General features: G+C 37.8%; 4 protein-coding genes and 2 non-coding genes across 19 annotated transcripts; 5 read left to right on the forward strand and 1 right to left on the reverse strand.

The window, feature by feature from the left end:
• The first annotated feature begins 18,280 nt into the window (after positions 1-18,280).
• On the forward strand, positions 18,281-34,687 carry LOC125170058 (pyridine nucleotide-disulfide oxidoreductase domain-containing protein 1-like). 11 transcript variants are annotated; one of them, XR_007153877.1, is made up of 7 exons: positions 18,281-18,456; positions 28,125-28,248; positions 29,007-29,848; positions 32,167-32,301; positions 33,016-33,279; positions 34,329-34,478; positions 34,580-34,687. XR_007153877.1 is itself a non-coding variant. In XM_047866177.1 (7 exons), exons 3-6 carry the CDS (start codon positions 29,057-29,059, stop codon positions 33,049-33,051), a joined length of 351 nt encoding a protein of 116 aa, XP_047722133.1. In that variant the 5' UTR covers positions 18,281-18,456; positions 28,125-28,248; positions 29,007-29,056; the 3' UTR covers positions 33,052-33,279; positions 34,580-34,687. The 11 variants fall into 11 exon arrangements, 5 of the variants coding, with proteins under 5 accessions (XP_047722133.1, XP_047722130.1, XP_047722129.1 ...); XR_007153879.1 differs by lacking the exon at positions 34,329-34,478 and having other exon boundaries at positions 29,007-29,118; positions 29,726-29,848; XR_007153881.1 differs by lacking the exon at positions 34,329-34,478 and having other exon boundaries at positions 29,007-29,113; positions 29,802-29,848.
• Positions 33,281-84,762, reverse strand: RECQL (RecQ like helicase). Of its 2 annotated transcripts, XM_047866171.1 has the most exons (15): positions 84,629-84,762; positions 77,814-77,861; positions 61,623-61,820; positions 60,311-60,490; positions 57,580-57,686; positions 53,597-53,795; positions 48,834-49,000; positions 48,012-48,093; positions 46,674-46,822; positions 46,467-46,584; positions 45,806-45,944; positions 43,802-43,893; positions 35,108-35,327; positions 34,681-34,810; positions 33,281-34,109 (listed from the first exon to the last, which is right to left on the reverse strand). In XM_047866171.1, the coding sequence occupies exons 2-15, from the start codon at positions 77,827-77,829 to the stop codon at positions 33,951-33,953; spliced, it is 1,956 nt and encodes a 651-aa protein (XP_047722127.1). In that variant the 5' UTR covers positions 77,830-77,861; positions 84,629-84,762; the 3' UTR covers positions 33,281-33,950. The 2 variants fall into 2 exon arrangements, with proteins under 2 accessions (XP_047722127.1, XP_047722128.1); XM_047866172.1 differs by lacking the exons at positions 77,814-77,861; positions 84,629-84,762 and adding an exon at positions 62,900-62,958.
• Positions 35,529-35,631, forward strand: LOC125171396 (U6 spliceosomal RNA). Its single transcript, XR_007154312.1, has one exon. It is a non-coding gene; the product is annotated as a U6 spliceosomal RNA (small nuclear RNA).
• Positions 38,736-38,808, forward strand: TRNAK-UUU (transfer RNA lysine (anticodon UUU)). The gene has a single exon. It is a non-coding gene; the product is annotated as a tRNA-Lys (tRNA).
• Positions 84,763-84,875: 113 nt separating the features above from the next.
• GOLT1B (golgi transport 1B) lies at positions 84,876-97,959 on the forward strand. 3 transcript variants are annotated; one of them, XM_047867581.1, is made up of 6 exons: positions 84,900-85,045; positions 85,330-85,465; positions 90,536-90,627; positions 92,251-92,429; positions 93,553-93,634; positions 95,495-97,959. In XM_047867581.1, the coding sequence occupies exons 2-6, from the start codon at positions 85,357-85,359 to the stop codon at positions 95,531-95,533; spliced, it is 501 nt and encodes a 166-aa protein (XP_047723537.1). In that variant the 5' UTR covers positions 84,900-85,045; positions 85,330-85,356; the 3' UTR covers positions 95,534-97,959. The 3 variants fall into 3 exon arrangements, with proteins under 3 accessions (XP_047723539.1, XP_047723537.1, XP_047723538.1); XM_047867582.1 differs by having other exon boundaries at positions 84,904-85,045; positions 85,378-85,465; XM_047867583.1 differs by lacking the exon at positions 85,330-85,465 and having other exon boundaries at positions 84,876-85,045.
• Positions 97,960-104,138: 6,179 nt separating this feature from the next.
• SPX (spexin hormone) lies at positions 104,139-113,157 on the forward strand. Its single transcript, XM_047867279.1, has 6 exons — positions 104,139-104,144; positions 104,537-104,617; positions 104,787-104,844; positions 105,461-105,523; positions 106,533-106,616; positions 111,809-113,157. The coding sequence occupies exons 1-6, from the start codon at positions 104,139-104,141 to the stop codon at positions 111,853-111,855; spliced, it is 339 nt and encodes a 112-aa protein (XP_047723235.1). The 3' UTR covers positions 111,856-113,157.
• The last annotated feature ends 2,317 nt before the right edge of the window (positions 113,158-115,474 follow it).

A 115,474-nucleotide genomic window follows, 5' to 3' on the forward strand; every position in this document is an offset into this window, starting at 1 on the left:
GACTTCAGCCCAGGTCATGATCTCACAGTTCATGGGTTCGAGCCCCACTTCGGGCTCTGTGGTAACAGCTCAGAACCTGGAGCCTGCTTTGAAATCTGTGTCTCCCTCTCTTTCTGCCCCTTCCCTACTCACGCTCTGTCTCTCAAAAAAAAAAAAAAAAAAAAAAAAAAAACATTGAAAAAATTTTTAAAAATAATTATACCTGGATATACTACCTTTAGCAACTTTGAGCTGTGATTATTATTAGCTCAATTCCAGGATACAGCCTTGACCAGAGCATGAGGTATTAAACACTGCTACAGCTTCACTCTGTTCACGTTTGGCTGCACTTTGATTCTAAGATTTCCAAGTAAAAAAATAAGAAAAGAGTAAATTCAAGTCAGGATGCTCAGGAGATCCTAACAGCTACAACTGAGAAAAGCTGTGAGTGTAAGATTGGTCTTCTAGAGCCTATTCGAATATAGAGAAGACCCGTTTGTTCTTCATCATCATGAACATCCTCATACAACAATCTAACGAACGCTTGACTGTGGCTGTTTTAGCACATCATGTGCTGAGGTACTTAACCATCCTTTACGTCTACACATCTCTAGTACATGCTGCCCTTTTAGTATATTTGTGTTTAAGAGCAGAATCACCTAAAATGGATAACATGCTGCTCTACCAAATGAGCTTAGTCACTGTGACGAGTAATCTGAGCTGAATTGTTTTTCATCTATAATACAGGAAAGCATCAGGATAAAATGTTTACATATCTAAAAATTGTTATATCAATACAGTTACACTTTATTGCAAGTTTTATCTGGAACTTTGCCTCAGAAAACCTTAGGTATCATGACCTACACACCTCTTTTTCTAGCCTTTTCTAGAAATCTATATTTAAAACTTAATTTAGCTGATAGAAATACACATAAATGTGACCACAATTACCAGATGCAGATGAGACTTATTAACAGATTAAGATCCACTGTTGACTTAAGAGGTTAGCAAATGATCCATGTCCCAGCTGGAAAATAGAAACTTGGAATACAGTGTATCCTCTGCCCTTTCGTTATGTATGTAAACAATTTATTCTGTTCAGGTAAATATAGCAAAATACAGTATAGAAAGATCAAAGATATGTTCTCTATTTCTGACATTGTAGCTTATTAAGTAGTCCTACTGCTTAGCCCCATTTACATGGGTTTTAACACCAAAACTCACAGCATAAACAATAAGAATGCATAAACTACAAATGATGTATCACTAGCAAATGAAGGAAACATCACACTCATGTAGAAATAAAAGAAAGAAAATGTATCAAAAAAGAATCAGGACTTCTTCATAATGAGGTGTTTCTGGTGGGCTTTTCAAATTCCTATTTCACTGGATGTTTTCCCATTTGAGAATGCAAGTAAATTATACAGTTTCACTGGATCACCATATAATATTCTCATAAAAGTTGATTAAATCACAGATTGTTACTGTCAAAGATTTCTAATGTGTAAGACAAAAATGTTGGTGAGCCAAACCAATGCAGAACCCGGTCTACATTCTCCTCTCCTGTTCTTTTCCTGCACTAGCAATACAATGCAACTTACATCACATATTTAGATGACATTTTGTAGCACCCAAGCTCCCACTGCCACATCTGGATTAATTCTAATTTTTAAACCCAAGTAACCTAAATACCTCAGATTTTCCAGAACTGCCAAGGGACCATCTAAGCAGATCTTCTCAGGCTTTCTAGAATTGATTCAAATGGGAGATATCTAAATCTTCTTGCTGGATCCTGAAAATATCAGACATCCACATGGCATGTAATGAAAAATGAGATGAATGGTGTAAAGTACCTGTCAGAAAGCCTGACACATTATAAGTTTCAATAATTGGTATCTCTTGCTGTCTCTGTTGCTAGACAAAATGACTAAAAAGCTGCCAAACTTGAGCTTCATCTTATCCTGTTCTGCCTCTGAATAGCTGTATTTAGTAACTTTTTTTTAAGTAATGTCTACACCAACATGGGGCTTGAACTCATGACCCTGAGATCAAGAGTGGCATGTTTTACCAACTGAGCCAGCCAGGCGCCCCTGTAGTAACTCTTAAGACATTTTCTACTTGCTGTCCTCATTTCAGATATAGGACATGGAATCCTATTTATATCCTGTCTTTCAAGAGATAAATGGCTATTTGGAGATTTAAAATACTATATACATTTGGAACTCCTGGGTGGCTCAGTCAGTTGAGTGTCCGACTTCGGTTCAGGTCATGATCTTGGCAGTTTATGAGTTTGAGCCCTACGTCAGGCTCTGTGCTGACAGCTTAGAGCCTGGAGCCTGCTTTGGATTCTGTGTCTCCCTCTCTCTCTGCCCCTCCCCCGCTCGTTCTCTCTCTCTCTCTCTCTCTCTCTCTCTCTCCCAAAAAATAAACATTAAAAATATATTAAAATACTATGTAAATTTCTGAAATTATTACCATTATTATAAATGATAAATTCTACTTTTAAAAATCTCCCTTTTTAATGTGGCCCAGATTTGATTCACATGCTTTGACTGTCCTCACCAATCCCCTATCCTGTGACATTGATGACCTACTTTCAAAGCTAAATCTATTCCCATGATTCATAAAGATGTCTTTAGGTTAAATGGTAAAATATTATGTATGTATAGAAAATACTTCAGTAGAGCGACTAGTAGGCCTCTCTCCCCAGCCCCACTCCAGCTTTCCCCCGACAGCTGAGGAAGGCTGCTTCTGTGTCCTCCAGAGTTGAAACTTGCAGGGGGTAGTTAAGGAGGCAGGAAATGTCATTTTTTCTTTCTCTGGCCTAGAGAATAATTTAAAACAGACTCTCCTGGCCATTTCCGTGGGTCTTTGGACATGCTACTCTTCATTTGTGATCTCTAACGTGCAGTATCTTCGGTGGGGTAAATGCACTTCATCTGACTAGTCACACACAAGTTTTCCTTCAAATTTTTACACGCATGACACACTTTTAGCCTCTCTACTCAGGTCTCGTCACTGCTCCATATAATCCAATCAGTCAGAAGTAAGACAGACCCAAACCAGTGCCAGTGGACCCACCCTTGACTGGGATGTTGCTCCTTTTCAAATGTAGCCCTTGTTTCCTTCCACCTCCTGGCAGGAGGATCCACCCATGCTCTTTGCCTTCTAGACCTTTTAGCACGAATCAGACAACAGTCCCTGCATCCTCCAAACTGCAGAGGACAAATATAAAGTGCTCTCAGAAAACCTCAAAAAGTCATACTCACTAAGCTTGAGGTTGGTCAAAACAATGTCTTACTCTGCCCTGAAACTGAAAAGGATTGTGGGCACCTGCCATAGGAGATGCTAAAGCCTTCTGTAGCACTAATGTGATTCAAAAAGAAAGTCATGAGCAAAAAAGCAGGCAAACAAGTCACTGGTACAAAACTGAGTCCATTACTAGATCCAGTAAAAATGAAAATGTAGTATATGATAAATACTTCAATTATAGTTTATTAGGAAAAAATGCAGCTTATTTAAAAATGATACTGATATCATAATCAGATCTCATCTGGAAAGAAAACAGTGTTTGCCCTTCTTTTTTTTTTCAATTTTTTTTTCAACGTTTATTTATTTTTGGGACAGAGAGAGACAGAGCATGAACGGGGGAGGGGCAGAGAGAGAGGGAGACACAGAATCGGAAACAGGCTGCAGGCTCTGAGCCATCAGCCCAGAGCCTGACGCGGGGTTCGAACTCACGGACCGCGAGATCGTGACCTGGCTGAAGTCGGACGCTTAACCGACTGTGCCACCCAGGCGCCCCAACCCTTCTTAATGTCATGTTCAAAAGTGAAAAGAGCAATGGATTGAGGATTTAATGTAAAAAATATTTTATTTTTTTTTTTTAAATTTTTTTTTTCAACGTTTATTTATTTTTGGGACAGAGAGAGACAGAGCATGAACGGGGGAGGGGCAGAGAGAGAGGGAGACACAGAATTGGAAACAGCCTCCAGGCTCTGAGCCATCAGCCCAGAGCCTGACGCGGGGCTCGAACTCACCGACCGCGAGATCGTGACCTGGCTGAAGTCGGACGCTTAACCGACTGCGCCACCCAGGCGCCCCATTGTAAAAAAATATTTTAAAAAATAAGAAAGTATTAGAGTCAGGAAAAAACTCTTCAAAATTAAAAAAAAAAAACCAAGAAACTATAATGGGAAAAAAATTTAGAGTTGAATTCATAATAATACAAATTACACAAAGACAAAAAATATGATAAGTAAGGTAAATAAAAAAGGGAAAGAGATAGAGAAAAGGCTTGAAATATATATGAGGCAGAAATATATAAAGAAATATATAAATATATATTATAGATAGATGAAGAATATGTATTATATATATAAAGAAATATATAAAAGAGGAAATGCAAATGGACAAAAAAATTTATGAAAAGTTTTTTGTAAAAGGTGCCACAGCTCACTAGCAGCTGAGAAATGCAACTCAACACAACCCAAACCCTCATTTTTTCAGATATTAAGTTAACAAAATGTTTGATAATTCATAACATTTAGTGAAACGGAGTATAAAAATGGTGAAGTTGTGAATTGCAGTACACATTGTTTCTGTAAATGGAAACAATTTTGGAAATCTGTTCTTCAGAAATGGACATGTTTCTTTCTAAGAGATGAATGATTTAGATACATGTGCTGGCCTAGAGGAATGTTCATGGTACACAGTTCAATGAATACAGCAATGAGGTAAGAAACATATATAATAATGATCCTGTTCCTGTGACTAAAAGTAGGGGGTACATATGTATATTATATATGTATATTATATATGTATATGTATATATGTATATACATGTAATATATATATTATATATATGTATTATATATGTATATATATGTATTATATATGTATATGTATGTATATATATGTATATGTATATGTATATTATATATGTATATGTATATGTATATATATTATGTATTATATACATACATATATACACATATGTATAATTATATATGTCATATTTTTATGTGAGTATAGAAAGAAATGTAAATGATAGGCACCAAATTGACTTTTTCTTTTTATAGTTTTGTGTCATTTGGCTTTTTAAAAACATAACTCCCATTTTTGAATTTTGAAAGAAAACACCATTTTGTGTGTGTTGTGTGTGTGTATAGTATAGACAACTAGTGCTCTAAGATTTCAGGGGAGAAAGAGAGGGATATGGGAGACATGGGGCTAGATCAGAACTAGAAGGATGGGTTTGGAGAAATAAGGTAAACAAAAAGAAGTCTTTCAGACCATGGACAAAACAGGAGGAAAGCAGTATTATCTTGAATCACTGAGACTCACTTCAAATGCTCCACACCAATTGTAACTACATATTTGAAAAAAATCAAAGTATATATCCATGTGTTTGTGAACAAGCAATATTATTATGATTGCATGATTCTGCATTACACAGAATTTTTGTCACTACCAGGAAATTATAGACAAGATAATTAGAAAACCAAAGAGTCTTATATTTCTGAGTATTAAATTGACCTTACATTTTTCCCAAGCAAAAATAACTGAATTGCAACTCACAACAACCTAAATCAAAGAACTCCCTTTACCTTAGCATTCACCATCATCTCCATTCACTGCTGCTTTTACACTTACGTCTGATCATCAAATTTTTTTAAAAATTACTCATTGAGTAACCAATATGTATAAAGCTCTGCACACATGTAATCTGGAGCTTCTTGCTCTGCAGAGAATCAGAGTTATAAATAAAGAGATCTTTGTTTATGTAAATTTTAATCCTTTGATAAAGTTTCCTTGGCTCTGAGGGTTACATAAAACAGGTTATAGAAAAGATTAGTCACTTGGAACCAGAGGCTCCTCCCTTGCTGTTGTTTGTTTGTTTGTTTGTTTGTTTGTTTGTTTTTAACAATTAAGCCTTATATGGTTGTGGCTCTGACTATAACATCATATTAAAAAACTAAAGAAAAACTCAGTGAATAAGTAAAAGTTAAGTAATAAGTAGTTCACTTGCTGAGCTTTCAGTGTTTTTCTTTTGTACTTTAACAAGGCATTTGTAAGTCAAAGAATTACTTACCAATTTGCTCACATATTAAACAAAATGTTAATATGTTGTTCGACTTTCTGGATAACTGTATAAGCTAAGAAAAGATGATACCAAAATAGGAATAAACTTGGAAGCAATAAACTTGGAGCAATGCTGTGGACAGGAGCATTCATTTCTATGAAACATTGGTTTTCTCCCAATGGCCACCAACATTTCTGAACAGTAGGCCAATGGGAAAAAAAAACAATGTTTACCAGTTAATCCACCTTGGTAACTTGCCAGCCATATTGGATGAGTGAAAGATTTGGGGCTATGTCATGTGGTGAAGTAGTCAGATGCAGGTAAAATTTGGGATGAAGTAGAAAGGATGGTTTGGATTAAAATGATACAAATGCTATGGAATGTTTACAAGCATCAGCTAAACCAGCTCCAGCACTGACAAGTTGTGATCTTTGACCAATTCATTTGCCTCAGTTTCTAACCTATTCTAAGGGATAATTATAGGACCTACCTCAAATACTTGCTGAGATTATTGTTTTTTCATTTAACAAATATTTGCTGGGTGCTTGTTCTATGTCAAATACTATCCTAGGTGGTAAAATGTCTAGAAGCTACTGTTTGGATCTTGAGGCAATCATCATGGTAGAGTGTTAAGATGAAGGCTCAGACCCTAAGTTCTGTAAGATTTGGATCTTACTCCCTGACCATGACAACGGAAGAACTGGTGGTTTCCCAGTAATGAACGGCATAGTAAAGGAATAGGAATAGGGGTGCCTGGGTGGCTCGTTCGTTGGGCATCCGACTTCAGCTCAGGTCACGATCTCATGGTCCGTGGGTTCGAGCCCCGCGTCGGGCTCTGGGCTGATGGCTTAGAGCCTGGAGCCTGCTTCCAATTCTGTGTCTCCCTCTCTCTCTGACCCTCCCCCATTCATGCTCTGTCTCTCTCTGCCTCAAAAATAAATAAACATTAAAAAAAAAAAAAGGAATAGGAATAAAGGCCAAGATTTTACAATGTTATAGTGCTGTGACTTGCACTCTTGGACTTCAGTCCTTGAACATGCCAGGAAAAAGGTCTTATGACTTCTTAAGATACTTAGTTCACTGATTGTGATGCTTTCTTCTTTTCTTTCTTTCTTTCTTTCTTTCTTTCTTTCTTTCTTCTTTTTTTAATGTTTATTTACTTGTGAGAGAGATTGAGAGTGCACAAGCAGGGGAAGGGCAGAGAGAGAAGGGGACAGAGGATCCCAAGCAGGCTCCATGCTGACAGCAGAGAGTCCAATGCAGGGCTTGAACTAGTGAACCACAAGACATTACCTGAGCAGAAATTGGACGCTTAACTGGCTGAGCCACCCAAGCACACTGCTTTCTTCTTTGCTAATGTAAGTCCTTATGGTTATAAATTTCTCTTGAAGTACCACAGGTTTTGATAAATAGTATTTTTCTTACCATTCAATTCTAGGCCATTTTTGTTATGATTTTTTAACCTATGATTTATTTGGTAGCACTTTTTTTTTTAATTTGCAAATATGTGGAGAATTTTATATATGTTTTGTTTCACTTCTAACTTGTTCTGGCTTGTTAATAGTATTGTTCAGATATTTTAAATCTTTCTAACCTTTTATATATCTGGCATATCAATAATCAGAAGAGTGTACGGACATTTCAGTACTGTTAATTTGTATGTCAGGACCCACAAAATGGAGGTCACCCCAGGAACCTAGCCCATGTCACAAATGTAAACCTAAGTCCACCTACTCATACAGGAAGCACCTGTCAAAGAATCCTTACACCAATCACAATCCTCCAACCTAGCGTTAGCTAGCTTCCCTTACTCTAGAAAACAGGACCCTGTTTCTGAGTTGCCCCTTCTAAAGTTCTACAAAACTCCCTCTTGCCTCAAATCCCTTGGGAAGAGTGTTCCACTGCTTGTGAGGCACTGTAATCCCATAACCTATGAATTGTTTTTCCTTGAAAACAGGGCATCAGACTTGTCACTAAATTATTTTAGTTTTATCATTTTACAGTACAATAGTGGATGATATATTAATGTCTCTAATGTCTATCAATTGTGATTAATGTATTTTAAGTTTTAAAATTTCTACATTTTCAAGGCATATTGAATCTTTTTCATTGTGTGATGATTTATTTTAGTTTTAATAATTATTTTTTACCTTAAAGTCTATTTTATCTGATATAAATAACTATAAAAACTTAATCTCGGCTAACATTTGCCTGATATAAATTGTTTTCATATTTTTACTTTTGATCTTTGCATGTCCTTATACTTGGTGTTTCTTTTGTAAACACTATACATTTAGATTATTTGTCCTATTTATCCCCAAAATTTTAAGTTTATTTTTTTTTTATTTTGAGAGAGAGAGAGAGCATGCAAGTGGTGGAAGGGCAGAGAAAGAGAATCCCAAGTAGGTTCCACACTGTCACTGCAGAGTTGGATGCAGGGCTCAATCCCCTGAACTGTGAGATCATGACCTGAGCCAAAGTCAGATGTTTAACCACCTGAGCCATTCAGACACCCCTTTATTTTCCCTATTTATCAATCTGTATCTTTTAACTGGTGAGTTTAGTCTAATTGTATTTTTTTTAATTACTAATATATTTGGACCTGCTTCTACCTTCTTAATTCATTATTTCAATTTTTCTTCCTTTTACTAAGTTTGTTATTAATTCAGTTCAACTGGGTCAGGGAAATGAAGGACTCAAAGAAAGAGAATTCTAAGGAAAAACGAAACCCAATACATTAGTAATGGGTTTGAAGTTATTGAGTTGGAATATTAAGTGTTTGAATTTACTGATCTAGAATGTTAACTCCAAAAGAAAAGTAAATAGCACATAGCAGTTACCCAATATATTAATTTTCTATATTCCTGTCATATTTTAATTTTTTGGACAGTTTGGGAAGAAAGTAAGTGATTGGAACCAAGAAAACTAAGCAAATAAAAAAGCAAAGCAATTATTAACCCCAGGGAAAACAAAAAGTTTATACAGGAGAAGAAATGTAGTCTTAGTGTAATAGCAGCTATGACCAATATTTATATAGTTTTAACTATATAAGCATTTAATACATATTTAATCAAAATTATAATTGTATTGGGATGCTATCAAAAGTAGTATTATATGTATAGATATATGTATAATGAGTTATTTAAGAGAGTTACATCTTCCATAGGGAGAAGTAGATAACAACCATAAAGCCAGTTACTTAGTTTAAAAAAAAAAAAGCCAATTACCAGAAAAAAAAAAACCAGTGAAAAATATTAAAAATAGTTTTCTTTAATAAGGGGTATTTGGAAATGGGAAAAATTAACACATGCTATATTTTTGTTGCAAGTTTTGTAAAACTTGACATTTATACATGTGTAATTTTGACACTTATAAAAATAACTTATTAAAAATTTTAAAACAAAATATAAAAAATAAAAACTATGTGAACTAGTATACTTGCTCAATGACCAAAACTATGAATAAGATAGGAATTGGTGCATATCAAAGAGAAGTTAAACCATGGTAAATTTCCTGAATTGTTTGGGAGGGTGGTGAAAAAACATACATTTCAGAAAAGTACGATGTACATATGTATTGAAATGTAAGGATAATCAATAAACTTATAGAAATAGAATGTTGAGCTTTGCTTCCAGTATTATATCAGATTAGAGCACTTAGAGACTGTATCACTGCACAATATCTTTTCAAGAACACTTCCAGCTTCTGGAAAGAAAACATACTTTTTTCAACACACCATGGGTCTATAAAGGTAGAGGAGGTATATAAGAATGGTAAACTTTATGACCCTATCCATTCCCAACCTACACCTGGGTTGCTCTAAGGATGAAGACAAGAGCAATACTAGTGTTGGGATGCTATACCATAGTCCACAAGCAACAGAGGGAAACTAAACATGAGTCTCCGTCATTGAGCCAAAACTCTAGAGGAAGGTTCCAAGTCAGCAGTGCCCCCGGGTGCCCACAGAAGCAGAAGAAATCCTACCTGCAGAAAAATGTTCCTCAATTTAGTTTCATGATTAAGATAAAATAATTAGCTCCACACACAGTGGAAAGACAGATCCCTGTGAATGAGAGTCAGAGAAATAAACAGAATCAGACTACTGAGAGCCACAGATACTGGAAATTTCAGGCACAGAATATAGAACAGTCATATATAAAGATTTAAAGAGGTAAGGAGGGTTCCACTTAGAACATTTAACTATTGGTAAATGCAACAAGCTAGATGAACCTCCAGAGAATTATGCTGAGTGAAAAAAAAAAAAGCCAATCCTAAAAGGTTACTTATTGTCTTATTCCATTTTTATAAAGTTATTTAAATAATGAAATTATGGAAGTAGAGAACAAATTAGTGGTTATTAGGAGTTAAAGCATCATGAGGGTGGCAGAGAAGTGGGCGTGGCTATAAAAAGGAAGTATGAACAATCCTGTGGTGATGGAAATGTTCTGTATGGTTGTGATATTGTATTATAGTTTTTCAAGAAGTTACCATTGGGGAAAACTTTCTGTAGTATTTCCTACAAATTCATGTGATCTTCCATTATCTCAATATAAAATGCTTAATATTTTTAAAGTATGAAAATTTTATATGATTTTCAGTGTCCATAAATAAAGTTATATGGGAAGTCAGTCAGGCTAATTTGTTTACATATTTTCTATAACTGCTTTGCTGCTTTAATGAGAGAGTTAAGTAGTCATGAGAGAGACCATATGTGCTGCAAAGCCAAAATATTTTTTATCTTGACCTTTACAAGGAAAGTTTGCTGACTCTTGACCTAGGTAAATCAGATCAACTTACACATTGAAGTAAATTTATCCACTAAAATCAAAATCTAGCAGAAAATACAATATGATGTAATCCTAGCATTCAATCATTCAATGCTGCTTTTGTCCAGAACACATTTGTTTTTTACCTAAGATAAACAATTGCAAAACTAATAAATTTCTATAAAATGTGGGTGCAAAAGTCTGACTTGGTCAAATTTAAGAGAAAAGGAGAGGGGCACCTGGGTGGCTCAGTCAGTTAAGCGTCTGACTTCAGCTCAGGTCATGATCTCACAGTCTGTGAGTTTGAGCCCCGCGTTAGGCTCTGTGCTGACAGCTCAGAGCCTGAAGACTGCTTCAGATTCTGTGTCTCCCTCTCTCTGCCCCTCCCCTGCTCATTCTCTGTCTCAAAAATAAATAAAAACATTTAAAAAAAAGAGAGAGAGAAAAAGAGGGGCGCCTGGGTGGCTCAGTTGGTTAAGCATCCGACTTCGGCTCAGGTCACAATCTCACTGTCCGTGAGTTCGAGCCCCACGTCGGGCTCTGTGCTGACAGCTCGGAGCCTGGAGCCTGTTTCAGATTCTGTGTCTCCCTCTCTCTCTGACCCTCCCCCGTTCATGCTCTGTCTCTCTCTGTCTCAAAAATAAATAAACATTAAAAAAAAATTTTAAAAAGAAGTAGTATTTCTGTAAAGGGGTCACTAATGACTAGGATTAACTTATGTCCAGTCTTACCCAGGTCAGTTCTGACTTGCTCTTATTGTCTTAGCATCATAGTTATATCCACCCTCCCTTTTGGTTTTAGAAAAGTCAATTTTGAATGATAACTTATATGGTCAACCTACCAACGACCTTTCCATCACTAAATCTAACGGACATCTTCCCGTCTTCTCTTATTTGACTTATCAGTGGCATTTGACAAAGTCTATGATTCTTTTCTTTTGGAAACTCTCTTCACTTGGCTTCCAGGACACCATATTTCTTGGTTTTCCTCCTATCTTATGGGTGATTTATTTATATCTCCTCTGAAGGACCCCCCTCTTCTGCATGATCTTCTAACACTGGAATACCTCATGACTCAGTCCTTGGTCTTCTTCTCTATTTCATCTATATTTACTTCCTCAGGGATATTGCCTAGTTCACTGGCTTATAAACATTCCCCACAGGCAGACCATTCCCAAACAGATGTATCCAGCCTGGGTATTACTACTAAACTTCAGATATATGTCTACTCAACATCTCTAATGGATCTCTAGTGGACATATTAAAGTTACCATGCACAAAACAGAATTTATCTTCTCTTTGCCCCTTCTCTCACTCAAAATACATATGTACATACATACATACACACATATGTACCCTTGTTCTACATGCAGATTTCCCCATCTCTTGTTCTTCTATTTAAGCAAGAACTATTCCTGGAGCAATACTTGCTTCTCTTTCTCTTCCAGCACATCTCTCCCGGCATTCAATGCTGATTTTGCCCGGAGGACATTTTTCTGAGCCAGGACAAACAATTGCAAAATTGATCACTTATTGTGGATTATGGGGCAAAGCCTGACTGGGGTGGGATTGAAAAGAAAGAAGAGCAGAAATTGTTCTGCAATGGGAGGAAGAAAAAAGCTTTTTCAAGGTCACTAATATCTGTAATGATTTTATGTCCAGTTTTCTCCAGGACAGTTCTGGTTTATGTCTCTTGTCTTGGTGGAATACTTAATAGCATTATCCCTTTTCTATTTTAGAAATGTTTAGTATAATATAAAAGTATATGGTCAACCTCCCCAAATCCTGTTGATTCTTTCATCAAAATATATCTAGAATACAAATACTTCTTCCTGATGCAAGGCACCATCTCCTCTCACCTGCTGCATTTTGTCTCTGCTCTTAACCTTGCCTTCAGAGCAGGTCACTCTTATGTTCAAAGCCCTGCAATGACTCTACATTTCATTAAATAAATTCCAAACTTCTCTCATGGCCTACAAAGCTCTACTTAATCTGTCCATCGCTTCCCTGATCCTTTCTCACCTCATATCTTATTATTTCCCCCTTGGGGCTCTGCCCCAGCTAGATTGGCCTGCTGGCATTGCGTTGTTCATGCCAGATATGTTCCCATTTAGGGGGCTTTGACTTACTGCCCACTACCTTGTCCTTGCCCCATCACCTATAATCTTTTTCTCCCAGACATTCATATAGATCTTTCACTCCCTTCATGTCTTAGCTCAAGTACCATCTTTTCAATGAGACCTCCCTTTTCACTTTGATTAAAATTGTAAACAATTTTACATTGTTTACAATGTAATTGTAATACTCTACATGTATTATTCATCCCACTTTTCTTGTTGAAAGTGTTTTCCATAAATTTAACACTTTTAAACATACAGCTCTGTATATTTTATTTATTTTACTATCTGTCTTTCACTGGTAAGACAGAAATTTTTGTTTGTTTTATTCACAGCTATCACCCAGGTGCCAAGAACTGTGTCTGGCTTATAACAAATGCTCAGTAAATATTTGTTAAATTAATAAATCAGTGAAAGTGTAATTATTTTTAAACTTTTAAATGACATCAGAATGATCATGCTTATTTCCATTTGTGTAACCTAAATGTACTTCTCTTAATTCACTTCATTATGTTTTTCATTATGGAAGTAAATGTTACTGAGCTTATTGAGCATATATAGTTAATTATGATTAATACAAACTTTTATGAAACTAAATAAATATATTCAGACTTAGAAATTCACTACATTAAATTATTAAATAGGATCCATGATATTTGGGAGGGGGGGATAAAGCCATTGCCTTGGAAAGAGTTGTATTTATGTACCTATTTGATATCTCAATCAGACTTAGACATAAATATAGACATGCAGATATAGATCCAGATGTGTACATACATATGGATACATATAGGTGTTAATTATATGTTAGTCTGTATGGTATCCTACTTCTTGCTCATTGCTAAGCAACCTCAATGTAGAAAAGGTAGTAAACTGAAATCTGTGTGTGATAAAATATGACACGGCCCCTCACAAGGTAAATTTACGAAAAGATTAATTTGGACTGGATTTGCAGGAATGATTAACATGAATTGGCATCAGTGCGGTCAGGAATGGTATAAGAAAATCAAACTGTCAGGAGGGTCCCCAAAGTATAAATCACAACATGCCTACAGCAAAATGTTGCAGATAAATCACAGTGAGAAATACCACAATAAATCACTGAACTCCTTTGAACTATAAAAGCAATTTATTTGACTTTGAAAACAATATAAAATACTACCTTCAGGTTTGTACTCTTTCAAATAGCACATAGAAAGTTAGTCAGAGATAAGCAATAGGAATAAATATAGCTGTAAGATATAACAGGAGTGAATCAAATGTTTCTGCCCTTAGGTAATAAAATAAAAGAGGTCTAGGTTAGAAATATGTTCAGCAAAAAGCACAGAAAACTAATAGTGGCTTAAGTATATAGATCTATTTGTCTTAAGCAACAAGAGGGCTGGAGACAGGCAATCCAGAGTTTTGAAAGGGGCTCAATTTAGCCTTAAGAGGAGGGTTTTTCCATCTCTCCCCTTACATCATTAGAAAAAAATATATTTGTCTTCATATTTCTGATCTCATGGTCACAAGATGGTGTCTTTACCCCTAATCTCACATCCACATTCTGGACAGGAAAAAGGAGAAAGAGAAAAGGAGGAACTAGCAGTACCTGTATCAGGAGAACAAAGGTTTTCTGAATCTCTGGCTCACTTACACTTACTTAATGGCCAGGATGTGTCACATGGCCAGCTCAGCAGCAAAAGGGTATGGAAAGACAGCTATTTTTAGGTAGCACACTGTCAATTTACAAAATTGGGAATTTGTTAGTAAAGAAGAAGGGAGTAATGGATATTCAATAGGAAACAAGGAGCAGATGTGTTAAAAAGACAGTATAGAAAGACAAGAGAACTTCACAGAGAATAGGGTTTTGAGAAATGAGTACATTTAGGGACAGGTGAAAGAAATGGATCATCATGGGACAGAGAACAAAACGATCTAGAGATGTAAAAGGGAAATGTGAATACTGGTAAAGGATTTATTTACGTTTTACAATATTGTTAGGTTTGTATAATATTTTGACACATTTCAAAATTACCTTTTTAATGTGAGGAAGATCATTACATTTTGATTCCATAAGTCATGGTTTTCTGATAATTGGCATTAACATTAACATTCCTATTTTTTTAAAAAAAAGGATAGTGTAGGTTCCTGGGGCAGATAGCTGGGGGAAAAGAAAGGAGGAAATGAATGGTTGCCCAATTCTCCACAAACACCAGATGCTGTAACTGTTCTGTAACCAGTAATACATTAGATTACTTCAAAGATGTCAAAAAATGAATCATTGCACAGCCAGCTGATGTGTATCTTTAAATAAATGCCTCATCTTTCTGAGGAAAATCTTTTCCCTCTGTGAATGCAGTTTCACAGCCACAGTAACAAACTTCATGTTATACAAAATGTTTTTTAAAACACTGTTCTTCAAAATGTGACCCACACAATAAATGACCTCACCAAAACATAACCAGAAATCAGTTAAATTTGTGTCTCCCATTTTCTAATGATGAAATGCCAATTTCTTTTCACTTTTATCTTGATATGTTTGAGTTGGCATGATCAATGTGAATCATTGTTGCTACCAAGCATGATTTGATCAAAGATCATTTTGACAGCTGGAATTCCAAAGTTTCATGTAAACTTGAAAGTATTTTCTTTTTTTTTTTTTCAACGTTTTTTATTTATTTTGGGGACAGAGAGAGACAGAGCATGAACGGGGGAGGGGCAGAGAGAGAGGGAGACACAGAATCGGAAGCAGGCTCCAGGCTCTGAGCCATCAGCCCAGAGCCCGACGCGGGGCTCGAACTCACAGACCGCAAGATCGTGACCTGGTTGAAGTCGGATGCCTAACCGACTGCGCCACCCAGGCGCCCCACGTTTATTTATTTTTTGAGAGAGAGAGCACAAGCAGGGTAGGGGCAGAGAGAGAGGGAGACACAGAATCCAAAGCAGTCTCCAGGCTCTGAGCTGTCAACACAGAGCCCCATGCGGGTCTCAAACTCACAAACTGTGAGATCATGACCTGAGCCAAAGTCGGATGCTTAACCGACTGAGCCACCCAGGCACCCCTTAATACAACCTAATTATAATGTCAGTATTTTATATCAACTAAAATGAATTAGCCACCTCTATTTGATGCCATAATTTAGTCTTTTTTTCTTTCATTTTCAGGAAAATATGCTTCTTTATACCTTCACTTGTGTTCTAGGAATTACAAGGGGTTTCAATAAACAAAAAGTATAAATATAAAGTGTTGTTCCTTACTTTTCCCTTAGTATAATAACCAGCTGTGGGAAATATTCTATTTATTTATTAGAAAACAACCTGAATTTCTCTTATCTTCAATGTAGCTGATGTTAAAATGTTGCCTTACACATCAAAATGGAAAAAGTTAAACATCAAAATAATTAAACAATAATTTCATCCCAGTGGCCTTTCTCCATTTCCTCTGGGAACTTGCGTTCCAGTCTATTCTTCTCTTTGCCCATCCTAAAGGGGGAGTAGCTTTCATAATATACAGGAAGACCTTAACCTTGGAAAATGAATGAAAGGTCTTGAGGGAACTTCCAAGCAGTCCCATGCTCCACCTAATTACATGTTCATTCAGGACATTTATATTAAGCACTCATCACTAATTAAAAATTGAGGATACAAAGGGAGACTAATAATCCCTGAGATTAAGGAGTTTATGTGGGTGGCACATGGGAGTCAGGAGAGGTAGTAGTTTTAAAATAAGGTGATATGAATCTAAATTCAGCGAATGACAAGGTGCTATTGAAAAATATAGAGAGGACACCTAGCTCAGTCTTAAGGATATCCAATAAAGATTCTTAGGGGAGGTGATGGCTTCTTGAAACCAAAGGTCAGTGAGGATTTAGCTAGGGAAAATTAGTTGGAGGAAGAGCATCACAGAAAAAGTTATGTGCAAATGCTCAGATAAGAAAGAACAAACCAGGGGCACCTGGGTGGTCCAGTCAGCTGAGCATCCATCTCTTGATTTCTGCTCGTGTCACAATCCCATGGTCTTGGGAGTGAGCCCTACAAGCCCATGCTCAGTGTGAAGCCTGCTTAAGATTCTGTCTGTCTCTCTCAAAAATTAAATAAATAAATAAATAAATAAATAAATAAATAAATAAGCGAACATTTGAAAATTAAAAAAAAAAAACAAAAACAGAAAGAACATACCATATCTTGGGTGCTGCCAGCATAGTTCAATCTAGTTAGAGCACAGTGTGAGTGAGATTATGTGAAAATAAGAAGCTACAGAAGTAAACAAGACTGGATTGCAATGGCTTAAAATACTAGTTCCTCCTATAAATATTTTGTTTGGTTGTCTAAGCTAGGAGTGGGAATTAGAATCATTATTGAACTGCCTAATATTTAGTTTATTAAATCAAAGCACAGTAATTGTTAGGTTATCAGTAAATATCAGTAATTACATGGTAGGTTTTCCTGTTTATATAGAATGGTTATTTCCAGAGTTCAAAGAATCAAACGGGGGTTCTAATTACCAGTTTTAGAGCGAGCTAGAGAAATTGTACCCTCTTAATATTATAATACAACCCAAGGGAAAATATTATGTGAGATAGCAAAGGCAAGAGTAAATAACGAAAATAGTGAATACTCTAATAATGTGCATATGGTAAAAAATATTTTTTTTTAAAAATTAGCCACTTCTCAAAACAAATGAATATCACAGAAAGGTGTTAGCAGTAAAATTAAGATTGGGAATATTTAATTCAGACTTCACACATGCTATTTACTGGAAAATTGGGAGGAACGTTAATTTGTTTTGATAAAATGGCGAGCAACTCACTATAGTACTGGAAATTTTAGCCGAGGTCAAAACTGTAAACGGAAATAACTTCTGAGAGCAATTCACTAGTATTGCTTTGCTTTAATATGTCATGAATAATATGCTTCCAAAATACACAACCTTGGATTGCTAGGCGAAATGTAGGGAAGGATGATACTGCCTACGTCATTAAGAGTTTAAGAGCTGTCCCTATGCCAAATTTCTCGCAGGAATGAATAGTGAAAACTTCAGGGCAGTTCATTTATTCTGAGAGTGTTCTGTCCTGTGAGAACTCTGGTTTGTGTTTAGACAATTTGCCAAGCTTCTCTTGGAGACCCGTCTTCTTTGCTTTGTTTTGAGTTCTTTTTCCCCTTCCCCTTCTCCTTCTCTTTATCAAATCAACGTGGAAAAACCACAGTCAGTGGTAGTAACAGTAAAATGAAACCCCGGAATCAGAGATGTCTCTGAACTTCCGAATTGCAGCCGGAAGCGGATACGCAAGGAATTAAGTGTGAGCTACGGGGTACCCGTAGCTCAGAGTTTCTCTATAAGGCACAGGCACCGGAAGTAGCCGCCCAGCTTTGCTCCAGCGCTGTGAGTACAGACTCTCCGGCCTGGGCAACCCGCGGTCAGTAAACCACTAGGAGTCTGACCTCATGGAGGCAGGACGCCCTCTCTCGAGGCGGGGAAATTTGTGGTGGTTGGAGGTGGCATCGCGGGTGTCACCGGTGCTAAGCAGGTAGGCTGACCCGCAGACAGTTCCGCCTCTTCCCCGGCTCAGGTGGTGGCACTCAAGGCATCCTCCCGCCTCTCCCCAGGTCCTCGTTCCAGATCCCTCTATAGCCGCTGCCTTTTCTCCCGCCCCCCGCACTCCTTCTTCGTCTCAGTTATTAGAGACTGCGTAGTGGCCCTTGGGCGAAATTCTTAGTACCTCGCAAGGTTCGCCTTAGGCGCAGGGAGAAGTGGGGACAAGCTGTTGGGGGGACCCCAAAGCTGAGTGAACCAGACTGTGGTGATAGTTAACCTGAGCAGACAAGAGGGTTTAAAACTGATTAAGTACTTGGTCAGAACATTCAGCCTTCTTTCTTAATTAGCTGATTGAGTTCAGCTTCCAGGTAGATGCCAGAGCCTTCGTTTATCGTAAATAATTGATGAACTCATGTTGTTTCCTATACTTTGAATTTCCAAGATAGAAGAGATTTCATCTCCAGTAATGTTTTATAAAACAACCAACAAGGGAATAGATGCAGCTGGGGAATAGTTTTCTGATTATAGTGAATAATCAGACCAAATATATACATATATACATTCCAAAAAGGACTATTTTGTGGATATAAAGTAAAATAAGCAATCATTGAAGTCACAGAAGTAATGCAGGAAATTCGAGAGTTGTTTTCACACTTTCAATCCTAGGTGTCTATTTTCCGTTTTTTCACAAAGTAAACACCTGTTATCCAGGTACTGTACTAAGGGCTGGTTAGTCAATTATAAACAGAGCCTTGTATTTCCTTTTTAGGGATTCACAGGCTAGTGGAAGAGACATGTAAATAAATCATTTCATCAATGTGTTTGCCAGCTTAAGGATATCAGTGGAGTTGGTAGGCTATGAATTAGGGGGGAGGTATCCTTTTGTCTCAGTGTAGAAAATGAGTAAAAGTTCACCAGGTGGACAAGAAGAACTAGATGGTTCAAAGGGAGGCGAGGATATAATCTTAGGTGGAAAGCATGGCAGTACTGAGAGCAGCAAAGCTTAAAGAACATGGTGCTTGGGGAGGTGATCAGAGATGAAGCTGGGAAGGTTGGCAGAGACCAGAACATGAAGGGTCTTATAAGCCTTGATGAAAATGTAACAAGAACTTACGAGTAATGAGATGATTTTGAGCAGTGGCCTAATGTGATCAAATACATTTTGAAAGATCATTAGTTACAATGCACTTGGGGGAGGGGTTAAAATGAGACTGGAAGGCCAGTTGAAAGGTGATTTTAGTAGTACAAAGAAGTTTGAGGGGTGTCTGGCTGGCTCATTCTGTAGAGTATGCGACTCTTGATCTCAAGGTCCTGAGGTTGAGCACCATGTTGAGTGGCAGGATTACTTTAAAAAAAAGGTTTGAGAGCTAGATGTAGCAATGAAAAGAGAAAGTAGGTAAATAAATTACAGAATATATACAGAAAGAAAGATGGAGATTGGTAATATTGTCAAGTATTATAGAAAGTTCAAACAAGATGATATTAAAAAGAATCTGGTGGGTTTTAAGGATGTATAGGTGAATGGAAGATGCTCAGGGTTTTTGTTTTTTTTTTTAATATTTATTTTTGAGAGAGAGAGACAGAGTACAAACAGAGGAGGAGCGGAGAGAGGAGAACACACAGAATCTGAAGTAGGCTCCAAGCTCTGAGCTGTCAGCACAGAGCCTGACACGGGGCTCTAACTCACAAACCATGAGATCATAACCTGCGCTGCAGTCAGATGCTTAACCAGCTGAGCCACCCAGGCACCCCCTCAGGGTTTTTTTCTTTATTGAATATTGACATGCAATATTCTCTTACTGAGGTGTACATTGTAGTGATTGGATATTTTTATGCATTATGAAGTGATCACCTCAATAGGCATAGTTACCCTCTCTATACAAAGTTATTATACTATTATTGACTATATTCCCTGTGCTGTGTATTGCATCCTTCTGACTTATTTATTTTATAACTGGAAGTTAGTTCTTCTTAATTTTTGTTTTGGCCACTCCCATCCCCTACCCCCCAACCCCTTCCCACTCTGGTAACCAGAGTTTGTTTGTTTCCTGTATCTTTGAGTCTGTTGTTTGTTTTTAGATTCCACAGATATTGAAATCATATGGTACTTGTCTTTCTCTGACTTATTTCTCTTGACATAATACCCTCTGGGTCCATTCATGTTGTCACAAATGTCAAGATTTCCTTTATCTTATGACTGAATAGTATTTCATTGAATATTTATATACATATGCCACATCTTCTTTATCCATTCGTCTATCAGTGAACACTTAGGTTTCTCACCTACCTTGGCTATTGTAAATACTGCTGCAGTGAACATAGCAGTGCGTATATCTCTTTGAATTGGTGTTTTTGTTCTCTTTGGATAAATACCCAGAAGTGGAATTCCTGGATCATATGGTAGTTCTATTTTTAATTTTTTGAGGAAACTCCATAGTGTTTTCCATAGTGGCTACACCAGTTTATATTCCCACCATGACTGTACAGTGGTTCCCTTTTCTCCGCATCCTCACCAACACTTGTGACTTCTTATCTTTCTAATTACAGCCAATCTGACAGGTGTGAGGTGGTATCTCATTGTGGTTTTGATTTGCATTTCCCTGATGATTAGTGATGTTGAGCATGTTTTCATGTGTCGACGTGTGTTGGCCACGTGTATGTTTTTGGAAAAAATGTTCAATCTACCCATTTTTTTAATTGAGTTTTTTTTTATTCAGTTGTATAAGTTTTTTAAATATATTTTGGATATTAACCCATTATTGCATGTGTGATTTGCAAATATTCTCTCCCATTCAGTTTACCTTTTCGTTTTGTTGATGGTTTCCTTCTCTCCGCAAAAGCCTTTTAGTTTTATGTCATTTCATTTTACTTTGCCTGAGGAAAATGGTTCAAAAAATATTGCTAAGACTGGTGTCAGAGAGCTTACTGCCTATGTTTTCTTCTAGGAATGTTATGGTTTCACATCTTATATTCAAGTCTTTAATCCATTTTGAATTTATTTTTGTATATGGTGTAAGATAGTGGTCTAGTTTCATTCTTCAGCATGTAAGCTGTCCAGTTTTCCCAAGACAATTTTCCATTGTATATTCTTACCTCTTTTGTCATAGACTAGTTGGCCATCTATGTGTGGGCTTATATGTGGGCTCTCTGTTTCATTCCATTAATCTGTGTGTCCATTTTTTTATGCTAGGACCATACCGTTTTGATTACTATAGCTTGGTAGTATGGTTTGAAATCGGGGAGCATAATACCTCCCACTCTGTTCTTTCTCAAGATTGCTTTGACTATTCAGGGTCTTTTTGTGGCTTCATACAAATTTTAGGATTCTTTGTTCCAGTTCTTTGAAAAATGCTGTTGGTATTTTGGTGGGGATTGTATTGAATCTGTAGATAGCTTTGGGAAGTATGGACATGTTAACATATCAATTTTTCCAAACCATGAGCATGATAGATCTTTCCATTTATGTATATCTTCTTAAGTTTTTTCATCAGTGCCTTATAGTTTTCAGTGTACAGGTCTCTTTGTGTCTTTGGTTAAATTTATTCCTAGGTATTTTATTCTGTATGATGCAGTTGTAAATGGGATTGGTTTCTTAATTTCTCTTTCTGATAGCTTGTTATTAACGTATAGAAACTAGACCAATTTCTGTATGTCATTTTGTTCTCTGGAACTTACTGAATTAATTTATTCATTCTAATAGTTTTTTGGTTGAACATGCTCAGTTTTAACGGTATAGTAGTGAGAGAAATAGAAAATGGTCGAGTTGAAGTGGAGGATGATTTAAGAAAATTCTTTCAAGAAGTTTAAAGTGAAAAAGAAAAAGGTTGTAGCTGAAGGAAAATGATGGAAAAAAATGGTAAGTTAAGCCTCTAAATTCTTTCGAAGCTAATACTAAAATGGTTTTGTTTTCCCAGAGTATATACTGGCATATAAGATAGTTTAAGTAAATAAGGAATATAGTTGATGGTATTTGAGCCAATATGACAAAATCAGAGTTTTCAAGCCAAAATCAGAATTTTGGAAAACTCATATTCTTCACTGTGAGCCTAATGAAACTTGAAGAATTTTCTGATGAGATTGTTGATGATAATAATGAATGTGGTTTTTTTGATAATGTAGTGATTTGAAATTTGTTAACATTTGGAAGATCTCTATAAAACTTAGTGAACCAATATTGTCCAGATGACAAATGTGATGTTACAAGATCCATTTAAAGTTCAGGATAGACCAATGGCTTTCACAAGAACAGAATATGAAAAATTCTTTGATATGGTTTCAAATTCTACATTGCAACTAATCTTTAAGAAACCACACGTGTTAGTGTAACATCAAAGAAGAATATACAGTTCTCTGAAAAGGCTGCATATCTGTGTGAGGGTGAACTGTCTTCAGATACTTCAGCCAGATTAACATATTGTAATAGTTTGAATGCAGAAGCAGTTCTAAGTCCAGACATTAAAGAAATTTTCAGGGGGCGCCTGGGTGGCGCAGTCGGTTAAGCGTCCGACTTCAGCTCAGGTCACGATCTTGCGGTCCGTGAGTTCGAGCCCCGCGTCAGGCTCTGGGCTGATGGCTCAGAGCCTGGAGCCTGCTTCCGATTCTGTGTCTCCTTCTCTCTCTGCCCCTCCCCCCTTCATGCTCTGTCTCTCTCTGTCTCAAAAATAAATAAACGTTAAAAAAAAAAATTTTTTTAAAGAAATTTTCAGGGGTGCCTGGGTGGCTCAGTCGGTTAAACGTCTGCATGATCTACAGTTCTTGAGTTTGAACTCCATGTCGGGCTCTGTGCTGACAGCTCAGAGCCTGGGGCCTGCTTCAGATTCCGTGTCTCCCTCTCTCTCTGCCCCTCCCCTGTTCATGCTCTGTCTCTCTCTTTCTCTCAAAAATAAATAAAAACATTTTTAAAAAAATTAAAAAAAAATAAACTTGCAAAAATGTAAAAGTGCCATTCTTCTCAATTTGTTTTGGAAAAAAATTATTATTTTTTATTAAAAGGATATTATATCTGTTTAACATGTATTGGATTTATTATTCTTTTAAGTGAATTAAATATTTTAATTTTTTCTTAGTTTTAATTTTAATGTGGCAAATATCACTGGGTTTAACTCACACAGACAAAAGTTCTTTGGAGTCCTCAGTCATTTTAAGAGTGTAAAGGGGTCTTGAGACTGAAAGGTTGAGAACTGCTAGGGCCATGGAGTAGGTAGGTCTTCCAAGTAGTATTTAGTGGACAGCTGAAGTCAAATGCCAGTCTGCAAGGTGTGGTCCTTCCACCACACACTGAATATAGGACTGGAGAAAGCAGGTAGTTCAATCTGTGATTAGGAGTTTTAGGGTAGTTAATGGTTAAAGATAAGAGAGCAAGGAAGTAAAAGTTTGGGCAAAACATGAAATGATCTACAACGGAGTCTTGGCTGCATAGGAAGAAAAGTGAACCCAAGAGGATGCTAATGGTTTTGGACAGCAGGAAAGAGTCCAAAAACTAGATCACAATAAAGTTAGCTAGTAAGTGGGCAGAGAAAACTATAAGGATATGGAAATAGACAAGCTATTCTTGTCTATTCTATGTGGTTCAAGTATGCAGAAGTAAGTAGAGTTAGCCCTGATTTTCCAGGCTAGGAAACTAACGTGCAGTGACTTGGCTGACTTGAATTCAAGTCTTAAAATGTGGACTTTGCCTACTTTTCACTGCATATAGTGCAATTAGCTGGCCTTCTTGTTTTTTTTCAATGTTTATTTATTTTTGGGACAGAGAGAGACAGAGCATGAACGGGGGAGGGTCAGAGAGAGAGGGAGACACAGAATCGGAAACAGGCTCCAGGCTCTGAGCCGTCAGCCCAGAGCCCGACGCAGGGCTCGAACTCACGGACCGCGAGATCGTGACCTGGCTGAAGTCGGACGCTTAACCGGCTGCGCCACCCAGGCGCCCCTTTTTTTTTTTTTTTTTTTTTAATTTTTTTTTTTTTTGGCCTTCTTGTTTTATGAACATGAAGTAAGTAGTGTATAAAAACAAAAATATTTTTATTAAAATTCTTAAAAGGAAATATTTTTTAAAAACATACATTTTTTTACCTTTTTGATCTAATAGGGTTTCTGAAGTATTGGAGTTTGATGTTGAAGAGCCACAGAAAACCATGTTAGAAAATTGCTTTCCCAACATTAAGGTTATAGAATCCAGAATAAAGGAACTGAAGAGTAAGGAACATGTAAGAGGATTTTTTTCTTGGGATGCCTGGGTGGCTCAGTTACACGTAGGACTCTTGATTTTGTCTCAGGTCATGATCTTACGGTTCATGGGTTTGAGCCCTGCATCTGGCTCTGTGTTGACACTATGGAGCCTGCTTGGGATTCTCTCTCCCTCTGTGCTCCTCCCACATTTGTTCTCTGTCTCTCTCAAACAAACATTTAAAAAAAAAAAAAAAGGATTTTTAATGACAGTCCATTGTTCGGTCTTTTTTTAATATATTTTTTTAATGTTTTATTTATTTTTGAGAGAGAGAGAGACAGAGTGTGAGTGGGGGAGGGGCAGAGAGAGAGGGAGATACAGAACCCGAAGCAGGCTCCAGGCTCTACACTGTCAGCACAGAGCCCGACACGGGTCTGGAACCCATGAACTGGGAGATCATGACCTGAGTTGAAGTCGGCCACCTAACCGACCGAACCACTTAGGCATCCCCCCCACCATTGTTCAATCTTGATGAGCTTTTGCCTGCTTTCTTTTGACCCCATCTGTACTCCCACCATTACTAAGGCCCCTAGTATATAAAGCTTAGTAACATTGATTTCATTATTAGAAAAACTTATACTTTTTGAGTTTATTGGGATTATATAATTAGTTGGATTTAGCATTTTAGGTTTTACATTTCAAATTAGCATTAACATTTATATAGTGTCTACTATGTTCTAGGCACTGCAGAAGTGCTGGGATACAACAGGAACATTACAGTGAACTTGGCCTGAGAGGTCTCATTGTCATAGGGAATATAGACATGCACATGTATTAATTATATGTACATGTGAAAGCACAGTCACTGAAATATTATCAAAGCTCTGATACTAGGGATTTTGGAGGACCTCACAGAAGGAGAAACTATTTGAACTGTGTTTAAAAGGTGGGTGAATTAAGAGTTCTTAATTAAGGACATTGTAGGAAAAGGAGGTTGCTTGTTCAAAGACCCAAAGAAAAGCACGTGGAAGAGTAACGTCAGAGGTACTGTCTGTGGTAGAGATGAGAGGTGATTGGCAGACTAGAGCAAACAAATAGGACTGTGAAGAGCTGTCTACATCATGCCAAGAAATTTATTTTACCGTCAGTGGAGAAATAAAGAGAATTTACGTGAAGGCAAGGATGGTAATATATTTTTAGGAAGATAGATGGCAATGTTGAGGATGAAGTGGGGTGGAGTGAGTGATAGTGGCCAGCAACCAAACCAGAAGGTGGTTGCAATAGTCCAAAATGATAGAAGACCTGAATGAAGACAAGGACAGTGTAGTTGGAAAGAATGGCCCAGATATGAGTGAGATTTTTACCATAAACTCAGCAGGACTCAGTAACCCATTGGATGTGGGAATGAATAAGGCAGTCGGAAGAAAGGTGTTGTCAGATGAGAAACAATATCCTCAGGTGAGCCTTAGGTAAGATGAGTAGTAGAGTTTGTAGTTGTTTCTCTACAGCAACTCTAATGTGGGAGTTCTCCGGAGAAAATGGGTAGGTAACACATTTGAAACACAAATAACTTGATAGGAAAAAATAAAAAGTACTAACTTTTCAGAGAAAAACATTAAAACTCTGAATCCCAAACCAGAATAAATTTCTAATACTCATAGTGGTACATATCGCCTAGGACATCCATGTCATTTAATTTGCACACTGAGGTGGGCACAAATGTATGCTGATAAATTGTGAGGCAGTTATATTAGCACCTTTGAATAAATCAGAGTGCCACCCATTACCATTTGAAGTGTCCTACATGAGATCATGTCTGTATTCTCTTATTTAAATGTCCTGAATATTCTTTAATGAATTAGAGATTTTTTATCTTCGTGTCTACTTGCAAAAATTTAACATTAGCCAATGAAAAGAATGTTTGTTTTTACAGTAGCCAAATGTAAATTATTTTTTAAATTTGGTCGGTGTCTGTAACTACTGTTGATCAGATAAAATTCTAACCACATCTGCAGGAAGACATAGAGAATTTCTATGTGCAGTATACTGTATTGAATTATTGGCCTTATGTATTTGCAATGCAGCTAAAGAGTTAAATGGATAGTGAATGGCTCAGTGGGTATTAAGTGCTGTCTTATGATTTGCCATATTTTATAACATGGCACAATGTTAACCTGTAAACCACTCCCACTCCACCAGTCTGGCATCTCTCATAGTTGTATGTGTGTGTGTGTGTGTGTGTGTGTGTGTGTGTGTGTGTATGCATGTATGCTTTTCTAAAGGCTACTACTTATATGTAGGTTTTCATTTGATATTAAGGAACAAAAACAGTGGATCTTGAATGTGTATTTTTAGCCTCAATGATATTAAAATTTAATATAAGGGTGCCTGTTAGTCAGTTAAGCATCCGACTCTTGGTTTCGGCTCAGGTTATGATCTTACGGTTCGTGGGATCGAGCCCTGCCTCGGACTCTGCACCGACAGTGTGAGCCTGTTTGGGATTCTCTCTCTGCCCTTCCCCTGCTTGCCCTCTATCCCTCTCTTTCTCAAAATAAATAAACATAAAAAATTAATATAAATAACCCTAAAACAGTATATGCTAGGATTTAAGGTTAACACACTTTTCACTTATATGAAAATATCAAGGAGCATGTTTGCTGGTAAAGTGATTGTTATTTGTACTTAAGAAGAATCTAAATACTGTTTTAGTACTTCCAATGTTTTTATACTAAGACATATTGTAACCTTTTCTACCACACTTTACTCCCCTGTACCCATGGCAGACATTAAGGTATGATATGATTAGAATTACTAGATCTTAGTAACTCCCATTGAGATCAGAAATTCTCAATAAGGCCTGCCCCAGGTATAATATCAGAAAGCTCAAATTTTATTTATTTCTTTATTTTAATTTTAACATTTATTTATTTTTGAGAGAGAGAGTGCAAGTTGGGGATGGGGGGGGGGGGCGGGCAGAGAGGAAGGGAGACACAGAATCCTAAGCAGGCTCCAGGTGCTGAGCTGTCAGCACAGAGCCCGACACGGGGCATGAACTCAAGAATCGCAGAAATCACGACCTAAGCCAAAGTCAGTGGCTTAATCAACTGAGCCACCTGGGCGCCCCCAGAATGCTCAATTATAAAATTTTTTTAACCTGAGGTCAACATGCCTTCCTGAATATCATGAGATTACCTAAATTTTATGCAAAATCTGGTGTGAGTGTTCCTTTTTTCTCCAAGAGAGAAAGATTAATTTTCACCAGATTCCCAAAATGGTTCACGGACCTAAAATGATGGTGACTCACTGGATTGGATAATGGGTTCTCAGGTTTACTTTGATTTTCAATTGCTATAACAAAGTATTGAGTATCACGAAAGGCAACCTTAATGTATTTTTTTTTTTTGCTTTTGTCTTAATGAATTTTTTATTTAAAATGAAATTCTACCCATGTATAAATATATTTCTCCTCTCTCCTTCATGGCTCTATGTTTTTACAGTACATTGTAACAGGAGATGGCAGTCAGTATGTGTATAAGAACTTTTTGTGCTGGAGCTAAACCGAAATTGATACACGAAGGAAATCCTTTTGTATCAGGAACCCAGGATACAGACAGTGCTCAGGTAACATTCTGAGGTTGGGTCATGGAAAAGGAACATGAATATTTCTTAGATTTTTCTATATTTGAATCAAAGTATTCCACTTAGAGTGTTAAGTTCTAAATTATAGAAGAGGTTTGTTTTATGATCCATAAACCAGAAAATAGTTAGTGTTTTATTACTACCTATTTCAGTTTTAGTTTTGGGTGATAATTTTTGTTTTTTAGTTCATGCTCATGTTCTGTGTTCTTTCCATTGTGCACTATCCCAGATGTAATGACTGAGCTGAAGGTTATAACTTTCTTTATACACATATTCATTACTGTACTTTGGGAATATGTGATTTGCAACCTAAATAATGGAGTATAATATATTAATATTTTTAAAGAATTTATAAGGTAATTAGCAATTTAAATTTACTTTGTTAGAAGTTCTATGCTTAAATTTGAAGGAAAAATGTTTAGAATGCCCTATCTTGTAATTATTCCCAAAACAAGGAGATATTGATTGCATTACAATTGTTTTAGCAAATGTGCCTTATAGACATTATTTAGGTCTTTTTTTTTCTTAATCAAACTACAGTGAACGTGGGGCTCGAACTCATCTCCCCAAGATCAGTATGCTTTACTGACTGAGCCAGCCAGGTGCCCCTCAAGGGGTGTTGTTTTAAAGTCCTCTCTCGCCTTTTTCTTTCTTTCTTCTATGCATTATCACGAAATGCTATAGATAGCTGGTGGTGATTACATTTGAGAATAAAGTTTGGTTTGTATTTTTGTTTTTAGAGGTATGGCCTACATAATTGACCAATGAAAAGATATACAGCTGCGATTTCATGGTCAGTGCTACAGAAGTTACTCCAAATATAGAACCTTTTCTCTGTAGCAACAATGTAAGGTGAAGTTTTTTTATGTCCTGCTGTGAATATTTTTAAAATACTGTATTTATAAGATTTCTAACTCCCAAGCATAAATAACTGTTCCTTGCTTTAGTGTAAAACTGTAACTTAAGGAAGGTGAAAACAATTTGGGTCATATTCGTGTTTGGATTTGCAGTTATTCCTTACTGCCTAAAGTCCTTAAGCAGCTAACATCCCAGCATAGATGTCATCGTTGATGGGACATAATGCACAGTTCATTTGTCTAAAGGTTGGTAAGAGACTGACACCTATGGATTCTTACAAGTGATTCTTTTGGAGAAATGCTAAATGCCTTTTAGCATTTAAAGCTCACAAAACTGGAATATTGTAATTATGAGTGGGGTAGTCACGGTTACTGAGTGTTCCTGATGTTGAAAGTCTAAAAATTTTTGAGTTGGTCTGTCTTAGTAGCATTTTGATCCCCTGGAAATTGAGCTGAGTTATCTAAACTTACAGCTATTATTTACTTTCTCATTAAAGATCAGCATACCAAGGTGTACAAATGTGACTTGTTCTTTTACTTTAGAATGACAAAGCCATCTTTCACTTTTCTTCCCATGTGTTCTCATAAGGAACATTGTTTAGTTTGATCTAGGCGAAGATGGTGGCCTGAAAGTGGATGATCACATGCACACGTCTCTCTCTGATATCTATGCTGCAGGTGACATCTGCACTGCGTCATGGCAGCCCAGCCCAGTGTGGCAGCAGGTAAGCCAGCATCCAGGATCACATCTTCGTATCAGAGATTCCATCTGACGGTAAAGGAGTTGCTATCAGCAAATGTAAATATCTGGTTTTCCAACTTCTTTATTTTAAGTAAGAGGCTGTCATAGCGTTTTTTGTGACAAAGAATTTTTCCCTTTCGGTAAGTTATTATATAGTGATGGAACAGTAGTTTAAGAATTATGGGCTATTACTTTGCTTGTCATTTTCAGATACTTACCAGCACTGTCCAATGGAACTTTATGCGATGACAGAAATGTTCTGTACCTTTGCAGTGTCCAGTCAGGTAGTCACTAACTACGTATCTCTATTGAGCACTTGAGTTTAAATAGTTACATGTATTTAGCGTCTGCCAGACTGGACAGCATAGCTTTAGATTAATAAATAATTACTGAGGTATAAACCAAGTTGATAAATGATGATCCTATGGGACCCTGATGACCCTATTCTGTCCCTGGGGAATTAGGATTGAAAAAATTTCCTATAGTAAACAGCCTTCCTCAGCTGAACACGTCCATTCAACTGGATGTAGACTTCCTCCTGCCCTCGCAGTGTTGCCGCCCTCCTAATGGTGGAGCAGAAATCCTTGAAGAGATACTCAGACTGTGGTCATAGGTGAGGTTGTCTCAGGGGGAGTAGAGACACAGATAAATGAACCAGGCAACAGTTGGTAAAAGACCAGCTCCAAAGGTTGGGATATCACTCCTTCAGATCAACCATGAGCGTGAAGTCGTGAAGAACTAGATATATTTTAAGAGGCAGCTTCATTACTTTGTGTGTTTTTACCTACAGCAGGGCTAACAATCATATAAGAGTGCTTTCAGCCTGTTTCTAAAGTGCTAGGTTGTTTTCAGTTTCCTCTGGAGTCATTCTGTGTCACTTCTATGGTATATCTGTCATCAACTCTCAATTAGGAGTTGGGGGTTGTGGGAATTTTTTTAACATTTTAAACCCTCTAGAATAAATTATATCCTTAATGTGTCATATTCTGCTATAGGCAATATCCAAAAATAAACAGGTGTCTCTTGTTTTGAGTGAATCTAATAGACCTTGTCTCTTAATTTGCAGAAGCAATAAATAAGTACACTAAATAATTTGTTTTACATAGTCCAAGACACAAACTGAAGGGATTTTGAGGCTAGAATACATTTGGTAACAGTCCAGGCAGTGTTATACTGCAAGCCACTTCTATTAGCCATTTTCTAGTACTGTGCTCTGCTTACTCTGCTCCCTTACCATAGGGAGGCTATGACTTCATCACACCTACCTTGTTTACACAGGAGACTGAATTAAAAAAAAAAAAAAAATTATCACTTCTACCAGAAATGAAAATCCTATCTGTGAGTGTGGTATGATTTTTGCATATGAAAGAACATTAGTCACACACAGTTATAAAGAAACTAATTGCTTAGCTTATTTAATTCTCATTTAATAGATGGGATACATTTATGTCTTAAGTGAAGAAATCAAGGCTCAGTTAATTAAATAAAAATATAAAAATTAAATATGTAAAAAAGTTGACATTTAAATCTCTTAACTCCCGGGGTGCCTGCGTGGCTTAGTCAGTTAAGCATCTGACTCTTGATCTCCGCTCAGGCCTTGATCTCAGGGTTGTGAGTTCAAGCCCCACATTTAAAAAAATAAAATAAATCTCTTGACTCTCAGGGCCAGTGTTCTATCAGGGATTCACAAAACTTGGTAGAAATATAATAAAAATACTGTAGAGGAGAAATTAATGATGTTTTAAAGGGAAGAATTAAAAATGAATTCCCAACATGGGTTGCTGTAATGTGGTAAGATTTCCTGAGACTAGACACCAACTAGTATTATCGGTCTGCGTGACCATTGAGGTTTAACTGCATTGGAAGCCTCAATCTAAGGATTAAAAATCTAAGAATTAGGAAAAGGGACATATATTTCAGTGATACTTTGTCATTTCTTGTGTGATAAACTTACTCTGCAAGAGGAGACTGGTATTAGCGTTATTCTTACCTAGTATAGCCTCAAATATTTTAGTTATTTTTGATAGAGAATTTATTGAAACATATAGAGTTGGTATTATCCTTTAATTTTAGGGCAGTAATTTGGATAGAATTCTCAAATAGCCAAGTCAGTTTTGGTTAGTGTGGACTGGTGATTGCTTCCATGGCAAACATAATCTAGTCATCTGGCTAGCTAGATCTAACCAATCTCAAGGACTGTCAATATTGAACCCCTTTTAAGGAATTTTTGTCAGGTTAAGGTGCTAGCATTTTTTAAGTAAGGACATTGAAAATTATATCTCATATCATTTTTTATTTCAGATGAGACTGTGGACCCAGGCTAGACAGATGGGGTGGTACGCAGCCAAGTGCATGGCTGCAGCTACTTTAGGATACTCTATTGACATGGACTTCAACTTTGAACTTTTTGCTCATGTAACATTTTTCAACTATAAGGTAAAATAGATAAGCAAATTAGTACCTTTTTCTGCTTGTGAGTCTTGTAACTACCTGATTTTCTCATTGAATAAGAATTTACATGGTTTTAATCATTTTAGAAAAATGACATGTTTTCTCAATTCTTGCAAATCAAACCTGGTATTAATGCTGGTCTAAGGGAGAAAAAATCTCTTCTGGAGTTGTTTCCCATTAGTGCATTTCTACATTTATTTGGGATTCAGTCTCACTTTTTAAGGGTGATAGCTACTGTACTTAAGAATGAACCAGGTACTTTGCCAAACTTATTATTTACTCCTCTTTACATTATTCTGAGGTAGGTTTTTTTTTGCTTTTTTTTTTTTTTTTTTTTTGGTAATTTAATGATGAGGAATACACACAAGGTTTAAGGAGGTTAAATAATTTGCCCATGCAAGATATAACTCAGTTCCTTATTAAATATTTAAGTCATGACTCTAATATATAGTCCAGATCCTACATATTTTACTACATATTTTTAATTTTCATATAGATTGTGTGGTAGTGTCATCTGAACAATAAATGTAATGTCATTCAAATGTTTTCTGTGGGACCCTCTCCAATGAATGACACTTTTAGCTATAAAATTTTGTGAATAGATTTTTGTGCTAGTCATCCTAAAATAACACAGTGTAACTGCATATTATGCTTCCTTTTTGGTACTCATTAGAATAACTTTATTATCTCTGTATATAGGTTGTACTACCAGGAAAATACCACACATGGGGCTGAGGTTCAGATCATGAATTAATGCTGAGATGTACCAAAGGACAAGAACACATCAAAATCGTCATACAGAATGGGAGAATGATGGGAGCTGTCTTAATTTTAAATCATATGGATCTTTCATCATATGAAGAAGGTCTGCTAGATCCAAATATTGATATACATTATTTTGATTAAAAAAGGCATTTCAAGAATTACATAAAGTTCCAAGTAACACAAGAAAGTCACAATAAGGTAAACGACCACATGGATTTAATGAAGTTAAGAATACAGAAGTCATAATGAGAGTAGTGGGAAAGTATTAAAATAGAAGTAAAATGGTAAAGATCAAATAATTTACAGATTTTTTTTTTTCCAACACAAATTGACCACTTATGTAAATGTAAGGATTTAAGTTAATCATTTCTGTGTAACAGCTTTGGAGCAGATTTAGCTACTTTATCTACTTAGCTGACAACTTGGTCTGGTATACCAAAGTCATTCTTTGATTGTGAAATGTCAGAGAGGATTGTCGTTTCAAGAGGCTTACAATTTTACTTTAAGGAGGTAGCAAGATCTTACTTGCTAATATCCTTTTATGTTCTGATTGTATAGCTGTTATGAGCTGAAATCACTTTTCTGTAATAAGCCTACATAAATATTCCTTATGATAACATTAATATCAAAAGAATACAATTAGGTATATCAAGGGATAAAAATATTTTACATTAAAATTATTTTTCTCAAAAAATAATAAAATTACTTTTCTCATTTTATACTGTAAATTTATATAATTCATGATCTTAAATATTGAAGTCTTCAATATTTCAGGCAAGTTCCATATGTATAAAATATTAGTAAAACTGTCTTAAACTTTTAACTACAAAATAATGGTGTACACATGCATAACTATTTTCTTGGAAAATTCAGAAACACTCATCCCCTGCATCATCAATTTTTCTTTTTTTAGTCCCTGTATTCTTAGATCGCTGAAGCATGTTTGCAGACTTCTGGAAGTTACCTGAATTTTTTTCTTCCCTCCTTTTATCAGCTCCTTCAGAATGACAAGTTTCAGATGATTCAGTCTGCCAACAAAAACAAAGCAAACATTCTGATCAAAACTCAGCTGTTCCATTTTTTCTTCAGATTAACAATCCCCCTGGTCCTTCTATATCCAGTAGCTCTTTAGTTAAGTGTCTAGTGGTCTCTCTTTTTTTTTTTTTTACCTTTAAATATCCACTCAAATATGAGCCCTATCCTAAAGGGATATGCTGTCAGAAAAACCCTAATCCCTGTCTTTGCAGACGAGAGTATTTCATGCATAAGAGTCATTGGTTTTCGACATCTGCTACAAACATAGACTTCTCAACCAGTGTTGATCACAACCAATATTGTGATGGCAGGGTGCATCACAAACTAGACAACACTAAAATGGATTTTTCATGTTCTAAAAGGTTGGAAATTCTAGTCTATATTAAAAGGTAAAGTAGTTTAAATTGTTACTTAATACTTCTACAATAAAACAAAGGTAATGTTTTCTCTCTTCCATGCCTAGATTCCTGCCTGTCTCCTGTGTTCATCTGGACCCAGCACAGTGCCATTTAAAGCATCCCATAAGCTTTAATGTATTTTTTCATTATATAAAGAGTCAGTTACCTTGAAACAACTCTGTGTGGGCTTCTTTACTTGCATGGTAATAACATGCGCCTCATTATTTAGAAGATGAGCTTTAGGTCCTATTTTCAAATATGAAATGGTAGCGTAAGCTGTAAAACTGTAGTCTTCTCTGTGGAAGATAAAGGCCAACAATCAGAAAGCTTTTAAGAAATTACAGAAAAACTAAAATTTATAAAAACAACCATAAGTGCAATAATTTTAATATGTGGAATATGAAACTTGTGAAAATTTAAAATACTTTCTGTAAGTTGTATTTTTTTTGACATACAATGATCAAAGTTTATTAGGTAAATTTTATATGGCATTAAAGAGTTTCACATGAGACAACTGGAAAACCACTTGCTTTGTTGCAGTTATGAGAAACATAAAGACAACACCAAAGGACAAGAAATGGATCTGTATATACTTAAGATACTGCTGTAGAAGAAAGTGTGAAATAATTTTCTCCAGGTCTTCACGAGGAAGTTGGGGAGGAGCAACGCCTGCCACTCTCAATTTTGCTGCCCCCTTTCCCATCCAAGAATCCATCAGTTTCAGTGGAGTTAGCTTTTCATTCAGGTCCTCTGCCTGCTTCAAAATCTTGATTAGATCTCTGCAGTATGCTGTTACATTCTTTACTTCACAGGCTATAATGAGACAGGCAAATGAGATCTAGAAATTACAGCAAGGACAAGCTAGTCTAAGTGGTTAAACTGGTTTGAAACGAATCCTCAACATGACCCACCCTAAACACTGATGTGTTATTTTGTTCTGAACCAAAATTAGTTTACTGATAGACTTGAGGAATAGCCTAAGTTATAGTCTCAATAAGACATTGTTGAATTTACATGCTCGCTTCGGGAGCACATGTACTAAAATTGGAATGATACAGAGAAGACTAGCATGGCCCCTGCGCAAGGATAAAAGGCATTGTTTAATTTACAGTGATGTAAAGCAGCTGGTTACCAGAAGGCCTTTGGGTATGCTCTAGGAGTAAGTGTCTGCCAGACCTGAGAGATTTATAGAGAATCAGTCTATTCATCGTATTTACCTAATTTGTGCTCATTAAACAATATTCTGAAAACTATGGCTTCCTTGGTACTGATTTAGAGACAAGAACGTCCTGGTTAAATATTCCTAATTATTGATTCTAGCACCCTGATTTACGTATCAGACTCTTATTCATGTGATCAGTATAACAGTATAATTAACTCATAAACAAGGTTATCTAGCTGCAAAGTTAAGACTAAAGTGATCTTCACCCACCAAGGCATCAGAACTCTGTGAGGGGGAACTGGTTATTCCCGCTCTTTGGACACAACACACAGGATGAGAAAAGTTAAAATACAACACCAAAACACTGGTAAATTAGTATCTTACGAGTAGTTATGCATTACTGGATCAAAAATGATTGGACTGTAATCTCTCCTTTACAATAAATTCTCTTCCTAATTAGTGACTTAGTGACTAGCCTTTTCTTACAAATAGCAGTAGCATTTAGAAGAATTTAAGCTTTTCCCTTCATTTAAACATTTAACATGCCTTCAGTATAGCAACATAAAATACATTCATTCACATACCAATTTTCCTTTTGCCTTTGTTTTAAAACTTTGAGTTGTTACTTTTGAATCTAGAAAATGCTAGTCACAGCTTGCTTAATCCATTTTGGCGTCTAATAATTGCCCCCATGTAGTCCTAGCTATACACGTTAGCCTACAAAGATTTAAAAACAATGAACTAGGGAGTGTTCCAATCCAAGATGGCAACTTAGTAAGATCCTGAACTGGGTGCACCAAATCTACACCTATTTATAGGCAATTCCTCTTGAAGAACTGAGGACTGACTGAACTAAAGACCACACAGAACACCAAGAGAGACATGGTATCCAAGGGTACCCCACCCCTGATGCTGCAAACTGCAGTGAGGAGAATAGTAATGTACCAGGAGCAGATTCGTCTGCACTTAGACACAGAAAATAAAAGCCACAGCTGAAAAGAGCAACTAGAATATAAAGGAACTAGCCGTGAACCCTGCTAAATGGGAGGGGAGCTGCTACAACTCTCTCTGGGTTGGAAGATCTAATATGTGTCACAGTTTATGCACCCTCCCACCACCTTGACAGCATAGATTAGAGCAGGGTCCAGACATCCTAACCAACCTACCACCTCAGTGAGCCCTGGGCCCCTAACCCACACCATCCCCAGCTGTCCCACCAAGACAGCCCTATGGTGGCGCACACCAGGAAGTCCTGGTCAACGCTCACTACAGCTCCACCTGTCTCACCACACTGAGGCAGGCACAAAGCACCTTGGAACATTCTAGGCCCTCACTGCTTTGGCTTCAGGAAGCTTTCTAAGGCACCCCAGTAGATGCCCATTTTCAGCTCCACCTGCCCTGCCAGGACACCCTGGCTTGCACCCACTTCAGCTTCTTTCCAGGGAACCATCTGTTCAGAGAGCCCTACAACTGCCACAGCCCATGCCCTTTCAACTACCAGCTGCCCTGCCAGGTTGCCCCCTGCACAAAGCACCCAGGGACCTCTCCAGCCAACAATACACCTCAGTTCCACCTGCCACAACCAGAGCACCTGCTGCACATCCCAGAACACCCCAGCTTACACCCACTTCAGTTTCGGCCATCTTGCCAGGGTGCCCTCTACATGGAGAACCCCAGAACCACTCCTGACTACACCCACTTCAGCTTCAGCTGTCCTGCCAGGACAACCTGTCTCTGCAAAGAGCCTCAGGAATGCCCCAGCCCACACCCACTTAAGCTCTAGCCATCCCACCAAGGCAGCCCCACCATGGGGTGCCCTGAAACCCCCAGCCCATGCCAGCCACAGCTCCAGCCAGCCAACAAAAGTCACCAGGCATATTCAGTCAACACAGAGGACCACCACACACCAAGAGCATTCCTTCAAGTTTGGGAAAAGTAGCAGTTCTGCCTAATTCATAGAAACAAACACCATGTCAAGCAAGATGGGGTAACAATGGAATATGCTCCAAATGAAAGGATAAGACAAAACCTCACAAAAACAATAAAACAGAGAAGAGCAATATGCCTAATGGAAGAGCTTAAAGTAATGATCTTAAAGATGCTCACTGGACTGAAGAATGGGAAAACTCAGCACTTCAACAAAGAACTGAAAAATATAAACAACCAGAGTTGAAGAATAACTGAAATGAAAAATTCATTAGAGGGAATCAAATAGTGATTAATGGATACAGAACAGATCAGTGATTTAGAAGAGAGGGTAATGCACTCAAAGCTAAACAGCAAAAATAAAGAATTTTTTAAAATCAGGATAGAACAAGGGATCTGTTGGCCAATATCAAGTGAGTAAACTTTCATATTATATATGAATATATATAGGTGTTAATATATATGAATATATATACATTTATTTATGTTTATATATAAATATATATTATATATAATATTCATATATAAATATATATATTATATATAATATATATTATATATAATATTCATATATAAATATATATGCATATATATTCATATATACTGCTTTATACTTAGAATGTTACATATGAACCTCATGATAACCATAAACACAAAACCTGTAATAGGTTAAAAAAAAAAAAAAGGAAAAAGTACAGTATACAGAATATAGTCAATGGTACTGTAACAGTGTTGCATGGTGACAGTAACTACTATATATTTATATATAAATATATATTATATATAATATTCATATATAAATATATATATTATATATAAATATATATATATAATATTCATATATAAATATATATGCATATATATTCATATATACTGCTTTATACTTAGAATGTTACATATGAACCTCATGATAACCATAAACACAAAACCTGTAATAGGTTAAAAAAAAAAAAGGAAAAAGTACAGTATACAGAATATAGTCAATGGTACTGTAACAGTGTTGCATGGTGACAGTAACTACACTTGTGATGGGCACAGCATAACTTATAGTTGTTGAATCACTATGTTGTATATCTGAAACAAATATAACATTGTGCTGACTCAAAGTAAAAAGAAATTTAAAAATTAGGGGTGCTGGGCTGGCTCAGTGGGTAGAGTGTGAGACTTTTGATCTTGGGGTTGTGAGTTCAAACCCCATGTTCGGCATAGAGATTGAAAAAAATAAGACAATAAAAAGTCAAAAAGATGTGAAAAAATATTTTAAAAATTATAAAATAGAAAGCCAAATATAACACCTCAGAAAGTCATCAATCACAAACAAAGAGAGCAAGAAAAGAACAGAGAACTACAGAAACCAGAAAACGATCAACAAAATGGCAGTAAGTACCTAGCTATCAATAATTACTTTAAATGTAAATGGTCTAAATGTTTCACTCAAAAGATACAGGGTGGTGGAATGGATTTTTAAAAAACAAGACCCGGGGCGCCTGGGTGGCGCAGTTGGTTGGGTGTCCGACTTCGGCTCAGGTCATGACCTCGCAGTCCGTGAGTTCGAGCCCCGCATCGGGCTCTGGGCTGACAGCTCAGAGCCTAGAGCCTGTTTTGGATTCTGTGTCTCCCTCTCTCTCTGACCTTCCCCTGCTCATGCTCTGTCTCTCTCTGTCTCAAAAATAAATAAATGTTAAAAAAAAAAAAAATTTTAAAAACAAGACCCATCTATATCTTGCCTATAAGACACTAACTTCAGGCCTAAAGATACATGTAGATTCAGAATGAAGAGATAGAAAAACATCATGCAAGTGGAAGCAAAAAGAAAAGCCAGAGTAACAGTACACATATCAGACAAAATATGCTTTAAAACAAAGACTGTAAAAAGAGTCAAAGACGGGTATTACATAATGATAACGGTACCAATCCAACAAGATATAACAAGTGTACATATCTACACACGCAACACAGGAGCATCGAAATACATAAAACACACATAACCAAAGAGAGAAACTGATAGTAATACAATAATGGTACGGTACGGAACTTTAACACACCACTTACATCAATGGATGGATCATCCAGGCAGTCGGTCAGTAAGGAAACTGTCTTTGAATGACGGACTGGATGGACATAACAGATATAGACAGAACATTCCATCCAAAAACAGAATACACAGTGCACATGGGACACATCTCTAGGACAGATCATATTAGAGGACAAAATAAAAATAACTCGAGAAATTTAAAAGATGGAAATCATATCATGCAGCTTTTCCAACCACAACAGCATGAAACTAGAAATCAGTCACAAGAAAAACACAAACATGTGGAGGCTAAACAACATGATACTACCCAATCAACAGGTAAGCAAAGAAAGAAGAAATTTAAAAAATACATGGAGACAATGAAAATGAAAACACAACTGCCCAAAATCTTTGGGAAACAGCAAAAGCAGTTTTAAGAGGTAAATTTATAACGACTACCTCAAGACAAGAAAAATCTCCATAAACAATCTAGCTTTATACCTAAAGGAACTAGAAAGAAAAGAACTAGAAAAAGAACAAAACCCAAGGTAAATAGAAGAAAGGAAATAATGAAGATCAAATCAGAAATAGAGTCTAAACAAAGAAAAAGATCAAGTAAGCTAAGAACTGGGTCTTTGGAAAGATAAACGAAATTGCTAAACCTTAACCCCACCACTCATCAACAAAAAACAAAAGAGGACTTCCACCCAGTGTGGAGCCTGCTTGAGATTCTCTCAAAAAAAAAAAAAAAAAAAAAAAAAAAAATCCAAAATGAAAGTGAAGTAACTGACACCACATACAAAGGACTGTAACAGAATATGAAAAATCATGTGCCAACAAATTGGACAACCTAGAAGAAATGGGTAAATTCCTAGAAATGTACAATTTTCCAAAAGTGAATAAGGGAAAATGGAAGTCTGAACAGACCAATTACTAGTAATAATATGGAAGTTTTTTATTACTAAAAAAAAAACTACCAACAGGGGAACCTGGCTGGCTCAGGAGTCCAGCTCTTGATCTCAGACCAGGGCTTGATCTCAGGGTTGTGAGTTCAAGCCGCGTGTTAGGCTCCACACTCAGTACGGATCCTACGTAAACAAAAACAAAAACGTTTTTAACAATCAACAAAGGTCCAAGACCAGATGGGCTCACAGGTGAAATCTACCAAACATATGAAAAGGAGTTAATACCTATTCTCAAACTATACCAAAAACTAGAAGAGGAAGGAAAGCTTCCAAATACATTCCATGAGGCCAGAATTACCCTGATGCCAAGCCAGACAAAGACAACACCTAAAAACAAAGCTGTATACAGGCCATTATCAGCAATGCACATAGATGCAAAAATCCTCAACAAAATATCAGCAAACCACATTCAGCAATACATTAAAAGGATCATTCACCAGGATGAAGTGGAATTTATTCTGGGGATACATGGATGTCTCAATATTTGCAAATCAATCAATGTGATACTCTTTTACAATAGGTAGAGTAAAAACCATATGATGATTTCAATAGATGTGGGAAAAGCATTTGACAAAATTCAACATCTGTTCATGACAAAAACTCAACAAAAATTTAAAGGAAACATACCTCAACATAACAAAGGCCATACATGAAGTATCTAGAGCTAAAATTACACTCAATTGTGAAAAGCTGAGAGCTTTTCCTCTAAGGTCAGGAGCAAGATAAGGATGTCCACTCTCACCACTTTCATTCAACATAATACTGGAAGCCCTAGCCACAGTATTCAGACAAGAAAAAGAAACCAATATTAGTAAGGAATAAATTAAAATGTCACTATTTGCAGGTGACATAATACTATACATAGAAAACCTTAAAAACTGCATTTACAAGCAATTAGAGTAAATGAATTCAGTAAAGTTGCAGGAAACAATACACATCAGCTACATTTCTATATGCTAATAACGAAGTAGCAGAAAGATAAATTAAAAACACAATTCCATTTACAACTGCACCGAACATAATAAAATACCCAGGAATAAACTTAACCAAGGAGGCGAAAGACCCTGTACTCCGAAAACTACAAAACACTGATGAAAGAAATTGAAGATTACAAAAGCAAATGGAAAGATGCTCAATGCTCATGGATTGGAAGAATACTGGTAAAATACCTACTACACAAAGCAATCTACAGATTCAGTGTAATCTCTATGAAAATACCAAGAGCATTTTTCACAGAACTAGAAATAATCCTAAAATTTGTATGGGACCATGAAGACCTCAAATAGCCAGAGAAATCTTGAGAAAGAAGAATAAAGCTAGATTTCAAATCCCAGATTTCAAGATACACTACAAACTTGTAATAATCAAAATAATGTTGGGGCACCTGGGTGTCTCAGTCGGTTGAGAGTCCGACTTCGGCTCAGGTCATGATCTCGCAGTCTGTGAGTTCAGGCCCTGCGTTGGGCTCTGTGCTGACAGCTCAGAGCCTGGACCCTGCTTCAAATTCTGGGTCTCCCTCTCTCTCTGCCCCTCCCCAACTCATGCTCTGTCTCTGTCTCTGTCTCTCTCTCTCTGTCAAAAATAAATAAACATTAAGAAAAAAAATTAAAAATATAATGTACTGGCACAAAAACAGATCAATGGAACAGAATAGGCCAGAAATAAACCCATGCTTATATATATGGTCAATCTATGACAAAGGATGCAAGAATATACAATAGTCTCTTCAATAAGTGGTATTGGGAAAACTGGACCACTTTCTTACAGCATACACAAAAACAAACTAAAAATGGATTTAAGGCCTAAATGTGAGACCCGTTACCATAAAATGCCAGAAGAGAACATAAACAGTAATTTCTTTAACATCAGCCATAGCAACATTTTTCTGGCTATGTCTTCTCGTGCAAGGGACACAAAAGCACAATTATTGGGACCACAACAAAATAAAAAGCTTTGCACAGTGAAGAAAATCATCGACAAAACTGAAAGACAACCTACTGAATCGGAGAAGATACTTGCAAATGATATAGTCGATAAAGGGTTAGTATCCAAAATATACAAAGAACTTATACAACTCAACACCAAAAAAATAATCCAATTAAAAAATGAGAAGACCTGAATAGACATTCTCCCAAAGAAGACCTACAAATAGTCAAGAGACACATGAAAAGATGCTCACTAATCATTAGGGAAATGCAAATCAAACCCACAGTGATCAAACCACAATATCACCCCACACCTGTCAGAATGGCCAAAATCAACAACATAAGAAACAAGTGTTAGCAAGTATGGACAGAAAAGGGAACCTTGTGCATTGTTGGTGGCAATGCAAACTGGTGTAGCCGCTGTGGAAAACAGTATAGAGCTTCCTCAAAAAATTAAAAATGGAACTACCACATGATCCAGTAATTCTACAACCAAGTATTTAGCCCCCAAAATCAAAAACATTAATTTGAAAAGACAGATGTAATCCTATGTTTAAAGCCAAGATATGGTAGCAAGCCAAGTGCCCATTACCACAATGGAATATACACACAATGGAATATTACTCAGCCATCTAAAAGATCTTGACATTTGCAAAAACATGAATGGATCGAGAGGGTATTATGCTAAGTGAAATAAGTTAAATACGATAGGATTTTACTTATATGTAGAATCTAAAAAATAAAGGAATAAGCAGAAAGCAAAAACTGACCCATAAATATAGAAAACAAAATGATGTTTGCCAGAGGGGAAGGAGGTAGAGGGATGGGGAAAATGGGTGAAGGGGAGTGGGAGTACAAGTTTCCAGTTATGGAATGAATAAGTCATGGGGATGAAAGGTACAGTACAGAGAATATAGTCAATGGAACTGTAATAGCATTGCATGGTGACAGATGGTAGCTACACTGGTACCTGGCACAGCACAATATATAGACTTATCGAATTTCTATGCCATATACTTGAAACTAATATAACATTATGGGTCAACTATACTTCAATAGACAGTGAACTCAGGGGCGCCTGGGTAGCTCAGTCGGTTAAACATCAGACTCTTGATTTCAGCTCAGGTCATGATCTCACAGTTTTGTGAGATCAAACCCCATGCCGGGCTCTATGCTGACTCTATACAGCCTGCTTGGGATTCTTGCTCTCTCTCTGCCCCTCCCCTGCTCATGCTCTGTCTCTCTCAAAATAAACTTTAAAAAATTAAAAAATTAAAAAAAAAAAGTGAACTCACAAATGTCTTTACAACAGTTATCACACATTCTGTTGCATGCTTCTGAATTCCATACTTCATCAAAATGTTGAGCTATCAATACACGGCGACACCTGCAAACACATTGATATATACATTATTAAATGACCTAGTAAGTTTTAAGAATTCCTATTTCTTTTTTAATTAATTTATTTTTTTAATGTTTATTTATTTTTGAGAGGAAGACAGAGTGCGAATGGGGGAGAGGCAGAAAGAGAGGGAGACACAGAATCCGAAGCAGGCTCCAGGCTCTGAGCTGTCATCGCAGAGCCTGATGCGGGGCTTAAACCCCTGAACCGTGAGGTCATGATCTGAGCTGAAGTCAGACACTTAACTGACTGAACCACCCAGGCACCCCAAGAATCCCTATTTCAAAACAGAGTTATATATTAGTTTCCTGTTGCTGTCATAACATTACCACAAATCTAGTGGCTTAACACAAATTTATTGTCTTACATTTCTATACATGAGAAGTCTGATATGGGTTTTATTGGCTTAAAATCAGAGTATCAGCAGGGATGGATTTCTTCTGGAGGCTTTAGGGGAGAATCTGTTTCCTTGTCCTTTCTGATTCCTAGAGACTGCCTGAATTCCTTGGCTCATGCCCCACTTTCCTCCATCTCCAAAGCCAATGAATATCATTCTAACCTTTCTTGCTTCATTCCACACTTAAGTACCCTTATAATTATACTGGATCCACACAAACAACCCAGAGTTCTATCCCTATTTTAAGGTCAGCTCATTAGCAACCTTAATTCCATTTGCAGTCTTAATTCCTTTTTGCCATGGAAGGTTAATTTACAGTTGCCAGGGATTTGAATGTAGACATCTTTGGGAGACTATTCTGCCTATCACATATTTTTTCCATATATACTTGATAAACACTGCTTTCAGAAGTTGTCTGAGATTCCCTTGAGATTCAATATTTGGGAACTATTAAAAGAATCTTCCTGATAGCAAAGCAGTTTCTTGTATCTTAGTAGTTTCTTGTATTTGACTCTAAACCCCCAAATATGCTTCTTGATATCTATTGGATATCTAAGAAAATTTTCATTTTCTTACTTCTTTAACTAGATTATTGTACCACCTACAGGAAGAAATGACGTTTTCTGTCACTGTTCGATAGCTGCTTATCAGTTCAAAAATTTTGAGTCCATTTTACATGATGGGCAATAAGAGTACAAAGATGACTAATACTGAAAAGCCACCAAGGAACTATATGTTCTAACTAAAACCATCCTAGATTTAAATTTTATTTAGTAAGGAGAAACTTAACCCTGCTCTCAATTATTTCATCAACCCATCAGCTGGTAAGATGGTACATGTTACAGAGCTCAGCTCTCAAAATGCCTATCATAAATACCTTTTCACAACTGGTAAAGCATGTAGCTGTATGTCAGTGCCAGAGAGAAAAGGCTTGAACTCACTGTGAATGTGTATCAAAATTTTCAATAAAAGTGGGGATGGATGAAACACATGAAGGGGATTAAGAGGTACAATCTTCTAGTTATAAATAAAATAGAGATGACAGGGGGATGTAATGTATAGTCCATAATATTGTACCAACTCTGTAGGGTGACAGAGGGTAACTAGACTTATTGTGGTGACCATTTTGTGATATATGAGAATAGTGAATCACTATGTTGTACTCCTGAAACGAATACAATATCGTACTTCAATTATTCTTCAATTGAAAGAAAATCAGCATCTCAGTATACTTGTTTTACTTAAAGAAAAAAAAAAAAAAACTCCAATGAAAGTTTTGGAGGATTATCAAATAGAGAGAGAGAATACATTTTTTGGAATTAAGGCAGATCCTGAGGGTTCACGTACTGGTTCCCACCCTTTAGACATTTGCTTTTACAGGTTTGTACTTGATATTCTACCAGTGTATTTACTTACTGAGCAAGTATCCAAAGTAATTTCCCAGACTTTCATGTTGTGCTTATTTTTAAATGACAAGTTATAAAAAGGTATGTGGCTTACTTGCTTATGTTTTGACAGTATGACACCATCTCATAAAGCTTCTGTTGTCCCACATTTTCCATCACCACCATTGAACTTATTCTGAATATATCTCCAAAGCCATAATACAAAATACAGTCCGCCCTCATGTCATCTCGACCTGTAGTGTGAGAAGTCTTGAGATTGCATAATTACTTGAAAATTTCAAAATATGCAAAAATAATATATGTAAAATTAGCTGGCAATGCTTCACAGTCTAAATATATCACATCTAGAAATTTCAGATATGTGCAAGTTAATTTGTAACAGCTGCCCTGAAATTATAAAAAGAAAAACCAACTAATGAGAGCTATCAACAATCAGCTTTATTAGTAAAAAAAAATATGTGCATAAATAATATAATTATTGAAGTTATCAATTTGAAGCCACTAATTAAAAATCCAGAAGTTAAAGATAGACATCAAATTATCTTAGAAAACATAGGAAACAATTCATAACACTCCAAGTAAAATAAGCATACAAATGCATAAGTACCAAAAAAGTATAAAACTGTAAAAACGACCTCATTGTTCTAAAAAATACTAGCTACTAAAGATTTAAAATACAGAATTATTAAACATATATAATGTGTTTTCTGGAAAAGCTTTGTTAAAAGTTCCCTCTGGTTAGAAGTTACACATACCTGCACGTCCACTCTCTTGGTAATAATTTTCAATAGATTTACTCATTGAATGATGGATAACAAATCTCACATCTGGTTTATCAATTCCCATACCAAATGCAACCGTGGCCACCACTACCTAAAATGTTTTAACATTTTATGTTAATTATATAAACTTAAAATATTTTTAAATGTTAATGAGGATGCTGTTGAAGATATATACTTAACCTGAATTTCATTGGCTGACCATCTTCTATGAACCTTGGTCTTATCCTCTGGTTCCATATTGGCATGGTATGCACCTGCCTGAATTCCCAGTTTCTGTAAACTAACTGTAACTTGCTCAGAGTCTTTCTGAGAAAAGCAATATATGATTCCTGTAATAAAATATGTCCAATTGTTAGATATATATACACACATATTCAAGATACTGATTAACAAAACGCATGAGGGAAAAAGATTTAGGAAAAAATGTCAAGGTCTTGAACACATAATGACTTTCTGATATAATTCAAGATTTGATCAGCAGCTTGCTCTAAAACAGAAATAAGCCCTGGGCCATGAGTTTTGGTTCCCATTACCTCTTTTTTCTCTCAAGTATGATGTGAAAAGTTTCATGTGCAAAGGAGTTTGGGAACCACTGCATTGAACAGGTTTCTCTCTTTATTTGCAGCACTGGCCAGAACCTCTAATGTGCTGGTATACCCCATGAAGCTCCAAGAGGATAAATAGCTGCAGCTTTTCTCAAACTTATTTGACCCTGGAGCTCCTTTTACCCTGGGTACTCATTAATGTCTCCCGAAAATCTGTAGAACAGCTTTGAAATGCTACCTTTACACAAACTCTGTGCTTCAGTAATGCTCATCTGTGCATTAATCCAGGAAACAGAAATAATCTCAACTCCATCTACAGATACCTCACTCAATGTGTACTATTTATTCTTTAATTGTCCTTTGCTATCAAGGACTATTTTACATCCATTCAGAAAGTCAGTGCTTAACCTTCTAATACACAGTGGATAATTAACTAAATGTGCTGTTGATAATTAGCATTATGCCATTAGGTCCACTAATGACTACTTAAAGCAATTAGGTGCAAATAAACAAAAATAATAGTTTTATGACTCTTATAATCCATCCCATTAGTAAATGACACACCCAATTTCTAAGATCACCAAGCAAATTAATTTTTTTTTAATTTTTTTAATGTTTATTTTTGAGAGAGAAACAGAACATGAGTGGCGGTGGGGGGGGGGGGGGGGGTGCAGTGCAGAGAAAGAGGGAGACACAGAATCCAAAGCAGGCTCCAAGCTCTGAGCGATCAGCACAGAGCCCAACGCAGGGCTCAAACTTGCAAACCATGAGATCATGACCTGAGCCAAAGTTGGACGCTTAACCAACTGAACTACCCAGGCGCCCCCACCAAGCAAATTAATTTTAACATAACATTTTCAAATATCTTCTGCCATGCACTAATATTTTTGGTAGCTAATCATTCATCAGTAGATCAGTATGATATTACTTTTTGAAACTTTTCTCTCAGTCTTCAAAGTTGTTTTTGTATTACCTGATTGCCCTTTGTATCTCCCATTGATGAGCTTTACAATATCCTCGATAAAATCTTCAGTGTTGGAGGGCTTCTGCCGAATCTAAGAGAAAGCTAACTTATTACAAAGTAAATTAATGAGTACCATCCATGTAAACATTGACTTACAACTTTCAGGGTGCGAATCTTTTATAGGCATAGTGCCTTTTCCTTGGTCTTTCATTCACCTCTCCTGACCCTGCCACCTCCCAGGCTCTTCTTGATCCTTGGTTTTGAATGTGCCAGGAATAAGAAGGCACAGAAGCAGTGAACTTGTAAAGATGGAGACCTTTTTATTTTTTGATGCTACTTTTATAAAAACATAAACCATGGCATAAATAACTTGAATGGAGACTCAGAAAAATATTATCTATTCTTAAAAGGATATAATACACACACACACACACACACACACACACACACACACACACATTCAGGAAATCAGAAAGAAAAAACATGTCACATAATCTGAATAGAGTATTAGCAAATGGTATATTAATTTTGAACTATTTTGTAATTAACTTCAATAGAGATGTAGTTAGGGTCCTTGGCATCAATCTTCCCTCCATCCTTGCACAATAATGTGCATCAACTTCACAAGGCAATGTCTCTTATTTAACCCAGCAAAGGATTATGCAGCAAAAGAGATACAGAAGAAAGCACAAATCAATGAATATGCTTCTCATCACTTCCTCATTTTAAAAACTTTTAAACAGAGTTACCTGTTACTTATAAACATAATGAAAAGGTAACCTCTGCTGTAATCCTTCATGAAAGTAATACGTTGACATAAAAGTTACACACCTCATAATAAAGATTTGGCCGATTAAAAGAAGCTGTGAAAGTAAAACACTTTTCCACACACAGTATTTTCTGGGCATCCTTCAAAACATGGCTAGTTGCGGTTGCCGTCAGCCCGATTAAGGCCGTGTTAGGGAACTGCCGCTTCAAGATACCCAGTGCCTTGTAATCTGGAAAAGAAAACATACAAAGTGGCCCACTTTCTACATGTAAGCAGTATATATTTAGCATGTGCTGCCTGGCCTTTCTGAGTAGGCAGGCTGTAGGATACTTTTCCCTGGCTCTTCAGAAACTCTGTTCTTGGCCACAGGTGGAACTCCCTGTTGAAGAGAGAAAACCAACACATTTCCAGTAAGCTGTGCACTGGTCTACAACCTCTGACCAGTGGATTTATGAGGCAGTGGGAGTGGCCACAGTGTGTGAATCTCTCACAACAAACAAGAGATAAAAGAGGCCATCAGGCAAACTCCTTCTACCAACACTATCATGCAAGTGTGGCAAATTCAGACCAGAAAAATTTTGGTGAGGGCACTAGTTTTTATAGAATGTATTTCCAGGAAACCATTCTGGGCTCATATTTGTCATCAACGCTTAAATAACTAGGTAAGTTGTCCTTATGTAATTAACTCTTTGCAGAAAGTAGAAGAGAACTGTGGTAGAAACTGCTAACTGCAAAGCTAGAGGACTATGAAAACAGAGGAGAAGGTCACTGCTGGGGAAGTCATGGTTTCAAGGAGGTAACATGTGAGTTGGGTCTTGAAGACAAGCAGAAGTTACTAGGAAGGGTAGAAGAAAACACCAGGCAGAGAAAACAGCACTTACACCGCAAATACACTGGCATGAAATTACTTAGCATATTCCAAAAACAGCAAGCAGGTCAGTCAGACAAACCCACAGGGTGTCGAGCTGGATGTATTACTGTCAACTCCAGTAAGCTGGTAACCACATTCCCTGTATGGATCCACGCTAGAACTAGACCAAAAAAGGAACAAACGTGTACAAGGTGTGGCAGGCAGAAGTGAACCAGTTGCCATTACTCTCTGAAGATCTTTCCAGGCAGATAAGATGAAGGACAGATAGATGCAGAGGGGCCCAGCCAGTTCTAACTTGTCCTAGTTTTTCTCCACTCCTCCTTCAGCTCTTATTCCCAACTGTAGGTCTTACCCATCACCAGTCCCCACTGGATGCCTGGCAGGCAGCAGGCTCACAGAGCTGACAGCTACTCAGAGAGAGCTTACCAGAGACCTCTCACAAGCTTCCTGTCTGTGTACCCTCTGGCCCCAGCCATGCCAGTTGCAGACCTCCCTACAAGCTCCAGTTGGTCCTCCCACACCAGGGCTTCAGGAAATCAGGGACCATCCTCCACCTCCTTCACACCTTCTCTTTCCCTGCTCTTCATACAGTTGTGCAGGGTCTGCTTCCTAAAGTAAATCCCTGATCACCTACCATTCACGATGGCTCTGCTTTCCTGCCTGCACCTTAACTGATACTGTTACACTGAAGAGTATAGGAAGGCAGGTTTAAGTAAGACTGGGAACAATATAGTTGATTCTAAGAACTAGGACTTTATCCTATAGGAAATTTTTGAAGCATAAAAGGGATATAAATAGACTCATCTTTTGGCAGTAGTGCAAGGTATGGGCTGGAAGAGACAAAACATAAAGAAATGGAGATCAGTCAAGAGATGGCAGCAGCAAACCAGAAACCCACTAAGAATAGGAAACAAGGCATGACACTGAGGATAGAGCAGAAAGAAAAGACTGAATACAAACCCAAGAACCAAAGCCCGATAGGTCCTGGTAACTATTGGGATATGGGCTCTGGGGGATGCGGGGTGGGGAAAAGGGGAGAGAAGGGGAGGGAAAGAGCCCAAGATTCATCCATTTGTGCCAAGCGTGTCTTCAGGAACTGAATGTTCAGTTCAATGCAAAAGCCGTTTTGCAAATGGAACGATTTAAGCAAAGAACCATACAAAACAAAAAGTAAACCAATAAATATGTTATTATCAGAGAGTGAGAAGGGCTCGGAGTGGTAAGCCCAGTGTAATGGAAGTATAACGAGGGAGGGAGGAAGAATAGGAAATCGGAGAGAGGTAAACAAAGGACAGACCACATGTCACCTTATGGACCTCGGTCAGGAATATGGAATTTATTCTAAGTACAAAGAGAATCTGCTGGGTAGTTTAGGAAGGGAAGTAACAGGATTTGATTTATACTTAGAAAAGATCACTTTGGTTGCTGTATGAAGAATGAACTGTAAAAGGGTAAGACTGGAATCACAGACTAGTTAGGGAATCATTGTAGTAGGTCAGGGGAAAGGAGCCCAGGTGTACCTAAGAGGCAGCAGGACAAAGAGAAGAGGACAAACTTGAGATTCACTTTAGAGGCAGAGTGGACAGGACTTGGTGATGGACTGGATCTGCAGAAGTAGGATAAACCGGGGCGCCTGGGTGGCTCACTCGGTTGAGCGTCCAGCTTCGTCTCAGGTCATGATCTTGCAGTCCGTGAGTTCGAGCCCCACATCGGGCCCTGTGCTGACAGCTCAGAGTCTGGAGCCTACTTCTGATTCTGTGTCTGCCTCTCGCTCTGCCCCTCCCCCATTCATGCTCTGTCTCTCTCACTCTCAAAAATAATTAAAAAATTAAAAAAAAAAAAAAAGAAGTAGGATAAACCAAGGATGATGGACTAGCTATTACATTATTTGTTAACAACTCCAACTCCACGTTTTGATACACTGTTTGCAGTGCTGATGCAGGGAATGTGCACACTACCTTTCTGCTTTGCCAGCTGGCCCTAGACTACAAGGCTAAGGGAAGAATTAGGGTCTTGCTCCTTCCTTTTTGCTTCCTGTGGGCTTGCCTGTGTTCTCAAGAATGTCACCCAGCAAGGCTTCTTCATCCCTATACCAGCACTGTCTCTTTGTAGTAGCAGCCAAATACAGTTTTTCCAAACTTTGAAGAACCAGCTTCATCACAGGTCCACCTCACCTCTGCCTCCATTAAGAGGCTCCAGCACCAGGTAGCTGTGCCTCCTCAGAGGTCTGAGTTTCAGCTCCACAAAGACCCTCCTCTCAAGCTTATTAGTTCCAACCTTTTCTTCTCGCTCAGGAACAAGACAAGGATACCCACTCTCACTACTCTTATCCAACACAGTATTAGAAGTCCTAGCCAGAGAAGTTAGGCAAGAAAAAGAATAAACAGTATCCAAATTAAAAGAGAATAAGTAAAACTGTCACTATTTAAAGAAAGTTTGCAAAACACAAAATGAATACACAAAAATAAGTTGTGTTTCTATATACTATTAATAGACTATTAGAGAAATTAAGAAAACAATTCCATGTGTACCTGGGTGGCTCAGTCAGTTAAACATCTGTCTCTTGATTTTGGCTCAAGTCATTATCTTGCAGTTCGTGAGATAGAGCTCCACATCGGGCTGTGCACTGACAGCATGGAGCCTGTTTGGGATTCTCTCTCCACTTCTCTGCCTCTCCCCCGTTCACACTGTCTCTCAAAGTAAATATTAAAAAAAAAAAAAAAAAAAAGAGGGATGACTGGGTGGCTTAGTCAGTTAAGCATCTGACTCTTGATTTAGGCTCAGGTCATGATCTCACGGTTGTGAGATCAAGCCCACATTGGGCTCTGTGCTGGCAGCATGAAGCCTCCTTGGGATTCTCTCTCGCCTTCTCTCTCTGCCCCTCCCTGCTTATGCATGCTCTCTCTCTCAAATAAATAAACATTAAAAAAAAAAAAGAAAAGAAAGGAAACAATTCCATTTACAATTGCATCAAGAAGAATAAAATGCTGAGGGATAAATTTACCCAAGGAGGTAAAAGATCTATATACCTGAAAACTAGAAGACATTGATAAAAGAAATTGAAGAGAACACAAATAAATGGAAACATATTTTGTGTCTATGAACAGGAAGACTTAACACCATTAAAATGTCCATACACCCTGAGCAACCTACAGATTCAATGCAATCCCTATCAAGATTCCAATGGCATTTTTCACAGAACTAGAAACAACAATCTTAAAATTTGTATGGAACCACAAAAGGCCCCCAATAGCCAAGGCAATCTTAAGAGAATGAAGCTGGAGACATCAATCCACGAGAAACACAACAGAAAAGTGGCAACAGAAGAGTCTGGAAGCAGGAAACAGTGGCCATCAGGTGGGGCCTAGAGCGATGGGCAAATATAAGGACGGATTAAAGAGGACCCCAGGGGAGCCATATGAGTGTGAAAGCAGGTTCAGAAAGAAATGAGGTTGAAATCACGAGCAGGACTTTTTAAATCTAAGACTGTCTTGCACAGAATAAGTCTGAGTGATCTGCTTCTGGCCATGTAGGATTAAGCTGGAGAAGTAAAGAAACAGGTTACTCAAATATCCCACAGAACTTTAACCCCGAGGTGTTAGCTGAGTGTAGATCTGGAAGTGGATGCCAAAGACCCTGAAGACGACCTTGAAGGAGACCCTAATTCCTCAACAGATGTGAGAGAGAACCTGGATGTCAGTAAATCTTTATGGCTAAAGATGGGAGAGAATAATGTTTAAGAAACATACATTTCAAGGGATAAAGGCAATCAGACTAAGCACTACCATGGCGGGAGTAGAGATTAAAATTCTGCCTCTTGGTTCCCCGTAAGTTAAGGCAAGAGAAAATGAGTAATAACTGGCTGAGAAAATAATTTTAATGGAAGCAGGGATTTCCATCATATAAGAAAACAGTCCCTAGAATCAAGGAGTTTTCTAGACACATCATACATACCAGGTCTGAAATCATGTCCCCAGTGGCTACAGCAGTGAACTTCATCCACAGCAATTCGGGTAAATCTCCTCGCTTCATAGGCTTTCTCTAGTCTTGACATGAACATTTTGCTTTTTGCAATTTTCTCTGGAGTCACATAAATTAGCTTTAGCTTGGAATTTTTATTTACCATTTCAGCATGAACCCATTTCACATGCTCCTGTTGGAAGGAGAAACAGACATAATGACGGAACTGAGCTAGCCAGTGGGGATGCTAAGCAGTAAATTAAGATGCTCATTACTCAAAGCAACAGCCTTAAACTGTTTTAGCAGATGTTGAGTTCATTAAAATTGTGACCATGTCCCAGTACTAAACTTCAGGGCAGCTGTAAATAGCATTTTAGTTATTTACTTATAACCAAATATTGATAAAAGAATAATCTCATTTGACAAAAAAGAGAAAAGTAAAAATGAAAACACTCCAATAGGCATTTACTCTATGAAGACATAATTCTAAGTTGTTCATATAAATGCCAAAATATGAGTTAAATGCAATAGGGATGGTTATAAAGTTGGGTTTTATTAATTTTAACATTGTATTTGTGATCTCTTCATGTATCTGAACAAAATCTATTCTTTATTAGGTACTTTAATGATGCTATCAAATCTACGCAATCTCTTTAGGTTTTATAAAGTATCTTATTCATTGAATTATGATTTTATAAAATAAAATATATACTTATATATAATAAAAAATAAATCCTAAAAGCTCACAGTTATTAGGTTCTTAGTGCTCTATTTCATAAAATATTTAGCACATTAGGTGTCATATTTTTCCTTCTAACCTAATTAGGACCAAAAGAAGTGTAAAGAAACAATGGTGAACGTGATGGACAAAGTCCAAACTGCTTTCAGTATCCCAGCAAAACCATTTGCTAATTCCTCAAGATATGCTTAAGTTTCTTAAGGAATGACTAAAGTACATTAAACATTTCAACTGGTCCTAAATGTCTCAGAAATCTTAGGGGAGCAAACATAAGGCTATTTCCTCAGAAATGGAGGAGTTAAAAAAGAAAAAAAAAAACCACCAGAATTTCTGGCAAAGTGGAGCAGCAAGGTTAAAAAGATTTGTATTCACATCCTATGAAGTGCTAGTGAAAGCAAACAGAAATTTGGACTTGACATATCCCTTCTCTTTATTTTCTCTCTATTCAGTCGTGATACAGTTCAAATTATTACTCTTTTTCAGTGTTAAAGAAGTACAGTATTAGAAAGCAATGTTCTCCACATTCACCCATTGAATAAGAGAGCAGTTAGGACATGACAGTTTCAATAAAATAGAAATAGATGGGAAAAACCAAGGAACCAGGGCTACCTGGAGATATGGCTGATGCCAGGTCTGAGAGGAAATATGCAAACTGAGCATGGAGTAACTTCACAAAAAAGCAAGGAGTCAAAAACTATGGGATGAAGAAAAAAGATTCAGGAGCCAACTTGAAGAGATGCTCACTGCTCAAAGATGGGGCTATTTCAGCACAAAAAACAATAATATGGATTAAGATCTATCAAATACGCTAGATACTCGTAAGTTTATAATGATACTTAAAAAAAAAAAAAAAAGATCTTATTGACCACCTTTGGAGAATGCTAAGAAAACAACTCTCTGACAACTGGGAAAGAATGGGAAACAATTCTCAACCTGCAAAGGTTTATAAGGAAAAAGTTCTTTATAGAAAATGCCTAGCTAATAAAAGAAGGAGTGATAGAAGGAGAAATCACCACTTTGTAAGCCCCTAATTAGAGCTGTTACTTAAAGGCAGGCAATAATCATCAGTGGCTTTAAAGCCAATAGATGAAAAGGGGACAAAGAACTTGATAATAACAGAACAAGCAGTTATCACCTGAACCCACTGACCAAACTTAACATCACACAAAATAACCAGGTTATGATGTACCTCCTACTTATGCCATGGGGAATAAAGTCTTGAAAAAGAAAAGACCAAATACAGTCACGCTTTTAAGTCTAACTAAAAATAACAAGCTAAACAATATCACAAGAAGGTTATCAGAAAAACCAGAATGTAGCAAACTAGAAAAAGACCCTAGTTTCAATAAAAAAATTAAATTTGCATGGGGAAACAAATAAGAAATAAGGGGAATCTACAGAGAGATCAACAAAATACAACATAATGCATAAATTTATTCTGGACCGTGATTTTAAAAAAGAAAAGTAAGATTTGATGAGACAAAGGAATGTGAATTTGTTTTGTTGTTTGTTTATTCTTGAGAGAGAGAGACAGACAGAGAGCAAATGGGGCAGGGGCAGAGAGAAAAGGACACACAGAATCCGAAGCAGGCTCCAGGCTCTGAGTTGTCAGCACAGAGCCCAACACGGGGTTCGAACCCAAGAACTGTGAGATCATGACCGGAGCCAAAGTCAGATGCCCAACAGAGCCACCCAGGTGCCCCAAAATGTGAATATTTTTTAATGTTTTAATTTTTGAAAGAGAGAGAGAGAGAGAGAGAGAGAGAGAGAGAGAACGAGCAGGGCAAGGGCAGAGAAAGGGAGACCAAGGATCCAAAGAAGGTCCACACTGTCAGCACAGAGCCCGATGGCAGTCTCGAACCCACAAACCCTGAGATCATAACCTGAGCCGAAGTCAGACACTTAACCGAGTCACACAGACACCCATTTACTTGATGATTTTAATGAATCAATATTAAATTGTTTTAGGTATGATAATGCCATTGCAATTATTTTTTTTCTGATATATATTAAAGGAGTTACAACTAAAATGATATGATATCTGGGAACTGTTTCAAATAAATAAACCAAGGGGAGGAGGCAGGGAAAATTCCAGGTATATAATTGAAAAAGGATTGGTCATATGTTGATAAATGTTAAAGGTGGTTAATAGGTACTTACAGTTTTATTATGATTCTCTCTACTTTTCTGCACTTTAAAAAATTTCAATAACATCCTTTTTAAAAAAGAATAGTTGGGAAATGCTCATTCAACAGATGAAAGTAAGAGAGTCCATTCCGAAACCAAAAAGATTCCATAGGGACAGGTTATCTTGTTAGTAGTGCACCATTTATATTTAATAATATTGTATAATTAGGAATTCTTATTTACTATTTTCTAATAGATACTATAGAACAGCTCAGCTGATGTTTACTGTAAAGTGCCAGATAGTAGATATTATTAGGTTTTGTGGGCCATACAGTATCTATCACAACTATTTTGCCATTATTGTGTGAAAACACATAAATGAACGAGCACTGTTGTGTTCCAATAAAACTTTACAGACTTCCTTATAATTTTCACACTTCACAAAGTGTTATTCTTTTAACTTTTTTTTAACCATTTAAAAATATAAAAACCAGGGCACCTGGGTGGTTCAGTTGGTTGGGCATCCAACTCTTGATTTCAGCCCAGGTCATGACCCCCAGGGCTGTGGAATCAAGCCCTGTGTCAGGCTCCATGCTAAGTGTGGAGACTGCCTAAGATTCTCTCTGTCTCTCCCTGTGCCCCTCCCTTGCTCATGCTCTCTCTCTCTCTCAAATAAACCAAATTAAATTAAAATATATAAATATAAATGTAAAAACCATTCTTAGCTTACAGACCATATAAAAATAGGTAGTAGACTAGAACTGGCCCATCAACAGTACTTTGTAACTCTTGATATAGTTATTAGCTTATAATTTTATAACCAATTCAATTGTAACCAAGGCTCCTACTTTAGTGAAGAGTTTGAATTTTAAAAAAAGGGCGTGCCTAGGTGGCTCACTTGGTTAAGCATCCAACTCTTGGTTTCAGCTCAGGTCATGATTTTTTTTCACGGGATTGAGCCCCACTTCAGACTCTGTGCTAAGAGCATGGAGCCTGCTTGAGATTCTCTCTCCGCCCCTCTCCCAAACAGGCATTCACACACTCTCTCTCTCAAAATAAACTTAAAAAACAAAAAAAAAAAACAAAAAAAAAAAACAACACAGAAGCATACCTTAGGACTAGAAGCATTTAACATTGTAGCTGAAATTCCTAATTGTTTTAAAACCATTAACTGGTCTTCCATAAGAGAGATCAATGGGCAAATCACAAGGGTAAAACCTAAAAGAGAAAGTATCTACTTTAAATTTTATACTACCTCCAGAATGAGTTTCAACCACTCACCTGAGGACATCACAACATCAATATACTACCTATTTTTTTAGCCTCATTAATAGAGGAGATAGATACAAATAAATGATCATTAGTCAAATAAGCAGATATAAGATTAGACAGAAATCTCTTCCCTCATTCGTTACTATAAAGATAAAAATAGATATGATTGTGAATTTTTACTTTACTATCATTTTTAACAATCAGTACTGGTAACCTTAGCAAAATAACATAAATCAAGTCAAGTAGTAAGCAGTTATATCAGAAAAAAGTTATTCCAAAGTTTCCAAAGAAAACATAAGCAACCCGTATAATTAAGAATGATAGTTACAAGACTATTCTTCCACTTACTGTACCAGATTAATATATGCCACATAGAAACCAGTGAACAGTTTATTGACTGGATGAAATTCTGATAGTGTCCCCTTTCTCTTATTATTGAAATTGTGCACAGCTGTAAGAGCTATTCTACATTATTAAAATCACTGACCTTATGTTTCTATAGTTTGTTCCTTAAAATAAACCAGAGAGCAGACCAATTAAAAAATATACCAGGTTCGGACTTTATCAGGGATTTTGACATCTCAAATAGTCTCTCTGCTGTATTTTCATATTCTCCCTCATCAATGATAACTTCACATTACATTTAAACACGGGCAAGCCTCTCTCATCTTTGAAAAACCCTGGACACCTAATTTAGGGTCCCCTCTTTTTCCCTTCACAGCAATTCTTTCCAAAGAATGTCCTATTCACTACCTCCCCTTCCTCAACTCATCTTCCCTCTCTCTCCATCCCCACGTAAATTATGTCTCCAAATGTAACCTATTTCAGTGAACAATTTGTCCCAGCCTAGAATTTGGGCAACATTCTATACTATCCCTTCTCCTACCCCCAATCCAATGAATACCAAGTCCTACTGAATCTACCTCCTAATTATTTCTGGAATTCCTCCATCTTCTAAACCACAATTCTGGCAAGTCTCTTACCTATATAAAACCCTTCAATGGTTTCCCACTCATCTAAGGAAATTTTTATAGTATCTTTCAAGACTCTTTCCATGTGCCTTGCCCCTCACTGCCTGCCACACTGAAATTCTTCCAGATTATTGATACTCCCTACCATGCATATTCTTACTTTTGGGCTCTCAGAAATACTGCTCCCCTGCGTGAACATTCTTCCTTCCTCTCCTGTCTATCTTTGCCTACTTATCCTTCAGCTTTCAGCTCAAATGCCACTTCCTCAGGACAGCCTTCTCTGGACAGTCCCTAGACCAGATCTTTGCACTGACTTAATTCCCTATTAACACCTTTCTCATGGGACACCTGGGTGGCTCAGTTGGTTAAGTGTCCAACTCACAGTTTGTGAGTTCAAGCCCCGCGTTCGGCTCTGTGCTGACAGCTCAGAGCCCGGAGCCTGCTTTGGAATCCGTGTCTCCCTTTCTCTCTGCCCCTTCCCTGCTCATGCTCGCTCGCTCGCTCTCTCTCTCTCTCTCTCTCTCTCTCTCTCTCTCTCAAAATAAATAAATAAATAAATAAAATTTAAAAATTAATTAGTTAAAATAAAAAAACCTTTATCACAAAACTTTTATTGCAATTGCCTACAATTACCTCTATTTTCTAGTCCAGGTATCAATAAACTAAGAACTAGCTGCTTGTTTGAGTAAATAAAGTTTTAATAGAATACAGGCATATCCATTTGTTTCCATGCTGTCTATGGCTACTTTTGTACCACAATGGCAGAGTTCAGTAGTTGCCACAGAGATCATATGAACCACACCTATCACATTTACTGACTGCCTCTCTAAAGGTAAGTTTGCTGACTTACCTTTAGAGCAACCCAAAGAGCAACCCAGTACCTGGGAGCTTGTTAGAAATGCAAGATCTTGGGTCTCACACAAACTCAGAATCTGCATGTCAATCATGTCACCAGTAATCCTTACACACATTATAGTTTGAGAAAGTTCTGCTTTACACTATGAGCTCTGTGAAAACGAGAACCTTGCCCATTTTGCGCACTACTGTTATCTCCAGTGCCTAACACCCCCAGCTGACACTCAATAAAGATCTGGGACTAGACTCCAGGTCTATAGATTCCTTTTCTAGTACTTTTTGTCCCACAACATGTTTTTTAATTATGTTTGAAGAACCATATAAAAGAACCAATTCTGCTCAAAGTCTTTAACATTCCCTCTTTAAGTGAACCTTTTAAAATGTCTATTAACATTAAGATAAATGAAATTAAAAATGCACTTGATTTATACATAAGTATGGTTAGAAATTATTTTTTTTAAGACTTAAAAGAGAAATTCCTTGGGGTGCCTGGGTGGCTCAGTCGGTTGAATGTCCGACTTTGGCTCAGGTCATGATCTCATGGTTCATGAGTTCAAGTCCACGTCAGGATCTGTGCTGACAGCTTGGAGCCTGGAGCCTGTTTCAGATTCTGTGTCTCCCTCTCTCTGCCCCTCCCCCACTCGTGCTCTGTGTCTCTCTCTCTCTCTCAAAAATAAATAAACATTTTAAAAAAAGAGAGAAATTCCTTTTTTCAACTTAAAACGAATCTTTATTAATACATACCATCTGAACATAATGCTGGTAACTGGTAGCATAAGCTCTTTCCACCTCCTGTAGGCATAACAAGAAATACCTCCTTTCCAGACATTGTTACATTAATAGTTTCAAGCTGAAGCAGTCTGAACCTCTGCAGTTTAAAGACATTTTGCAGAACCTCTTTAACTTTACCAGACCAGGGAAAATCTAGACAAAAATTAATAATAAAACAATAATAATAATAATAATAATAAGCCAAATATATTAGAATTATTTAGGATTATAAATGCAATACAAACGTAAATGGCAGCTTTTATATTAGAGAAAAGCAGTTAAGAATTTATGTAAGTTTTAATATTACTGACAATTTAACCTTTATACTGACAATTTTGAGATTAGTTTAACTCCAAAGCTTAGGCAAAAAGATTTAATGATATATAGTAAGAAACAATCCATCAGAAAAAATGAAAACATTTGCCAGTTGAGAATTAACCTACACAGAAGAGGAAGGTCCTTGACCAGGCATTTGAAAACCAGTCTGATTGTTGATCAAGGAATTCATAGTATCATAAAAATCTCAAATACCGTCAAGTTAACAATTATGCGGAGTTTTTTATGTAAATATCTTGTTTAGAAGCAAATCCCCTGAAAAGCAAGGGCTACAAAAGCACTGTTACGAACTCCAGTATAAGTGATAGTTCATGATAAACATGAGACTTGGCAAGATCTTGAATCAAGGAAGGTGTTCACTAGGGCAGGAAAATGAACTAGACTTTGGCAAGTTTGAATTTTTTTTTAATTGTTTAACTTTTTTCTAATTAAAACTTAGAAAATTTAGTAAAAGATCTTCTTTTTCCAAGCATTGATTGATGCTGCTAGAACCATATTTGGAGGGGCGCCTGAATGGGTCAGTCAGTTAAGCGTCCGATTTTCGCTCGGGTCATGATCTCATGGTTCGTGGGTTCAAGCCCTGCGTCAGGGCTCTGTGCTGACAGCTCAAAGCCTGGAGCCTGCTTCAGATTCTGTGTCTCCTTCTCCTCTCTCTGTACCCCTCCCCCGCTCATGCTCTGTCTCTCTCTCTCTCTCTCTCAAAAATAAACATTGAAAAAATTTTTAAAAAAAGAACCACATTTGGAAAAAATAATGAAGTGTGAATAATAAAAGCTTCATTCAAAAAGAACATGGGCAAAGAATGGTTTGCCTACTGGTTTCCCATGCGCTTAAAGAACAGCCAGTTTCCCTTCCAAGTGCCTAGAAAGCACTGATCCAGGAACAATGATTTAACTCCTGTGTAAAGAAACAAGCAGAAACAACACTAGCAAACAAAAACAGAGCAAACCTTCTTTATTCCAAGCAGCAGGTGAAGAATCCCATTCACTGCTTTCCCCAGCATCAGAATCCTCAAAATGCTGCTTTATTTGGTTTGTTAGGATGTTCTTTTTCTGAATAAGCTCTTGTTGCTTTTCCAGAAGTTCCTGAATTTGAATGTCTACTGCATGTAGCTCATTGGTTACAGACTCCAATTCTTCAGTTAGAGCTACGAGGAAGGAAAAAAAGATGCAATAATTAATTAGTTTTAGGTATCTCTGTTGATTTTTGGCTATTCCTCACCATCAGAATTACAGACAAACTTACAGTAGTAGAGTAAGGTGGTTAAGAGCATGTGTGTTGGAGTCACATAGACCTAAATTTTAGGTCCTCCTCTCAGCTCAGGCTAAGCACTAAACCAAGCCTCAATTTCCCCATCGGTACAAGGGGACAATATCTAGCTTTCATAGTATTGTTTTAAAGAATTAAGTGAGATAATATATGGAAAGTTTTAACATAGTAACTGGCACATAGTTATGCATTTAATAAATGATCATTATTATTTTTACTGTGTTGTAGGGCAGTGGTCCAACAGTCTCCTAAGTCATTTAAGTGACCAAACTTTGAAACAAAAGGAAGTTTTTTGTTAATTTGAATCCAAGGTAGTTAACATATAATGCAATAATGGTTTCAAGAGTAGAATTTAGTGATTCATCACTTACATATAACACCCAGTGCTCATCACAAGTGCTCTCTTTAATGCCCATCACTCATTCAGCTCATTGCCCCACCCACCTCCCCTCCAGTAACCCTGTTTATTCTGTGTATTTGAAAGTCTCTTATGGGGGCGCCTGGGTGGCGCAGTCGGTTAAGCGTCCGACTTCAGCCAGGTCACGATCTCGCGGTCTGTGAGTTCGAGCCCCGCGTTGGGCTCTGGGCTGATGGCTTAGAGCCTGGAGCCTGTTTCCGATTCTGTGTCTCCCTCTCTCTCTGCCCCTCGCCCGTTCATGCTCTGTCTCTCTCTGTCCCAAAAAAAATAAATAAACACTGGAAAAAAAAAAAAAAAAAAAAGAAAGTCTCTTATGATTTGCCTTCCTCTCTGTTTTTACCTTATTTTTCCTTCCCTTCTCCTATGTTCATCTGCTTGTTTCTTAAACACCACACATGAATGAAATCTTAATTTGTCTTTCTCCGACTTACTTCGCTTAGCATAATACACTCTAATTCCATCCATGTTGTTGCAAATGGCAAGATTTCTTTCTTTTGATTGCCAAGTAATATTCCATTGTATACATATACCACACCTACCTTATCCATTCGTCAGTCGATGTACATTTGGGTTCTTTTCATAATTTGGCTATTGTTGATAGTGCTGCTATAAATACTGGTGTGTTGTGCTTCTTCAAATCAGCATTTTTGTATCCTTTGGATAAATACCTAGTAGCGCAATTGCTGGGTCATAGGGTAGCTCTATCTTCAATTTTTTGAGGAACCTTCATATTGTTTTCCAAAGTGGCTAGACCAGTCTGCATTCCCATCAACAGTGCAAAAGGGTTCCCCTTTCTCCATATCCTCACCAACATCTGTCGTCTCCTGAGTTGTTAATTTTAGCCATTCTGACAGGTTATGAAGTAGTATCTCATTGTGGTTTTGATTTGTATTTCCCTGATGATGAGTGAGATTCAGCCCATAACTACTTAGCTATTATTTCATGAAAACATATTTGGGTTCATATGTTGGCAAGATAAGGCGTTGGTGATTATAAACAAGCTGATGTAACAATTAAAAGAAAAATTGAGTGTGCTATTGGAATTGACAAGTCCATCATCACTAATTTATAAAGCAGACTTAATGTATGATTCTAATCAATCCGAGTATTAAAGTCAAAGTGAGATTCCTTTTGACACCATACCAATAGAAACCAAAAATTTTTAAAGATATCCTTGATGCTCTCTAAAACATCAGCCTGCTTTAATCAGTGTCCAGCTTTAATGCCCCAAATTTTCATAAGATGAAATCTCATGGCTATGATTTAAAATAGGATGTTATGGTGTTTTTGTATTATGCCAATATCAGAATTGCCTTCCCTGCATGATTCTGGTTAGGATTGGTCACAAGTGAACTCTGCTTCAGACCTGGAAGGTAAAAATGAAACAGCAGTCAGGTTTACATTCAGATGGCTGGCATAATGTCAGGTGCTGCTGGGGCTCATTCACATTGTCATGGATCTGCTGCTTCACCTTCCTGGCATAAAGCAGAACCCAGTTCCACCAGCTCCTACTGAACCTCTTTGGGGCAGTAGCTTGGCCCACAGCTTCTTCAGCTTCCCTGAATCCCTGGCCATGTTCTTGTGCAATTTTCTATGGCAAGTGTACTAGCTCTTCTGCAGGGCACCAGCATCTGGAGTCAGAGCGTTGGAGGCGGTTACACAACCAACACAAGTCCAAGTAAAAGGCAGACAAGCTCCATTCTGTCCTCCTGGGTTTGAGCTCATCTTTACCCTCCCACACTCCATCTCCATCTTCCCGTTCCTACTGCTGGCACTGCTGACTTCAGGACTAGCAATGGACTGCTTAACCAGGCCCCATGATCATACAGGAACTGATCCCTACAATAAATCCCTTAAATCACTCATGATTCAGCTTCTCTGAGTGAACCCTAACCAATACCAAATGTTGCTCCAGAGGAAAAGAAACTTAAAAGCAGGTTCTCTAAATTGCTTCTATGCCACCTAGAATAGTCTCTGATCTGATTAGATTTAAAGGCATTAATGACCCTTGCCTGCAGTTCAATTGGTATTCCATGGCATGTAGTAGACAAAGTTATTTAGATTACAATCTAGACACCAGTAATTAAGTATCTAGAGAGGGAAAGGCTCTGGGTGACCAAGTGTTTGCTGTCACAGAATATTTCTGTTGAGAATAATGCGGTTGATTGGCCCCTCCTAAATATGCTGAAAAACCTGAGAGAAATGTAGGATCTGTATAAAGGAACCTCAAAGTCTCTATGATTGTCCCAGAAGAACCCCTTATCTCCTATAGGTACTGGGCCAAGACTACCGAATGTCAAAAGCCAATACAGGCTGAAAGTTAGACCTCTTGAGTCAGTTAGCTGAGTTGTGAATGGAAGGGAAAAGTTCTGGAAGGAAATTAAAAGTATTATTCCAGTAAACGTATGAAATGTAAGAAAGGAAAACAGCCTTAATGCTGATATGAAGAGAGGTTTAGTAATCCGAACAGAAGATCACACCAGCCACAACATTCCCCTAAGCCAAAGCCTAATCCAGAGCAAGGCCCTGACTCTTCAATTCTAGGAAGGCTGAGTGCTCACTTCGGCACCACATTTACTAAAATTCTACAAAAGCTCAGAAAGGTGAGGAAGGTGAAGAAAAGTTTGAAGCTAGTCGAGGTTGGTTTGCTAGGTTTAATCTCCATAACATAAAAGTGTTAAGCAGCAAGTGTTGATGTAGAAACACCAAGTTATCCAGAAGATTTAGCTAAAATAGTTAATTAAGGTGACCACAAGAAACAACAGATTTTTATTGTAGCCTTCTACTGGAAGATGCCATGTAAGACTTTCATAGAGAGGAGAAGTCAATGCCTGGCTACAAAGCTTCTAAGAACAGACTGACTCTCTTGGTAGGATCTAAAGCAGCTGGTGACTTTAAGTTGAAGCCAATCCTCATTTATAATTCCAAAAATCATAGGGGCAAGAAGAACTATGCTAAATCTATTCTGCCTGTGTTCTATAAGCCTGAATCTATAAGCACATCTGTTTATAACGTGGGTTACATTTGAGCCCTATTTGAGCCCTAGGGCTCAGAAAAAAGATTTCTTTCATTGACAATGCACTGGTCACCCAAGAGCTCTGATGAAGATGTTTAAAGAGATTCATCTTGTTTTCATGCCTGATAACACAACATCCATCTGTAATTCATGGGTCATTTACTTTCAAGTCTTATTATTTATAAAATACATTTCATAAGGCTATAGCTGCCACAGATAGGGATTGCTCTGATGGGTTTGGGTAAAATCAATTGAAAACCTCTGGAAAGGATTCATCACTCTAGATGCCATTCAGAAAATTCATGATCCATGGGAAGATGTCAAAATATCAACATTAATAGGAGTTTGGAAGCAGTTGATTCCAACCCTCATGGATGACTTAGAGGGCTCAAGATTTCAGTGGAGTAAGTCACTGCAGATGAGGTGGGAATAGCAAGAGAACTAGAATTAGAAGTGGAGCCTGGGACACCTAGGTGGCTCAGTGGGTTAAGCGTCCATCTCTTGGTTTCGGCTCAGGTCACAATCTCATGGTTCATGAGTTCAAGTGCTGCATTGGCTCTGTGTTGACAGTGTGGAGCCTGCTTGGGATTCTCTTTCTCTCTGTCCCTCCCCTGCTCATTCTTTCTCTGTCTCAAAATAAATAAACAAACTTAAAAAAAAAAAAGTGGAGCCTGAAGATGTGACTGAATTGCTGCCATCTCATGATAAAACTTTAACAGAAGTTAAATGAACAAAGAAAGTGGTTTCTTGAGATGGAATCTATTCCCAGTGAAGATGCTGTGAAGATGGTTGAAAGGACAACCAAGGATTTAGAATATTACATAAACTTAGTTGATAGAGCAGTGACAAGTTTTGAGAGGACTGACTCCAATTCTGAAAGATGTTCTACTGTGGGTGAAATGCTATCACACATACAGAGAAATCATTCGTGAAAGGAAGAATCTATTAATGCAGCAAACTTAAGTGTTGTCTTATTTAAGAAATTGCCACAGCCACCCCACCCTTCAAAACCACCACCCTGATCAGTCAGAAGCCATCAACATCACAGCAAGACCCTCTACCAGCAAAAACATTACACTCACTGAAAGCTCAGATGATAGCTAGGATTTTTCAGCAATCAAGTATCTCTAATTAGGTATGAACATCGTTGACGTTCTATTGCACACTTAATAGAGAACAGTATAAACATAATGTTTATATGCACTGGACAACTAAAAAGTTCATTTGACTAGCTTTATTGTGATATTGACTTATTATTGCAGTGGTTGGAAACAAATCTGTAAGATCTCTGAGGTATGCCTATATCACCAGAAATATGGTGGGAATATGTGAGGGAACAGATCCCAACAGTACTAAATCAGAGTGAAAAGAATATTAAATGAAGCTAAATTCACTGATACAGACTCAATATGAAATTCTGGTTTAGTGTAGTAGTACAGTGGCCAGGAGTGGCTCTAATAATTTACTTCGTTGGTTGCCAGAAACCTGGCTCCAAAGATGAATTATTAGAAAGTTGAGATAGAATGACACAGGTGTAGATCTCAATGATAATGAAGGGCTAGAACTTTCTGGGTATACACTAAAGGAGGGGATCCAGAGGCTTCAGGAAAGGAGAATGCTACCCAGCTTCCCTGAAGATCTCACAGTGACTGTTCTCTGTAAGCTAGGAATGACAGCAAGGGAAGTACTGCCTTTGAAGCAGATCAACAGAATCAATGAGAATAATGGATTTTCCAAGGTATGAGGGCTAATTCAGTTCACAACCAAAGAAAAGATATATGTGGTTGCTATAATAGGCAACAGAGCAGAAACAGTAATCAGAATAGTCTGATCCACAGAGAACTCTGGCATTGGCTAGTTGATCATGATGTCCTTGAAACGGTTTACTTGATTTGAATATGCAGAATGCAAAGCCCTGATTCTGGTAAACTAAGTTTGACTTGAATCACTATAGAGTCAGAGTCTTTCAACCAGCTCCCAGAAAAGAACCAATTTATAGACCCAGAGTCCCCTCAATAGAGATTGGGGCCCTGTGAGAAAAGACACAACTAAAAATTTATATAGTAAATCTTCTCACTAGTGTTCTCCAAAGAAATGTACCAGGGTAATTATGTATTGGGGAAAGGAAAATAGCTTCTCGTAAGTTACTGGACACTAACTCTGAATGGACAGTTCCTGGAAGACAAATGCCATGGTGATCCACCAGTCAAAACAGGGACTGGACTTATGCAAATCACGTGATCAATGCAGTTTTGCTCATGTCCATCATACAGTGGGCTCAGGAGATCCTCTAACCCATTCTATGGTTATTTCTCCAGTTCTAGATATTATCAGAATAGATACATTCAGCAATGGGCCAAATACATATATCAGTCCCCTCTTAGGAAAGACTAAGTGGAAGCCAGTATAACTGCCCTTACCTACCAAAACAATGAACAATGCTGTTTGTCCTATAGATCGGATTCTTGAGCCTAGGGATCAAGGTGGAAATGAGAGTGGCTCTTCTTACTATTACCACTTACTAGTGATCCACTAGTAAAATGTTTGCTTCCCATCCCTGAAATTTTGAACCTTGTTGGTTTAGAGGTCTTATCAAGGAAGGAATGCTTCTACCAGGGGAAAATGCAGTGGTTTCATTTAAACAGAGTTGGTGGGATTGCAAACTGGTGTAGCCATTCTGGAGAATAGTATGGAGGCTCCTCAAGAACTACCCTATAACCCAGCAATTGCATTACTAGGTATTTACCCAAAGGATACAAAAATACTGATTCAAAGGGGTACATGCACCCTGATGTTTACAGAAGCATTATCAACAATAGTCGAACTGTGGAGACAGCCCAAATGTCCATCAACAACTGATGAATGGATAAAAAAGATGTGGTATATATACACAATGGAATATTACTCAGCCATCAAAAAAATGAAATCTTGCCATTTACAATGACATTGATGGAGCCAGAGTGTATTATGCTAAGTGAAATCAGTCAGTCAGAGGAAGATAAATACCGTATGATCTCACTCATATGTGGAATTTAAGAAACAGATGAACATATGGGAAGAGACAAAGGAAAAAGAAAGAAACAAACCATAAGAGACTTTTTTTTAATGTTTATTTTTGAAAGAGAGAAACAGAGTGTGAGCAGGGGAGTGGCAGAGAGAGGGAGACACAGAATCCAAAGCAGGCTCCAGGCTCTGAGCTGTCAGCAAGGAGACCAGTGTGGAGCTCAAACTCACGAACCATGAGATCATGACTTGAGCCAAAGTCAGATGCTTACCCCACTGAGCCACCCAGGCACCCCCATAAGAGAATCTTAACGATAGAGAACAAAAAGGGTTGATGGAGGGAAGTGGGCAGGGGGTGGGCTAAATGGGTGATGGGTATTAAGAGCACTTGTTCTGATGAACACTGGGTATTATATGTGATGAATTACTGAATTCTACTCCAGAAACCAATATTGCGCTGTATGTTCACTGAAACTAAAATTTAAATTAAAAAGCAAAAAATAAAAATAAATGGAAGTGGACTGCCTCTTGACCACTTTGAGCTCCTCATGCCAGTAAATCAACAGGAAAAGATGGAGGTTACTGTACTGGCTTGGGTGACTGATTCTGACTATTCAAGGGAAATTGGATTGCTACAACACTACTGAAATAAGGAAGAGTATGTGTGAAATGTAGGAAAACCTCTAGGGAACCTTTTGGTATTCCCACGTTCTGTGATCAAAGTTAATGCAAAACTACAAAAGCTAAATCCAAGCAAACTGCTAAGGCAAGTCCACACACCAGGCAAGGATTTGTAACCAGGTGAGGTGTTGTTGACAGCAAAGAAGGAATACGAAAGTGAAGAACATAGTTATAAAATAACATCTAATGACCACATGACCAGGTGAGAAACAGGACTGTAATAACTATAAGCATCTCTTCCTTTTTGTTGTTGGTGGTAGTATGTATGTATGTATCTAGGTCCCTTTTCCTATTTTCCTAACATCTAAATAAAATGTGCTAATAGTAGCTGACTTCACATCTCAGGAATTAAGTTAGAGGATTACCAAGAAGGATGTGATTTAGCAAGAGGAATGAGCATCATCCAAAGATGAATAACAAGAACCTGTGCCCTTTTGGGGGGAGAAGAAGAGTTTATCTTTGGTTGTACAAGGGACAGTTGTTTCCTTGAGCAGCCAGATATATGGAAGGTAGAAGTGAAAGAGTGCCCTTGTTTTCCATATGTGAAAAGGTTAATTAAGGCCAGGATTGATGACCTTACTGGCACAGGGCAGCACCAAGCCCACAACTCTGGCTGCTGCTAGATATCCTTGGGGAAAGAGCAGAGTCTGTAGCTCCCCCAGATGCTGTTGGTTCTCCTTCAGCTTCTCTGAACCCTCAGCCAAGCAGTATGCCAGTCCATGTGCATGTACACCCACTCCTGAATCATCCACACTGGAGACTGTGAGGCACTGAGACTAATACAGGTTCTGCTAAGAAACACGATTCATGATTCACAGGTTGCAGTTTGCCTCTGCACCCCCACTGTACATCACCTTCTCTTCCTGACCGTTGGCGTGGACTTCAGTGCCAGACACACAGGTGACAAACACCAGGGAAGAGCTTGACCACTTCACACAATCAGATAAGGTTAAATCCCTCCAGTAAATCCCTTGTATCATGCATAGTGCCTCTGCTTCTCTGATCAAACCCTAACTGACAGAGAACTTCCGATCCAAGATGGCAACATAGAAGACCCTGAACTCATCTCCTCCACAGACACAACAAATCTACACCTATTAACAGAGCAATTCCTTCTGAAGAACTGCGAGCAGACTGAACAGCTTCTGCACAACAATAGAGCACATGAAAAACAGCAAGAGACATACACTGTAACAAAGAAAACTCCCAGCCCCTATGCTGCAAACTACAGTGGGAAAGGATACTATTGAAGGGCCGGGAGCAGGTTCATCTGCCCTGGGACACAGAAAAACAGCCACAGTTTGGAAGGGAAATTAGAATATAAAGGAATCAGCCTTAGGCCACTACCAAATGGTGGGGCAGCTCCTAGAACTCTCTCCAGATCTGAGGCGCTGGCAAGTGCCATGGTTAACGTTCCCAGTCCACCTTGACAGCACAGACGGGAGCGGGTTCCAGAAGCCATAGCTGGCCTGCTGCCTCTGCGAGCCCTGGTCATACTAGCCCTGAACCCCCTAGGACACAGAAAAAAAGCCACAGTTTAACAGAACAACTGAAATATAAAGGATCCATCCCTAGAACTCCACCAAATGGCAGGGAAGCTGCTGGAAATCTCTCTGGATTGAAGAGGCTGGTTGAGTGGAGAGTATACATTACTTTCCACCTTGATTACATGGATGGGAGCATGGTCTAGGCACCTTAACTGGCCTATTGCCTCAGTGAGTCCTGGTCCCCTAGCCCACACCATCCCAAGCCGACCTACCAGGGCAGCCACGGTACAATGAATGCCAGGAAACCCTTGGTCAGCATTCACCACAGCTATGGCCATCTTGCCAAAGTGACATAGGCCCAAAGCACCCTGGAACAATCCAAATCTGTACCATACTGGCTCCAGATGACATGCTAGAACACCACAGTGAACAGCACTCCAGGACCTCCTGGCTCATACTCTCTTCCACTCCAGCCACCCTGCAAGAGCGCCACTTGCACAGTGTGCCACAGGAGCCACTGACTTGCACACACCTTGGCTACAGCCACTCTGTCAAGGCACCCCCTACATGGAGTGCCCTGGGACTCCCCTCCTCCCCAAACCTTGCCTCTGTTCCAGCAGCCCCACCACAACCAACTCATGTCCACTTCAGCTCCAGCCACACCACTCAGGTGCCCCTTATGCTAAAAACCCTGGGACACCCTGGCTTGCACCCACTTCAGCTACAGCTCTCCTGCCAGGGCACCATCTGTACAGAGAGGCCTGGGACTGCCTCAGCCAATGCCCACTTCAGCTCTGGCCATCCCACCAAAGCAACATCAGTACAGAGTGCCCCAGAAACCCTGGCCCACACCAGTCAAAGCCTCAGCCAGCCAGCAAAAGTCACCAGGCACACACAGTCTGCACAGAAGACAACTATACATACACAAAACCATTCCTTCAAGTTTAGGAGAAGTAGCTGAAACAAACACAGAAGGTCAAAAAACATGACTCAGGAGCATATGTTCCCAACACAAGAAGACAAAAACCTCAGAAAAAGGACTGAAAGATGGATATGGCAAATCTAACTAATGAAGAATTCAAAGTAATGGTCATAAAGATGCTCACCGGACTGGAAAGAAGAGTGGATGAATTCAGTGAAAACTTCAACAAAGAGATACAAAATATAAAAAGGAACCAATCAGAAGTGAAGAATAGAATAACTGAAATTAAAAAATATAGTAGAAGGAATCAACACATCACAGGATAGGTTAAGGGACCTCTGCAATAACCTCAAGCATAATAACATTTGCATTTTTAGTGGTCTCAAAAGCAGAAGAGAAAGAAAAAGGGGCAGAAAACTTCTTTCAAGAATTAATAGCTGACAATTTCTCTAACCTGCAGAAGGAAACAGACATCTAGGTTCAGGAAGCACTGAGAGCCCATAACAAGATGAAGCCAAGGAGGGCCATATCAAGTCATATAATAATTAAAACGGCAAACATTAAAGATTAAGAGAGAGTTTTAAAAGTAGCAAGAAAGAAGCAAAAGTTATATGCGAGGGAAACAGCTTAGAGCCCAGAGCCTACTATGGATTGTGTCTCCCTCTCTCTCTCTGCCCCTTCCCTGCTCACACTGTCTCTCTCCCTCAAAAATAAATAAACATTAATAAATAAATAAATAAATAAATAAATAAATAAATATTAAACAAAAAGAGAAACTGAAAACCAAATAAAATCAGAAATTCAAAATACATAACTGACACCACAGAAATACAAAAGATTACATAATAGGCAACAATGAAAAATTATATACTAGCAAATAAGACCAACTAGAAGAAATGGATAAATTCCTAGACACTTACCACCTTCCAAAACTGATCAGGAAGAAATAGAAACTGACCAATTACAGGCAACACAATTAAATCAGTAATCAAAGAACTACCAACAAAGGAAAGTCCAAGACCAGATAGATTCACAGGTGAATTCTACCAAGCATTTAAAGAACAGTAATACCTATTCTCCTCAAACTATTGGAAAAATGAGGAAGCAAAACTTCCAAATACATTCTACAAGACTGGCATTATCTTCATGCCAAAGCCACACAAAGATACTACAAAAAAAAAAGAAAACCAGAGACCAATATTGCTAATAAACATAGACGCAAAAGTCCTGAATAAAATATTAGCAAAGCACATTCAACAATACTTTAAAAGGATCATTCATCTCAATCAAGTGGGACTTATACTGGGGATAAAAGAATAATTCAATATTCACAAATCAATCAACGTGATATACCACATTAACAAAATGAAGGATACAATTCATATGAGTTTCTCATCTCAACAGATGCAGAAAAAGCATTTGACAAAATTCAACATCCATTCATGATAAAAACTCTCAACAAAGTTGAGTTTAGAGGGAATATACATCAACATAATAAAGGCCATATAAGACAAACCCACATCTAACATACTCCAATGGTGAAAAACTGAGAGCTCTTCCTCTAATATCAGAAAAGGCAAGATGTTGTTCACTCTCAACACTTTCATTCAACATAGTACTGAAAGTCCTAGAAACAGCAATCAATTTTTTTTTCCTAACCTGGTACATTTTATTTTTTTCAATATATGAAATTTATTGTCAAATTGGTTTCCATACAACGCCCAGTGCTCATCCCAAAAGGTGCCCTCGTCAATACCCATCACCCACCCTCCCCTCCCTCCCACCTCCCATCAACCCTGTTTGTTCTCAGTTTTTAACAGTCTCTTATGCTTTGACTCTCTCCCACTCTAACCTCTTTTTTTTTTTCCTTCCCCTTCCCCATGGGTTTCTGTTAAGTTTCTCAGGATCCACCTAAGAGTGAAACCATATGGTATCTGTCTTTCTCTGTATGGCTTATTTCACTTAGCATCACACTCTCCAGTTCCATCCACGTTGCTACAAAAGGCCATATTTCATTTTTTCTCATTGCCACGTAGTACTCCATTGTGTATATAAACCACAATTTCTTTATCCATTCATCAGTTGATGGACATTTAGGCTCTTTCCATAATTTGGCTATTGTTGAGAGTGCTGCTATGAACATTGGGGTACAAGTGCCCCTATGCATCAGTACTCCTGTATCCCTTGGGTAAATTCCTAGCAGTGCTATTGCTGGGTCATAGGGTAGGTCTATTTTTAATTTTCTGAGGAACCTCCACATTGTTTTCCAGAGTGGCTGCACCAATTTGCATTCCCACCAACAGTGCAAGAGGGTTCCCGTTTCTCCACATCCTCTCCAGCATCTATAGTCTCCTGATTGGTTCATTTTGGCCACTCTGACTGGCGTGAGGTGATATCTGAGTGTGGTTTTGATTTGTATTTCTCTGATAAGGAGCGACGTTAAGCATCTTTTCATGTGCCTGTTGGCCATCCGGATGTCTTCTTTAGAGAAGTGTCTATTCATGTTTTCTGCCCATTTCTTCACTGGGTTATTTGTTTTTCGGGTGTGGAGTTTGGTGAGCTCTTTATAGAGTTTGGATACTAGCCCTTTGTCTGATATGTCATTTGCAAATATCTTTTCCCATTCCGTTGGTTGCCTTTTAGTTTTGTTGGTTGTTTCCTTGCTGTGCAGAAGCTTTTTATCTTCATAAGGTCCCAGTAATTCATTTTTGCTTTTAATTCCCTTGCCTTTGGGGATGTGTCGAGTAAGAGATTGCTACGGCTGAGGTCAGAGAGGTCTTTTCCTGCTTTCTCCTCTAAGGTTTTGATGGTTTCCTGTCTCACATTCAGGTCCTTTATCCATTTTGAGTTTATTTTTGTGAATGGTGTGAGAAAGTGGTCTAGTTTCAGCCTTCTGCATGTTGCTGTCCAGTTCTCCCAGTACCATTTGTTAAAGAGATTGTCTTTTTTTCCATTGGATGTTCTTTCCTGCTTTGTCAAAGATTAGTTGGCCATATGTTTGTGGGTCTAGTTCTAGGGTTTCTATTCTATTCCATTGGTCTATGTGTCTGTTTTTGTGCCAATACCATGCTGTCTTGATGATTACAGCTTTGTAGTAGAAGCAATCAGACAATTTAAAAAACTAGACAAAAGGCATTTGGATTGGTAAGGAGTAAATAAAACTGTTACTATTTGTTGGTGACATGACCCTATTAGAAAACACTAAAGACACCACTAAAACACTACTAGAACTGACAAACTCAGTGAAGTTGCAAGATACAAAATTAATATATAGAAATCTGTTGCATTTCTATACTCTAATAATGAAGTAGAAGAAAGAGAAATTTACAACTGCACCAAAAAGAATAAAATACTCAGAAATACACTTAACCATAAAGATCAAAGACCTATACACTGAAAACTAGAGGACACTGCTAAGAGAAACTGAAGAAAACACAAATAAATAGAAAGATATTCTCCCCTCACAGACTCAAGAATTAACATTGTTAAAATGTTCATAATACCTGAAGCAACCTACAGATGCAATGCAATTTCAACCAAAATTCCAATATATTTTTCACAGAACTAGAACAAATAATTCCAAAACTATGGAACCACAAAAGACCCCAAATAGCCAAAGCAATCTTCAGAAGGAATAACAAAGCTGGACAATCCCAGATTTCAAGATATACTACACAAATATAGTAATCAAAACAGTATGCTATTGTCACAAAAACAGACACACAGATTATAGAACAGACAAGAGAGCCCAAAAATAAATCTACGCTTATGTGGTCAATTAATCTATGGCAATGAAGGGAAGAATATACAATGGGGAAAAGACAGTGTTTTCAATACATGGTGTTGAGAAAACTGGGTGGCTACATGCAAAAGAATGAAACTGGACCATTTTCTTACACAATACAAAAAAACAAACTGAAAATGGATTAAAGACCTAAATGTGAGACCTTTCCATAAAACTCCCAAAAGAAAGCACAAGCAGAAATTTTTTAGACACTGCCCTTAGCAACATTATCTAAGTAGGCTCAAGCAAGGAAAACAAATGCAAATATAAACTATTGAGACTACATCAAAATAAAATGCTTTTGCACAACCATCAACAAAATGGCAACATAGTGAATGACAGAAGATATGTGCAAATGATATCTAATAAGGGATTAACATCCAAAATACATAAAGAACTTACACAACTCAACACCAGAAAAACCCAAACAATCCAATTAAAAATTTGGCAGAATACCTGAATAGACATTTTTCTGAAGACAGAGATGACAGACAGATGAAAAGATGTTCAACATCACTAATCATTAGGGAAACGCAAATCAAAACCACAATAGAATATCACCTCACACCAGTCCAAATGGCTACTATCAAAAACACAAGAAGTAGCAAGTATTGATAAGGATGTGGAGAAAAAAGAACTTTCATGCATATGTAAAAACAGTATGGAGGTTCCAAAAAACATTAAAAGTAGAAATACCATATAATCTAGCAATTCTCCTTCTGGGTATTTATCCAAAGAAAATGAAAATACTAATTCAAAAAGATATACACATCTCTATGTTCACTGCAGCATTATTTACAATAGCCAGGATATGGAAGCAAACCAAGCATCCATTGATAGACAAATAGATAAAGATGTGGTGTGTGTGTGTGTGTATATATATATATATGTATGTATATATATATATGCGCATGCAATGGAATATTACTCAGCCATAGAAAAGAATGAGAGCTTGTTATTTGAAATAAGATGGATGGACCTAAGAGGTATTAGGCTAAATAAGTCAGAGAAAGACAAATACCATATGATTTCATTTACATGTGGAATGTTTAAAAAAAAAAAAAAACCTCATACAGAGAACAAACTGGTGGTTGGCAAAGGGGAAGTAGGTAGAGAAAATAATGAAATTGGTGGAAGGGATTAAGAGGTACCAACTTCCAATTATAAAATAAGTCACAGAAATGAAAAGTACAGCATAGGTAGTATAGTCAATAATATTACAACAATATTTTATGGTGACAAATAGTAACTACATTTATCATGGTAAGCACTGATTAATGGATAGAACTGAGGAATATGTTGTGCTCCTGAAACTAACATAACATTATATGTTAATTATACTGCATTAAAAAAATAATAAAAACTCTTTGCAAACTAAAAATCTGTTGAAAAATAATGCATCCACATATTACAGTATTAATTTGAGTAGTGGGATTTGGAGTGATTGATATATTCTACTTTGTGATTTCTTAGGTTCCCATAATTCTATCAAAAAACAACATTCCTTGGAACCCTTCTGTACTACTGCTGGGAATGTAAAATGGAACAGTGAGTATAGAGAAAAATACAGCAGTTCCTGAAAACTTAAATAGAAGAAAGAGCATGTGATTCAGCAGCTCCACCTCTAAGTATATATACCTAAAAGAACTGAAAAAAGAGACTCAAGCCCATTTGTATTTAAACGTTCATAGCAGCATTATTCACAATTGCCATAAGGTAAAACAACCCAGATGTCCACTGACAGACAAACTGATAAACAAAAGGTGGTATATACATACAATGCAATGTTATTCAACCTTAAAAAGATACATATAAAATGGATGAAGCTCAAAAACATTATACTAAAGAAAACAAGCCAGACACAAAAGGACAAATATTGCATGAGTCCAGTTATCTTGGTACCTAGAGTAGTCAAATTCATACAGAGTACGAGTAGTGTTACCAGCAATTGGGGGAAAGGGAGTAAGAGGGCATTATTGTATGATGGGTACAGAATTTCAGTTTGGAATGATGAAAAAGTTCTGGAGATGGATATTGGTGATGGTTACACAATAATGTGAATTGCTCCCATTGAATTGTATACTTAAAATTAGTTAAAATGGTACATTTTGGTATGTTTTACAATTTTTTTTTTTTTTAACGTTTTTATTTATTTTTGGGACAGAGAGAGACAGAGAATGAACGGGGGAGGGGCAGAGAGAGAGGGAGACACAGAATGGGAAACAGGCTCCAGGCTCTGAGCCAATAGCCCAGAGCCTGATGCGGGGCTCGAACTCACGGACCGCGAGATCGTGACCTGGCTGAAGTCGGACGCTTAACCGACTGCGCCACCCAGGCGCCCCGGTATGTTTTACAATTTAAAAAAAACCACAAAACATAAAAATCAGAATTTTTAAAACAAACATAATTTATTATTCTTTATTTTTATTAAGACTTTCCTCTCAGAGCAGTTTAAGGTTCACAGCAAAATTGAAAGTACAGAGAAAAACAATTTTTTTCAAAGAGCATGCAGTTAGAAACAAAACAGAATATACTATAAAATGTAATCATTTCCACTAACCTGAAATGGCTGCCATCTTAAAATTGAATTGGAGATCCAAACTTCTTTCTAAAAGTGAAAGAAAAATCACAGCAAATTTTTTTAAACCATAGTATTGATAATGCCTACCCAATAATTTATCACTACTAAGCATGAAAAATGTCAGAAAGTAAATTATATATTATAGTGACTTTTAAAATAAGGACTACATGGTTATTCCCACACTAATTTTTATAGCGAATTCTCTAGATTTCAGAGAAGTGTCCAAAATCATATAAACAAGTATAACATCAATGACACTTAAACACCACATACAAAGCGATTAGCAAAAAAGAAAGCTTTGAGGCTAAACAGTTTTAGCAATAAATTACTGTATGATCTTAGCAAAGTTAAACAACCTGTTCCTCTTCACCTCTTTCCTTATCTGTAAAATTGGGATGGTAAAACCTATCTTATAAATAACAGATTCAAACATCCCAGATTAGGTAAAATCCACCCACATAAACACTCAAATTAATCATTCAACATTTTATGGAATACCTGCTTTACAGTTACAATTTAGGTTCAATCTTAAAAGAGGAACTGGTATTCCACGGAGGGACTAGATTTCAGGAAAAAACATGAAAATATCAGAAGTGGGGGAAACACATGGTATGTAATTAAAGAACTTGAAATACCTATGAATGACTAAAACTTAAGACTACATACAGATGAACAAGTAGAAGGAGAGGAGGCTTGAGAGCAGGAATTTCTCACTATATAAACCACTTTCTAACAATATACCTCTGAGCTTCCTTCCATGTTTTGGTTTGAATGCTCTTGGTTTGCAGTCTGTCTTTCTGGTGTGTGCACAATAAACTTTTACTGATTACTACTTCAATAATTCATTGGTTTTACCTCTGGTAATTCTAAACTTTTGACAGTCTGTGGTGTAAAAATGGGATCCAAAAGGGGTGCCTGCGTGGCTCAGTTGGTTGAGTGCCTGACTTCGGCTCAAGTCATGATCTTGCTGTTGCCGAGTTCAAGCCCCACGTCAGGCTCTGTGCTGACAACCCAGAGCCTGGAGCCTGTTCCAGTCTGATGTCTCCCTCTCTCTCTCTGCCCCTCCCCAACTTGCCCGCTATCTCTCTCTCTCAAAAATAAATAAACATTAAAAAAAAAAATTTTTTAAATGGGATCCAAAGAAGACACCCCCCCCAACCTCCCTTCCTCCTTAACTCTGAGGCCCCTATGGTGATGGAACCCACAGAGCCCACTTAATTCACTTTCTCACTGACCCTAGAGTTTGAAGTCAAGTCTCTCTTATATCTGAGCTCTGTTCTCTCCATCTTGAGCTGACTTTAATTTGCATGCCTGTATTTTGTTTGTTGAAGCTTCTAGGTAAATCTTCCTATTCTACTCCAAAGAGAGGAGGGCAGGGAAACACATGGTTCCCTGTGTTTTAGAACAGCTTTTAGAAAGCAGGGCCCCTCATATATAAGAACTCTTAGGGAATCTAAAGGTAAAGATGTATTCTACCTGGTTGGTCTATGGACCAGGATTTTGTGCCTTTTTGGAAAAATGGGTGAACTTCTAGAATTGTAGCGGCCACTGGAGGGCAACTTTAACTTAGAGAAGTGTGTCTTAAGCTGTGCCTTTGACAAGAGAGGATTTCAAATCTCTCAGAGACAATAGAATGCATTCTCTGATAAGCAGAAACTTCTAAAAGACACAATGACTGCAAAAATAGCTCTAAAAGATCTTTGCATCATGCAAACAAAAAAAAAGTTACTAGGGGGAAAAAACAACAACTTTGCTATCTGAGCAGGTAACCTCAACTTCCTAGAAAGACAATTTATATCCAACTGTTCTTTTCTAAACTGGTGAATTTTGCAATATTATGGCTATCAGCTCATGGCTAAACTTTTTTAAACAAAAGCTACAAGATCTGTTTGCCTCTGTCTGTATGTTTATGTATGTCTATGTATGCATGTTATAGATGGGTAATATTTTTCTAATTCCAGATGCTATTGCCAGAATATGTAAGGAGCTCTATTTAATTGGCTTAAAGAAAAATAAGCACTTATAAATTAAGTACTCCTGAAACCCTCAGACATATAAAAACAAACCAAAATGTTTTTCAAGTTCACATGACCTGATACAACATTTGATATGTAAAACCTAGTTTAAGTTTGTTGACTTAAAAAAAGCAAGCATGTCTGGGTGTCTGGGTGGCTTGGTTGGTTGAGTATCCGACTTCAGATCAGGTAATAATCTAGCGTTTCATGAGTTTGAGCCCCATATCAGGCTCGCTGCTGTCAGCTCAGAGCCTGCTTCAGATTCTCTGTTCCCTTCTCCTTGCCCCTCCCCCATTTTTGCTCTCTCAAAAATAAAACAAAAACATTAAAACAAAAGCAAGCATGACTTCAAAATTTGTTGATAAGAAAAATAGTGTGATGGTTAGCTGTTTAATGTCTAATCCAAGAAAAATTGGTAAAAATAAATAATTTAAATAAATGTAAATAAAAAGTTTATAACAAATTAAACTAAATCATGAATATTTGTTGAGTATCTGAATCATTTGCAAATGAGATAATATACTGAATCATTAAATGCAAAACATAAGTTTATCTTTTTTAAGCTTTTCTTTTTTTTTTTGTACAGTATTGCAGTATTACTAATACTTTATTTAAGGAAACTAACTTTAAACTTTTATTGAAATAAAACTATACATCACTACCAGAAATGAAAACAAAAAAACAAAACAAAAAACTGTCACTTGCTAAAAACAGAAAGTAACCATACCTATGACAGTAATAAACATAAACCAATGATATTTCTACCTGCTACAGTTTGGAGCTTGGTAACTGCTCTTTTTGTTAAAATGAGTAATTAGCCGATATAAGAAAATTACTAAGGACATACAACCTCAAGTAATAATTTTTCCCTGAAGCTAATAAGAACTACAGAAAGTTAAAAAGAAAGTATAACTATATCATTCAATATACTTTTCATCAACTCTGAGTGCCAACTAAAACTGACCTGAGCAAATCAGTGTTTTGGAAATGCCATTTAAAGGTTGCTTAAAGTCTGCTCTCTGAATTGGTTCCCATCATGGCAGTCCCTCAGTACTATTACAGTGTCTCAAATCTACCTCAGAGTGAATGGTTTTCATTGTGCATCTCCCTTGCACTACTATGCAAGGCTCTTATTTATGTTTAATTTCTAGTTCCATTTGTATCATCTGCTACAAGATAACCTAAATCTAGTTCTTCATCTTCTAGGAGAACTCTTCCAATAAATTCAAGCTTTGGCAACTCCCCTTTTATTTATGACAAATTGCTTTCTATTGGCACCTGCCAACATTGTTTTACCGAGCCTCACTTGCTCAGACAGTCTCAAAAGAGTCACTCAGACGTTAGTAGCCTAGGATTCATTAGAACAACCCCAACTTTTGGCTTTTTAATTTTTACAGACAGACAATAGATACTTGGGTCTATTAATAACTATATCCTTTGCCACATTAAAAACTATATTATAAAAAACATAGATCTCTAAAAGGTTTTTATAATTGTGTATGTATAAAGTTGCCAGTCCACAATTGCTTAATTCTTGTTTTTTACTAGGAATTAAAGATAAGAGTTAAGAAATCTAATTAATATATGTAATTAAAACTACTAGAAAGAGTAAGATTAAAAGAAAACAACAGTGTATGAAAATTAAAGAAAATAGAACATGTTTTTGGACAAGGAAAGATATGAAGAACATGGGTATGTTGTTTTGGTAAAGGAATAAAAGAAGTAATTTTGTCCAAAAGTAAAATGATTATTCCAGAATGAGAAAAAAAAAAAAAAAAAAAAGACGTAACAAAAACTGGATGGATATAAAGCGTAGAAGGGATCTTGAGAAAGGAATTTTTTGTGTGGTCTAGCTAAAATTGAACTGGATTTAAGTTTGTTTTTGCAAAACTGTTCCTACGATAGTGCTTCATCTGCAAAGAGATTCATGGAAAAGACTAAGAAGTTCAGGTTTCTGTTAACTTTAAGATCATAACACTGAACTGGATAAGAATTTCTAAAAATCTAATGAAAAACTGATTCATAAAGTTATTAACCCTAAGGTGAAGCAAAACAAGAATTACAGGAGACTGAATGAACTAATGAAGATGATTATAATTTTTTATGATTTCATATAAAAATATTGCTGGTTCTTCAATGTCCTGCTTTCCAGATTTAAAAAGCTCCATTTTCTCCTCTCTTTTAAGCTATCTATAGCTTACAGTGATTCAGTAAAAACTACTTTTGTAAACAAAGGTTGAAACATTTATCTTTTTCTTTCTACCTGATCCCACCAGAATTTAAAACCTTTTATTAAGTAGTCTTATTTTTCATGACAATATATGTATTTACTTAAGCTCGATCTGATCTCCTTGTAATAGGACACAATTAGACAAGTCCTTAGCTTGGCTGCTTAGCCTGAAGAGCCCTGAAAAGTTCAATCTAAGATTCTTTATGAAAAAGTTCCAGCAAAGCAGATTTAAAAGAGCCTATATGGTCAGTCACTATTTTTGCTGCACTTATGTAAATAGTCAGGCCAAATTTATTGAAACTAGACTCAATTTGCAAACAAATTAGCCTAACTGTAGTTACCCTAATAGAAATGGGATGATGACAGAAAAATTATGATTATGTTTTGGTAATACATCTAGTGCTATTAATTTTCCTTAAGGTTTTATTTTCTACTTATAAACTGAACTGGATCCTGAATTCTAGTTTCCTCCAATATCTGGCTAGAACTCTCCAAACTAACATTTCCAATTTCCTCCCATTCTTGTAACTTGGAATCACTATGAAAATAAAACTGCCCTTTTCTCAAAGCCATGCAAACTAAAACTGGACAACCTGATGTAAACTTCAGAGAAACCACCAAAGCAGGTCATGTGAGGAGGACAACGTGCCTGTTGCTATGTGGTCACTCAGCAAGATCACCAGTGACATTCAAACTGCAAACAAGGAAAATCTGTCAGATTGTTACTCTTGCCTTCATCCATCTAAAGATAATTTGAACCCAACATCTAGAAATTTTCTCAACTAGTTTCTCCCCAAACTCAGACACTGAATTTATAATCTTCTTAAAATATTAGCTTTTATTTTTCTTTTGCTTCCACAGAAATGCCTCTCTTTAAATTACTTGATTGCTCACACCATAGAGGCCTAATTTAGGTGGAAGTTCTCCTGCAACACAGCCACTTAAACATCTTCACCTTCATCCAGTCCTGAGTCATTACAAAGATGTGACTGTTAATATATCATATTATGCTTATGTAAATACCTTTTAAAAATTGAAATCCATTTGATTTATTTACTTGGTTAAATCTTGGCACCTGGGAATCTGCTCTGGGAAATTTTCAATCTTTGGCTATTGTTCTCCTTAAATCACCTCTAATGCGCTGCATACTCTCCAAGGTTTTAAATGCCTGTCAGCAGCCACTCACAGACCAAATGGTATCCATCAGGATCAGACAACTGTATGAAATCAACAATAACCACATAAATGATGAAGATGGTGACCACGTGGCCCTTAGCCTAATAATCCAACTAATGACAACAGCAAAAATGTGATTCTTCAGCCTGAGTACTTCAGTGGTAGAACCTGAAAATAACACTATACTGGTTGATCATACTCTCATCCTGCTGAGAGAACCAAAAGGGGGAAAATGTTAAAATCAAAAACAAACGGAGAAGAGCCTTGAAAATTCCTCAAACGGACAAAACCAGTTTAGTCAAACAAAGCTCAATTGACCTTATGTTGTTGTAAGACTAACTTGACCTAGGTAATTTCCTTTTTATGCCTCCAGAAATCATAAACAAAACTTGAAATGTTTCCCAAGGCTCATATGAGATAACCACTGACCAATTCCCTACCACTTAAGAAAATGTTAATATTCGAATCACTGCGAGGAATAAAGTCACTGACTTCTTATTACATAAGCCGCTTTATAACAATATACCCAAGAGCCTCATTCCCTTTTTGGCTTGAGTGCTCCTGGTTCCCTAGCTGTCTCTTTGGTGGGTGCACCACAAACTTTAATTACTATTTCAGTGATTCATTGGTTTTACTCCCGCCATTTCTTAACTTTTAACAGCACCCACAGCAAATATTTCACGGGGTCACAGCCAGTCACTGATACTGGAGTAACCGTCACTACGGTACCACAGGCTAATTCACCAGGCTCCCCAGCACCTGCTTTTTAAAGACAACATTAATTTGGGGCACCTGGGTAGCTCAGTCGGTTAAGCCTGACTTCGGCTCAGGTCATGATCTCACGACCGTGAGTTCGAGCCCCGCGTTGGGCTCTGTGCTGACAGCTCAGAGCCTGGAGCCTGTTTCAGATTCTGTGTCTCCCTCTCTCTCTGCCCCTCCCCTGTTCATGCTCTGTCTCTCTGTCTCAAAAATAAATAAACGTTAAAAAAAATTTCTTTTAAAGACAACATTAATTTAATAATACCCTCCACTGGGCCTATGCGTCCACCGCGCTGTTCACCAATAAATGGTGGTTGCCAATAAACAGACTTTGGTAACCAAGCTTCCTGCATGGGAAAGGCTAGAGATAAAAAGAGAGGAGCAGAAAGTTCAAGGTGCCCCTAAAGGCCCAAACGCCATTAGAGATGGGAGACGATTAACGCCGGTTTCTCTCCTGCCAATATATTGGTGAAAGGAAGTGATCCGCGATAGACCGGCCTCGCCCTCAGGAAGGAAAAAGAAAGGTTAGCCCATTCAAAGCAGAGTTACCCCCAGATCCCCACCCCTCCACACTCCACCCCTACCCCACCCCACCTCCTTCCTCGGTCTCCTACCTCAAAGCGCCCGGCTCAGGACCACTAGGTGCTGCTTTCAGCCACTCTCCAATGAAAACTTCCCGCCACCAAGCTTTCCTTTTTCTCTAGCTGGGAGCATCCGCCCTTCCGGTTAGGTCTCCTCAACCAATTGCAAGTAACACTCTTCTCTAATTGGTGAAGGGGTGTGGCCACCATTTGCGTCACCGAACAAGACTAAGGATGATTGGTCTATATTGGGAGCGGATTTCGCCAATGGGAAGCTGTCTTGAGGCTAGGGTAGGGGTGGCTGCGTGTTTCCGGAAGACGTGGCGGCTCTCCCCTGGGTTGTTTCCCGGCTTCTTTTCTCCCCAGTTTGCTTAACGCCCTGGGCGCCCGGAGGTGCAGTAGCCGTTCCCCTCACCGCTGCAGCCATGATCTCCTTAACGGACACCCAGAGTAAGCACTCGCCCCGGTATCCCCGCCTGGAGCCTCACACACCCGTTGCTCGAGCTCGTTTCGCTCGCCCGCCCCTCTGCCCGGGTCAATGAATGAAGCTCCGTGTTGGGGGCGGCGGCCTGTGGGACTGAGCGAGGGATGCGGGACTGGGAGGGCTGCCTTGAGGGGTCGGGGGCTGGACTTGCAGTGGCAGACCTGGTCTGGGAGGCGGGTCGGCGGGGTCTAGGGAGAAGTCCGATCTGGAGTGGGGGGGAAGCCTTTGCTGAGCGTCTGTCTTGCACCAGGGTCTCGCCGCTCTCACCCCCAGTGAGATGGACGCTTTGTTCCTGCAGATGGCCACAAGAGAAAGTTTGATGCGCGGTACCCGCGGTTCATCCTTGGGGACGTTTCTGCACATGACAAACTTGGGGTCCTCTACAAGTTACTGGCCGGTTGTTTGGGAGGCGGTATTTTAGATGTCACCTATTGTAGGTGTTTGGGTTTTTAAAAAATATGCTTACACTTAAATATTTTGAGTATTTCGCCTTTTGCCACCTCTGGAAACCTTCCAAAAATTCCTTGAAACGACTTCACTTTTCTACCACCTAATGTTTCCGCAGTAGTAAAAAGCCACTTTGTGTTCAGTTAAACGATTTCTTTCCTTAATGTTGTATATTGTGCTTTGTGGTTTGTTTTATTATTTTAGCATTTCTTTCTGCCTACCACAGAGTTCTCCAGGCTTATTTTATATCTAAGGTTAGCATTGCTGTTACCATTTCTTTCATTTTAACACTTCTACTTTTCTCACGCTTTTGTCAATCTTAATAGTTTTTGTATTTACATATCTGCCCAACAATGGGTCCTATCTTTTAATGGTCATGATAGTCTTTTTGTCTCACCTTGCTTTATCTGTCATGATTTTTTTCTTAATTATGCTTAACTTACTTTGATTTTCAAGATTTTAAAATCTAAACAGTCTATTGAAAATAGAGTTTCATTTAAAATGCTCTATATTAAAGCGGAGTCTTAAAGTTTGGATTCAAGTCATGGCTGAGTTGAACTTGACAGAGCTTCTGTTGTGTCCTATATACACTACCACCCCAATCAGGTGCTTTTCCTTCCAGTGGTTGGATGGGTCTACACCTTCGTGCCACCTGCACTGACCCCTTTTGGTCTGTTGGCCTGCTCTGATCAGAAAACATAAAGTCCTTTTTTGTTTCTTTTTTTCCTTTTTTCTTTTCTTTCTTTTTTTCTCCTTCCCCCCCCCCTTACTGTTATAATAGAAACTAGCAATTGTATAAAGGCATCTTCTTTTATTTTATCAAGTGCTTTCATGTAAATCATTACACTGAATTTTTATTAGAGCCCTATAAGGCAGGGAGAGGTATATCTCTTCTATAAATTAAAAGAGGCTCAAAAGAAATTCAATGTGTGGTCATAAGGAAAGTGACAGAAGCAAGGCTTGATCCCAGGTCTCCTGGCTCAGAAACCTTTGTGTTCACTGGACCATACTAGCATCTAAGAAGACTTGACATAAATCTTATTTGAGATCTATCTTAGAATGATGTAATTCTTTCATGGCAAGAATAGTTGCAACAGTAGATATTTATCCTACACAATTATGCATTGATTTTTTTTTTTTGAGAGAGAGATTGTGTAGGATAGTCAGATCCTATTCTGTTTGTGATGCAGTGTTCTGTTCCTCTTGACTGAGACCCAAAATTAAAATTAGGTTGTTACAGGAAATTAGGAGAATTGTATACCTAAATTGCTGAAATTTATTTCTAATTCTACTAATTAGAAGAAGTACTTAATCTCTACACAGTTATTCTAACTATAAAGTATTATTTTTTTATCTGAGTCTGATTATTACACAGATTAAAACTATGAACTATTATCCTTTGCACAGAGATTCTCTTCTGTTGAAGACTTCTTATAGGGACAGGTGCCTGATTTACATTCTTCCAAAATCCAGAACCAGGGGATTGAGTTGGAATGTGGGCAGAATAGGTAGGGAGTGTTCCCCCTTATTAAATTGATGAGAAAGGTTAAATTATACTCTTTGATGTTCATTTGCCATATGTTTTAGTTAGGACAGTGGATTGGAACACAAAATGGTTAGTGAACCAAAAGCTCTTGGATTTCAAATGGTGTTTGTGTGTGTGTGTTTAACTGCAGAAATTGGCCATCATTCAAGTGATTTGCCGAGATTATTCTGGAATCCTGATTCTGGGAGAGGGTGACAGAGCACTGAACAGAATCAATAGCAATTCATGATTGTTTTAAGGGATTCTATAATAGCACTCTCCCCACCCCCTCCATAAAAACACAAGATTTATTGAGGGGACGGAGTAGGGTATTTCCCATGCTGCCTGTAAATCTTTATATCATTATGTCACTTTGTCTGAAATTCTACCGTAATATTCAGTTGAGTGGTTCAATTAGCTGATATTCAGTCGAATTCTTTATAATGAAATTTTCTGTTTTTTAAAAGGCATAGGAAGAAAGAGAAAGCTAATATTAAAATTTTTAAATAAGATACCAAAATGTTAGTGATTGCTATTGGATTAAGTGTATCTTTCCTTATAAAGTTTCCACAATAAGTTCTCTTTTTATTTTAGACAAATTTCATTAAGTTGTTTTTATTAGATTGTTCTTTAAAAAAAAAAAAACCACACACATGGGCAAGAGGAATGCAGATTTGATAGCTGCAAGAGAGGAAGGTAAATTTGTTTTTCTGGATATGATCCTGGTGATGAGCGGGCAACTCCATGTAGGGCTTTACTAACCAGAGGGCTTATGAATGCATAAGCCTAGGGAAGATGGGAATTCGGGAGATGAGAAAAGGGCACAGTGAGGCCAGTTAGAGACTTTTGGCCCATTCAGGTCCGGAAATAACTTGGCAACATGCCAGTACCAGTTTGGGCAAATATGTCACAGGCAACTGTCTCCTCCTGGACTACACTGGATGAAATAGTTTTGGTTCCCCTGTTATGGTTTTTAAGCTGTGGAGTCCAGAAACAGGGTTTGAATTCTAGCCTGACTCCACGCAACCATCACTCTTCCTGCCCAGCTGTCCCCCCACCTCCAAGGCACCACATACATACATTTGCTGATTCTATGAACAGATGAGTTCCTAATCTGTGATACGTGGGGCGGGTGCTACTTTTCACCTCACATTTTTGTTAAAAGAATTACAACATATTTGTATAAACACTTCAGTGAATATGAAACCATATCCAGATATTATCTTTTTTCACAGCAGTCAATTTTTAATACTTCTACTAACACCTACTTAGTTGTGTTAGGTAACAAACTAATCCTATTAAACTTGAGTCACCTAGAGATGCTACTCTCAGAAGCTCAGTATGCTCCAGTGCCCTTGAATTTCACTTAATCAAACATATTTAACCTAAAAAAAAGGTAAGAAAATCCTGTAGGAAGGGGTATGATGTAATAGGTAAGGACAGGGACTGAGTCCAAATGGTTAGCCAGAAGTGTGAGTCCAGGTATATTAAGTCATCTCTCTAAACTCCTCTTACTCGATCTCTAAAATGATGTAATGATACCTACCTTGCAGTAGTATTGGGAGGATTAAGTTATGTAAGGCATGCAAAGCACCTCCTAATGGCTAATTCATGGTAAATTCTCAGTACATAGTAGGTGTATTTCTATATAATTCCTTTCTGCTGAACAAACCTCTCAAAATTTTTATGTAATCATTAGGACAATTTATGAAAAGTTGGAAGTTAGTCATACTCAAGTAACTCAGCTGTCGATGACTAAATCCTAACTACTAAATAGTTATACAATGGAATTTTACTTGTTCTTTTGTCCATGTTTTCCTCTAGGAAATTATGTCTGACAGCTAAACAGTTATTCTGTTGAATTCTCTTAAGGGATTTAAGCATGAAAGCATTAGCTTCACATTTTCATAGGATTTTGTGTCTGTGGAATACATTTATCAGTATATTTATAGACTAGTACCTGAATTCTTTTAGACTAACTTTGGGAGAAAAGGTAGCTGGAATGGAAGGCAGTAGATAACTGCAAATTGAGGACATGGGGGATATAGAAAAGGTATATGATAAAAGTGTTCAACTCATCAGAACATTTTACAAGTCTTAAATTTTTTTTTAAGTGGCTGTGACCTAGATTTGGGCTTTCTGGAGCCACAGCCAAAAAGTTAAGTAACAGATCAGAAATCATTAATGGTGTATTTAAAATTGAGTTTCCAGGGGCGCGTGGGGGGCTCAGTCAATTAAGCATCCTACTTCCGCTCAAGTCATGATCTCTCAGTTCGTGAGTTCCAGCCTCTCATAGGGCTCTGTGCTGACAGCTCGGAGCCTGCAGTCTGCTTCAGATTCTGTGTCTCTCTCTCTCTGCCTCTCTCCCACTCGTGCGCTGTCTCTCTCTCTCTGTCTCTCAAAAATAAATAAACATTAAAAAAATAAAATAAAATTGAGTTTCCAAAAATATGGTAGTTTTTGCTCTGATTGATTATTTCAAGCAGATAGTAAGCGTCTAGGTAAAATAAGGATTGGTGAGTATTTCCTGACAGCAAAACTAAAATGATCAAGGTGACTTAGTGGCTTATGCTTTTAGCATTAACAGAAAAGGACAACTGTAATCTTAGAAAGTTAGGAATCTTCAGACTGAAAAGAGAAGACCAAGAGAATGTGAAGGTAATAAAATTATTAGTTTTATATACAGGATGAACATAAACTTCAGTGCTTATGCTTCATTCACCATCAGATAGTACCTGAAAGAGATACAGGCATTTCAGAGTCTTTGAATAAAAAGAGTAAAACTCCAGAATATTAATATTAAGTACAACTGTGTTCTTTGAAACTCTGGAGTGCTGCTTTTAGGACTTGTACACTAAACATGTGATTGGATTCATGGTTTAGGTAATTTATAGAAGATAAACCCATACCATCAAGAAGTTAAAAGTGATACATAACCTTCTGAAAATTAACTTTTGAGGAGATGGCAATGTGATTCTCAAAATACTGTTGTTGTGAGAAGTGTATCACGGAGTGAAGTATACCGTGCAGACCCACTGTAACATTTCCACTGGGTTAAAGAAGGAGTTAGATGAAAAGAAGGAAGAAGTAACTGGAGATATTGTGCATATAAATAATGTCATAGAATATGAAAGAGATAAATAGTAAAAGTAAACTCATATATTTATGCCTGGTGCCAGAGGAGTTCTTGGAAGGGAAAAAATTTACAACCCAAGATTTAGAATCCTGATTATCTTTCTCTGTTATGCATATGTTTATGAGAAGTGCTGTCTCTCATAAATTCATATTTTATATGTCGAGGTTATTTGCTGATGTTACTTTGTTATAGACCTTAATGAATGTCATAAAGTTAACCTGCAATGTTAGGAACCTATTTTCTTATATCATCCAAAAGAAAAACTGAGAAACTTTCTTACTTAGTTTATAGGGATCTTAATGTAACTTTAATTTTTCTCTACCCTTAACTATATAATTTATATTGCAGAAATTGGAATGGGATTAACAGGATTTGGAGTGTTTTTCCTGTTCTTTGGAATGATTCTCTTTTTTGACAAAGCACTACTGGCTATTGGAAATGTGAGTTTTTCAATAAATATTTTAACTAAATTCGTAAGGAAATTTTAACTGCAAATTAATTATTGCCTGCTGTTAGGTTGGGGGGAAACAATTCCCTATTATTCATGTAAAGATTCCTGCTAGCTTCTCTGTTTCCATCAGAAGTAAAACCTGTTTTCTGTTTAAATAAAAGGTAAACACTTAAAGAAGTTTTTGAATAACTACTCTGTTAAGTGTTTGATGTGTGATATACAATAGATTAAATCAAGGCTGCCTCTAAATAGGAGTTCAAAATAAATGACTTGGTAGCCCCCATGTCTTGGTAAATTTATAAATATGTTTAACTTAAAACATATGACTTTAGACATTTGGTTCAGTAGCATGAAATAGGTTTTTAAAAGCCATTTAAACCTCTTAATATATCTGTATATTAAGAGTTGACTTCTTAAGAAACGTGCATATTGTTTATTTGGACTGTACTTTGTTGTCCATGTGTGGAGGTTGTGCAAGAGTGAAATATCTTAGAAGTGTGTATTACTGTTGGGCTTGTAATTGGAAATTGGAAGATATAAAGGGTAACAAAATTGTTCAAAATCGATAGGTTAATTAATAACATATAAGTAGCATTGGTATCTGAGAATACGAAGCTTAACCATTAGGTTCAATCAATATTTGTATGAAAATTTTTCATTAAACACAGTTATGAAATGGGGCACCTAGGAGGCTCAGTCGGTTAAGCCTTCAACTCTTGATTTCTGCTGAGGTCATGAACTCAAGGTTTGAGGGATTGGAAACCACCACCACCATCACCCTGTGGACACTGAGCCATTCAGCCTGCTTAGTATTCTTTCTCTCCCTCTCACCCTCCCCTAATTATGTGTATGTGTGCACACGTGCGTGCACGCTCGCTCTCTCTCTCAAAAAAAAAAAATAATAAGTAAATAAAAATTCAATAAAAATGTTTCATCCCATTAAAAAAAAAAAAAAAAAGGAAGGAAGGCAAGTATTGGAAATAAAGCCTGGGAAAAAACAAGCTTTTACTAGATCACCATTTCTTGTTCACTATCTGAAAACATACAAAATATGTATTTGAGAACGTGGCTTTATTTTTATTTCTGCTGCCACCAGATATTCTGGAATTAGTAAGACTAATTCCTCTTCCTGGCTTTTCATGGTTCCTTCCATCATCTTGGCCATGTCAGTACTTCTCCCACCCACAGAACACCTCTAGCCTAGGGTGAAGTGTGCAAAACCAGGAATACCTTCGGGTGACATATTTATGGGCAGCCTTCTTTTTTTGCCCTGCCTCTCATCTGCTTAGCCAAGCCGTCTCCATCTAGTTTACCTGGGAAAACCACTGCATGTGCACACGCCCTTCGGTAACATCTAATCTTTAGTTCCCTTTTTCTGCATTTAATCAAGATAGAAGAGGACTGAGAAGACTGGACTACAACTACAACATTAGCATGCTTAGCACACTCCTTGGTTCTGCCTCTTCGTGTGCACTGTAGTTTTCTCCAGCCAGTTGCCCACACTAAGAGCCAGATGTATTTCTTTTCATTATATTTAGCTTTGACCTTGCTTTTCAAATTTATGCAGTGTGTGTAACTGCTTTTCCTATCTTGCATTTTCTTTCTCTCCTAGGTTTTATTTGTGGCTGGCTTGGCTTTTGTAATTGGTTTAGAAAGAACATTCAGATTCTTCTTCCAAAAACATAAAATGAAAGCGACAGGATTTTTCCTGGGTGGAGTATTTGTAGTCCTTATTGGTTGGCCTTTGATAGGCATGATCTTTGAAATTTATGGATTCTTTCTATTGTTCAGGTAAGGCAATTTTTTTATTTTACCTTTTCTCTTTCAATGAACCAGTACCTCAAATAATTATTACAAAAGCCCGGATATTTGCATCAGCATGAATACAAAGACCATAATTTTCTCAAATGGATTTTTGTTTACATTGAATCTTGTATTACAGCTTTAGATAATTCAGTCAACTATAAAAGTGTTTATCAAATGTATAAATAGTATACATTATCTTGTATTTTCAATGCAATAAAATTCATTTTATTGGGATTTTAAGGCACTGTCTTTTCTATTAAGGCACTGTGTCTGCTATTTTTATCAACTAAACAGTGATACATGCATACAGCACTTTAATACATAGAACCTAATACTGCATAGTTACTGCCACTTGATGACAATTCTTTTAGTACATACTCATATTAGAAAATTTTGTGCTAAATGAACTATGTTAGATTTTGATCAGTTAACATTTTACAAATGCTAGTTACTAAGTGAATAAATAATAGCATGCAATGTGAGAAAATACCTTTATATAAGGTAAGTTTATTTATTCAGGAAATATATATCCTTTGTCTTCTCTCTGCCAAATACCCTATTCTTCATGGGAAGACATGAAAATGAATTAAGTGTCAAATCTGCCTTAGAAAATCTCTAATTTCTGATATGGGCACTAGACTATAAATATCCAGTAGTAGGGGAGCCTGGGTGGCTCAGTCGGTTAAGCATCTGACTTCAGTTCAGGTGATGATCTCATGTTTCATGGATTCGAGCCCCGCATCAGGCTCTGCACTGCTACAGAGCCTACTTAGGATTCTCACTTTCTCCTCTCTCTCTGCCCCTCTCCTGCTTGCACTTTCTCTCTGTCTCAAGATGAATAAATAACTTAAAAAAAAAGAATATAGTAGTAGTAATAATAGTAGTAATGCTGTTACAAATGTATAAGCAAAATACTATATGAGCATAATTAAGAAAGATCAAATCCTGGGAGAGGAAAGAAACATTACCACTAAAGGTAACATTTGAAATTTGAAGTCTCCAAAACATTTAAAATTTTAATAGGATCCTTTCTTTTTACTTGGTTAGCAATTGATTTTGATAATAAAGAATATGTAAGTTCTGAGAACCTTTTTTTCCTTCTTCCTAGGGGCTTCTTTCCTGTGGTCATTGGCTTTATTAGAAGAGTACCAGTCCTTGGATCCCTCTTGAATTTACCTGGAATTAGATCAGTAAGTAATCATGTATTAGAAATAAAATTTTTAAACCTACAAAATAAATACTGTGATGTTCTTTACTTCAAGAAATACAAGTAATTGATGTTTTTATTATGATATAAATTGTTACATTGCCATAGATTACCATGAATACCAGAGAAAATAATCATTGCTGACCTTATAAAACCTGGAATTTTGTTTCACTATATCCATTTAATATTCTTGTTTTATTATTTTTTTTAATGTAACTCAAATTTATATTGTGCCTTTCTCTTTGAAAGTTCTGGTACTTTTCAATTAACTTTTATATGATCTCTAATTTTAGAAGCCATTATATAAAAAGGACATCATTATTTCTAGTAAATATTATTTTCTTTCTTAGTATCACCAATAGCATGCATTAAAACAATTAAATCAAGCACTAATTATACTGGAAGTCAGATGATAAAATGCTGTTCCCAACTCTGTTCCACAGTTTGAATGATCTCATCAAATCTGTTCCTCCAAGATGGGCCATCAACATCCTAAAGTTGTTTACAGACATTTGTAGATGTTACTAACAAAGTCCATAGCATTTACTGGATTCTCAGAGAGCTAAAGGATGGCTCACCCACAGAAGAATAGGTACCACTGTAAGACAAAAATCTCATTTTCAACCTCAAGTCGATTTTAGAGTCAGAATATTACAGCCCAGACAACCTTGATGTTTGAAGTTACTTTTGGAGAGAGAATGTTGTGCTTTCTCTACACATAAATTTAACTGAAAATCCTAATGAATCCATGGTACTTTCAAAGCAACATTTAGTTTTAGTGCACCCATTACCTATTTATAATAATATAAAAGGTTGGAATATGTATATTCTGATTTCATTTGCATTAATCTCCAAACTCATACTGTAGTAAATGTTGTTTTTACTTAGAATGGCTTTTGAATTTACTGAAACTTCTAGTTATGCAGTTGTAATCATTATTCATGTCCTTAATTTAAGGATCCTTCATTGTTGGCATAAATAAACACCCAATGCTGTCAGTTATGTTTCCTATCATTATTACTTTCTTATAATAAATTCTTAAGTAAAAGTGTGAATAGTGAAATGAAAAGAAGGGTTAAATGATTTCTAGAGTTTGATAGTATTGTGACCACTTGGGTTACACAACTTTTAATATATCCACTAATTATTTTGTTTCAATATTTGCATCACCATCTGGAATGCTGAAGAAGGCCCAATTGCTTTGTATTTGGGGTGGAGTAGCCAAAGTAAATAACCAGTTAACATTAATGTGTGTTAAAATTTATATTCTGTAATTATTAATTTGTGCTTGCCTCATTACATCTATTTTTAATGTCATTGCCACTTTCAGTCTGAAGTCCAGAATACACATTTAAAGTATTTTTAGTCAATAGCTGTTGTTAATTGTTGAACTTAATGGAGTTAAATCTGTTTGTTCAAAGACTACATAGGCCCAGAAGAGATCCACAGTAATGGTCAGTGGAAATATCTTATTGGGTTCATTAATGCATGAATGGCTGACATTTCAGCTTTTTATTTTTTTATTGTTTTGTTAAGCTAGCAGTGTTACCTTCATTTTATCCAGTTTTTTTATTCATTGTGTTGCATTTCTTGTGTTGCACCCTTAAAGTCATATGCATAACATGTCATGCAAAAACAACCTTAGAAAAGAAAAATTTTTATACACATTTACATGTCAGAAGATTGTGGTGAGTAGTACTGGATTAACCATTGTCAGTCACACCTTAAATTGCCACGAATCTTATGAAGTTGGGTTTTTTAAATCAACATATAAAATGTTGATATAATATTTTTGTAATGCTCTGGGCTTTCTTTTAATTATCTGTTTTTCTTCTCCTTGCAGTTTGTAGATAAAGTTGGAGAAAGCAACAATATGGTATAACAACAAGTGAATTGAAGACTCATTTAAAATATTGTATTATTTATAAAATCCTTTGAAGAATATTCAGCACAAAATTAAATTACATGAAATAGCTTGTAATGTTCTTTACAGAAGTTTAAAACGCATAGTCTACAAAGTACCAATAGCAGTTAACAAAGAAGCAATGAGAACAGGCTTCTAATCAAGTGATCTGAGAAGTCAGCAAGCAAACTAAAGGAGATGAACTCTAGGTTACAGTACTTATTGAAACTCTTGAAGGCGATTTTTATTGTTTATCCACAATGTGCGAAGCACAGCCATCCTTGGAGAACTGTGGTGCCTGTTTCTTTCCTTTTTATTTTGAAGGTGCAGGAGCACGCATAGGCATTTGCTTTTTAGAAATATCCACTGGAATGGCAAAAATATTTCCAGTTGCACTGTGTCTCTGAAAGTGATGCATGAGTTAGATTGGATTATGTCATTTTAATGTATTAAAACCAAGGAAAACCCAGTTTTGATGTATGAATCACTTTTTTTTTGTAAACATATGGCTAAAATAAAACATTTGTGGTTCTTCTGATTCTTAATATTTTAGAGCCAGATGAAAACTGAACTAGATATTCACTGTTGGAATATGCAAAGGTCATTTATTCTTTATAACTGAACACTCCAGAACTACTCATAAGTCTTGAGAGTCTAACTTGGTTATCTATATCCTACATTACATGTAAGCATCTAACAAAAAGCATTCTTAACCATGAAGTAGTCTGTTACATTGAATAGTCTTTTATTTAAGATACTAAATGATGCAAACCAAATGGATTTTTCCATGTCATGGTGTAGTTTTCCTTTCTTTTTTGTTTTTGTTTTTGTTTTTGATTTTAGCAGTGGTTTTACTGTTTTGCTTTTCATAAATAACTATTGGTAATGTTTACTTTAAGATGTAATATGTTAAAAGGTTAAACTTACAGGTATTTGTTAAGGGCTTTTCATGTAAAATTGAGTTTTCCTTTACTTTTAGCTTTTTCATAACATAAACATCAATACGCATGATGAATGCTTCATAAGATGCTTTGTCTTGAGTTCATGGAGAAAATACCAGAATTCACATGCTAAAGTTAGTTTACTGTAATTAAATGGGCTATAGTTTCTTTAAAACATGACACTAAAAAAATATGTTGTTTTTCCTACTATTGATGCTTGACTGGCAGTAAGAAACAGTGGTTGTTTCTTGGTAGTTTTCCAAGTTGACAGCTTTTCTGGTAGATGTAAGAACACATTTCAACAGCCACAGTACTATTTGTTATACCACTAATGATTGCATTATTTACCTTTGTTTTTTTAACAGTTGCAAAGCTTTTTAATGCACAAAATCATAATTGAAATTTGTGATTTTTATTTAGAAACATGTCTACAAAATATATCATAGCTTATATTATTTTTAGTTAAATCTCAATACACAGGGAACTCCCATTCTTGCTTGTCGAAAGAAGGAAAGACTTGGTATGTAGTTTAATGGTTCAGTCTTGTGGATTACTGCCTTTTGGTACTGGTATTTGACTTATGACATAATCTGTGAAACTAGATGATATTGACAAAATGAGACTCCTACCTCAATAGTTCATGGAATAATAAGAGACCTAGTGTTGTGTCTAATGTTCTTCAAAAAAGTAATATCCTCATTTGGGAGAGTGTCAAATATATACATATTTTGGGGATCGACTTATACAAGTTGCCCTGTAGGACTCTTCTACATATTTTTGACTGATCCATATTATTTTCAGTGGCTAGATAATTCTACCTTTTTAGAACAAGAACAGTATCTGTTAATGTAAGGAACATGTGTATTATTTAACTCCTTTGTAGACATGAATTTCTATCAAAATGTTCTTTGCACTGTAACAGATAACTTTTTCAAAATCTTATTTCAGAAGCATTATTAGAAGTTGTGTAAAGGATTTGATAATTTCCCAGTCCTTAGTAAGATTGAGAGGCTGGAGCAGTTTTCAGTTTTCAAAGAGTCCACAGTTAATCTCAAATGTGAGTTTGGGACTGCTCGGCAGCACTGTATATTTCTTATTCATAACCACTGATGAGGCTCTATTTTTAAACATATTAGTCTTCTGACAGAAAGCACTGTACATTGTATTGTTTCTTCCTTTCCAAAATTAGCCTTCTGTCTTTGTGACAAAAATGTACTTTGATCATTGCTATAAAGATGGAGGAGAAGGTCTAATACTACTTAGCCTTAAGTGTATCTGGCATTGTTCAAATGTTTTTTCTGTAACAGAAACATACTTGCAATGTTTTTCTTTTCCCCTTATAAATTGTAATTCCTGGAATACTGCTGCTTTAAAAAGTCTCACAGTCAGATTATATGATCTAAACAATTGAATATTGTAAATACACTTGTCTTACCTCTCAATAAAAGGGTACTTTTCTATTAATTGGTGGTTGTTTTAGCTCCGGCTGCTATAACAAAATTCTGTAGACTGGGTAGTGTAAACAGACATTTGTTTCTCACAGTTCTGGATGCTGGGAAGTCCAAAAAGACGGGTGAGGGTAGACTCAGTTAGTGGTAAGGACCACAGCTGCCTTCTTGCTGTGTCCTCCTGTGGCAGACAGCTTTAGTCTCTTCATCTTTTTATAAGGACACTAATCCCATCATGGAGAGCTCATCTTCATGACCTCATCTAAACCTAACTGCTTCCCCCAAAACACAACCTCCAAATACCCTCATATTAAGGGTTAAGGTCTCAACATAATGAATTTGGGGAGGATACATATTCAGTCCTTAAGAGCAGTCAAATAAATCTTTATAATGAAATCCTAAAAAATTAGTTTAGCATTGCACAATAGCTTGCCTCGTTTTTTTTTAAATTAGCCTTATATGCAGTTTTCTATAAAATGGTCATTGCATTTTTCATTTCCAAATTGTTTAGATGTACTCAAAGAAACCTTAGGTTAAAAGTTGGCAGTTAGAAACTGGAGAAATGTTTAAATTATTTTTCTCAAAATGGAAAGAATAGTAACAATTCGTAAGTATTTTGTGACGAAACCACTTCTGCGGTGTTTTGATTATAAATTTTGATAAGACCAGAAATCACTGGCTATGTCTACCACTTAAGGTACCCAATAAGTATTTGTTGAATCCAATAATTGAACGTCAAGTCTTGACTATTGTCCGGCAAACCAGAAGTCTTAAATCTGTTTATCTTTCTAACCTTGTCCTCTGTGCTAAAATGTTCCAACCTCTACCCTTCTGTTACCTGTACCCATGTAGGAGATTGGACACAGAAGTAGGATGCCCCAAACCCAACAACTGGCACACATTTTTTTCTTTTTTAATAGGCTTCACACCCAGCATGGGGCACAACATAGGGCTTAAATTCACTACCATCTATCTGGTCAAGACCTGAGCTGAGATCAAGAGTTAGATGCTTAACGGACTGAGTGATCCACCCAGGAGCCTCTGGCACACTCTTCCACAACCTTGTCTTTATTAGCTCTCAAGACCAAATCAAAAGTTCACCTCTGTCATATCTTCTTTGACCCGCTATACCGAAACATCTGGTCCATCCTTGTCCTCTCATAGAACTTTCCACTTGTTTTGTATTATTTGGTTATGGAAAAGAGATTCCCAAGGTTCAAAACCTTAAGTAAAAGAAAGACAGTAGACATTGGCCAATGAATAGGGAGTTTTATTTTGGATAGCAGGCCTTTTCTGTGTCCCTGAATCAGAAACTGGTAGCCCTCTGAGAAACATACTTCTATTTGTGAGACAGCTGACCTACGTGGCAGACTGGCCCTGGCATAGAATAAAGCCAAAGTAGAAGATTGAATCAATGACCTCATTCATATACACCAAAATCCTCTATTCTGTCATCAAAGAAGTAATTTGGATATTTTATTAGTATAATAGCCATATTATCCAAGTAACTTTACCCAAAATAGATGTGTTGCCTATATGAACACAATAATCACTAACCTTGTAAAAATATGATTTAAACAGTGACCATTATTGTATAAATGGCCTGGGCACACTGCAGTCGATTGGAAGAATTCAGGTAGCATCAGTAATACAGGCAAAATGGTCTTCGTTGAATATGTCTTTAAAAAAGGTTTAACCAATGGGTGCCTGGGTGGCTCAGTCAGATGAGCATCCGACTTCAGCTCAGGTCATGATCTCACGGTCTATGAGTTCAAGCCCCGCGTCGGGCTCTGTGCTGACAGCTCAGAGCCTGGAGCCTGCTTCAGATTCTATGTCTCCCTCTCTCTCTGCCCCTCCCCCGCTCATTCTCTCTCTCTCTCTCTCTCTCTCTCTCTCTCTCTCTCTCTCTCTCTCTGTCAAAAATAAATAAACATTAAAAAATAAAAAAAAAAAAAAGGTTTATCCAAGTTGTCTGGTGCCTGGTCATAATATCAGCAGAACAAAATTGAATGGTTTTATCCCTCAAGTGTTTTTTGATCAAGTAACTTTTCTTAGCCTATCTCTAAGTTTAGATATGTAAAAGTCCTAAAATGTTGTGATTTAACAAAAAATATATTGGGAGGCAATGCCATTTTAGAACAAATGCATTATGCCGCTTTTGATAAGACTACAATATTGATAATATGTCAAAACCATTCTCTTCGTTTGTGCGTATTACACTGAAAATGGCAGCTTTGACGTAAAGCATCTGCTTGTGAATTCATCACCTAAACCTTTATAAACAAGCCACATCATACATTTTTCCTTCAAATTATAAATTCAAAACATGGTTTTATTGGTGATTCACTTTCCTGTCCCTCTTCCTAAAAATGTTTCTGTGGTTTTGGTAGGGAGAGGGGAAAGAGGCATTTTATTTGTTTGTTGAGTGACCTAACATTTGGGTTTCACTTAGGACTTCATTTGAAACAATATATAATTTTATTTAGTTTATTGCTCATTTTTGGAAGTTGGTACCATCCCTTGAAATTAAATCCTAAAATCTAATATTTAAAGAAATATTATGATTTTATCCAGTTTGGATGGTAACCTTTTAGTCCTTAGTTTTTAATGTTTTCCTTCTTCTAAGACCTTGGGAAACACTACAGGAGCAGCTTTGTCTCCTTCTTGCTTGACTTATGCTTTAAAGGGAATAAATATTCCTCGAGTTTCTACCTACAGACTACTTTCTATATTCCATTCTCATTTACTAACCTAACCTTATGTTCATGTCTTCACAGCTGGCAAGTCTAAATATCAAGTGCCCAAATCCTAATCTCTCTTACACAATCTATTTGCAGATAGAGAGCATCAGCCCCTCAAACTTCAATCCCAAATCACCTGTATCTGTTCTCTCCCCGTACACTCCCTGATATTTCTATTGCTAGCCATTTTCCCAGCCACACAGACTCACAAAGTTTCATTTTTGTCACTTATATCATCTAAAGCTTTACTACTCAAAATGTCTCAGGATCAGTAGAGTAACATCCATCAGTGTCACCGGGGAGTTTATTAGAAATGAGAATTTCAGACCTCACCCTAGCTGTACTAAATCAGAAACCGCATTTTTACAAGTTTTCCAAGTGATTCATATGCATTTTAGTTCCTGAGGAGCACTACTCTAACTTTTAGAGGAAAGGGATTATCTTGCTTATCTATGGTACCTTAGCATATGGTGGGTACTCAGGTCCTTGTTCAGTATCTGCCTATGTATGTAACTGTTTCGACTGAATATTGATATACTTTGCATCCTTTCCCTCTTGCATTCTACACATTCCTTTTTGAAGTTACCTTATGTTCAGCATCATTAATGTCCCCTTCCCCTGGTCATCTCGATCAGCATACATGTTCGGTAAATGGTTTCTTAATTGTTATTCAGACACACCAACAAACCTGATTTTAGCAGGACACTGCAGGTGGTATCACCATCCTGGAATCTGACTTTAGCCCTGTAGGCAGGCAATATTGCCCCCAGAAACTTAAACTTACCACAACCACTTCGGCACCAGAACATGCTTCTCCTAATTCCCACTTTCCTCCATTTTAGCTCCAGATTTCCCATCCAAGTGGGCATGTCTGATTGGTGAAGCCTGTGTCATGTGCTCATATCCTAGCTCAAAGGGAGGCTGGGAAAGTGAGTGCCTGGCATTTTCAGCTTGTACAATAGAAGGAAGACTCTGCCTCCCACCAAGATTCTCATTCCATAATTCATAATTTAGAAAACTTTAGGAATTCCCTAAAAATGAAAGGGTTCAGATATTGCTGAAAGGCCAAAAATTAGTAACACACTTCCACCATCCTCAAGCATCTACTCTTTAAAAAAAAAATTCACTTTTTCTTTCCCCCTTTTAGTGAAATGTAGTGGAACTAACCTAAAAATTGTGCACACTTGTCTTTCTTTCCTCATATCCTATTCACTTTAGACCCACTCCAATATAGCTTATGGCCTCAAAAGCTATCACATTCCCAAATCCAGTGCACACTTCCTAGTGCTCATCTAGCTTGACCTTCCAACATTGTTAGATATTCTGTTGGCTTCCATGGCCTCATGATCTCTGGAAATTTCTCTTTTCTTTTTTATTGCTTCACCTCAACTTGTTTTGCTGGCTCTCCTCCTGTTTATCTCTGTATGTTTGTTTTCATAGCTCTGTCCCTGTTTCTCTTCTTCTTCTTCTTCTTCTTCTTCTTCTTCTTCTTCTTTCAATTTATTTTTGAGAGAGTGCAAGCAGGGGAGGGGCAGAGAGAGAGGGACTGAGTATCTGAAGCAAGCTCTGTGCTGATAGCAGTGAGTCAGTGAGCCAGATATGGGGCTTGAACTCATAACTATGAGATCATGACCTGAGCTGAATTTGGATGCTCAACCGACTAAGCCACCCAGGTGCCCCCCTGCTTCTCTTTTGTACCTCCTCTTAGTCTCTAGGTGTTCTTGTTCAATTCCAATCCTTTTACTTCCTTAAAATTCATAGAATTCTTAAATTTGAATTCTGCCTTTAGAAAAAAGTCTCGGGGCGTTTGGGTGCCTTACTTGGTTAGGTGAGTGAGCTTTGGATTCCTATTGGAGAGACACTAAAGATGTTTGTGTCTATTGGTAAACATGCTTCATGCTTTATTAAAAGGTTGTACTACGCAGGTGCCTGATGGCTCCGTTGGTTAAGCATCCAACTTTGGCTCAGGTCATGATCTCTGGGTTCGTGGGTTTGAGCCCCATTGTCTCCCTCTCTCTCTGCCCTTCCCCCTTTCACATATTCTCTTTTCCTCTCAAAATAAATAAAAAACATTAAAAAAAATTATAGGCTGGTGACCTCTTTGCTGAGCTCTGTAGAGTTTTGCACTTCCAACTGCCTACTTAACATTTCAACTTGAATGCTTAATGCATATTTTAATTTTAATATTCAAATTTAATTTCCGTCTCTTTAACTGGCTCCTTATGAAGTCTCCAATTTCAGTAATGGCTTTATCATACCCAATGTTTAAGCCAAAAACCCAAAATTCATCCTTGATTTATTTTTCTTATACTCTCATATCCCATTTATCCACAGGTTCTACATTTTCTATCTCTAACATCTATCCCAAATTCATTTACACCTCTCCATTCCCTGCAAGTACCACCCAAATCTAAGCCATCATCACTTTTGCTTATAACCATGTTTGCACGGGAACTGGTCCAATTCTTCCTCTCCAACCTCATTTCCAAGTGCTCTCGCCTATCACCCTGTGACCAACTTAGCTTTGGCCTCATTGGTCTCCTCCCTATTCCTCAAACAAGCCAAGCTCTTTGTCATCCCAAGATTTTGCTTTTCTTTACTCTGCCTGTTACACTAATTCTCACTCTAACTCATCTCATGTCTGACTCTACCTGATCCTTCCAGACCCCTTCAATTGTTGCCTTCCCTAAACCAGCCCACCACTTACCTTATCACATCACCTAGCTTATTTTTACTTTATAAAGCATTTAAAACAGTTTTGAATTACCTTATTTACCTGTTTACTAGTTTACGGTATTTCTCCCCTGACTGGAAGATAAGCTGGAAGATCACAGCAGAGAAGGTGTCTTTTTAATGCATGGCTGTGTCCCTTGAACTAAAAGAAGAAATGTCCAATACATAGTAGGCTTTTAATAAATGTTTGTTAAAGAATCGAATGGATACTTAGGTGAAGGATTGATGTAAAATTCCATTGAGATCCCCTAACCTTTTCATTTCTGCCCAAAGGATTCATCTTTAGTCATCAGTGATAGCTTTGATAGCTAGCTACCCAAAACAAGTTTGCTTACTGTATTCATTTACTTTTGATTCAGCCTGGGCTTGTTAATCATTGTCTCTACTACTACTAATAACTACTTTGGGAAGCTAGTGGGAAAAGCAAAAAACGATGATTCTGATATATTCAGGATATCTCCTGGCTGATGTGGTCAGTATCTAAATAAGTGATGCCCACTCATCAATCATTTCTCTACTTCCTGCAAATGAATCTCCCTGCAAAAATCATCAGATCCTCTCAATCTTGAATACTGACAAGAAGTCCCTATGGACTCCCTAACTCTGCTGAAGATCCGGAGGGGTCCTAGACACTAAGATTTAAAAGCCCCACTCTCAGAACAAGATTAGAAAACTGACAGGCAAAATTGTAGTTACCTCAGGTTCTGGAAAGGAGCAGAACATGAAGGTAAGTAGAAGTTTTACTTACTTGAGACTTTTAAGCTATTTTATAGTTTCTTACCCATTTTATCTTTAATAAGCATTTTATAAGCTAACGGATATTTAAACAATATGCCTTAAAATATAAAAATCATTTGATTTTACTTCAAAAAAAATCAGTCATTTGAGTGAATTAATGGAAATAACATATTTCTACTTTTTCTTGCAAAGAGAACTCCCTTGCGGATTAATTACAAGGTAGACTAGGGAATCACCCTCTCCCCCACATGCGAAGTGTTATTAAAAATAATTATCAAAAATAGGTCACGTCGAAAAGTAAGAGGTTTGTAATTGTTCGGGTGTAATGGAGTAGAAGATCCTATAGGCACAGAAACTACTTTCTTTGATCTTTTCTTGTAGGGACTCGGAAGTCTGGTGGCAACAACCTTGGCTCTTTTTCTAGTGTTTTCTTTCATAGGAAATTCCAGCAGCGCGCCACAGGTAATCAAACGCAAACACCGGGGCTCCTGGATGTTCTTTCCCTCCCTTCCTTCTTTTCTTTTCTTTTTTCTCTTCTCCCTTCCTCCCTCCCCCTCTTTCTTTCTTTTTGCTAATAGAGGACTGGGCTACATTGTGTATTAACCGCTTTTCTCTTCTACCTGGGTTGTAGGGACTCTTTGAGAGAAGGAACTGGACTCCCCAATCTATGCTCTATCTGAAGGGTGCACGTACGTTCCAAATACTTTGCTCTCCCTACATCAATAAAGGAAGATCTTTAGGGGTGTAAGAATCCATGGGATAGATGCGTGGGGAGAAAGTAATATCGAGTGTGTTCCCTTAATAGCCGAGGTCATCCTGCAGGACAGAGTGGGGGTGGGGGGGTGTGGCAACGGAAGAAAAAGACTCCCTGATTGTTAGAAATTCTCCATCCTCAAGTGGAGGGTTGCTGGCTCTTGCCGCACGGGAAGACTGCAGACTGGCCTGGGAAACACCCCACGGGCTTGTGAACCCGACCACCGCTCCAAAGCCCATGCATCGCGGCGGGCCGGGCGCGGGCAGGTACCGGCTGGGTGCAGCAGCTGCAGGAAGTGCTCGGGCCGGTCCCGGCTCGGCGCAGACAGGCGTGGGGGCAGGGCTCGTCTGGGGGCGGGCAGCGCAGGGGCGGGGCGCTGGTAAAGGGCTCTTGGTGCAGTCCGGGGGTGCGCGACGAGCGCCCGAAAACCGGCTGTCCCGCGCGGACCCAGGCCGCCGCCGCGGACCCACCCCTCCTGACCTGGAGCCCATTTTAACCGCGATTGTTGAGTGTTTAGCCGGCCAGCTCAGCCCCGCATCTCGCCTTTGCAGAGGGGCGCCGCTTCATCTCGGACCAGAGTCGGAAGAAGGACCTCTCGGACCGGCCGCCCCCGGGTGAGTGAGCCAAGGAGAGGGGGGCGGTCCGGAGACTGGCAGCAGGACTCAGCGGGCAGGGCGCGCTCGGCCAGGCGCCGAACAACTGCGGCTCCGCTCCGGGAGGGACGTGGCTCCGGGGCCACCCTGGGGGAGAGCCAGCCAGGGCTGAGTCCAAGCTGGCAGCCAGGGCACCGCGCACTGGTGCGCGGCTGAGGCTGGGGCTGACGCTCCCGAAGCTGAACTGGGCCTCGGCTGCTCCGACCGCCCTCTGGCCGACGGGTGTGCAGAGGTCCCGGGGGTGGGGGTTATCCAGAGACAGGCCAGGCCTGGGCTTCACGTTCGAGGAGTCAAGGAGGAGGAGGAGGAGGAGTGAGAACTGTGCAACTGCCCCTAAATGTACCTCCCCGCTTTTGGCAAGACCTTTACACGGTTTCCTCTTCAATGTTCTTGTTACTAAACTAGTGTTTTTCCCGGAAACTTCAAATGTACGCTCCTATTCATTACTAGAAAGGGCTCTAAAGCAACTCAAAACCGGAAATAGTTCATAGGCAGGGGCCATTAAGAGTAGGGCCAGGGACTGTTATTTTCCTTATGTGTGGCCAAGAATATAGATTATTATTTCAAACTGCTTTGAACGAATGAGACAGGAAGTAGTCGAGACTCCAAGGAGGATCCATCCCATCCAGATGTTTCTGCCCAGACATCCCATGTTAAGCTCTGAAGGGAAAAGTTACTCAGGGTCCTTTATACTAATGCACTCTCCTTTCATGGCATTGTCTGCAGTATATTTAAATTCCTTTCCATATATGTAATACACAGCAAAACCAATTGTAAGTAACGTCCAAGGGAAGTGTGAAATGTTTCAATTCATAAAAATCAGTCCTCTGTGGAAGGGGCATCCTTGGCTAAGGCATCAAAAACCTATTTTATAAGGGTTTTTCTATTTATAGTATATCAGAATAGGGTTTATCTACTACAGGAATATTTAAATGCTAATAAGAATGTGTATACACTTTTATTTCTCCAGAAAGACGAAGCCCAAATCCGCAACTACTAACTCTTCCAGAGACAGCAGCTCTGCTACTGGCTTCCTTGCAGAGACCGCAAGAAGGTACAAATATAGTGACCGCTTTCAACTGCGGGACAGGGAAGCTTTGATCACTTTTGGGATTCTGTGTTGAATACCAAGTTGCCTTTGTCCAGATTTTTGAATATAATTAACAGTTGCCCCCCTCCACAAACAATTCATACATCTTTCTTATATAAACACTAGCACATTTCTCATTAACGTGAGTCCCCAAGAACATGAAAACATTTCCTTGAGGACACTGGGGAATTTCATATTAATTTCATAAACCAGAGCCTATTGTGACCTCATTTTCACTTAGAACTTTAGCACTAAAAATGTTCAAAGTTCAACCTCATTGTATACAGTTAATAAAACTGAAGCCAAAGAGGTTTAAAAATGTTAAATCCAGTTGCTCACTATTAAAGACTGGGCCAAATGAAATTGTTGACAATGAAATAGTTTTTACTTGCATATGTAGCAGTATCTTATGGCTGATCCTAATAGATTCTAAGCCTGTGTAATTTTCATTATCCTATACAGCTGCTTCTATATGAAGATTAGGTATAATTTTCAAATAGAGACACTCTGGACCACCTGGGTGGCCTGGTCAGTTAGGCATCCGACTTCGCTCAGGTCATGATCTCACGGCTGGTGAGTTCCAGCCCCACATCGAACTGTGCTGACAGCTCAGAACCTGCAGCCAGCTTCAGATTCTGTGTCTCTCTCTGCCCTTCCCCAGTTCGTGCTCTGCCTCTCAAAAATAAATAAACATTTCAAAATTTTTTTTAAAAATAGAGACACTCTGTCCATGTAGCATTGAAACCACTAGTTGAATTAAGGCATCTTGCTACTAGATAAGTCAGGGCTTTGGAGTATGTAACAGACTGGGTTCAAATCCTTGTTCTGCTGCTTTACTAGCTAGATGACCCTGAGTCTTAGTATCCTTATTGGTAAAATGGAATAATGATACCCATGTGCAGGGTTGCTATGAGAGCCAATTGGAACAAGGTACATAGTTTTAGTTACTATTAACAATAGAGGTCATCAAAGCATTATTCAGACCTAGAATGTTCCCTCTCAAAAATTGTAATGATGCCATATTGTGACATAATTTAAAATTTTAAATATTAAAAAAAAAAAAATATATATATATATATATATAGCAAGTGGTCTGGTGATCAAAGCACAGGCTGCTGGCCTTGTGCTGTGACACATATGCTAATGGAGAAGACATATCCTTGGTGCCTACTATTGGATGGGCCATATGAGGAGGAAAAAAGAGCAAAACGTATTTTCCAGCTTCAAGCTTATGGTTTTATTGGGAAAAAAAAAAATACTGATGAGAAGCAAATGCAAGAGAGTGGGATTGGAGGTCTTCTGAACTCAGTGCAAGGCCGAGGTCAACGTGGATGGGTAGTGGGGATTATCATACTTAATTGAGCAAATATGCATTTATGCCTGCTAGGCGCCAGCTAACTGGCAGGCGGAGAAGAAAGCAGATTAAGGGGAAGCAGGAATGAGAACAATCTTTGCAGCAAAATGATAGGGTGAGCAGTCAGTGGAATAGCAGAACGCAGGAGGAGTGGTTATGTTAGAGCTAGGACTACCATTACTGCTATTATTACTACTGCCCGGAGCTACTAGTTGTTGAGGGCTTACTATAATGCAGGGGGCCAGGTGCTGTTTCAGCATATGATATAGGTCAATACTTTCAGCCCTCATAGTAACCCTGGGAGGTAAGGACATTATTATCCACACTTTCCAGGTGAGAAAATAGAGGCACAAAAAGATTAAGTAGCTTGCCCACTATTACATAGCAGGTACTTACTAGAACCGAGATGAAGAATGAAGATAATTTGTCTTTGTTTGAGAATCAGTAAGAAGTCCTCTGGATTCACAGCAGAATGATGACATGGTGAAGGAGGATGAATCTGATTATGGCACAGAGAGTAACAATAAAACAATGATTATGGTTCAGAGAGTAACAATAAGAACAGTAACAATATCTACAATATAGGAACATCTGCCTGTGTCAGATATGAATGCTAACCTTTATAGCTGAGAAAACTGAACCTTTATGAAGTGTGTTTACTTTCCTAAAGTCATGCAATTGGTAAAAAGCCACGTTGGGATTTTAACTCAGGTCCAAGTGATTCCACTGCTCTCTCCATATATCTTGCCATCTCTCAAATGCATTGTATCGAACAGGAAAGACCACAGATGGGGATCAGGGAGAAGCCAAGGAAAGTGAAAGGAAACCACAGGAGTGAGGAGATGAGGTGGAGCAGTCAGGAATGGACAGAGAGGCTCCACTCCGAGGTATCCTGGAAGGAAGAATAAGTAACTATTCACCGAAAGGATAAAAGGGAATCCAGAACAAGCACATTTTTGAAGTGGTATTATGGGAGTTTGAAATGGTTATGCTGGTGAGGAATGAAAATTTCTGTGGATATAATGGAAGTTCAGTTTGAGATGACAGAGACAGTCCAGTGAGTAAAGGAGTGTAGGTCAGTGGTTCTCAATTATCCATCTATGGACTGGTTCCATTGGAGTTAACTGGAGAGAGTCCTCAAAATACAGATGGCTCAGCCTTAGACCCAGAGATTCTGATTCTGTAAAACTTATATGAGGCCTCAGAATCTGTATCCTTGAAAAGTTCCCCCAAATGATTCTGATGGTCAGTCAGATATGGGAACTACTGGAATTCAGAGCCAGTTAATAAAGAGTGAAACCATGAAAATGGAAATCTCTTCTAGGCCTCAGATATAACAGGAGAAGGGCAGACAATAAAGGATTTGCCTTGGAGAGTACCTAGAGATTAAGGGGAATGGAGGAAAGTCATATCAGTGAAGGGACTTTTAAAGGAGAAGGCAGGGATGTAAGAGGAGAACCAGAATAACAGCATATCCAGAAATCAAGAATGGAGAGTTCCAAGAAAGGAGTGATTAAAGCATCACATGGAGCAGAATGGTTAGTAAGAGTACAGAAATCAATGGAAAGGAAGATCCTGTTGGCTAGGACGGGTCACTGAATAGCAGTTCACAGGACTTTAGCTGAGCCCCTGCCCAGTGATACTACTTGCCACTGCCATGCCCCTTCTGAAACCTTGTTGAGAGCGAATTGGGGACAAGAAGTAAGCAGTGCTACCTGTCCTGGCTCTCAGGACTCTTGCAATGAAAAGGTGAGAAGTATTTGGATCATGGATAGAGGATACTGCATCCAAGATGACCTTTACTAAATTGGACATTCGGCAGGCATGCTTACTGATTGTTGAAATGTGTTAGGAGATCGCTGGCGAAGATGGATTGAAGGAGACATTTTTGATTTGGTTTTTGGGAAGATGTGTGAAGCCAGAAAGAAAATAAATAAATAAAAAGTGAGCTAGAATGAAAGGGGGGGGGGAATTTCAAAGAGGGGAAGAAAGGGGCCCCTGGGTGGCTCAGTCGGTTGAGCATCTGACTTTGGTTCATGTCAGGATCTCACGGTTCATGAGTTCGATGTCTGGTTCTGTGCTGACAGCTCAGAGCCTGGAGCGTGCTTTGGATTCTGTGTCTCCCTCTCTGGCCCTCCCCTGCTCACGCTGTGTCTGTGTGTGTGTGTGTCTCTCTCTCGAGAATAAATAACATTAAAAAAAAATTAAAGAGAGGAAGAAGAATCTTCATTAGAAACTTTAGGAAAGGGTGTGTGATTATAGGTCCCAATTTCAAGTCTTTTTTGGAAAATAAATATAACTTAAAATTTTTTATTTTAGAGAGAGAGAGCACGAGTGGAGGAGAGGAGTAGAGAGAGAGAGAATCCCAAGCAGGCTCCATGCTCAGTGCAGAGCCTGACATGCAGCTCAATCCCATGACCCTGGGATCATGACCTGAGCCGAAATCAAGAGTTGGACACTTAACCGACTGAACCACCAGGCTCCCTGGAAAATAAATGTAATTTTGTAGTCATTGAAGTTTCCACAGTAGCTTGTTTCTGATGATGAAATAAGGGAACAAAATTTTATTACTTTGAATTGATGAGAAAGTTTTGGATTTACATACGATATATTCGTTACTAGCTGCCTTTAATATTTTTATTCTAAAATCCCTAAGTATTACTTGGTAGACTCTTATTTTATATAGTTAACTTTTATTTTAGTAATTGATATACAAGGATGCACTTCTTACAGAGTTTTTTTTCCCCTTCTCTTTAAAGAGCAGCCCATCATCTGTAATATTCTAAAATGTGCTAGCCATTCAAGTTAAAATGTAACTCAGACATTTGAATTATATTGTAACTAACTAAAGGAATGTGATTTTATCTAGAAATAATCTTAAGGAAGGTTAGGAGATGCATTTTCCTCTGGCAACTCCCAGTCCTGACACCATGGTAAGTTTTAGCTCTTCTGCCCCGTTGTTACAGTCCCAGGAACCTGCTATCATCTGACTTCTTGGCTATCCTGCCCTGGAAGTGATACCTCATGCTCTAAAGTTTTGCAATCCCATCCAGCTAACAAGTGTCTCCTCTTTTTGTTTCATTTCCTCCCCAGGCCTACTATAGCTCAGGTAATAAGAGAATATGTGCAAAAGTATTCCCATGTCATCTTTCCCAAGTAGGATGCATTGTTAATAGGAAACAGGGAAACAGTGCCTTGATGCAATTTAATGGTTCTAATTGTGGATATTTTATTTTATTTTTTATTTTATTTATTTTAATTTTTTTAATGTTTATTTATTTTTGAGAGAGAGAGAGAGAGAGAGAGCACAAGTAGGGGAGGGCCAGTGAGAGAGGGAGACACAGAATCTGAAGCAGGCTCCAGGCTCCGAGCTGCCAGCACAGAGCCTGACGTGGGGCTCAAACTCATAGACCCCGAGATCATGACCTGAGCTGAAATTGTATGCTTAACCAACTGAGCCACCCAGGCATCCCTAATGGTGGATATTTTAGACATGTGGCACACTTAGAGCAAGATATGTGGCCTTTTCAGATTTCTACCGAACATACCATATTATAGTTTCACTCATTCTAGAGAGTGACATGTGACATGTGAGTTCCCCTATGTGTGTAGATATGAGGGGAAAAAATTTTAAACTAAATCGATCAGAACACACTTATTTTGATTCTCCATAGCAAAGTGCAGGAATTAACATAATCTAGGAGGCTAAATGTTTGTTTTTTAAAGTTCTCTTTATCTTATCTTTTCTCCTTTTAAAACACGGAGAATTATGTTTATTTTATGTATTTTTTTTTTCTCACAGCTGGAGAAGAAAACTTTGATCAAACCAGAATCCTAGAAGACTACTAACCTGGGGAAAATAGACCAAATTACATTCAAATACAGTTCTGTTCTTGTTGAAAACATGAGCCATGTAAATAAAGCCTTTGGAGGCTTTTTACTTCAGTTGTAATCTTAGGAACATGCACAACCAGTTTCATTCTTTCCAGCAACAAAGGTAATGTAGAGTTCTTAGCTGAGAGCATCACCTTCTTTCATTGCTTCTGGTCCTGTTTAGATCACCTTGTGTCTTAGTCCCCTTTAGAATTAAGCATAAGGCCAGCGACTCTTTAGAGTGTGCTTTCTTTTTGTTAAAACGAGTCTATCTTGATCTAGTGATTCTCAGTTGTTGGTTTTTTTTTTTCATTCTGTTACCCCTTGCATTGTCTTGGCACTCAGCAGCAGATCTCCCTCTCCTTTTCTGCTCCCCACCCCCCCCCCCTCCGTCTTCATGGGTGGGGGGATGGGGAGGCATGGCAGGATGGGAAAGAGTAGAGTGTTCTCTTAATAGTTCATCTAGGAGACATAAATTAAGAAGGGAAGAGGAAGGAGTTGACTGGGAAGAAGCCCTGTGATAAGAACACTTCAGTGTAGTTGCTGAAAGAGGGCATGATCTCTGAAGCTGGTGGAAGGTTCCACAATGGAGAGCTTCCCTTTGTGTTATTTGGGGATCTCCCTGAATTCTGGGAGTTACTGGGAAATAAGCAGATGGAGACACACTCTGTTCCTGTGTACATTGTACAAAAGGAACAAACCAGTTTTTCAGAGGTAACTCATTTTTCACAGCTAAACAGATTCAAAGAGTCTGCTTACTCTAATTAGCTAGAGTTCTAGGCTTTATTTTACCTTAAAACATTACATAAAACACCCTGATAACATCAGTACAGAGTGATATGCCCAATCTGGTCCTTCTCAAAACTTTGAACTTAGGTTCAAAACTGTCTGAAAAAAACACACACATGCAGTAACACACACACACATATCCACAGCAAGCATAATAACCTATTTTTTTGGAATTGGAATGTGATCACCATGTTAATTTTTTAACCTAATTAATTGAGAGCTATTATTGATAAATGTCATAAGTGGAAAACATTGTTAATTCTTATTGTCATCAATATATAGCCATTATTCAGTAGCTAAAGAATACCTTTATGTGAATGTATCTGTACCTTGAGATTAGTTTCACTGTGTTATGAAGTCAAAACCTTGCTTATAAGATTTGTCTGTATCTTGTTTCATAATTGAATAATGAAACTATATTCAAGTTAATGTAACACAGATCTCTTGCAAAAACTAATATGCTAGCATTAAAAAAACTATGTGGTATTATATAGGCACCTGTCATTTATTATGAATTGACTTTAAAGTGGATTTTCTAGATAGTTCTTGTATCCAGTATATTGAGATTTTACTCATCTGACATAGACTTATACATATTGGCTATTTAAACATCATGCTTATTCCAAGAATATTTTAAAACCCTATCATGTGAAATAATTCTTCCCACAACTAAGCAGAACAACCTCAAGTATTTCACACTAAAACAGAGTTTTTAAAAGCTTTCAGGAGGTATGTGGGTGGCTCAGTTGGTTATCTGACTTTGGCTCAGGTCATGATATCATGGTCCGTGAGTTTGAGCCCCACGTCAGACTCTGTGCTGACAGCTCAGAGCCTGGATCCTGCTTCGGATTCTGTCTCCCTCTCTCTCTTCCCCTCCCCCACTCGTGCTCTGTCTCTCTCTCTCTCTCTCTCTCTCTCTCTCAAAAATAAACATTAAAAAAAACCTTCGAAATGACCAACAGCTATTAAAATAATACACTGTTATAATACTATTAATATTGTATAGAATACCAAGTATATTATAGGCACCTGAATTCCTTGAATGTTGTTCTGCCATACAGATGTGCTGATTAACATAGTAGTTGCATACAGGCCCCTCTGCCCAGCTGCTATAACATTCTGTCTGTCTTGGGATATTTTTCAGTTCTCTTTATTTCTATCTTTTTCAAAACTGAAATGAACAAAAAATGTTCACATTGTATGGCTTATATTTTAAAATTGGGAAATACCTGCCTGCAAGTCACATCCATGTCCTAGAATACCACTTCCTTCAGGTGGACAGCTCCCACTGGACAGGACAGTGTCCACTGCTCTTCCCTGTTTGCTTCTGTATCCTTTCTCACCTTTTGCCATCTGGCCCCCTGCATGGGCTCTCAATTACTCTTTTTTCCCCTGGGTTTCCCCAGTGGGTGCCTCCTCTCCCCCAACAGCACCATAATGATCCCATGAGGAGAGGGACGGCAGAGGCCCTGGCATGTTAAAACCAGCCTCCAACTAGCATTTCCCCTTTATCTGGTTATGAGAAATAAACATCTGTATCCTATCAACCTTGATTGGGTAATCAAAATAAGTTACATTATTTTGCTTCAGCGCCAGGAGAAAGGGAAGTGGGGATGTCACCTATTGGTTTCCTCTTGCTGGACTATAAATTCCGTTAGTAAGAGTTTATTTCTAATATGACCTCTTCTTTGTATCCCTCACATGTCTTCATAGAAGTATATCTTCACCCTTTGGACCTCTCCAAGCACCTTGACCAGTCCCTCTCCTGAGTCCTCCTTGTGGGAAACTATTAGCAGAGCACTTGTCACATGTTCTAGTCTCATCAGTATATATAAAACCAGCTCTGCGCACCCTAACTCTTGACATGGAAGGAAGGGTGGTGCAATGCATGAAACATGTCTTGATGGCTGGTCAGGCACACACTATTTTCTATGGTTCCTGTACTCCAATTTATGAAGACATACATTCTTGAAAAACATCCATTTTCTTGCACTTCTGTTTCTCCCAATAAGACCATTCATTTGTGCAACAACTGTGTATAAGGCCCTATGCTAGAAACAGAGTCACCTACTAACAGCCCTATTTGTTTCTCTTCACCTGGCTTTGTCAGTCTTGGGGAAAGGACAGTAAATGACTGGAGCAAGGGGATGGAGTCCAGTGGCAGCAGCTGTCTGAATAGAGGACTGAGTCCAGGGTAGAAACATGCCTGGCTTTGCACTGGCTGGGGCGCTGGGTGGCTCCATCAGTTAAGTGTCTGATTCTTGATTTCAGTTCAGTCATGATCCCAGGGTCATGGATCCAGCCCCGTGTCAGGCTCTGTGCTGACAGTACAGAGCCTGCTTGGGACTCTCTCTCTCTCTCTGTCTCTCTCCCTCTCTCTTCCCCTCCTCCACTCATGTGTGTGTGTGTGTGTGTGTGTGCACGCGCATGTGTGTGCACACCTTCTTGCTCAAATAAATAAACATTAAAAAAAAATAGGTGTTTGCAAGTCAGTGTATTTCCATGCACTCTATCATTTGTACTCCTTTCTAATCAGGGAACTATTCTTTCATTCAGAAAAAAAAAAGCACTTGAATTTTAAAATGTTTTATTAAGAAGCTATTTTATGGAGGAAATCTCATGCTTTCAATAACAATAGACAACCAGTTACCAACCAAGGGTATCATTTGAATAGACGTATTGTGCCCCCTTACTAGGAATATATTTTCATTGTTATTGTAACACTGAAACCCCTTTTTATAATGAGATCTTTCTGGCACTTCAGCAAGTGAATATCTACATTATAATACAAATCCATCTCCTATTT

The sequence above is a fragment of the Prionailurus viverrinus genome, chromosome B4 (genome assembly GCF_022837055.1).
Source record: "Prionailurus viverrinus isolate Anna chromosome B4, UM_Priviv_1.0, whole genome shotgun sequence".
Taxonomy (NCBI): Eukaryota; Metazoa; Chordata; class Mammalia; order Carnivora; family Felidae; genus Prionailurus; species Prionailurus viverrinus.

Excerpts from the sequence above, each read along its gene's own strand:
- LOC125170058 (XM_047866174.1), top strand. The coding sequence starts at position 28,141 with ATGGCAGTCAGTATGTGTATAAGAACTTTTTGTGCTGGAGCTAAACCG. Across the intron at positions 28,249-29,725 it reads AGGATACAGACAGTGCTCAG|TTTGATCTAGGCGAAGATGG; the intron begins GTAACATTCTGA and ends AACATTGTTTAG. Across the intron at positions 32,302-33,015 it reads TAACATTTTTCAACTATAAG|GTTGTACTACCAGGAAAATA; the intron begins GTAAAATAGATA and ends CTCTGTATATAG.
- GOLT1B (XM_047867581.1), top strand. The coding sequence starts at position 85,357 with ATGGACGCTTTGTTCCTGCAGATGGCCACAAGAGAAAGTTTGATGCGC. Across the intron at positions 85,466-90,535 it reads AAACTTGGGGTCCTCTACAA|AAATTGGAATGGGATTAACA; the intron begins GTTACTGGCCGG and ends TTTATATTGCAG. Across the intron at positions 90,628-92,250 it reads CACTACTGGCTATTGGAAAT|GTTTTATTTGTGGCTGGCTT; the intron begins GTGAGTTTTTCA and ends TTTCTCTCCTAG.
- RECQL (XM_047866171.1), bottom strand. Across the intron at positions 49,001-53,596 it reads GGGACATGATTTCAGACCTG|ATTACAAGGCACTGGGTATC; the intron begins GTATGTATGATG and ends TTTCTTTTCCAG. Across the intron at positions 48,094-48,833 it reads GGCCAAATCTTTATTATGAG|ATTCGGCAGAAGCCCTCCAA; the intron begins GTGTGTAACTTT and ends GCTTTCTCTTAG.
- SPX (XM_047867279.1), top strand. Across the intron at positions 104,845-105,460 it reads GCTCTATCTGAAGGGTGCAC|AGGGGCGCCGCTTCATCTCG; the intron begins GTACGTTCCAAA and ends TCGCCTTTGCAG. Across the intron at positions 106,617-111,808 it reads CTTGCAGAGACCGCAAGAAG|CTGGAGAAGAAAACTTTGAT; the intron begins GTACAAATATAG and ends TTTTTCTCACAG.